Source organism: Choristoneura fumiferana, chromosome 20 (assembly GCF_025370935.1).
Source record: "Choristoneura fumiferana chromosome 20, NRCan_CFum_1, whole genome shotgun sequence".
In the NCBI taxonomy this organism is placed as follows: domain Eukaryota; kingdom Metazoa; phylum Arthropoda; class Insecta; order Lepidoptera; family Tortricidae; genus Choristoneura; species Choristoneura fumiferana.
Window position 1 is genome coordinate 9,478,269 of NC_133491.1, and position 144,179 is coordinate 9,622,447.

The 144,179-nt window shown below is 37.4% G+C and overlaps 10 protein-coding genes across 16 annotated transcripts in view; 3 read left to right on the plus strand and 7 right to left on the minus strand.

Annotated features, from left to right (window-relative positions):
* The window catches only part of LOC141438999 (antichymotrypsin-2-like), a 6,419-nt gene extending 668 nt beyond the window's left edge, over positions 1–5,751 (minus strand). The window contains exons 1-6 of the mRNA XM_074103092.1: positions 5,570–5,751; positions 4,135–4,718; positions 3,660–3,833; positions 2,335–2,551; positions 1,258–1,472; positions 282–464 (exon numbers count right to left, since the gene is read on the minus strand). Coding sequence (XP_073959193.1) covers positions 282–464; positions 1,258–1,472; positions 2,335–2,551; positions 3,660–3,833; positions 4,135–4,718; positions 5,570–5,582 — 1,386 coding nt within the window. The 5' untranslated portion in view covers positions 5,583–5,751. The remainder of the gene's footprint in view (positions 1–281; positions 465–1,257; positions 1,473–2,334; positions 2,552–3,659; positions 3,834–4,134; positions 4,719–5,569) is intronic.
* A 1,251-nt stretch (positions 5,752–7,002) lies between these two features.
* LOC141439003 (uncharacterized) lies at positions 7,003–11,845 on the minus strand. 2 transcript variants are annotated; one of them, XM_074103104.1, is made up of 5 exons: positions 11,070–11,845; positions 9,992–10,140; positions 9,161–9,394; positions 8,342–8,580; positions 7,003–7,712 (listed from the first exon to the last, which is right to left on the minus strand). In XM_074103104.1, the coding sequence occupies exons 1-5, from the start codon at positions 11,713–11,715 to the stop codon at positions 7,484–7,486; spliced, it is 1,497 nt and encodes a 498-aa protein (XP_073959205.1). In that variant the 5' UTR covers positions 11,716–11,845; the 3' UTR covers positions 7,003–7,483. The 2 variants fall into 2 exon arrangements, with proteins under 2 accessions (XP_073959205.1, XP_073959204.1); XM_074103103.1 differs by having other exon boundaries at positions 9,983–10,140.
* Positions 11,846–12,583: 738 nt separating this feature from the next.
* Spn100A (Serpin 100A) lies at positions 12,584–31,312 on the minus strand. 2 transcript variants are annotated; one of them, XM_074103100.1, is made up of 8 exons: positions 31,152–31,312; positions 30,598–30,641; positions 17,227–17,342; positions 16,164–16,878; positions 15,616–15,821; positions 14,717–14,902; positions 14,166–14,304; positions 12,584–13,123 (listed from the first exon to the last, which is right to left on the minus strand). In XM_074103100.1, the coding sequence occupies exons 2-8, from the start codon at positions 30,623–30,625 to the stop codon at positions 12,948–12,950; spliced, it is 1,566 nt and encodes a 521-aa protein (XP_073959201.1). In that variant the 5' UTR covers positions 30,626–30,641; positions 31,152–31,312; the 3' UTR covers positions 12,584–12,947. The 2 variants fall into 2 exon arrangements, with proteins under 2 accessions (XP_073959201.1, XP_073959202.1); XM_074103101.1 differs by lacking the exon at positions 31,152–31,312 and adding an exon at positions 31,106–31,124.
* Positions 31,313–37,258: 5,946 nt separating this feature from the next.
* Positions 37,259–61,665, minus strand: LOC141439410 (uncharacterized). The gene is made up of 15 exons (XM_074103693.1): positions 61,413–61,665; positions 57,472–57,689; positions 54,591–54,773; positions 52,254–52,467; positions 51,716–51,927; positions 50,648–50,827; positions 49,773–49,923; positions 49,193–49,350; positions 48,244–48,250; positions 44,065–44,342; positions 42,649–42,862; positions 41,940–42,151; positions 40,762–40,947; positions 40,071–40,362; positions 37,259–39,831 (listed from the first exon to the last, which is right to left on the minus strand). Exons 1-15 carry the CDS (start codon positions 61,447–61,449, stop codon positions 39,752–39,754), a joined length of 2,622 nt encoding a protein of 873 aa, XP_073959794.1. The 5' UTR covers positions 61,450–61,665; the 3' UTR covers positions 37,259–39,751.
* Positions 61,666–64,638: 2,973 nt separating this feature from the next.
* On the minus strand, positions 64,639–81,311 carry Golgin84 (golgin A5). 4 transcript variants are annotated; one of them, XM_074103125.1, is made up of 9 exons: positions 80,596–81,311; positions 76,263–76,662; positions 74,779–74,961; positions 73,808–74,021; positions 72,389–72,664; positions 71,874–72,066; positions 71,140–71,415; positions 65,225–65,416; positions 64,639–64,835 (listed from the first exon to the last, which is right to left on the minus strand). In XM_074103125.1, exons 2-9 carry the CDS (start codon positions 76,648–76,650, stop codon positions 64,743–64,745), a joined length of 1,815 nt encoding a protein of 604 aa, XP_073959226.1. In that variant the 5' UTR covers positions 76,651–76,662; positions 80,596–81,311; the 3' UTR covers positions 64,639–64,742. The 4 variants fall into 4 exon arrangements, with proteins under 4 accessions (XP_073959226.1, XP_073959225.1, XP_073959224.1 ...); XM_074103124.1 differs by lacking the exon at positions 80,596–81,311 and adding an exon at positions 76,793–76,929; XM_074103123.1 differs by lacking the exon at positions 80,596–81,311 and adding an exon at positions 76,876–76,928 and having other exon boundaries at positions 74,803–74,961.
* Rlip (Ral interacting protein) lies at positions 77,011–96,627 on the plus strand. 2 transcript variants are annotated; one of them, XM_074103120.1, is made up of 10 exons: positions 77,011–77,281; positions 77,549–77,678; positions 80,028–80,247; positions 83,279–83,495; positions 87,977–88,086; positions 88,865–89,028; positions 89,823–90,003; positions 91,108–91,232; positions 91,790–91,973; positions 95,552–96,627. In XM_074103120.1, the coding sequence occupies exons 1-10, from the start codon at positions 77,197–77,199 to the stop codon at positions 96,233–96,235; spliced, it is 2,100 nt and encodes a 699-aa protein (XP_073959221.1). In that variant the 5' UTR covers positions 77,011–77,196; the 3' UTR covers positions 96,236–96,627. The 2 variants fall into 2 exon arrangements, with proteins under 2 accessions (XP_073959221.1, XP_073959222.1); XM_074103121.1 differs by lacking the exons at positions 77,011–77,281; positions 77,549–77,678; positions 80,028–80,247 and adding an exon at positions 82,415–82,518.
* Positions 96,628–100,060: 3,433 nt separating this feature from the next.
* LOC141439015 (uncharacterized) lies at positions 100,061–102,599 on the plus strand. The gene has a single exon (XM_074103126.1). It carries the CDS (start codon positions 100,579–100,581, stop codon positions 101,839–101,841), a length of 1,263 nt encoding a protein of 420 aa, XP_073959227.1. The 5' UTR covers positions 100,061–100,578; the 3' UTR covers positions 101,842–102,599.
* A 34-nt stretch (positions 102,600–102,633) lies between these two features.
* Positions 102,634–106,890, minus strand: LOC141439016 (putative glutathione-specific gamma-glutamylcyclotransferase 2). Its single transcript, XM_074103127.1, has 3 exons — positions 106,601–106,890; positions 104,707–104,935; positions 102,634–102,892 (listed from the first exon to the last, which is right to left on the minus strand). Exons 1-3 carry the CDS (start codon positions 106,733–106,735, stop codon positions 102,705–102,707), a joined length of 552 nt encoding a protein of 183 aa, XP_073959228.1. The 5' UTR covers positions 106,736–106,890; the 3' UTR covers positions 102,634–102,704.
* A 5,852-nt stretch (positions 106,891–112,742) lies between these two features.
* Positions 112,743–114,326, minus strand: Rcd-1 (Required for cell differentiation 1). Its single transcript, XM_074103128.1, has 2 exons — positions 113,220–114,326; positions 112,743–112,826 (listed from the first exon to the last, which is right to left on the minus strand). The coding sequence occupies exons 1-2, from the start codon at positions 114,107–114,109 to the stop codon at positions 112,811–112,813; spliced, it is 906 nt and encodes a 301-aa protein (XP_073959229.1). The 5' UTR covers positions 114,110–114,326; the 3' UTR covers positions 112,743–112,810.
* A 248-nt stretch (positions 114,327–114,574) lies between these two features.
* Positions 114,575–144,179, plus strand: part of LOC141439018 (HEAT repeat-containing protein 5B) — a 48,119-nt gene continuing 18,514 nt past the window's right edge. The window contains exons 1-32 of the mRNA XM_074103129.1: positions 114,575–114,594; positions 117,174–117,303; positions 117,686–117,897; positions 118,508–118,655; positions 120,316–120,533; positions 120,820–120,917; positions 121,287–121,450; positions 122,938–123,071; positions 123,408–123,558; positions 124,508–124,639; positions 125,372–125,528; positions 126,070–126,258; positions 126,898–127,016; positions 127,272–127,408; positions 128,153–128,337; positions 128,703–128,797; positions 129,302–129,462; positions 130,296–130,470; positions 131,602–131,862; positions 132,515–132,704; positions 133,408–133,565; positions 134,143–134,281; positions 135,092–135,274; positions 136,159–136,277; positions 137,123–137,234; positions 137,928–138,109; positions 139,017–139,141; positions 139,778–139,898; positions 140,418–140,703; positions 141,818–141,970; positions 142,627–142,725; positions 143,002–143,125. Of these exons, the coding sequence (XP_073959230.1) occupies positions 117,178–117,303; positions 117,686–117,897; positions 118,508–118,655; positions 120,316–120,533; positions 120,820–120,917; positions 121,287–121,450; positions 122,938–123,071; positions 123,408–123,558; positions 124,508–124,639; positions 125,372–125,528; positions 126,070–126,258; positions 126,898–127,016; positions 127,272–127,408; positions 128,153–128,337; positions 128,703–128,797; positions 129,302–129,462; positions 130,296–130,470; positions 131,602–131,862; positions 132,515–132,704; positions 133,408–133,565; positions 134,143–134,281; positions 135,092–135,274; positions 136,159–136,277; positions 137,123–137,234; positions 137,928–138,109; positions 139,017–139,141; positions 139,778–139,898; positions 140,418–140,703; positions 141,818–141,970; positions 142,627–142,725; positions 143,002–143,125 (4,853 nt within the window). The 5' untranslated portion in view covers positions 114,575–114,594; positions 117,174–117,177. The remainder of the gene's footprint in view (positions 114,595–117,173; positions 117,304–117,685; positions 117,898–118,507; positions 118,656–120,315; positions 120,534–120,819; positions 120,918–121,286; positions 121,451–122,937; positions 123,072–123,407; positions 123,559–124,507; positions 124,640–125,371; positions 125,529–126,069; positions 126,259–126,897; positions 127,017–127,271; positions 127,409–128,152; positions 128,338–128,702; positions 128,798–129,301; positions 129,463–130,295; positions 130,471–131,601; positions 131,863–132,514; positions 132,705–133,407; positions 133,566–134,142; positions 134,282–135,091; positions 135,275–136,158; positions 136,278–137,122; positions 137,235–137,927; positions 138,110–139,016; positions 139,142–139,777; positions 139,899–140,417; positions 140,704–141,817; positions 141,971–142,626; positions 142,726–143,001; positions 143,126–144,179) is intronic.

The window sequence follows — 144,179 nt, forward strand, 5'->3', positions numbered from 1 at the left end:
TTTATTACCAGAATCTTTGATTCGACGGATGATTTAAATGTAATCATAAGCGCAAAATCACCTAATTCTGAATAAAGGTATCTCTTTTTCATAAATACCTAACTCAAAAATCTCGTTCTAATTTCTTGGGATTTGAATTATAATATGTATTTAATTGTAAAGTAATTGTCAAGTATGCCTCACTTTATTGACTAATAATGGTAAAGAATACCATAAACATCTATGTATTGGTTTTTCTAAAATAAAAATGTAAGTTTAGCCATCTTCAAAATTACACTTACCATATTAAAAATGGGGTACAAGTCAATGTTGCCACGGACGGTGAACTTCGGAATTTCGATAAGAGTATCTCTTGCACGAATGTTCTGATACTCAGCGAGTTTGTCCCCATTAAGCGATTCTAACATCGCTGCGATACTGGAGTTGGGCTGAGGTAGGAGTAGAACTAGAGAGTATTGTTCACCCTGTCAATAAAAAAATAGTAAGCAAAAATAAACCTTTATTCTTAAAGCAGAATAAAAAAGAAAGATGGAAATAATTTACTGAAATTACTTCTACACCGAAATCTAAAGCTAATAAAACGATGTCTGTAAATTAAGCACCTACACATATTTATCAACTAACCGTTACCCGCGACTCCGTCCGCGTAGAATTTGTTTATCACTATCCCGCGGGAGCTATGCAACTTTCCGGGATTAAAAAATCCTATTCGTTGCTTTAGTTTGACTGTGCTGTGACACAATCCAAAATAAAGGGAGCGTTAAAATTGAAGTTTGATTCAATAGTGAATATTTCAAAATGTTCTGCCCTAGAATTTTGAGTCGTGTCACTATCAAATTAAAGCAGCGCTATGTCCTTCCCGGGACTCAAGCTATCTGTATACCGAAATTCATCTAAATCGATTCAGCGGTTTAGGCGTGATGATGATGAGATAACAAACAAACGAAACAGACTTACAAACTGTCGCATTTATAATACTAGTGGAATATTATGATAGTAGCCGTGGTTATATAAATTCTAATTGTTATTTATATTACATTTCACGTTCTACACAAATTCTTAAAATAGGTAAGTAAAGTATTGAGTGAAACGCGAACGTGTTTACATAAAAATACCAATTTAATGATATTCTTATCAGATCGGTGTCAAAGGCCAATGAGTGAGCTCGAGCTCTCAGAGCATAGTTTAGATCCAACTTGTACTTACTGCTACGGCTGGGTTTTTTTCTGTGTTAGGTAGTATTAAACAAGTCCTTACCTCAAATGGTAAAACAGCAACTAATGATTTGATGGATGTGTCCAATACACATTTGAAACTGCTTCGCAATGACATAAATGGTAAGGACTTCTTTTGGCCATTACTTAAGCGGAACTCTTTATTCTTCGTCAATTCAGGCTTGAAGATAGTCTTCCATAAGCCCTTAAAGTATATTGCATTGGCTAGCACTAGTTGGGTGTTGATATCAACAGAATCTGAAATTAATAAGAATAAGAAGTAATTTATTTTATCCCAACGTTAGCCCAAAAGCGTCCACGACATAAGGTTTCTCCAAAAACGTCACAATCAAGTCCAGCGCTGCCCGCATTAAACGGAGTCCGACAACCTTCACCAGGATCTACCCACGCTGCGTCTTCCGGCGTGTGGTCGCCACTCAAGAACACTTGGCCCCAATAGTCAGTTCTTCGAGCAATATTGCCAAAAATTTAACACTAAACCAAGTACATTCTTCCATAATAATAATTATAGTACTTGGGCGACCGAGCTTCGCTCGGGCTAAACTCGATAGCAAACGTTTTCCTAGAGATATGACCAAACTAAATCGATTTTTCATCCCCAAAAACCCCTACATACCGAATTTCATCGAAATCGTTTGAGCCGTTTCCGAGATCCCCGAAATAATTTTATATATCTATATATATATATATATATATATATATATATATATATATATATATATATATATATATATATATTATAAGAATAAAGTAAAGTTTAAAGCAGTGGGTGTTACACTAATTTTAGCCTGTATCGTGAGAAGAAAGCAATTTACCTAGTAGTGCTTCTTATGATATTTATGCGTAATCATTTATCTTGAAATAATGTCACTAGAAAAAGTTGGAACTTGTTAAAACACACCAGATGAGCAAAATGTTCATCATTGGGAACAGCAGGACTTAAATTTTATTTAACCACTGGATATCCTAGGATATCAAGCTAGAATCTAGCTCATAGTCATGGTTAGCAATCACTGGGCTACTCGTATCCGATGATATCTAATGTCCGTGTCTCAATGACAGGGTACTTATAATTATTTCGTTAAATTTATTTCCTTACCTGGTGACACCACATTGTCAATTTGATCATTGGTCTTACGAGCGATCCATCCGTTGATCTTTTGAGCAGCTACGTTCGAGTCTGCAAAACTTATTTTTGACACCTCGCTACCGAAGTTTTGAATTGCACTGTCCTTGAATACGCGTCCGAGTTCAAACGCATCTGCAGCAAAGATACTGCTAGCTATGTTGAGCACATTACGTTGCGCACCCCGTTTCTGTAATTTTTGGAGACAGCTATAATTTAAAAAGTAGCACGCTTAAATATTCACATTATTTATTTAGTCGTATGGCATTATAAATATGTGGGCAATCAGAGAACAGCTTTGAGGTTGCTAAGCCAGGCAGCTACGTCAGGAGTCAGATCGTCCAAGTCTTCAGCAGGTCCGGGGTAGGAATGAAGGGGACAGCGCCGGAAGATGTGCTCGATGGTTTGCTCCTCACATGATAATATTTGTCAAGTTGAGTTTGATTACTGGATCAAAAGATATATTTGTTAGGGATGTAGACGGTGAATTTAAGTACCTTTAAATTAAGTTACCTTACCTTCAACGAGTTCCCGATATTCCGACGCAGTTGCATGCATCATGATATGATCACGGTTAGACTGAAGAATTTGCGGGTGAATTAAATATTAATGTTGTGAAGACCGTGTTCGGTCTACTCTCACTATCTTCAATTGAATCAGGGTCTACAACCCATAACAAATATACCTTATTTTGCACTTCATTTGGCATATTCATAAAAACATTTGTGCGTGCCTGAGTTGCACTATGTATAGCGTTAGCGATGAAGACGTCAATAGCGCGATGCGAATACGCAACTCCTAGGTGAAATGCCAGCATTAGATCAAAACATCTTAAGATTGATGACAATTGTGAAAAGAAACCCGGTAGGTAGACTATTGAGGATGCAACATCTGTCAAGGATAATTGCGACGCTTTATTGACCTTTCTTACAATGATTGCTAACAATACGAGTAACTTAGGCATCTCGTAACAACTTTATAGTGTTTATATTCATTTGCTAAAGTATTTCTGAAAATAAACCTACACTTTATTTTCTTCGCAAGGAATATGAACTGCGTGCGAAGTCAGATTATCAATTGAATAAATACTTCAATGGCAAGCGAAAAGACATTATTAATATATGCAACTAAAAGAAAATACTGAACTAAACTAAAACTACAAACCAAAAGCGTCATCAAAGCTTTCTGTGACAGACATCGATCCTAAAACCCTGGAAGAATCCGCTGTGTTACTACTCTTTAAAAGTGGTAAGCGCCAACCCTGGATCCCCACAAGCGAGAACTTAATAAAATCTCACCTGAAATTCCGTATTCATCAGATGGAAAGCCGCGGCAGACACCTCGGGGCTCATCCTTAGTACATCAGCGACCTGCCGCCGGGTCTCTCCAGTTGCACCAGCTTGAAGAAGTGCCAACATGCTGACTACGGAAAATGGGGACACCACTACGTTAGACCGGGTCTCAGTAGCTCTCTGGAATGATAATAGTGAAAGTCATTGGACGCGTGATTGAAAGTGATTTTTCGTGGCTAAAAGACTACAGAATATGAAGGATATTAATTAATATTACGTTCATTTATAAAGAACGTTACTTGTAATCACCTGATGTTTCTACCGAATCTGAACAGAAGCTATGTTTTTTATTGCTTATTTTATTTGATCACATGAACTAGGCATATTTCACTTTAAAAAAGATCAATAGCCAGAATCATAATACCTATCCAAAACAATTAAGAAATCATACAAAACTTTAGAATCTAAAGGATAGATTTACCTTTATCATATTAATTCCAATGATAGAAGTAGCCATTGACACTTTCTTTAAATCGTCCTGCGTCGCATTCCTCTGAGTTACAGGTACTACGTGGATCTCTGAGGATCTGTTGATGGCATCAATATCATCTTGCTGTTGTTTTTTCAGAACATTATTATAGTTATAGTAGTCTTGACTGTTATACAATGGTGGCAAAACATCCAGATCCGGTCGAGATGGATAATTGATATTCGGACTTTGATGTGAAAATTGATTGTTATGAAGATATTCGTTCTGGTTTTGGTTTAAATTCTGATTGCTTGGATAGTTAAGAATTTTGTGTTGGTTCAAGTTTTGATTGAATAGGTTCTGTTGGGGTTGTTGAGCCCGAAGGTAGCTGTCATTAGCACCATGTAATTCTCTCTGTTGTGTATTTCCTTGTGATTCATCACGTCTTTGTAAGTTTTCATTTTTAACGTTCAAGTTTGATGGTAAGTTATCGGTAAAGTATAACGCGTCTGGATTTTGTTGGTAGCCATTATATGTTCCAGTAGGCTTTATACGTTGTGACTGAATTCTTAGTGAAAAGCTGCATATTAAAAATACTGAAACAATAGGATATAGGATACCATAATGAGAATCGTATAAGTGACGCGGCGGTCAATGAAACAAAAACCTCAAAAGAAAAAATCCTTATCTTTAAAGGAGTCCTTAAAGGATCGCTTCGTTGTCTGGCTGTCTGGATGTCAGTGTGTAGGACTATTTTCTGGATGGATGTGTCAAGTTAAAATATAAATGAAACACTAAGGTATCTTGCAAGCAAAAAAAAAGTTTGTAAGTTCAACCGACCTAAAGTGTACTTCTTACAGTCGATTTCATAAACTTGTGAGCAAAATTTGATCAAAAATATCTAAACACGCTTCTACGCCGTAAACAATACAGCCGTGTTCAGATATTTTTGATAAAATTTTTGCTCACAGGTTTATGAACTCGACTGTACAAACATCGTAGTTATAAAGCAATAGGGTACTTTCCGTTGACATAGAATTATGGAATAGGTGTATAGTAAAAAACAAGGACTCGGAACACACTCACAAAAAAAACTTTGTTTATTTTGTAATATTTCAATGAAAAACTCTTTGATTATTGAAAAACTAAACTTTTTTTACTTGTGCTCTGATTTCTTGTTTTTTACTGTACAAATACCTTCCATAATTCTATTTACAGGCTTACTTATTTTTACTTTTTTAAAATGTTGGACGGAACCCTCAGCACGCAAACCCGACTAAATTTCATCTTTTTTTGATATGTTTAAGCTAACTCTATCATATGTAAGTAACTACACAAACAATGAGGGTAAACTATACTATGTTCATCAAAACCGGTTTATCAACCGATTAAAATGTCATAGCTTACTTCAAACAATGACCTGAACCTTAGAGATAACCTAACTTACTCTGTAGCTTCATCTTGGCGATACACTGGTAAACTTCACTCGCACACTATTCTTGATAATTGAATTTTAAAATCACAACTTACATTGCTTCAAGCTCAAAAGTAAAGTATTTTTAACTTGAAAATCAAGCTACTACAAACAGGTGCAACCTCTCAGAGGTCTTGATGCGAACTATAAACAAGGCAATTAATTCTGACAAAGTGCGTCATTTAGCGAGGCGTATCAAACTGGACCTTTTATTACAAGTAGCAAGGTGCATATTTCATAGGCATTGGTGAATGAATATCTCGCTATCAAGTTAGGTTTCTCTGCCCAGTTTATCAGGTTTGCTCTACGGTTTTTCCTCTTTTAATGTTCCTAATAAATGTACGCGTCATGTAATCATATATATGTTTTTTAAACTATTTTGGATTTAAATAATAAACATGATATGGTCCAAAATCTTTATTCCGTTTTAGTTTGTTACACATTTACAAGAACCTTTTTCTACTAAAATATGCATAGTGATTTTTAGTCACCTGTCAAATTTAAACATGTGTTTCGGTAGCAATTAAAGAACAATTTTAAAGATTTTTCATTTAATTATTGACGTTTAAAATTGTTGGTTGCTCTGATTAATTCGTTGAATTATTTTGATAAATTCCATATATTCTGTTATCAGCACAATTTTCAAAATGTTAAAAATGTTTTTTTTTAGGATGTTATTTACAGATACTGAACGACATCAAAATTTGTAAGGTGGCTAAATAATCACTTTTCAAGAAGAGATCATTAAATATTCCATCATTATAATCTTTATGCAAATTCTTGTCTTCCAGTGTTCACAATTATGACATACTTACTGACTGATATACAGTTATATATATATATGTAGTTCATTTCAATGTCATCCATTAAATTAATTATTCATTATTTTCAAGACGATACAAACTTTGGGTCAATTAAGTATAATAATAATTCATTAGTCAATCTGAATTTAATCCGTTAAATTAATATTAAATTAGCTATTTTTCAGTTTAATTCAGTCAAATAACCAGCTTAACCTGATGTGAATGAATAAATAATAATTAATAAACTATTTACAGACATTTATTTTTAAAATAAGTTTCCTTTAGTCTTACATTTTCTATCAAATTTATTCTTCTACACATCCATCCATCCATTTTTCCATCAGGACAAACCTAATATAAAGTATTTATTTATTTGAAACATTATGTATAGAACAATAAATTACACAGAAACTAAAATTTAAAAAAAAACATCTATTTTAATTATATTTATATTTTAGTGAAAGCAAATCTGAACTCCAAGCTATTGAAGTTTCCATCCGAAGCCGTTTTACATGTTTTAATCAGTCTTTTTCTTTTAAAGTTTAATAATTCTCTTGCCTAAAGTTTGACATAAGTTTTTTATTTTTATTGTTATTGGTATAAATTGGTATAAATTGGTAAATTATTGGTATTGGTTTAACTTCAACTAGAAGGTATAATAACGAGTAGAACGAACTATCTTTGCGCCATTCATTAGGTACACTCCACGCTCTATCTTATAAAAGCAAATTCAAGCATTTACATCGTTTCACTCGTGATTTCATATTAAAAAATGCAGTCCTGTAAAATCTTATAATTAAAGTACCAGTTAAAAAGTAAACTACCAGCATTCTAACAAATGCAGCAAATGCTGAGTCCGCTCCTTTTGCCACAAGAATCTATTTTACTGTTTAGGTTTAGTGTACGTTTTCTTTTTCAACTGTTTATTTTTTATATTTTTTTGTGGCAATAAATGATTTCTTTCTTTCTTTCTTTCTTTCTTTCTTTCTTTCTAACAACATTTTAACCACTTGTTATCTCTACTATTCAGAAAGTGACCGACCCTGTATACACACGAGTTTTGATCTGTATCAGACCTATCTTTTCATTCTCTTGAGTATGTTTTAGAACAGCCTGCTGTACTTCTAGTGTCCATAACTGCTATTTCATTGGCTGCCGTCACAATAGTGTAAGATACGTATTTCGGGGGCATTCCGTACTGATTTATAATGAAATTGTACGAATAGTTCGGCGAGGCTATAGTACGAACTGCCTGGCGAAGGAGGGCACACATGTGAGACATGTTTGTGGCTTTATTTTCTGCTGCTACGAAACTGAAAATAGAATAAAATTATTTAAAAACAGAAAATAAACATCATCATGTATAAGCTTAACTTAGCTCAGTATCATGTATAGCTTATTATTATTATTACATACCTATTATATTATTACTTTTATTTTGACATTCCCACAGGATCGGGAAGAATCAAAAGTTACTCGTAGATGTGAATTTTAGTGAAATCTAGGAACTTCAATTCAATTGCTACTGCTATAGGTACTTTATATGTTATATAGACCTTAGAGTCGCAAGTACGCTCGCCGCTGATCGCATTTTCATACAAAAGTAGTTTCGTTCTAATTTACAAATAACACACTGAAACAAAATAAAACTTTGCGACTATAATGGTTTGCTTATAATTAGTTTTCGTTCATATTCAATATAACATAATAAAATCACATTAATATTAAGTTTTGTATGAGAAATGAAAATTCGTTATTGTTCTTTTTCGTTATATTTTATTTTATGCTCCCATTATAGTTGCAAAATTGCATTTTGATCCTGTAGTGTTGCTTTTAAATTAGAACGAAACTACGTTTGTATGGAGACGCGAGCGTACTAGGGACTCTAATGATTTACGCTTGTGAAACCACGGATCAAGTCTAGCGTTAACATAAAACCTACATGGAACACTTCTGCAACCGCGGCATCAACTCCTTCTTCCTCAATAACAGCAAGGCATTCTTTACGGACGCAGCCGCTATCACCGATGGATACTCTTGGCACAAGGCCTTGTTTGCCATCATTCCACACAAACACAGGAACGTGGCAGCCACTTCGATCTCTCCTGGGCTTTCGTTGTTGCACCACCAAGCAAAGTAATATATAAAATCATGGGCCACTACCGTACTGCGAGGATATTTCTAAAAAAAAAAATTAACGCTTATAATGCGAATTCATACTACCAAATTTTTTTTGTAAAATAAGAAAAATATTTCTTAAGTCATGTCTATAATTAAATAAATTATACATTTAAAATGTCGTTATACATATGGAAAACTTGCAATTAAATTAATATTAAAATGCTTGCAATAATAAAGTTATTTAATAAGAAATTAGAAAGTACAATAATCATGTACCTATTAGTTTTTGTAATTAAATGAAGTCCTTATGTTAAAGTATTTAGAATAAGACTTTAGAATAAGGCCTTATGTATTTTATGTTTTTGCCAAGTAAATAAAAATTAAAAAATGCTAAATTAACAATAACAAATAATGATTGTAATAATGAAACCTTTGAAAATTTAATTATTTATTTAATAACTAGGTACTTAGTTTATTTTTGATAGTTACAGATTCTTCTCAACCTTGTGGTTCCTGTTAATAGTACTGAAATAAAAAAATGGTACCGTGTCCAAAAAAAGAGATCACTGCTTTAAGACATTTAGCAAACACTGGGTATACATTTATTATAAAAAAATCCCTCAGTTCAATTTTCTCTTACCAATTTGCTCAGTATGATCTTCTCCGCCTCTAACAGCTTTTTCACCTCGAACGCGTAATCGGAATACATCACAAGTTTCCCTGCCGAGATAACAGGGCCGTGCATCTTGGCTGCTATCCAGAAAGAAGTTGCACCGATTAACTGCATGTTTTCAACAGTTATACGACTGGAAGCCAGCACTGAGTCTAAGTACCGAAGCGCTGTCTGGAGCACCGCTGGGTTGCCGTCTGTATGCTGTTGGACGGAATCAGCTTGATTCAAATCAAATAATTCCCCAACGATGATTAGTTTATCTGATATAATATTGGGTGAGTTAGGTAATTTAGGTATTTTTCTCAGATTTTTTACTACAGGAAAGAAATTTACATAATAATTCATAAATTGATTTCAATGAACATCGATGTTTAGAAATAATATCAAAATTATCAAAAAGTATGTGCATGTCTATAGCGTGCGTGCGTATGCGTGTGCATGTGTGTATAAATATGTGTGCGTAATTTCGTTTGTTTATTCTTTCATGTTAAACCACCTAGATATATTAGGGTGAAACATGCTTGACTGGATCTCACATTAACACATAAAAGGCTACTATGTCATATAATATTCCCACGGGATACCAAATCTTAACCACTACGTAAAAAAAAAAAATTCTTCATACGATGTAAATGAAGATCCCACGAGAATTTAGTACAATCTTTAGAACAACAGCATTAGGTAATACACGTCTACTGAATACATCCGATTCACTGCTGGGCCAGCCAGCAGAACAGTCATTTGCTCAGCAGCGTGAGACATCCATCGTGCTACTATAAGAATACTTACAAGACTCACATTGATTTTCATAAGCCAGTTGATGACGCAGGCTCGGGTCTCATTTTTTATCCCCGTAACAACTGGACCCCTCTCTTCTGTTAGAAGGAGATAGGTCAGGATATCTGATAGGTATTCCCGATCCAAATTATTCATGTATGCTTTTTGTACTGAAAAAATAAAATGAACTTATTTGAACTAAGTAAATACCCAATCACATTTTGTGTGTACATTTTAGACTAAAAACAAGTAAACATAAAAGCTAGGACCTTATCTTGGCCCTTAAGGCGACTCAACTCAAATAAATAACACTTTAAAACTACCGATGATCATAGAACAAATGCGTTACTACATTTACAAAATGTTGTAAGTGAACTGAATCAAATAATCATTACCACTACTTACAAATGGCGTAAACTTAGTTTAGACACAGAATCACAGTTAAAAATTTAAACCTTAACTTTCCAGGCTGGTAGAGAATAGTTTCCTGGGTCGAAGCAACACTAGTATAACAATAGAAATACAGAGCCAATGCTCGTCCTCACAGAAGTGAAGATAAACAAAAAATGGTCATTAAATAATATAAGAACAAGAACATGATGCATTAGCTAAGTAAAGACGTAATTAAAGGTAGAACTTGTTAAATATAGAAAAAGTAATAAGTGTGCACGTCAATCTGCAAAGTGAGTGACTAAGTAGCTTATTTTCGTAAGAACGTCTCAATTATTGAATGATGTTTTTTTTAATGATCATGTCATAGCAACTGCAGTACCACTTACAACTGTGAATAACAATAAGTATGTTGTAAGAATCCAAAATTGCCCAAATAAGCTCGCTGCTTAGTGTTGTGTGTAGCTCAGCCACTAGCAAATGTTCAATGGAACAATGAATATACATATAAGTGCAGCGGAGAAGAATTTAACAGCACTTCAACATGCTTGAAGACGAAGAAAACAGTTGCTTGGCTACCATGAAATAGTATTCAGATTTGCAGCGGATCTCGACTTAAATTAAAACGAGAAAGAAAGACTATAGCCCACAGAAATGAGAAATCACGACATAACAATAAAATTGACTATACCTACATCTTTGTACTTACATGAATCAGGAGACTGCAGTCTGTCTTGTACAGATTGACTGAAATTCAGCCTTCGTTTGACCCTACCATCATCAACCTTTGTTCGATTAGGCAGCGGTGACACACCCTGTAGCTCCCTGCTATGAGGTCTCTTTAAGCTACGCTTTATATTCTTTACTCTAGCTGGCTGCAATGTATGGAGATTATAGTAAGCTGGCGTACTTGTAGACGCCTTCCGATAAACATGTCCATCTTTATCAGAGAAGTAATTTTCCTTCGCATTATTATCGTGTTCTTCATCATCACTGATACATATGACGCTTGGTACAGATTTTCTTCTCGTATCTTCTTTGTACGCTGCAACATTAAATTCTGAAAAATCGCAGCCCCGCCGCATGGTAACAAATTTTGTATCAATTTTAATAAATGGGCTTTTGGGTCTGTTGTTTATGAGTTTGCTCTTCGCATTGCTTGGGCCAGCCGAGCTTTGCGGGTATTGTTCAACACTATTTGCAACATTTCGAGTGTTGGGACCTGCCAAAGTGTTCAACGGCTGTCTCTCGTTGACCTTCTTTAACAAGTGATTTGGCAGCGCGGGCAAGGGAGCTACAGGTAATGGTATTTTTGTTTTCGCTTTTAAATTTTCTTTGTCCATGTTCGGGTCCATTATTATTAAATCTTTCCTTATTTTTTCCGTTTAGTTTCGTGTTCACTTTTGTTTTATTTGATACATCACTTACAAACACGACCAGCGTGATAGTTAATGTGACTGTGTATATTAAATAAATAAGGTATTGAATTTTTTCAACGGTAACAAGTTTTACGTGATAGTAAAACTACCCTTTTTCTTAGATTCTTAGATTTATTGACGTCTTGTTGTACCCTGACAATATCTCTCTGATTTCAACAAAATTTGGAAGGTAGACACAGTTCATAAAAATGACCATATTTATATCTAATAAAATCTAGACAAGTAGACATTATGGGGATCTCGGAAACGGATGTAACGATTTCGATGAAACTTACTACGTGGGGATTTTCAGGGGCGACCAATCGATCTAGCTTACCTAGATCTTAGGTCTAGTAAACTTGCATATTTAAGCTGCGTAGGTAGGTACGCGTATTTAGTCGTGGTCATCTGGTCGTGTAGTCTAATTCAGTTTCACCTATGACCTCTCAAGTAGAGGATTGTGGTTTTAAACTCGGGCAAGCACCTCTTGAGTTTTCTCGGAATTTATGTGCGAAAATACTGAAATTGGCCATATATTTTACGGTGAAAGAAAACAACGTGGAGAAACCTGCACACACCTGCGTAGAAATTCAATTGTGTACGTGAAGTTCCCAGTCCGCACTGGGCCCGCGTTGCAACTGCGGCCTAAGCCCTCTTATTCTGAATCTGACAGGAGATCTGTGCTCTGCGGTGGGACGTATACTCGTATTTATATAGCTGAAATAATGCATATTTAAGTAGCGTAGTAAAGCTGATATGATATTGGAATATGCGGTAGGGGTTATTAAGGAAATTTAAACTTCAGTTTGTAAAAATAAATAATTTTATCTTAAAAAAACGTTATCACTACTACCACTGAAATAAATTATAACTTAACCTAAGGACCTTAAAATTAAGCTGTGTACTTGTCAATTATCAAATGCTACTGGTTCATTTTCACCTTAAACTGAAGTCTTTTGGAAATGGGTAATTTTCACAGCAAGAATCAGTATAACAAAATAAAACATCAAAAATAGGTACATCTCGTCTCTTTCAAGGAGAAACAAATAAAGCGCACTGAGAATACTGGCTGAATCAGTTTTAAATTCAACTCGTTCATAATGTTAATGATTCGAAAAAAGAAAAAAGTGTTGTCTCGATTATGACTCTCTTTTGTCCATTTGACTATTTTAAATTTCGAACGGCATTGGTAACTGAGGGTCAGTGACCTTCCCCGCAATGACCACTAGCTTATCCAAACGGTCGATTATAAAGAAGATGAATGGCCGGTCCACGTTGAAGCGACGCGCTGGCTTTATACTGGACAAGGGGAGATTCTTGAGGGACTCTTGTACTGTGTTGCTTGCTGCAAGAGAAAAATGGTATCATTAGAAAAATAAGTTATTAATAAATTGTTAATAAGTTGTTTTGTACGTGAAGTCTCCAATGTACACAAAGAACGAGAATTACAGCCCAAGTCCTTTCATTCTGAGAGGTCTATCTTCAGCTGTGGGACATATGTGGGCTAAAAATGACTGTTGAACCACTCGAAAATACGAAACAAAGACATCTTATCTTTAATGGAAGTGAAGTTCTCATTACACTGACCATTGATTGATATCCTTGTCCTGTCCATGTGTAGGGAACATGACCTTTTTTATATATGGGCCATTCTACTTTTCTTTGACCAGTATTTTTTTGTAATGTGCTCTTCAAATTTTTTTTTTACAAAAACGGTAATGTGCTTGGTTTTATCATTAATCATTTAAATAGGCACATAATTAAGCTTACATTTAAAATTATCTCTACATATAAAAAGTAATCATTATTATCTATAAAGTAGATAACGCAGTGGACATGCATGTACCCGCCATTTGTATGAAGATTGGTGTATTTACCGCTGAATTACAATTTTTTTCCACAAAATTTCTTTAAATTTAATGTTTTCTTGCTTTAAAAGATTAAATTTAGTTATTTCAGTTTTTATTTAAGTTATTTACTCTTGAAAAAATCGCCAGGTATGCCTTATATTTCACATGGCTACATAAAAATAGAATGGTCCATCTATGACGCCAGGTGAGCATCTATTGTTAAAAAAATGTTATTCTGTTTAGACTGTCTGTTGGATTGTTATAAAATATAATATTGGACACATATTTTTTTTTAATAATTAAAAAAAAAATACAAAGATGAAGCATGTCAAATTCCGGGAGTGGAAGCCCGTGACTTCAAGCCTTGCTTAAAACTGGTGCACTTCAACTGGTTGTATCTTCATCATTTTCTGTTTTATTGACAAAAGAAAAAATACGTGGCCAATATTTTCTGATAATCTAATTCACGGATTTATTAGATTTTTTTTTATGAAACTAGCCAATTATGGTCGGTTAACCGGTTTGACTTATATTTACCAGAAAGTTGTGACGAGGAGGAATCGGCGTTGTCGACCCGGACAGCGACGTGCTGCACCAACTCTTGCACGAAGAGTCCTTCCGCCGAGGACACTCCTGACAGCTCCGCTTCCCGGCTGAAGATACTGCTGACTCCAAACTGAAACGTTCAAGAATTCTTATATTAACACATTATCACTTTGCATTATTATACATTTTTACCATCAAAAGGTTTGCTTAACGGATCTATGTTTTGAACCTGCATTTCTAAGCTCACTATACCGAGCATGCTTTGTCAAGTAGGTACCTACGCAAAAAAGCAGTCGGCCGACCCCAAATAATGATCGTATACACCATTTCATTGATAGTCGTACTCGTTTTTTTTCGTTCAATTGTTTAGGAAAGGGATCTTAATACTCGTAGTATAACGACAGATCTGATCTGATTAGTAGTCGCCAGTTATTTTACCAGGCACGAAAAAATCTCTATTACAAGCTCTTTCGCGCCTGTACCCCATGAGCCTATGTAGAGAAATCTTATCTTCTATCTTTACAAGATGTATGTATGCTTACCTTAGCTAGCGCTGCAACAGGCTTGGTAGTGGTCTCGACGTTGAACGTGGGTAGACAAACTTGCAATTCCTCTTCATGCAAGCTATCCTGAATATCCTCCAAAGGCGATGCAGGCAAATCCGCTGTCAGACGGATGAGACCGTCTCGAGTACGAGGCACCACCACCAGCAGAGAGTAACGACCGCCCTGGGAAAAAAATTGTAATAAGCTCATATAGGATAGCTTCTAATTCGTAGTGGTTTTAGGTATATTTGCATAAAGATATTCAGGTGTAGCTGTCTTGTAAATACGATCACGGAGTAGAAAGGTAATCGTTTTTAGTTTTTAGTTCATAGATATGTAAAATGCAGCGTAACTAACTGATTAGTACCGACAAAACAGTTACTAAAACATGCACGTGCACGTCTAATAGATGCTAACGAGTATTTTTCTAAATGGTCTCAAATGATATAGATACTTAAAGTGACAAACCATTCTGCCATGCAGACGACCAGATGGCCTAGTAGTTAGAGAACCTGACTACGAAGCTTGAGGTCCCGGGTTCGATTCCCGTGTCGGGGCAGATATTTGTATGAAAAATACGAATGTTTGTTCTCGGGCCTTGGGTGTTTACTATGTATTTAAGTATGTATCTATCTATATAATTATATTTATCCGTTGCTTTGCTATGCTTACTTTGGGACTAGGTCTATTGGTGTGAATTGTCCCATGATATTTATTTATATTTATTTATTTATTTATTATTCTATCATATGACAATCGTTGCGGCTAATTCAGTACCAAAGAATGGTTTTAAAAATGTAAGGATACTTTATGAATCTTTTTTAAAATGACATCTACTTAAATATACTGACGTACAATCTGGCACTCTCATACATAATGCCATTAAATCTACTTACATCGTACGGTAGCTCAATAGCCGAGCTGTCGAGTCCAGGTAGGGACCCAGTTCTGAAGATACCCTTGGTAGACATCATCTGTACTTGTTTCTTCTCAGTATTGGATGTATAGAACATGGCAGATTCAACTTTCTCGAAGGGCTGTTTCCAGGCTCCACGGAAGTACATTCCATTGAAAATGATCATCAAAGAGTTTGATGGTGAAGCTAGAATGATTTAAAACACGTTTATTAATCGTGTATATATGTAAATTAAAATATAAACTAGATAGGTACCTGACTAAACTAGATTAAAATTGACTGATGATCAAAGACTTGAAACAATTATGCTTTCGTACAGCAATGTAGTCAATTGTGGTTTAATAGTGGACCCAAGTCGCAATACTTGATTAAAAGATAGAAAGTAACTTCAATTCGACTTCTGTAAAAGTAGCTTAAATTATTTTGAATTGTTGTAGTGACTTCTTAACATTTCTGTCATGTTTATTAATAACTATTATAACTATCTTGTTATCTACAATGCATTGACGCACTATGATTGGTACTCACTCGTGCTTGACTTTTTGCCAACGCTGTTTACAGAAATACTGGAAGCAATGTCATTTTTGTCCATCAGAACTCTGAGGCTCCTTGCATGATTTCTAGCCTCAACAGCTACCATAGTCTCTTCTTCTTCTCCCGACTCTTCCTTCTTAGGGTAAGTTTTTACCAGTTTTATCTTTTCTTTAATATTTTTAGCTGGCTTATATTCAATTTGAGAAATGTCAACTTTCTCAGGTTTATCTTCAACAGCAAAGGAAATTAATTTCTCATCAGATTGTTTTGGTGGAACTAAATCAACGATTTCTTCGTTCTTCTTACTTTCTTCAGCTTTTTTGTCGTTTATTTCAATTATTAATTCACTCTTATCATCGGTATCTTCGGGTTTGAAATGATCTGCGTCATTGTACCGTTCCACAGACCTGACTTCAGTTAGATAGTAATCTTCTAGAATTTTCTTGTAATCATCATTGATTGTGTAGTTTTTGTAAATGTAAAAGTAGTTTTTCAGTTCTGGTTGGTTGTATTTGTACTCGTGTGTATTTTTCAGTCTTTCCATGATGTACCGGAATGTTTTTCTGGTAAGAGCTTGATCATCAGGCAGGTGTAAGGCTGAGACGAGTTGTTCTCTCGTTTGGCCAGTTGCACCTTCAGCCAGTATGGCAAGAATGGCGGAATAGCCCAGTGGTGAGAATGCGATGTTCTTGTTATCATCAATGTAACCCTGAAAGTTCACAAAATTTGACATTTAGAAAGAAATTTGGAACAATTACTATACTGTGTTAGGAATAACCTAAAATTACAGCCACATTGCAATAAGCTGAATTCTTACTACTTACTTTATTTTTCTGTTTTTCTGTGCATCTATATTTCAGTTTGTATTTTCAATTTCGGTTTTACGGGATGACCGTAAAAGTAAAAATTTGGAATTGAAATAAAAAAAAATACAAAAAGATTCCAAAAAATCTTCTTGAATTCTTACTATTTTATTTTTTATCACTTCAGGTCGTTTATTAAAAGTCAAGGGTCCCCTCTCTCTCTCTCTCTCCAATAGCGATTTCGGAAACTTTACCTGGAAGATGGCCGTTGATAGCTCATTGGTGGCCTCACCGACGAAGCTAGTGGTCTTCGGCTGCGTGCGCCCGCGCCGCACCCATCGCGCACTACACAGACCCACGAGGCATAGTACTGCAACAAAGAGAAGCAACGAATAACTTAAGATTCAGAAGTTATTTCTCGACATTTATGAAAACAATACGTATAATAATTAATTATCCTCCAAAATCCTTAACGAAACAAGATTTTTTCCGACACAGTATGTCAAATACATTTACGTACTCGTTTAATGGGGACAATATAATGAGAGGCGAAGCAGCTTCCGAAAATTAAGGTTCGTTATTTTTATACTCGTATTCATTTTAAAAGCACCGTTGCCTAATTTATTTGTTACAAACAATTACAATAGGTACCCCTGATAATGAGGCTAGAATAAAAGATGAAAAATCTGTTAACGCGTTCTAGATGTTCAAATGTTTTATTTATTTAACCTTTAATGATATAACATTTCTGGGTACTTCAAAGATTTCACAACAAACGTCGTGAGATTTGTTTAGATAACTTCTGAGGACGGCTAACCAAAGTACCCATGACACAACATTTTTTAAAAGTTAAACTGGACAACTACAAATCTCAATGAGAAGAAAGTTTCATGGTATATTTTACTTTTAACAAAATCTTTATAGACTAATTAGCTTGCATATAAGCATCTACATAGAATAGTTGGACGTATAGTGCAATATTAAATTGGCAAGAATTTAATGAAGTTAGTATAAAATTATTTATTTATTTATGTTCAAGTCTGACTATAACCAGTTTGAATGCCAAGTTCCTAAAAACACGGATCTGGTGAATATTTTAGATTAATCGTTGGCATTTAATCTCCATCTTGTTCATCTTTTACTTATTATGTTTAAGCAAGCGATTCGCGAAAAAATGTGCATAAGTACCTAGTCCTATTATCATCCGGTGTTTTATTATATGGTCACTGCCTATCAAAAAATTAAATCTTGATTGTAGTGTTTAGCCTTAAGTCCATTATTATCACCTACTTGAAAAATACATCAAACTATCAAGTTTAACAAACAAATATTTAAATCAACTAAACCGAGTTTTTTTTTCAGAAAGTACCATCAGCCAAATAAGGGGTCTATCAGTTTTTAAATAAGTTCCTATCAAATGAAGTATTTTCATTTCGACAAACGTATATCACTATCTTAGACGATCAAAAGCCTGTAATGGCCTCTAGCATGGCGATAGATGCAGTGGGTGATTTTCTATAACATTGATTGTTCTGCTAATCAACTGACCTAATGTCTACTTTGTTTTATTTATAGTACCTGAGCGACCGAGCTTTGCTCTGGCTAAAACTCGATAATAAGCGTTTTACCCAGAGATAAGACCAAGCCAGATCGATTTGTCATCCCCGAAAACCCTCACATACCAAATTTCATCGAAATCGTTGCAGCCGTTTCCGACATCAAAAATATATATACATATATTACAAGAATTGCTCCTTTTAATAAGGTATTAGATTTATTTTTTCATGAAGAATATCTATATATATTGTTGACTGTAATGAAAATAAACCGACACGCCACGCATCATACCTACAGTGTGTTACTGGCAGCCAGGCCAGGCTTTTTTAAGGGAGGTTAAAGTAACGTATTTTTGTAACTTAGCCATGATATTAGTTTAATTGCCAACAATGTATCAAAGTAACTGGGTCAATCAGCTATTACACCGACACAGTTGGCGTCTCCTGCGTTACCAAAATTGTCTCTAGCGTTACCAAAAAATCGTACTTCCAACAAGATATTTCACGGTTTAATAGGTTGAACTTACGTAGCATGGCATGTATTCATGTACACCATGTATTAAATTAGAGAAAAAACATGTTTACTTACAAAAATCTGCAATTGTTTAAAAAATGTCGCGGACAGATTAGTGTCGGTAAAAAGTTGATTGGCCCAACTGTGTTTTACTTTGCTATACATTGCTGGCAATCATAATTTTATTAGAAAGTTAACAAAGCCTGAATTTTAGTTTACATTAATTAAACTAATGCCATGGTTAAGTTACAGAAATACGTTACTTTAACCTCCTTTAAAAAAAGCCTGGCTGCCGGGAACACACTGTATATTTTCACAAGTTTATATTTAACTTGCCGTTTGTTGGGTCAGATCTTGCACTTCATTCACCACTTCTACTGAGTGGATTGACTTGAAAGTTGGTATACATGCGTAAGTTGGATGACAATACAAGTACAGTCAACTAAAAAAAAAAAGGACGCTTGTACTAAAAATGCATTTTTTAACAGAAACTTATTTAATATTTAAAGTCATGTTTTGGCCTACGGCCTACATCAATTATCATCACCATACGCGGATACTTTTATATTGGTCACCAATTAGCATCTCGTTCGTTAAACAGCAGATTATACACAATTTACTGTTAACCTGAGAGCACGACACGGCTACTAAAGTATTAAGGACATCTCGATACTCTCGATATAACTGTTGTATGGATTGGAATATCGAGAAGTAGGCCGAGTTAGCGGTATCGACTCAACTCGAATGCAACAACGCTGCACTGTCAGGGTCAGTACTGCATCTTGCAACTTGTTTTTAAATAAGCTTTTACCTCGTTTTGAAGGTTGAATGTTACGAGTAAAGATGAGTCAAGTACAAAAATAGTTTTCGATGTTTTTCTCGAAGGCTCATTAAAAGATTTCTAGTATCCTGGTCTGTGAAAAACTATATATAAAATCAGCACAAATTATCGCACAGTTTTTTTTTGTAAGTCGCTTCGCTACTAGTTACGAAAATTGAGGATAAAGAGTAATCGCTCTTTATCCTCAATTTTCGTAACTAAGTTTCGTGACTAAAAATAAAACTGTGCGATAAATAATTTTGTTCACACGGTAAAGTAAGCATTTTGTAAACATACCTACCTACGAGAACAGGTCTATTGCAGATACGTATTTTTTGGGATTGTTGTTTAGCTAAAAGAATAATCATAAAATTTATCGAATAAACACACGCTTACAGAAATACATAGGTTTGTTAAATCAACCATCAAAAAACTTATCAAACTTGGACTACAGGAATCACTTAAACAGTTTGGCATCGTTTGGCTAATCGTTTTAAACTCCAGGCTAAAGGCTTTGTTCTTTGGATCTATAGGCCTAGCTAGGCCTTCCAGAGGATTTTTTGCCTAGTATTTACTATCTCTTTCTCCCCTTATCCGTTTTCCTTTGAGTGAAAGACATTATAAATGCGATTGTGATTCTGTGCGAACATAGCTTCAGGTTATGTTGCCTAATGGCCAATTTTAGCCGGTTCTTGGTTAGTTGATTCCTCTACATATATGTGTAGCCTATATCTTTTTCTCCCTAGTAAGCGGGTGCGAAAGTATCGAATGCTTATCCGCAAAAAAATCGTGTCTGGTCTGGTCAATAGTTGAAAACAACCGATTATCCGCGTATAAAATGAAGCAAGTTATTGAAAATAAAAACACTTATTTTTAACGCTTTTAAACGCTTTAGTTTAACCGTTACGTACTTATAGTTCGTGCGTAAAATTGTAACTGAACCTCTCTAACTCCTGACCTAAGCCAACAGAGATGCGTTTAGACAAAACAATAGAATAGGGCATTAACATTAGAAAGCAAAGATTAAAAGTTAAGGGGTATGGTAAAGGCTTCGTCCACTACGACGGGATCTTTTAGGCATATTTTTTCTGTAAACAAAGAGTAAACTCTTGGTTTATTTACAAGATTTTATTTAAGATGCAAACTCATGCAAAATTACAGCTTTCTAACACTAACAGTATCTAGGATAAGCAATAGACGGACGGACGGATATGGCGAAACTATAAGGGTTCTTTATACTACGGAAGCCTAAAAAGTGGAGGAAGAATCTATTTTTCTTGTCTTTTATGAAAAGAAAAGGTTCGATTGTGTGTTTATTTGCAATGGGTAAACTCAGAAATTACTAAACCTATTTTAAAAATTATATCACCTGTAAAATTTCATATTAGGATATATTATATAGGCTATATTTTAATTTGGGAACGTGTAAAATTTCCACGGGATACAGACAAAGATGCAAGCAACAGCTAGTTAAAAATAAAAGGTTCCGTTAAGTTAGGTTAGGTACTTTAATGTAGATGTACTTAACCTGCGGCCCTCCAATTTTCTACCGGGTGTGGCCTGTAATACGAGCAAAAACCTCCTCGTCAAACTGAACAACATTAGTTCAGCGACTTTTAAAAATAATGGAGTCTTTGAATTTTCCTCTTTTCATACAAATTAAATACTGTTATCAATGTACGCCATCCTAGAACCCAACTGACCTCGCCTGTCACGCTACAAACATCAAGAATTTTGCTTTACATCGCTTCTTCGAATAAACTTGAGTGTAATAAAAATTAAAAACTATTATTTTAAAGTCGCTGAACTAATGTTGTTCAGTTTGAGGAGTATGATCTATGTTTTAATTATTTGCTTATATGTATTACAGGCCACACCCGGTATAAGTGTCACCCTGGCATAAAAATAGTATTAAACTTTTCAACCATTTCTACTTTTAATGCTGTTTACTTACAGTCAATTTCACGGCCTGCCTAGTACATTGCTACAGATAGTAGCAATCTAGTAGTGCGTAATGGCTTACCGTCGTAGTTTATCGGAAAAGTTCGCATTCATCGTGCTCTCTCAATTAGTTTGAATACCCATCGTACATACGTACAGTACGATTACTTGGAGTTAACACTTGACAGATGGGCGTGCCTTCAGTCAATTTTCAACTTTGACATCATATAATCTGTAAACGTGGGTAGCGGTATACTAAAAATGACTTTATTTGTATGACGTCAAAGTTGAAAATTGACCGAAGGCACGCCCATCTGTCAAGTGTTAACTCCAAGTAATCGTACTGTACATTTGTGATTTTGACATACTCGAGTCCAAAATTAGGCGAACTAGATTGTCAAATGAAAATGTTACCAGACATAGCAAAAAAAAATAGGCTAGGAATATGTCGATACAAATTTGTCGATATAACCACCGATCGATCGATCGATCGATTACCACTGCCATGAGTTTACGTGACCGTACTCGATAGCGACGGCGTAAATTAGTTGTAGAAGCGCTGTGCCTACAATTCTCCATACAAATTATTTACGCCGTCGCTATCGAGTACGGTCACTGTAAACTCATGGTAGTGGTACTTGTGTAGACGCGGAATGAAGATGTTTGTCACTTGGACTTTTTTCATAGCCTTAGGCCTGAAAACGACAAAAAGGATAACAACAAATAAAAACGAAACGAAAATTTCACAATAACAGAAATAGTTCCAAGCAAGCCGATGGCAGAGTTAAGTCGAATGATATATAATGTCAATAAAACAAAATGGCGGATGCCGTCCTTACCGACGTTCAAATTTTTTTTCGAAATCTTTCAAATTTCGTATTGAGTTTTTTTCTAACATCGATATTAAGTTTTTTTTTATATAGATATTACAGCACTGGTGTAACTGTGGCAACATTTGTGAGTAATGAACTGTCTAGTTGGTTCACCTAATTCTGGACTCGAGTATAAATAATAAAATTCTATATATTGATGGATATGAAAAGTCACTCCTTTAATACGAGTACACATTTCGGGTGCCGTTGTATTCCGATTGAGATCCAAATTTTCCCATTACATAACACCATTACATAAGTACTATCTGCACAACACATTTATGGCACTCAATAGTAGATTGATAACCAAGGGTGGAAAGTGACCCATTTCACCCGAGGTATTCTGGTGCTCGAACGAAGTGAGAACGCCAATAGTTCGAGGGGAAATGGGTAATTTCACCCGAGTTAGACACTCTACTTTTCATTTCGACTACGAGGAAAGTAAAATACTGCAAAAAAATGGGAATTATAATACATTGAATTTACTTATATCCAACCTCCAACGGTACATTTTCGACTGGCCACATGCCACGGCCAACTATAAAAAAAATCGAGTTGATCACGACCAAGGAGCTTATATACAAAACTGGAGGTTGAACGCCAAACCAAGAAGTTTGAACTTTATTACTTATTTATTATATCATCGACTCCGTGGCTAATCGAGAAATTAAAAAAAAAAACTTTCCACCCTAGAGATGAAAACGCAATTTTCCACCCGGCTATCTACCCATGAAAATTAAACTTTCCGAACAGGAGAGATGAAAAAATATGTTACCATGGCATTATTGCGTCTGAATAAGAGTCTATATTACTTAGACTTATTCCCATTATGCAAATGGGCCCAATTTATACTATTCGATGTTTTATTTATTTATTATTTCTTCCCAATGTGGTTTTCTATATATCAAATATGTGTAAACAAATATATATATATATCTCTCTCTCTTTGAATACCTGCGTTCATATTTTTACACTTGACTGTACAAAAAAATACAACCGAGTTGATAATCTCCTCCTTTTTTTGAAGTCGGTTAAAAAAGGTTAAATATGGCTGCCTCAGTGGATACTGGCCCTTAGTAATGGCCGTAATGGCAGATGAGATTGTATATCACACCGCGCACGCGCACGTTACGCTGTGTGCCTCTCCATGCAACGGTTGTTGATGCATTTTTTTTTCGGACGTACTGTTGCGTTAGCCTCAGACGGCTTTTACAGCTTACCGGAGAGAGGGCGAGCAACCAGATGGGCTGCTCAGCAAGTGGTTGTTGATGCTATTAAACATTTCTAGTACTTATCCAAGTATTAACATGAGCCTGCGTCTATGCATGGTTTGGTGTCACAAAATGAAGCCGGAATAAAACGAATGTCCAGCTTAGGTAGGTACCTACATAATAGATAGGTATTTAGTCGGTGTTTAAAGTCTATACCTACTCCATTTATTTTAATTTAATTAATTTTAAAAATACAAGGTGTCTTAAAAAAATCCGGAATATTTTGCAGGTGATTTGGGTTCATTTACCTGAACACTGAAATGTTTTTGTGGTTTCTTAGTTGCGGTTAACAAATGCCGTACATTGATCGATATCTATTTAATTATTATTATATGTATAGAAGTGATCGTGATCACGCTTTGAATCCAAACTTTGATGACAAACCTTTACAAGGGAGCGTTCCGTCACATTAATCCAATAACTTATTGTAATATTTCGGGAAAAACTTAAAACACCTTGAGAAGATCCTTAGAGTTAACTTTTCATGACCCTATTTTATAAAAATATTTAACATTTTTTTATAAAATTATCGTATGTAACTACACTAAAAAAATTAAAATTTTCCAAGCGTGAGTCCTAATATGGACCTCTAGACCGATCTTAGTTTTAAAAACTCTATCGCATGGTCCACAATAGAGTCCACGCGAAGAAAAAGGTACGCGAACAAAAAACTTCTTCTAATCCATCCATACTAATATTATAAAAGCGAAAGTGTGTGTGTTTGTATGTTTGTCCGTCTTTCACGTCGAAACGGACCGATGGATTGACGTGATTTTTGGCATAGGCTACTTTTTATCCCGGTAAAATGCACAGTTTCCGAGGGAATATTGCGCGATAACCGAATTCCACGCGGGCAAAGCCGCTCGCAAAAGCTAGTAATTAATAGTTTCACCGAAAATTACATTACGTCAAATGACCATTATATATTTTTTCATTATACTTTTTAATCGTTATATATTTTGACACGTTCTCACGATTTGGTGGTCTAGCGTAACATACAGTAGCCTACATTGGAACCGCCTTTTAGAGTAAAGCACGCGGCGCGGTGAACGCACTGCGGTGACCCTGCGCTATTGTGCTCTCTCAATGCACCGGGTACAGACGGTATAAAAATGGATTACCAGAACGATATAAAAAAAAAACAGCCAAGAGCGTGTCGGACACGCCCAAAATAGGGTTCCGTAGCCATTACGAAAAAAATAAGTAATATTTTTCTAAGGATTTCGTATTTTATACGGAATCTTCCAAGTTTAGGTATATTTTATACCTTAGGCTGCTATTTACTCTTAAACTACTAATAATTCTCAAGCCAACTAAGCCGTTATAGTTTTCCTAGAAAGTTTGATATACTTACTACCATTCTGAATTTTTCCACCCACCGGTTTAGATTTTAGAGGGGGGGGGGGACGCTCGATTTTAATGAAAATGTGCACTTTAAAGTTGAATATTTTGCAAACAAATCACTGAATCGAAAAATCGTTTTAGCAAACCCCTAATGATTTTAAAATACCTTATATATATTACAGCCTAGCATTGATATTACAAACTATAAGGGTCCCGTTTTTGCCATTTTGGCTCCAGAACCCTAAAAATAAACCTGTTTATTATGAGACCGCATTTTTTACCCAAAAAGCCGTAGTAGCCCTGTGAACCTATGGCCTCTCAAATTATCAGGATTTAAACTAGACCAGTAAGTATTTTTTACACTAAAGGAGTACTGGTTACATTCAACAATGTGGTTTTTAATACAGTGTTCAGCGAAGTGAAAAATTAATTCGATTGAAAATGGATTTATATTGATTTTTTGGAAAATCTATACATCTGTCTCTTTTCAAAACGCTTTTCTCTATGCAGCAGGAATACTTGCATATAATGTCACATGCAAGTATATCTTTCTCTATCTAATATTGAATTTATAACTCTGTTATATGTAAAGGCAGCTTAAAAATTGTTAATCTGTTCCATAAAACGCATTGTCAATCTTTAATTTATAGAATAAATATAAAAAAATAGTCAAATAACGACATATGATTATTACACTTGGTTCATAAAATACCCATGAAACAATGAGATCGATAATGTTACTTTTTTTTCAAATATTCCTGATAGTTACAGTAAAAAACATATTTGCTGACACTACTAAGTAATAGAGCGCATACCGTCTGGGAAAGCAATCCCGCCTGAGAGCCATACGAGAAGATTATCACTTCATACGTCCATACCTTAGACCCAGTGTTTTTTTGTCCGTTTACTTCGACATATATTGCTTATGATTTATGATAGGTACTTCCAAACTAAAAGCAATTCGAAATGCGAGTAGTGTAGCAGAATATTTATAATCTCTAATTTACTTATACCTACTAGATACTCGAACCTGGTCTAATTTTTGCGCTGTATTTTTATAGCAATGTTCTTTTTAAAAGATTTTATTTAATTTTTTGTATAAATATGGGTAGGTACGAGTGATTTTTTAAATCAAATCACAATAATCCTCGCTTGTGATACGGGCGGCTGTGATTCCATGAATATTGCTTGAGTTATCATCATAATCAGCCGTATGACGTCCACTCAACGTCCACTCTTGGGCATAGACCATTTCATATTGCTTGATAGTTGTTTTGTTTTTGATATAAGACATTGGTAGACCACACGTACACAAATTTCGTCAATATAAATAAATAAATAAATATCACGGGACAATTCACACCAATTGACCTAGTCCCAAAGTAAGCTTAACAAAGCTTGTGTTATGGGTACTAAGCAACGGATAAATGTAATTATATAGATAGATACATACTTAATACATAGTAAACACCCAAAACCCGAGAACAAACATTCGTATTTTTCATACAAATATCTGCCCGACACGGGAATCGACCCGACCTATTAATTCTCTAACCACTAGGCCATCTGGTCGTCAATATTATGTTAATCTTTCACACAATTCTTTCTCGGAATTTCAAAATCGCTTTATATTAAAATCACGTCACTTACTGTAACGATATCCTTTGCGAAGTACAGAATAAAGGATGTAACATACTGCTTTCAAATACAAATGAAGTGCAACCAGTCATTCTCATAAATATGGTAGCCTCATCACAGCTCATATAAAACAACATTCCTATTTAAATTACCAGTTTTCGTTTATGTCATACCTAAATTTATGGAGGTATGAATTTTGACCAATTAAAATTATTTAAAGACAACAATGAGCAAAAACTAACCCCCAACGCAAAAAGACGGGTGTTATAGCAGTGTTTCCACCAGAGATGCGCGAGGAATATATTTCTCATTAACCAATAGAAACGCTTCATTTACCTACTTACCTCGCCTCGCGCCGCTCACCTGTTTCCACCAGAGACTACCTTTTCGCAACGTACCGTTTGGCAACCTGTTTCATTTCCCAACTTTTAATTTCGCAAACTAAAACTGTAAATATTTCAGGATTTATTTCAGGGCCATCGTGTAGAACCCCTAGTACATTTTCAGAAATAAGAAACAGTTGGGAAATGATAAGTTGCGAAATGAAACAGGTTGCCAAACGTTCGATTCAGGAATTTTGAAATGACGATGTCGATGATGATGTCGGGGGATTTTCCACTTTGCTAAGTTGATTAAGTTATTAAATGTATGAAATGTAAATGTATTTGATGAAATTATTGCTGGCGGAACAACAGTGAACCACCACGTGGGATAACATATAGAGAAATGACAAGATAAATACTAATGAGATAACTTTTAATTTGATAAAAATCAACTACAACCAATCCTTGAAGGATTGATGAGCTCACGCGGCCTTAGCTTAGGTAACTGCCATAAATAGACTCATATTAAGTGCTGCGACCACGACCACGAATCATTTTGACAAACGCTGATAATATAAATAAGGTTATTCGTATTGATATGTCAAATAGTTTAAAACAAGGTAGTGCTTAGTGTCGGCAAATATTTGTCGGAACGACCGTTGAATTTTTTATTTAGTCAAGCCTACTTTCATTAATCGGCATTGTTTTCAAACTGCCCCATATATGACGAAGGACATTCCTTTACAATGCTTTAATAGATTGAGAAAGAGAGACAGACACATTTATTTACCAATACATATTCGATACACAGATCTATACGTTAGACTGAAAAGTAAATAAAAATATCCATCGAATAGTATAAATTGGGCACACACACACCCGCACGCACGCAAGCACGCACGCACGAAATTAAAAAATATGCCCCTTCTGGACTATTCACGAAGTTTGATAACAACTTGCCAGTATAAAACAAAGTTATTACAGAGTAGATTAAGCTTAGAGTACCTACCTACTGTATACTTCTCATCTCATCTGCGTCTAAAGAAATCATGGTAGAAGTGTGCCCGTAAGAAACCATACTATACCTACCTATTATATATATTTTGATTAATAAAGATTCAGTAGGTAGCAATTTAAAAAACTCCTTCGTCAGTAGAAGCCTCGCTATTATAGATTAAGATTAACATAAAGCCAATTTTTACCCGGTTGCGGCGATGCCCAAAAAGAGGGTTACGTGTTTGACCTATACCTATATGTAATGTCCGGTACTATGTCAGCTCATAACCACAACCAATTTTTATACAATAATAATAAATAAATACATAAAAACCGGCCAAGAGCGTGTCGGACACGCCCGAAATAGGATTCCGTAGCCATTAGGAAAAATAAAGCAATATTTTTCTAAGGATTTCGTATTTTGTACGGAATATTCCAAGTTTAGGTATATTTTATACCTTACGTTGCTATTTACTCTTAAACTACTTACTATTAATTCTCAAGAAAACATAACCGTTGTAGTTTTCCTTGTAAGTTTGATATACTTACCTTACCTTACCATCCTGAATTTTTTCAATTTTTTCGACCCATCGGTTTAGATTTTAGAGGGGGGGACGCTCGATTTTAATGAAAATTTGCACTTTAAAGTTGAATATTTTGCAAACACATCACTGAATCGAAAAAAACGTTTAAGCAACCCCTAATGGTTTTAAAAGACCTATCCAACGATACCCCACACTACAAGATCGGATGAGAAAAAAATATCACTTCACGTCTATGGGAGGTACTCTAAAAAACATTTATTTTTATTTTTTTATTGTACCATTATGTAGGCATAGTTAACATATATATTCGTGCAGAATTACGGCTTTCTAGCATTGATAGTCCCTGAGCAAAGCCGCGGACTGACAGACAGACAGACAGACATGGCGAAACTATTTAAGGGTTCCGTTTTGGCCATTTTGGCTACGAAATCTAAAAACCACAACTCCAAATCAACTACAATTATTATCGACTGCAAATAGAGAGTTCCGAGAATTAGTATTAGGTACCTAAGTATATACGTATGATGACATTTTTGCATTGTGGTATTTATGTCATTTTGGATAACTTGACTGTACGTATTCGTAAATCATTAGCGTAGGTTAGGTGCAAGCAAGCAAATTAGACGTTTAATATCCGTGAACAGTTTTTTTTTCACATCACGTGCATAAAAAAAACTAATAATATGGTGTATTTAGACTTAGCAATCTTGTCGGACTGATAAATATTTTATAACAAAGGTACCTATGTTTTTTCATGTTGTGCGTTTAGGAATTGCCACTTTAACTAAAAGTAATAATGTATATATTTATATTTACTAATCCTATAAGTTTTCTTTTAATTTATTGTTAATTTATTCTAACATCGTAGATGAAGTCGTACAATGACGATTAAACATCTTGATGATACTACGTCTCACATTAAATTACCTAGTCTGACATAACTACTCCAATCATCATTATAAATGATTATAAATCACATTTCCATAAAAGATATACCCATAATAAATGTTGTATTACGTATGCTACATCACTATTCTATTATATTCATACAATTACAGTGCATGTACTTGCGATTTTAAATTATTCTACCTATCGTAATTATTACAATTGGAAATTTAAATTTTGTCAATAATGAAGAACGTTTATTCATGTAAGTATGATTATAAAAATATCCAATCAATGTATTATGTAGGTATTATATTATGAGTTACTATAATGATTCGGAATAATCCTATTATATTTTTGGAATTAGAGCGTGGAATTAATGTAGGTAAATTTGAAATAGATAGAGAGATACGTATCGGATGAAAGCATCATTATCGTCACCATCCATCGTCATTATGGCAATAAGCCTGTGAGAGGGCGTGGTTGAAGTACGTTTTTTTTATAATATTATTTAAATCATCAATCAGTTTCATAAATATTGATTTAGTTGACAGACTCTTTTTACGATGACATAATTTCATCGTTGATTTAACTACAAAGGTCATAGTCGTCATATATTTTATCATCATCATCATCAGAACAAGAGGGCTTGGGCCATAGTTCCCACGCGGGCCCAGTGCGGATTGGGAACTTCACACACACCATGGAATTGCTTCGCAGGTTTGTGCAGGTTTCCTCACGATGTTTTCCTTCACCGCAAAGCTCGTGGTAAATTTCAAATGTAACTCCGCACATGAATTACGGATAACTCAGAGGTGCGAGCCGGGGTTTGAACCCACGACCCTCTGCTTGAGAGGCGATAGGTCAAACCACTAGGCCACCACGGCTTCCCAAAAAAAACTTAGTATCGTGCTACTTACCCAGTAGCAATCGCATTGTGACTGACATCGATTAGCTTTTTAATCTGAAAAAAAAAACATCACATTTACTATCTACTACAAATAATTTTAACATAGACGTAGCTAATAGAGAGTTAAATTATTTTGTTTTGTATTTGAAATTTGACAATATCATTGTGCCTATAGGAAAGAGGAATTCAGGACTAAGATTTGGACTTAATTTTAAAATCGATAAACAAGCGACGATTTAGATTCTGACCACAAACCGGTTCAAGAAGGACAAATATTTGAAAACATGTTCGCGACATATTTTTCCCTTTTCAAAACTTCTTACATTCGAAATACAAGTTTGCAAGAATGCATCTGCAATTAACATTCTACGACTGCATGGTATAGTCTAAATTTAATAAAGTGAAGGGAATTAACTGCACCATTGTTTTGTGTGGTCCCGTTTGTTCGAAAGTTTGCTAGATCTCACAAGTTTAACCATTCATTTCATTACTAACCCAACCCGTTAAATCGTACAAACCTGACCTACATCTTCCAAAGTGAATGACCAGCATTAAAATACTTACACGTCCTGGCCACTTGTAAAACAAACTCACTAATTGTCAGTATAAAAAAAAAACACTGTAAACAACTTTTTTATTTTAATTCTGTCAACGTCAAAAAGCGCGGGAATCGTACGGCTGCGACTGCAGCGTGTTCGATCGAGAATGACGTGCGCGGAAGCCGGTATACACAGTTTTATATATATAGACATTAAACAGTTATGTTTGTATACGCTATGGAGCCTTTAGAGCCGGCACAGCAACGAGTACGGTGGTGAAAAGTTCTAAACACGATGATAAAACTTGACACCGTAGATTTGAACGAACAGATGTCAAACTCGTCCTAATATCGAGTCATTACCATCGTCAGGTGTTAAAATTATGAAAACAAAATGACTCATCCAACTAACTACGTTGGTATTTAAATATTAATTACGTATTTATACTTTAAATCTGTAGCTATTGAATTACCTGCCTTGTATTAGATTTTAAGAGCCCACCTGGCACAATTGATATCTATCAGATCACATAAGTGATGTCATATTATTATTATACAACAAAAAAAGATCTCAAATAACAATTTTCGGATAATTCATAGAAAAAGATGTAATGATTTACATATCAGGAAAATGTTCGTAAATATTAATTATGTAATAAAATTAAAAGGTAGTTTTAAAATGAGAAAGCAAATAAATAACTAAAAAAAATGTGCACTTATGTAGGTATATTGGCAGCATTAATTTCTAAAACTTTCTAACTCTACAATGGAGAATATAAGATCTGATGAAAAATGCAAAAGAAAACGAAGTAATGACGTAAGAAAGGTCTGTTCTTATTTGCCGAGAAATGGAATGAAGTTGACTAAAAAAAGATAGTTTGCACACAACAGCCTAGAAATTACAAATACAATGAGCCGTTAGCAATTGTTTTGTAAATATTCTTGTAAACCATGTTATTGGGAATCGGGTGACGGAAATATCATCTGACGTTTTGTTAATATTTTGGAGCTTAAAAAAACTAGCTGGTATCTACATATATCTATACCTACAGCATTAGACTATAACTATCATGTTAGCATTTCTATCTGTCTAATCTGGTCCCAATTTCATAATAAAGTACAAGCTAATAGTCATCATCCCAGCCCATACTCGTCCCACTTCTGGACACAAGCCTCTTCTCTGAATAAGAGGGCTTAGGCCATAGTTCCCACGTGGGCCCAATGCGGATTAGGAACTTCACACATACCATGGAATCGCATTGGAGGTTGTGCAGGTTTATTTACAACAAAATATTTTGTTAGATCACCTGGCAGGTAGAAAGTCCCACCAAAATGTTCTGTCTTTTTTAAAAAATTTATAGTATTTTAGTTATAAATATTAACATTTCAAGCGGCCTCAAATACATTTTTTATTTTCTTGCAAAATATTTTTGTACGCATCTGGCAATGTTAAAATCCCGACTCAATCGTCTAGCTTTTTTTTATTCTTTAAGCATTCAACTACAACATATAAAAATTGCATATTGCCTTAAACAAATTTAAAAAAAAAAAAAAAAATATTTTAGGGGTTGATTCAGCCCCGCACTCACCAGCCAGGTCTGCAGTTCCGATTTGGGGTATATAATTTAATAGGAGAGGTATGGGACAAGTTTTCAGCTTGCCTTAAATACCTACCCAAAAATTGGTGCTAGCTCTCCTACTACTAAGCCACTACGGTTTTTAAATACTTTTTATAAAAGTTTAAAATTAATGCAAGTTACACTAGAACCACCCTCGAATTATTTCAGTCCAAAATCGGCCGAAATTCTGAAATTCGGCTTACTTTTCGGTTTCGGTTGCAACTAGTTTTGATCGGACGCTGTTATATGGAGTCAAGTTAGTGTCTCAACACTAGCCGTGCATTGACGTTGACATTGACCAACCTCGAAACTCCGTATAATCACAGCATTTTTTTTTAATCTTGGTGCATAATGCTTATAGAGTCATGTGGGGTAAACGGACGCATTAGGTAAGTGTACGTACGTAATGCCATACATTTCAGTCCGAAATGTACTTATGTGATTGCGTACACTTGCGAGTACTCACTGCGTACGTTTACCCAACATGACTCTAAGCGTAGGGGGGTCAAATATCTACCTAATGGCAACCATTAGGTAGATATTTGGGCGCAACGCTGAAATCGTGGATGAATAAATCCTCAAATGATAATATTATTCGAGGTGGAATAAGCAGCTTCCTGTGGTCTTCTGTATACAATCGGACATGGTCTCCGCTCCCAGCGCAAATTTTTATATTGTAGATTTAAAATTTGAATATCTATTTTGAAGATTTAAAGTATAGTACACTAAAAAAATTAAATCAAACTCGAATTTATTGAATCATTCACTAGTGAGCCAATAAAAAGAAAAAAAGATAGGTAATTATTATTTTTTCTAACATCCACCAAATATTAATGAAGACTTGAAGATTAACTTAAATACTTTTTTACGTATTTTAGTTAGAGAACCTAACCTACCTATAAATAAGTAGAACGTTGCCATTCCAAATTTGATGGCTGTACCTATGTTCTTTAATTTAGATACGTTCTGTGTATAAACAAATCAATTCTTCTTTTTAATTAATCTTCTTAAAGTTGCCCGCATTTCACCGTAGCTATTCCAAAGGAAACCATTAACAATATAAAATAAAAGTTAACATGCCGACCTCCTTTCATCGACACAAAATTCGCGATGTTTTAATTGGCACGATTGCATCCCAATATAATATCGAACGCAGCGCAAAGTTAATTTATAGCGTTGAAGTTATTCTGTGGTTCGTATACGACAGTGAGAGGGCGTTACGATACGAACGTCGATTTTAAATTTTCCTAGTAGTTCATTGATTATGGACCTCCGCAAAGTAACGCCTGATTCAATAAATTATTTAAAAGGTGTTTTCGCAGACGAAGTCGCCGGCAACAACTAGTCTATGATAAGATGAATTCAAATCCTAACTTCTAGTACGTTTTTTATCTACCCCACTACTACTACTATTATATACCCCATATCGCAGACAGGATTCCCAATCAGAGGCCAGTTTGAGGCGCCAGTCATAAATTATAACCATTAAGTTTTATTTTAAAACATTTTAGCTAATAAATATACTGCTATCTGCCGTCCATCGTCATTAAAGCCAAATAAATGTATAATTCCGGTTTGTATTTGTTTTCTTGCTGGAAACTCAGTAGTATGTGTTTCAAATATAACTATTAAAAACCTAACTACAGGTGGTAGGACCTTGTGCAAGGTCCGCCCGGATTGCTACCACCATCTTGCTCGCTAATCCTGCCGTGAAGCAGCAGTGAGTGCTTGCACTGTTGTGTTTCGGCGTGGAGAGTAAGACAGCCGGTGAAATTAATGGCACTTGAGGTATCCCATCTTAGGCCTCTAGGTTGGCAACGCATCTGCAATACCCCTAGTGTTGCAGATGTTTATGGGCGGTGGTGATCTCTTACCATCAGGAGACCCACTTGCTCGTTTTCCACCCAGTCGAATAAGAAAAAATTAAAAAAGTTCGTGATGTAAGCCTCGTCGTAATTTTAGAGTCCTAAAAATTCTATGTTGTATAAAAAAAAACAAAAAGCAAGCTTTAAAATGTGTCCAATGTAGTGTACACTGCCAAATTACGGGTTAGAAATGTAGAAAATCCTCTAACACTATCATATCAAAGTTCAATATCTAGAAAACGGCTGAGCTGATATTTAACAAACAGCTAAGAACCATCGAATGAAACTCGCTTTCCGTTTCCGATCCGTTTGAGAGCTACGATGCCACAGACAGACATTCCTGTCAAAATTATAACATCTTCTCCCTCTTTTTGCGTGGGGGGTTAAAAAAAGAAACAGCCAAGTGTGAGTCGGACTCATGCACCGAGGGTTCCCTACAAATTTGTTGGTATCTATTAATTTTAATTGTTAGCAGAACCCTACTCCTAAGGAAAATTTACGCAGTGTGGGGTCATTTTAAATTGGATATGTACTGATATAGACAGACAGACGTAAAAAACTAAAAGTTTCAAAGAATATGTGACGTAAAAAACTAAGGTTTTTTACGTCACACATAAAAAACTAAGGTTTTTTACGTCTGTTTGTCTATGCCAGTACCTAATCAATTTAAAATGAACCCACACTGCGTTACCCTTAATACCTGCCAAATTTCAAGTTTCTAGGACTAGGACAACTTAAAGTACCTAACCTAAAGATTTAAATTCCCCGGCAATTTAAATAGAAGTACGTTTTTAATGACTGTACACGAGTCAGATTATGCCCTTAGCCGATTTTTTCTAAATATACATAAATCTATATACACCGTGGGTTTTAATAACCCGAAAGATTTAATATATTTGTTTTATATAAAACAGCTAAAAGATCATTTTCCCCAGACTAACATTTCTTTACGCTTAAACTTCTCATAGCATAAATTTATCAAACCCGCTGCATGTCTGTGTTATTTTCCGTATAAGTTCGAAAGTCTTCATTCTAGCGGAAGTCACGTAAAAAAAGTACTTTTTCAACCCTTCTAATACCTCCAGGCAAACTTTATCTCAAAGCTGTATTTAAAGTGAAATGCTTCATTACGAGACTAAGCTCTAGAACATGATAGGATATCAGACGCAACGGCATAACCAGTTGGACCACTAGTTTTCACTGCTTCTATAAATTACACGTTTCCTGTTTTCTCTATTCTGCAGTTAATAAATCTTTGTTAATTATATCAACATCCACATACGTCTTACCTAGCAATGTCCAAGTCGAAGAACATTCTCAAATATCCAAAAAAAATTAAACAAGTTGTCGGAAACTTTCACGAGAATTTGAAGCAAGTTTTAAGTAAGTTTCCTGTGGAAATTTTTCATGAAAGCATTATGAATAATATTAATAAGACAAGCTATTAAAATAACTAAGCATATTTTAAGTATTACATTTCAATTAACATTAAAAATTTAACGGTTACATTCGCTTTATTAGTAAAACAAAAATGTTACTGAAAGTTATGTTGACTTTTACATACATTTTAAGCTTGGAATATTTAACAATACTTATTGAAGTAACGAGTATTAATACATGTAGGATTGTAGGTACATTGAAGGAAAAAAAACATTTTCTAAAGTAAAATCAATTATAATTAAAAATCCAAAAGAATTAGGCGAAAATGAAGACGGCGCATCAAATAATTCGTATTGGACGCGAGTGACACTGGGTACATGAAACTTAAAAAATCAGAATGGCGGATTGTAAGTTTTCAAAAAATGTTTTTTTTTCAAACCTATCGAGTGGGATATCAAAAGAAAGCTAATAATTCGCCCATTCTAAATATATAGGTTATAATCGTTTTAATATACCACTTCCACAGAAAAGTGTGAAATAAAACAATAAATTTAAAAATAAAAAACCCGACTGCCTTAAAAATACTAAAAAGAAGAAAACAAGTCTAGTGGGCTAGAACTTTGTTAAGTAGCTAACTTAAAGTTCAACAGTCGGGACCCATTCAAATCGTGACGCTCAAAAATTCTTTCCTACTTAACAAATTTCTAGCCCACTAGACTTGTTCTTTCTTCTTTTTAGTATTTTTAAGGCAGTCGGGTTTTTGTTTTTTTTTTCTACAAAACAGTTCCACAGTGGCTCACGATTCAGTTAGTTTGAGTATACAATCAAGTTGACAGAGATTTCTTTGACAGATGTATTATGGAATTTCAACATATCTTTTCAGCGAAACGGTTCCACCGATGATGATTATTCCATATCTTCAAGTGTATGTGTGTGTAACTCTTGAGCAATCATTCATTTCGTCTAGGTCATGTAAGTTGGACACAATCACACGTAATCAGAACTGAAGCAATATGGCCCATCTGTTACAATAATGACCTACATAGCGTGCAAACATTTCACAGGGGGCCTAAGTACATAGTTGTAAGGAAACAACACAGAGAAAGCACTTCGGTAATAAAGCTGTGTGTAGATAAATTCCACTTCTACTGAATAAAAATTACACGAAGGGCTGGTAAGATGATTATATCGGTGATTAACTTGTGAGTTATATTACTTATAATAGTTCACCTCATTTGTGGCAAAGGCAAATAAAATAAAAATACGTCCTCCTGTTTTATTATTTTATTTCAATTCTATGAACTTTCAAGCTATGCACGTAGAACTTAATTTAGAGCCAGAGTAAATCCTTAAATGAGCTTTATTCTCCGATCCAACGCTGTAAGCAGCGTCTAGCTTACATTTCCATTTACAACATTAACGCTTCTATAAGAGTCTAGATCAGTCTTTCCCAAAGTGGGCGATAACGCCCCCTTGTGGGCGCTGGAGGCCTAGAGGGGGGCGGTAAGGGGCCCAGAAAAACGCTTCACCTTTGTTGTGCCTTTATTAGGCGAGACTAATATGTTATTGAAAAACATAGCGCTACAGGAGGCATTTAGAAGGCACGTCAGTTAGTAAAGTTTACAAAAATACATTTTATTATACGAGTATCCGTACTAAGTATTTATAAATTACCTAGGATTTTAACCCGTTATGTCGATATAATGTAATATGAAAAATAAACTAATCTTAACTTGCCTAAATAATGCGTAAAAAATTTACTGCCGAAAATTTAGAAAAAAAATAATTGTATATTCGTCCAAATTACCGCAGTGTTTGAAGTTAAAAGTCTTTGACCAGTGTGTGTTGCCAGTGATGACATACGGATCTGAGACGTGGGCGCTAACGATGGGCCTCATGAGAAAACTCAAAGTCACTCAGAGGGCTATGGGGCTATGCTCGGGGTTTCTCTGCGGGATAGAATTAGAAATGATGATATCCGCAGTAGAACTAAGGTTACCGACATAGCCCGAAGAATTGCGAAACTAAAGTGGCAGTGGGCGGGGCACATTGCTCGCAGGACGGATGGCCGATGGGACCAGAAGGTTCTCGAATGGCGTCCGCGGACCGGGAGACGAGCTGTCGGTAGGCCTCCAACAAGATGGAGCGACGACTTGGTTAAGATCGCGGGATCGCGGTGGATGCGGAAAGCACAAGACCGGTCTGAGTGGAGAGCCTTGGGGTAGGCCTATGTCCAGCAGTGGACGTCTTTCGGCTGACATGATGATGATGATGATGATGATATTCCCACAATGTGCCTAGGTAATAATGTATATTTTTTTTGTAATATTCAATATTACTTGTTTTATTGGTACATTCATCTACCTAGGGACCTAACGTATAGTACCTATTAATAAGTAAGGAGTAAAAATACTAAGTATAAATACTTTCTTCTGAAAACTCGAAAATCAATTGTTTTTTTTGTAAACGTTACCAACTGACGTCCCGCGAGGTGAAAAAAAAATGGGGGGGCGGTACAAAATAACTGATTTTCAGTGGGCGTTAGACAAAATAAGTTTGGGAACCTCTGGTCTAGACTAACTAGATGCATAAGGGCAACACTGAAAGCCCAAGTCCAGTATTATAAAAAACTGGATGCACAGTGTTAGGGCCTACGCTAGCTGGAGCGGGTGCACACCTGCAGGGCTACTACGAAACTCGAAGTTCGTATCGTACCGTCCCTCTCGCTCTCGTATTAAATAGTATAAGTGTCAGAGGGACCGCACGACACGAAATTCCATTTTCGAGTTTTGTAGTAGCCCTGCTACACATGCACGCCTGCGGGTTCAGGTAAAATCCGTGGGTGACACTATTTACCTGACGTACAATACCGACATGATCTTTCGTGTTCGCACTGTTACACGCCCATAGAAACTTTTGTCAGTTTGACACCAGTTTGTATGGGCGTGTACACGAAATATTGGGTCGGTATTTCCATGTCGATATTATCCGTGCCGGTAAATAGTGTCACCCAAGTCCGTCGCACGCGACGCATGCAGTTAGCGCTGCCCATATTATTTATCGATAGGCGTCCACCCGCTCCGTGCAAACCGCGTCATCTAGCGTAGACACTTAACATCAATGGTCGCTATAAAGCAAAGTTTAGCTTTGTCGGTCATATTCGGGCACATCGCACCGGTATTGCAACAACGACGTAAATGCAATTTTATCAAAAAAATGACTTAACGATGCGAAACACTGCGATATTAATATAGCAGCGTTGCATTTACGTCGTTGTTGCAATAGATAATCTAAAGATTCGCCTTTGTCGGACACGACATTAGAGGACAATAACCCTCGCCTCATACTAACCCCGGCTCTCAATTTTGTATAACTATAAGCTACCAGTGGATGCATGCTAGGTTTTGTCGCTAAAACGTAAGCATGTCAGTATGTCAGGTATATATTTTTTCAGATCAGTCAACCTATGCACAAGTGATTGATACTTTCTAGCTACGATTTTTTAGAGACTAAGTGTGCCACGCTTCTATCTCAAATATGAGAACCTACAAGAAAGCCTGCAAGCCTCTTACATTAAACTATTACACTCTGTTCGAGACCATAAATAAGTGACATAATGTGGCATCGAAGCGAGATTTGATTATTGACACATTTACGCACTACATATTTAAGCTTCTGGCGTCTGTCTTTACAAATGTGGATTGATGCCGCATCCATGTCAATTAGATCGCATGAAATACCAAACAAGCGTACATTCACGGCTTAGTGTGGCATACGATTAAAATTGAAACCACTGGATCTCTTGATGGGCACATTTGTTATAACGCTTTTCTTCGCTTGACCTGCAACAAAATAGGTAATGTAATTAAGTATATTCCTTATAATCCACGTTTATTCCAATGAAGTATCTATATAATACACAGATAAAGAACACATTGGTTGATCATTATTTCTTTATCATTAATGCTCGACCTATGTACTAAGCTTTACAATATACATAGGTACTCGAAATATATACCTTGAAATATGATGAGCTTCATGTTATGTTTATTGGACTTGAAAAAGTTAAAATATATCTTACCAACAACTACATTCTGCTGCACGAACTCATTCGGCTCCTCAATCTTCCCTTCAAACAGGACCAAGCCCAAGTTATTGTCTCTAATAAAGAACACGAAAGGCCTATCAACCACAAGTTGCACGCTCCCCTGTATTAAAGGTACGACCATGGCAGCGGTAGCTGCGGCGGCGACTGTACCATCCTCGTCCACAGATATGTGAACTTTGTGGAATAAATGGTTAATCTGCGTGGTGCCGCCTTCAAAGATTCCAGACAGATTAGATTGGGCGGAGAAAAGTGCTGTGATCCGCATCTGCAAGGAATAATGCGTAAAGCATATTTATTGTATGCGTCGATATAAGAGTCTATAGACACTAACCCCCTTATTCATAAAACTTAACAAGCCTATGTTAACTAACAAATGCTTTGTCCCTTTCTAACAAATACAAATGTCGAAGTGACAGATAAGGACAAACGAATTTTAGCGGCATTTTAACTAAAATAGGTTTGATTGTCGTTTATGAATAAGGGGGTAAATGTATAGGCCAAATTTCATACAACGCCCTTATATTGCGCTTCGTTTCGATCATGAAAGTGCCAGTGTGACTAAGATAATAAGTATATCTTTGTGCGAGAAGATTGGCGACATCATTCGGCATGGTTTCCTACCTCGTTGCGATCGTGTAATGTTTATCTCTTAGTAGGTTCTTACATTTCTTAGAGGTCCAACCATATCCACACTATAATCGACTGTGAACCTCGGCATTGCCAGTTGGACGTCAGTGGGTTCCATCAGCAATGATATCTGCGGCAGGCTCATGTAGGGGAGGTCGCGGATCAGCCCTGCCAAGCCTTCATGGTCTTGAGGCACTAAGAGCACCATTGAGTATCGGCCATCCTGTTAAAAAGTGACAAAACCTTTTATTTACAAGCTTTTATTTATTAACCTTGTAATTATATTCGTATAGTTGTAAGTTGTAGTTTAAAAATTTGCAAACCATTTTTCGACCATTCCTGGTATCCGATTGAGCTAAAACACATATTTACGTTAATCCGGTGAAAATACTATAATCTGGTAGTGAAATTCTGGTGGTCCGACCAGTATCGTCTCTGCTGGACGGAACTAAATATTCAATGGTTATTTAATGGCATCGACTAGTTGAAATTTAGTACTTAAATGTAATTTTAATGACAATGCAAGTACAGTCAAGAAAAATTACGTTCAGCAATAAAAGCTTGTGCTCAAAAAAAATATTTAGTTTATATTCAGTTTTAGTTTTCTAATTGTATTTCATTATATTCACAATAACTCTTCTCAAGTTAACTTATTCCATACAAATTTCCTATACATTTTGGACTCAGATGTGGTACTTCCCCCTTATATTTTCAAATTCCCATGAATTTTTCGTTTAGCACGTGCACTTTCTTAGCTATTGACATTATTTTATTGTTTCTTTAAGGATAAGGATAAGGAAAACTTTTCATTTATTCAGTGACGGCTTTCATACTACACGACAAGACACTAACCTCAGGATTTTACCAAGATACTGTGCGTCATTGATTTCGTCATTAAGGTTGGATGGAATCGTAACGTAATTCTTGGAAAATAATATTACAAGTCTGTTTTTCTCAGTTAGACATAATATACAAAAAAAAAGCGAAAACTAAGTTTGCCTTTCTTAACTTAACACATAAGGGGGTGTATTTTTATTTTTACGAAACTGTATTTAAGCTTCAAAATATTATTGTACTTATTAAAATTATAACTGACACATAATAAGGCTAAGATTTTCCCATAATCTGAATAAGGCATCACTTAATTTGTGGTCGTACAACGATGATGGTAAAATGGATAAGATGTACGTAAATCATAATGCTAACTAAACTTACCGCATAAGGTAACTCCACAGCATGAGCTCTCAAGTTATCAATGAACGCATAGTTCAACTCGTGCTGAGTTTCCATCATGGCCACGTTTCGGCAAATCCCTCGGAGCCTGAAGCAGGCGGGATGTGAGAGACGGCGGTCAAAAGAGTGAAGCCAAGTATTTTTGAAAAACAGCGCGTTGATGAGGAGTATGTCTGATGTGGGTAGAATGTGTACTAGAAAAATAAGTATTAAATACAAATGCTGTTAAAAAAAACATTGGAGAGTGATCAACTACAAGCACATTTAAAAAATACTAGTATGAACCAAAAGTTACATCGACTAACAAAACGCGTACTTAATAAAGCTAGGTTTTTGGCGCTAAAACTAAAAATAATAGTAATGAAAAATGTTTTTTTTTATTACTCTGCCCAATATGGGATAGACTTAGACATTATGTATAATACCCGGGCAATTTAATTACTTGTATAGTTTTTATCATATTGCTATCTCATATTACCCGGGCATTATGAAACATGACCGTTTTATAACTTGGTCCACAACACGTTACATACAATACAATAACTCTTTATTGCACACCAACACATAGTAAGCAGTACTGAAAACACAGGTATATACTCAGAGATTTTCTGATATGAGGTAAGCGTAGCGTAGCGTTCTGAGGTGAGGTAGCGTAGGTGTGCGTTAATGTCCATCCAGCGGTAATACGTACCAGGTTCAACTAAAGTTGGTATCAGGCCCATAGTTTTGTTGCTGACCCAGTTGTTGATTATTGTACTGGCAACAATTGGATCTGCAAAGTTCAACTTGGCGATTTCAGTCAGATACACTTTCTGGAGCATCGTCTCATACTCTTTCTTCAGTTTCAACTTCTTGGACACAATCACAGCGTTGGCGTTTTGAAGTTTGCCTCCTGTTGTATTGAACTGGAATTCAAAGGTAACGGCGGTTAAATATTAGACTGGTTTTTAATCCAAATACCGTTTTATCGAGAGTGAACTGATAAATAAAGGAACCATACGCACAAGCCAAAATTGTGTCGATTTCACTTTATTCAACTGTATTTTTTTAATGGTCCCAAATGTCCCAAATATTTTTTAAATCATAAAATACAATATTTGCTTTACTTCATGACACTGATGACCAACATGATGTTAATACTGTGAAAATTTGAAGCCTATTGCTCTAAATTTGGTTGTAGAATCTGAGTGACCGTACAGATGGACGGAAGGACGGACACGTGAGTGACATTAGTAGGACTTTGTTTCACCGCTCTTTGATAAATTTTACGTGACAGTAAATGTGATTTCTCTTTTTTTTTCAGACAAAACAAAAATATGACGACGCCGTCGTAAATACCTGTCACTTAAAATTTTCACTTCTCATGCTCTAAAAGTAGGTCAATATAGCCTTACGAGGCGGGAGTAAAGTGAGTACTTTAGTCCCTAGGGAGTAAAAGTAATTATTTTTTAAAATTTACTTCGAGTGACTTAGATAAGCTCAAACAGCCAGCTACTACTTAGCCAGTACTTGCTTAGTTTTTGGCATAAAATAAGATTGTGTATGGACCATTTTCATGACGAAAATGTTACGTTCTTAGTCTACGTGGTCTTAGTTCTATGCTTTTTCCGCATAGAAGGTGGCGCCATTCTATTTATTCCAGTTTGTGTATGGACCATTTCGCCGATGCGATTTTGTTATAATAATAACTGTGGCTAGTTGGAAAAACATACTTACCGCGAAAACTTTGAAATTTTTGTTGAGCGTAAATCATAAACGATTAATGACTAGGTATTTTTTCTCGCAATCGAAGTGATAAATAGAGTTTTCACCTCGAGAATAAAAGTCAATATAAACACTCGGACCCTCGTAAAAGCCCGGGTGGCTAACCACCTCGGGTATGTATTACCTTATTTTAGTCTTATTTTACTATTATCATTCAGTGTTAAAACAGGCTGTAGTGTAAGTATTACTTTACAGTAACTATGTTTGGGCATTATTGTTACAGTTATATTCATAAAGACTTAGTAGGTACTGAATATAACAACTATTTATATTCTCTAGCTTGCACATTAATTTAACTTCATCACATCAGGCATCATGCAAAGTAAAAGTTCATGGTGTTCACCTGTAAAGCTGACAAATACGTATTCAACTGTTCTCTAAACTCCTCCTTATTAGGTGACACTCGTAAGGAAGTTCGTATTTCGGCTTCGGTCTTTCCACTGGCCCCTTCCAGCAGCATAGCCAAGGTTGACTTAATACTCGCAGGCGATACTACCACATTGCCTGAGCGGTCTTCGGCCGAGTATTTCAAGAGATCTGTGTCAAAGTAGTTTAGACGAGAATTCTCCTGCTTTTTATTTGTCTGGCAGTCCAAGGTCCGTAAGCCGGCCAGGATAAAAACTGTAATTTAAAAAATGATAAAATTGAGCATTATGTAGTTTTAAACATGTTTCTTTGAATAGATGATATTGTTATAATAGGTACGGTCTAATCAACGGATTAGCCCAGTTTGCTTTTCTAATTTGAGAACTTATTTTTTTGAAGATTCTATCTCTGAAAAAACTAACAATCTTACTGTTTTCCACACAAACGTAAGTAGTTGGAACTGAAACTAATAGCAGGAAAAATAGTAAAATGTGCTCACTTGAAAAAAAGTTTAAGGAAACTTAACCATTTTTAGGGTTCCGTAGCCAAATGGCAAAAACTGCATTAAGATTTTCACACAAAAATTGAAAAAAAAAACAATAAATTTTGGGGTTTCCCATACTTAGAACTGAAGCTTAATTTTTTTTTCATCATACCCTTAGGTACGTGTGGGGTATATAGATATGTCTTCTAAACTGAATAGTTTGTGCGAGAGACACTTCCAAAGTGGTAAAATATGTGTGCCCCCCCCCCCGTAACTTCTAAAATAAGAGAATGATCACTAAAAAAAATATATGATGTATATTACCATGCAAACTTTCATGCAAATGTCACAGCATCAATAACATAAGATTGTATAGACTTTCTTCAGTATCGTATGCTCAAACATTAACATTTCTACGATATCAAGTCAGACGTCAACCTTATAAATTATATTTATATTTAATGACCAACATGAGCGTAACGACTCAAGCAAACAAGTTCGCAAATGAGGAAGGTCATTCATATCATTAAGATCATTATGTCTGTCGGCAGGAACGGGGAAAAATAGTCATAAGACAACGAAAAAGGAATTTAGACTTTACAAGCCCTATGACTGGTTTTTTGGAGTCTTTTTGTATTTTTTATTTCAACTCCAAATTTGTTACTTTTACGGGTACCTATCCCGTGAAACCATATCGAAAATACAAACTGAGACATGGATGCACAGAAAAACCAGAAAAAGAGACCAGCGCTACAAGCCCTAACTCAAACTATTAATAAATAATAGTTCAATTTTAAATTTTATGGTGAAGATCTTAAAAAGTGTGTAAGTTCAAAATTTACCCTGTTAGGGCCCAGCTAGCAATACTTATACAAATTATAATAACTACATTTATTCTATCGCATGCTTTGTTGATGTCAGGCTGTCAGACTTAACTGTTGAAGCCAAGTAACGCGTGAAAAAGTCGCTTGTATTATTCAGCAGTATTTAATAACAATGGTAAAAAAGGTAGGCAACAATGAAGCGAAGGGAATTTCTGTCTAGGTTATATTCTTCAAATGCTGACTGATTTAACAAGACTGAGAAAATTTATATCGGTATGTCGACAATTTAAAGAGGAATTCGAGAAATAAGTTTTCACTATGCATGAAAAGACGAATAAATATAAAAAAAACTTACCGCTCAACAAAATATTCTGCATGATTAGCGATTACACAGTTGAATTATAATTACAAACTAAAACTGATACTTCAAATCTTAAAATAACGATTGCAGAGCTGAGATACAACGATCACTGTTGCTTTGTTTTTTTTTCTGGATCTAAAGTCAAAGAATAAAATTAAGCTTCATGGCACGCTCGTCCAGTCGCACAACTATTTTTATACTGACGTTAACAACAGAATTAAGTCTATAAAGTTACAAATGCGAACGTAATCGACTAAGAGGGGGACATTCGGAAAAAATTAAGGGTTTTTACGGCAATCGAAGGCTCGTTAGCAATTGTTTCGCATTAAATAATGGGTCTAGAGTTTAATTGGTGACGATTGTATTTAATTTGTTTATTTCTTAATTGCGGTCAGCTGTGCTTATTTTATTATTAAACTAGCTTTTGCCCGCGGCTTCGCTCGCGTTAAATTTGGGGTAACATAGATATCATTTCTACGAATCTTTTTTTCGTGTTTTGAGGATTACCTATATGGAAATACAAATACAGACAGACGTTTCAGATAGATGGTGCAAATTTTCGAATTAACAAGTCAACCTAGGTACATAATCATAATTCACATATTCAGGAGTAGAATTTCGAAAAACGTTAAAAGTGCCTAGGTACGTGTTTCTTTTGACCACAACTTCGTACACGATAGTTAATTAGATAATTACCGCGAGATAAGAATTAGTAAATACCATTGACATATATTCTACCGATGTACGTTAGTACATATATATCGATGGTAAATATTATAGAAAGCTACACTGTTTTTATTTTTTATTTGATTTTTATAGCTATTTCAGTCTTTCATTAAGTCATTCCCTCATAAGCAGACGACCTTGACTTAAGCATCAGATTTACATAGGTATGCCAAATCTACAGTCCTTAGGTTAATTAGTTTAGCTTGTGCGTTTTATGATTCAGTTAGTTTATAAAATCCTCTTTAAACGTTTTATCCCGTGGGAATTTTGAGAAATCTTGAAACAGTTTTTACCTATTAGTGTTACCTACCTGCATACCAAATTTGAGGTCTCATATTTATAATTACGGAGTTAAGGCCGCTTTGGAGCGAAAATATTAAATCCCATTTATTCCCTATCCCGATTGAATTTTGAAAAATCCCTTTTTACCTACCTACCTCTATGACTCTCTAGAAATATACGTTTCAAATATCAAGTCCTTAAATCAGCTAGTTGGCTGGTATAAAATAGTACTTAAGCGTTATTCTTTATCTCGTGGGAATTTCGGTAAATTCTGAAAATTGTTTTTAGCTGTTAGTATTAGCTACTTTCATGCCAAATTTTAAGTCTCTTAATAATAGTTACGGAAATAGGGTCGTGTGGAAGTAAAAATATAAATTCCATTTATTCCCTACACCGTTGGAATTTCGAAAAATCCTGAAAACCGTTTTTAGCTGTTAGTTTTACCTACTTGCATGCTGAAAATGTAAATCCCATTTATTGCCTTCAGTGGGTTTCGAAAAATCCCTTCTTAGTGTATGTCTATGTCACTTAAGGCTTAGCTTCAGCGGTTTGGGCTGTGCGTTGATATATCAGTCAGTCAATCGGTCAGTCAGTCAGGACTTTGAATGTTATATATATAGATTTATTGAACACTGGCAAGTAAAGACTTAATAATGTTGTTGTTTTTGTTATTTTGACCCACTTCCAGTTGTCTGGTTGCCTTTTAATTATATTGTTATGTAGGTTGGATGATAATCAGACAGTCAACAAAAAGTACACTCGGCAAACTTATTTCTTGTCCAGATATCCTACTAATATTATAGGTATTAAAGTTTCGAGGGGTTTAGTTGGATGTTTGTTACCCTATCACACAAAAACACAACAGCTCAACGGATTTGGATGAAATTTGACACACCAATTAGCTATTATTTATTTAAATTTATAACCTAGATTATACATATTACGTGCTACTTTTTATCCTGAAAAATAGAAGTGTTCCCGCGGGATAGCGATTGACTAATTCTTCGCAGACGAAGTGGCTGGCAACAACTACTAACAAATGTATACAATACTTGTAAATATCTAGACAAACGACAGTATCTGGTCTGGTCGAGATCAAAAAAAAGAGCTCAAGAGCCCTACGGGCATATTTAGCACCTACCCCCCCCCCCCCCTTTTTTTATCTCGCCAATGTTGAGTTTAGTGTACAAAATAAAATAACATCGGTAGTAGTAATATCTTTTATTTTTTCGCAAATGTAGAAAAGTCTTATTTTTAATGCACAATCTACAAATAACAAAATGGCACTATAAATAATACCTGAAAATAACTACATATTTTATGTTGATTATAATGTTATGTGCAATGAAAAATAACTGCCGTGATTTAAATTGCTAAATACGAGCAGTCTGTTCAGAGCTGAAAATCGAGTTAAACCTTTTGCACATTACAATAAAACTTATATAAAATCACAAGCAATTCAATTGCATTGATTCAGACCTTCAGACTAGAACCAATGAAAGTGAATTTCTTATAACCCGTTTCTTATAGAACATTTTTAGAAAAAATCTTAAAATGTGCAAAAGGCTTTCGAGGTGCGTCGTTAACATCGGATCTGTAGATAGATCCAAAAGCCGCAGCAAGATCACGATTCTTTTCTGCTTGGACTGTTTATTGTTGAACTTATCCTATTTAAAAATCGTTAAGATGACAATAACTTATTATAATTTACTTTATGTCATCTTAGTAAGGGCTAAATCATCTGTTCCTACTTTTCTGGTTTCTGTCTATACTGCCACTGGGATAATAACCCGGCAACATTTGATGTTCAGGAAATTATTGAGCTTGTCAGGAGGAAAACCGGCAATGTTGTCATTTTGGGCAATCTTTCTGGTAAATAATTATTAATTAGATAATTATTAATTTGGACTTTAAAGTAGGATAAATGATCCAATGAACAAGAACCAAGTAGATACTAGCTTTATTAGGCTTTACTTAGACTATGATTTAAAATGACTTTATCCTATTTAGTAACAGTCGCATTCATCACAAAATAACCAACCACTGCCACTAATTAAACACATAATTAAAGTTGGATATAAATTGCTATTTAATTGTGGTTAATTCTATTGTCACAGTTGCGTATGTGTGCATATTTAATGTGAATCAAGAAGCTCAGCATGTTTAGTTTTGTACCAGATACTTATAAAACAAATCCTTTTCTTGATTACGTGAGATTACGGCTTTTTGCACATTGTAAGATATCTAATATATACCTGATATATTTTTGTTTCGTCATATAATGTATGGTTTCATATAACAAACAATTTCTCATAAGACACGATATTTTCTTATAATATGCAAAAGGCCTAAGGGACGAATGCTATATGTCGGCGATAAACGCTATGGGTGCTGGATAGCTTTTTATGGCCATAAAACGGTTTTAAACTGGTTTGGCAGCGATTGGGGCGAGTGGGTCTGACACCCGTCCGGTGAATAGCAGCTGTCGTGTTGCTTCGTCTTCGATGAAGAACAAGAACGGTTTGTTGGCGATCACCTCTTGGGGGGGTTCATCGTCTTCACCGAATTTGTTCACCAGGCTCACCTCTGTGGAAGAAATTGTTAATTAACAGAAAGTTTAAGTGGGAGATTTGATGAGAAATAGCGATCGCGCTAAGGAATGCTGATTGGGACAACCGCCAGGACGGCGGATTCTACAGGGCGTTGCACGGGACAGAAACTTTGGACAAGCTTTTCTTTAGCTTGCCCTGTTTTTTTTTATTTAGATATTTATTGGTTTGGGTCAAATCTTGGAAGCTAAATTTGACCCACTTCCAGTGGTCCGACTGTCTTGAAATTTGGCACACCTATGTAAATTTGGTCACAATACAATAATCTGGTAGTGTCATCTTGGTGGTCCTGCCAGGATCGTCTCCGCAGGACGGAACTCTTCAATGGTTAGTGGCGTCGACTTGAAAGATTGTAGAGTAGAGACCTAAAAGAAAAACTCTCAATAAAGCAATAACAACCTGTAGCTGAATAAGCGACACTGCCCAGTTCATTGATCTCTATTCCGGACTTCTGGAGAACCTTCGAGACCCTCAGCCGCTGGTCAAGGCGCTGGCCTCGCGCTAATCCGGGGAAGGACGCAGTGTCCTCGAATGCTTGACGAATTCCCATCTGCAGAGGCAATATCAAGTGTTCAGGTCAGTTTAATCAGAAAAAAAACTGAATCTGCTAGGTAGGTACCTAAATATTCTACTGTAGGGACACAAGATTGTTTAAGTTACGATATAGCTAACATGCGCTACAGGTATATGGCAGGGTATGGCTATAATATGGTCTGTAGCCTCAGTAGTCTCTCGCCCGCCACCGCAAACTAACATGTACTTATCTGTTAGTAATAAATAGAGTCAAGTTGCAAGACTATTTATCTTTTGGAGTAACCCTAAAGAACCAGCAAATAAACTATCACAAACTATCAAAATTATAGACTACCTACTCGCGTTCCAGATGGATGTAATCCAGCGTCCCAACAGGGGTGACCCGTTTGTTGCCATCCATGTAGATGCATCTGTCTAGAACCCCCTTTAGTTCTAACTTTAAGCCGAGTTCAGACTTGCAAGAAAAATCGTGCAAGTTGCATTATATTGCGAGGCCATAAAGCCAACGAGTTTGTAGTGGTCAATCAAGCGCCGTAATGTAATGCAACTTGCACGATTTTTCTTGCAAGTCTAAAGTCGGCTTTACTTAAGTCGTGTTGATTAACTGCATTAATTTTATAAATGGCATATTTTTTGTACAATTAGGCCCTGTTTCAGCACTTGCTGATGTTTTATCTCAGACATCAGTAACGCCAACTCTGTATTTTTTGTTCGATTTAACAAATACTATGTATTCTCACCTCTTTCAGAACTCCGTCTAAAATCGTCGTATAATCGAAGTTGAATTTTGGTATTGTGACGTCAACAGTCCTCTCTTGGAGGTACAGCATCTCTGTCCTGAGGTCGGCAAGCGAGTTCATGACACGCGGGAGACCCGTCAAGGAGTTTGGCACTACTATGAACATGGAGAACTTGTTACCCTGCGGAACAGAAAGAATTATTCATATTATTTTCTAATGCGTCGGGCACCAGAGCAGAGGCAGTCGTAGGAGGTGATGGCGGGATGATTGGGATCGTTTTCAGTCAGACTGGCGAGATTTGGCCAAAAGTGGAAGAAAAAAAGGGGAGGCTATTGCCTAAAGCTACGTTTCAGCCAGAGATGTGCGAGGATGTCTTGTGAGGAATTGTGTTTTTCATGAACCAATAGGAACGCTTCATTTACCTCGCCTCGTTCCGCTCAGCTGTTTCCACCAGAGCGTTGCTGTGCGAGGATAGGTAAATAAAGCGTTTCTATTGGTTCATGAAAACACACTCCTCGCAACACATCCTTACACATCTCTGGTGGAAACGTAGTCTAACAGTGGGACACACTACAAGCTAAATAAAAATATACTTACTTTTGGGCCAATCAACTTTTTACCCACACTAATCTGTCCGCGACATTTTTCAAACAATTGCAGATTTTTGTAAGTAAACATGTCTTTTTTTGTAATTTAAAAGACAGTGTACATACATGCCATCCTACGTAAGTTCAACCTATTAAACCGTGAAATATGTTGTTGGAAGTACGATTTTTTGGTAACGCCAGAAACAATTTTAGTAACGCAGGAGACGCCCAAAGTGTCGGTAAAATAGTTGATTGGCTTACCTAATACTAAACAACATTAATGCCTATTGTTTGGAAGTGTATAAGTTCCCCTAATATAGCCCGAAAGATCCTTGTTTAGCCCGAAATGCTGCCTGCTATCCTGGGAACTTTGCCGTCGACTGACATTTTGAAAGACATTTTTTTTTTGGTTGTTGTTTTTCGTTTGCTATACTGATTTTGTGTTTTACTTACAACAAATTTGTGCTTAAAAAAAACTTACCAAGTACGGCATCCTTAAAATTTTGGCATCATACTTCGCAGACTCCGCGTAGAAGAACGTGTTTTTAACGTTCATGAAAGGCACTTGTTTATAAGCTGAAGGCGATAAGTAGAAACTGGCCACGTTGGTCACGTTCGGATTGAATTGGTGGCGCCAAGTGCCTTTGAAGAACAAAGTGGTCAGCAACAGGACTAAGCTGTCCTTGACATCATCTAGAAATAAAGCGGAAATAAAATGAAAAATATTTTACTTAAATATGCTGCAACTAGAAAATGCTGGGAGTCAAGAATCGAACCTTGTATTTAAGAGCTTCTACAGCCTTCATTTTTTTCTCAATGTGATCTCGAAATAAGTAGAGTATATTGCACTTATTATTTATTAAACACAGTAAATAAGTAACAATTCAATTACTCTTATATTTATTTTATGTATTAACTCATAAATTCTCAACGTACTCGTATATTTAATCCCGTAACAACAACAACAAGGCAAAGTCTGAGGTTGACAAGATCAACAAGACTACCTTACTCATAATTACCTTCAGATATAAGATTATGAATCTTTCCCCTGGTTATATTAGAAACCCAGGCGTTAATTTGCGCGGCCGCTACCGATGGATGTCCAAAGTCCAACTTTTGCAGTTCAGTAGTGTAGAATACTTGAGAAATCGCTGAAAATCTCTGTCTTGGTTTGACACTTGAATCTATGTAGATTTTACTGCCGAGATTCAACTCGTAGTTCTTTGATGGGGACTGTAAATATAAAAAAAACGGTTACGGTTAAAATAGGTTGCGGGGTGGTGGTTAAGGTTGGGTCGAAGAACGGTGGGTAGACCACCCCCGCTCCGTTGGTTGAATGACATCTGGCTCTGCCCTATACTACGAAGTGTAAAATTGTAACTTTGTATCTTGCCATCACGCTGAGGCTTATATTATCTAATACGAGAGTAAGAGGGACGGTACGATACGAACTTCGACTTTCGAATTTCGTAGTAGCGTCGCTGGCAGTCGGCTGGTAAACTGTGGATAAGACTGGCACAAGACCAGGAGGAGGACCAGGCGGGTGCCTGTCGTATCACATAACGTTTTTTGTCCAAAAATGTTTGGCCGAGAATGTTTGGCATACCTACTGTTGAATGGCATACTACTCGTTTGTAATATAATTTTTGCGCATACTCATTTAAAGCAATAAAATTGCATAGCATTTGAAGCAAGTTTGTCCTAATATTGATCTCTAAAATCGAATTACCTAAAGCATAATATTCCTAACATAAAACCTCCTAAAACCCATATGTTGAAGCGTGCGAGCGAAGCGAGCGAGCAAGACCTTCCGTGGCATCCCGACTCGGATAGGTTAGGTTAGAAGGCTAAGGCAGGAGCGAAGCTCCCGCCGTAGCCTTCGAGGTTATTTTTTTTGTCATCCCTAAACGATCCCTACTATAATATATCAATTACAATTATGCACATCAATCATTCGACAGTTGAATCTTAATCTTATAAAAACATACTCAGGATTTATTTTACCGCAGAGCAAAAATAATTTAATGTTTTACTTCCCGAACAAATAATTAAATTTTAGTTATTGTTACAACCAGGACTTCATTAAAATAAAATTATCACTCTGGCCTTGTCATCTCGCCCTATATATGCACATCGTAATGCAGGGCACACAACTCCTTCAGAATGAGTGTTTGGACCGTAGTTCCCACAAGGGCCCAGTGCAGAAAAGGCACTTCACTCACACACACCAAGCAGCAATGTATTGCGTTCACTAATTTGATACGAGAGAGTTCAACTAAGCAGATGTGTGACAGTAAATAAAATCAAAATAGTGATCACACTGGGATACATTGCGTGGTAATATATTTTACAAGGGAAAAATGGCGTACCTATTATTAAATAAAACATTAGGAAATTATTTTATTGGGGTCTTAATAGTTATTTTCAATACATTTGCTCGAAAAATTCACTTTCAAAGGATGTAGGTATACATGGCTCGTAAGTTCATTATACCGCACTAGTTAGTGCGATTTTTTTACAGTTCTTTTTAATACGCTATCTGTCAGTTGGTAGCTTAATCTGTCAGCCAGGTTACTCTTTTTATATGTATGTTTATATAGAGTAATTACACGTCATTGGAATTTACCTTTATTGCTTACATTTTTGTTAAAATAAAACATTAATCGTTTCGCATTATCAATTTTGTCATTATCTAAATTGTTTTGGTTCTTGTAGCGGGAGTTTCCATGAGATTATGTTTCAAGACTTTTGTGACCTCCAATTTTTTAGATAAACAGGGTACCTATGTAATGATACGTCGTTCTTATGATTCTTAATTACTGTTCACATCAGCTACATAGTCTTAAAGAACAGTTTGATACCCATGCGTAAACAAACATTTTTTTTAATTTGTTTTGAGAATTGTATTTTAATTATAATTTCAGTTTCGAAAAAATGACATCCCACCAAAAAAAAATTTTATGAAATTTTTGATGAAATGTTTTGGTGTCGTGCCGGCCACCGACGCAAATGGCGCCCAAGACTCACAAGCTCATGATGCTTTCGCTGTAAAAAGTTATCAGATCCAAGGAAAAGCCAAGGCCCTTAACCCTGGCTTTACTAACCCTACACTTGGGTTTTAAAGTGTGACTTGGCAGTTTCATAGCTCTATTGTCTATCATAATTTTCTACCGTACATAAGTCTACCGGACCATCTGGCCGATATTGTAAGAAATTTAGATTAATCATATTATTTTCACAATAATGAAGACCAACTTAATTTCTTGCAATATCGCTCCGTGCGCCCGCACCAGCTAGCGTAGGCCCTAAGACGACTATTGTCACTGAACTTGTATTGTCATAATTATATAACAAACCTGCATAGACGCTATGATAGAAGAGAATTTACTCCTGACGTTTGCCCTGTTGGTATCTAATTTTAGTACTGAGGAGAGCTCGGCTCTTGTTGCGCCTGTGGCTGCTTCTGTCAAGATGGCCATTGTCAATTTCAACCCCAGGGGAGATAGAAGGAAGTTCTCGTTTGACAAGGCCGCAATTCGCTGAAATTAAAGAACATTTAACACATTGAATATGAAACTAACGTGAGGTTCACTCATATTTAATGAAACAAATCCGAACATAAACAACTCACGTCTTAAATTAAGTTTAGCCCGTCATGTATGAATGTATGTATGTATGTAAATACTTTATTGCACATAAAACACAAATATAATACAAGAAGAAAACAACAAAAAAAAGAGTACAAAGGCGATAATGATGATGATGATGGTGATGATGTTTCGGGCTAATTCATAGTCCTTCTTCTAGGAGCAGCGCGATTCGGCGGCTGCTGCAAAATGCGCACTCAAGCGCACGTGCATCAGCAGCAGCAGTGCGAGTGTTGCAGCAGCCGCCGAATCGCTACGAAGAAGGGCTACGAATTAGCCCGAAACATGTCGAGCTAAACTCGATTTAAGACGCGAGTTATCTAGATTTGTTTAATTAAATAACACTTTAATGCATTCACTGCCACCGACGCATATATGGGTTTCCGGGCCTTCACCCAGTGCCGCTGTGATAATTATTTATACATTTTGAACGCATACGTGCGTCGGGGGCACCTGTGGAATCAGGTGGCAGTGAATGCATTAAGTACTATATTAGGTTACTACAGACTTACCTACCCGCGGCTTCGCACGAGTAAAACGTTACATCAAGCAGTTAAAATTACGGTATTTAATTAAATTCCCACAGGAATTCCCAAAGATATCCTGGATTTCATTAAAGTTGCACATTGCAGTTAGGTATTTACCCAACTGTGCCAAATTTCATAACTAAACCTAGCGGTTGAGTTTTCGGGATTTCATCCCGATTCCGTGGGAGTATCGGGATAAAAAGTAGCCTATGAGTTATTTCAGATCTCCAGCTATCTACACACCTTTCATCCAAATCCGTCCAATCGTTTTAATTACTTTTTTGTTTTCGCAGTTATAATATTAGCAGGATAGGATTAGCTGCGGTGAAAGTGGCCGATACTAGCGACATAGTAAACACACAATTGCCACCCAGTACCTAGTGATAGCAAGTTACCTACCACCACCTACTCGTAAGTTCAGAGTCATGAAATTCGACACGGTTGTTTTTAATGTAGGTTTTTTGTTTGTTACTCCTTCACGCTAGAACGGCTAGACGTCTGGAATAATACTTTTCATCTCTCCTGCTCGGAAAGTTTAATTTTCATGGGTAGATATAGCTGGGTGGAAAATTGCGTTTTCATCTCTAGGGTGGAAAGTATTTTTTTTTAATTTTCGATTAGCCACGTAGTCGAAGATAAATGAGTTACGTCAATGACACTTTTTTTTCACGTTTCGGCATGCCCATCTAGATGCACGTCGTGACCAAGCAGCTTATATACTATACAACACTGGAGGTTGAACGCCGAACATCCGTTTGAAACAATAAATATGATCTTTATTACGTCACGAACATATTCAATCTCTTTCTTTAGTTAGGTTAAGAAAGAGATGGAAGTCATTCGTGAAATGTGAAAGAAAGAGATGGAATATATAAATAAGTAATAAATATCAAACTTCTTCGTATACCTCGGGTGAAATGGGTCACTTTCCACCCTTGGTTATCAATCTACTATTACATAGGTTACTTTTTATCCCGATATTCCCACGGAATCAGGATAAAATTTCGAATTCCCGTATGAATTTAGAGAAATCCCGGAATTTCAATTCAACTGCTGGATATAATGATTTACGCGTGCAAAGCCTTATGTGTAATAATGTCATGCCAAGTCTTTTATGTTTTACTAGCTTTTTCCCGCGGCTTCGGTTGGTGGAATTCGGTTATCGCGCGCTGTTCCCTCGGGAATTGTGAATTATCTGGGATAAAAAGTAGCCTATTGTCACTCTCAGGCCCATAAACTACCTTTATGCCAAAAATGAAATTAAAATTTGCAGGTGGTAGGACCTTGTGCAAGGTCCGCCCGGATTGCTACCACCATCTTGCTCGCTAATCCTGCCGTGAAGCAGCAGTGCTTGCACTGTTGTGTTTCGGCGTGGAGAGTAAGACAGCCGGTAAAATTACTGGCACTTGAGGTATCCCATCTTAGGCCTCTAGGTTGGCAACGCATACCTAGAGGCCTGTTGTTGCAGATGTTTATGGGCGGTGGTGATCTCTTACCATCAGGAGACCCACTTGCTCGTTTGCCATCCAGTCGAATAAAAAAAAACACGTCAATCCGTCGCACCGTTTCGACGTGAAAGACGGACAAACATTTGTACACACACACTTTCACATTTATAATATTAGTATGGATACACAGATTTAACGTAGACATCATAATTAAATGCAATAATCTTGACCGCAACTTATGACGGACACAACGTCACCAGTGCCCTAATGAGCGACTCGTAAAGTGTAAACAATAGGCTAGCATGCTAGTATAGTAGCCTTGCCTTCATGATAGAGACGGCAATTGATTAATACTACGAAGTTACTTCTTTCTTTTCTACTGGATTTAGCCAATTGAATTGTGGAGGTGGATGATTGCCACGTTGATTCAGTTTCAGTTTTATTAAGCTGGTTCTTTATTTTATTAAAATCTTTTTCATTTTGATCGGATAACTCGCCGGATAATATAGATTTCCATAATTCAATTTAGACATATGTATGTCATGTAATTCCTAACCTAACGAACTCGGGACTTTTTCATATAAAATAACCCATATCATACCGATTTCGTCTCACCTTAGTGACTGTCCAGTCGAAATCATCGTAATTACGAGATGACGGCTGGTATTCGTCATACGAATCCCAGTAGTCAGGATCAACAAGAGTACCATTCTTCGCTGGAGCGACCGGCCTGGCAGTTGCCAAGCCAGGGGGAGCCTTGTAGCCTGGTAAGTCTCCGAAGACGTTATGTATTTCCGCGTCATTTGGAATCTGTGCTGCTAAAGTCGCTGACACTGGAAAATTAAAATCGATTTTTCGTTCAATATTCTGTCCTCATAAGCCAAAAGACGCGTATCTCAAAAAAATACTTTTGAGTTATTAATACTATTGTGTAGCTCAAGACATTCTGCATCAACATAAAAGTGTTTTTATTGAGAGATACCGCCTTTTAGATTAGGAGTTCACAATACAGCCTATATTGTGAACTCTCACTCAAAGTGACACGTACGTCTCGGTGCATGTCTAGTCGCATAATTTTCGGAAATCATAATCTTTGCCACAATTTTTGTTAGGCATAATTTTTTTCCACCTCACCCCACCTCAGAGTTTTTCGAAATTCATGTGCGGAATTACATTTGAAATTTACCACGAGCTTTGCGGTGAAGGAAAACATCGTGAGGAAACCTGCACAATCTGCGAAGCAATCCAATGGTGTGTGTGAAGTTACCAATCCGCACTGAGCCCGCGTGGGAACTATGGCCCAAGCCCTCTTGTTCTGAGAGGAGGCCTGTGCCCAGCAGTGGGACGTATATAGGCTGGGATGATGATGATGATGATTTTTTTTCCCGCCGAAACCGTAAATTTTTCTGAAATTTTGAAATGGTCACTAGGTAAAACTGTAGGATTTAGAGGTCTGGAGGCCTTGCGGCAACAAAGGAGTGGAGGCCAACAGAGGAGTGATTGAAGTGAACAAATATAGAGGGCAGGTGGTAGGACCTTGTGCAAGGTCCGCCCGGATTGCTACCACCATCTTGCTCGCTAATCCTGCCGTGAAGCAGCAGTGCTTGAGACAGCCGGTGAAATTACTGGCACGTGAGGTATCCCATCTTAGACCTCTAGGTTGGCAACGCGTCTGCAATACCCCTGGTGTTGCAGATATTTATGGGCGGTGGTGATCTCTTACCATCAGGAGACCCACTTGATCGTTTGCCATCCAGTCGAATAAAAAAAAAAACAGTTGTTTGTTTACTAGTGTTTCATCATCCCAGCCTATATACGTCCCAATGCTGGGCACAGGCCTCCTCTCAGAACAAGAGGGCTTGGGCCATAGTTCCCACGCGGGCCCAGTGCGGATTGGGAACTTCGCACGCACCATTGAATCGCTGCGCAGGTTTGTGCAGGTTTCCTCACGATGTTTTCCTTCACCGCAAAGCTCGTGGTAAATTTCAAAATGTAACCCTGTGGCTCGCACCTCTGAGATTTTCGAAATTCATGTGCGGAACTACTAGTGTTTACTCGTAGAAAATTGAAGAAAAAAAACGAATTGGCTGTAGCCCTCCCTCCCTCCTAAATCCTCCCCTAAATCGGCGCTGAAAACAACAATTAATGGATTCAGAGAAAAAAGAGTTTCAATAATTAGCGAGCCGATATAGACCCGACACGTCTGAATACCGAATGATACAAAAATGCTGAATGAATTCATTGGTGAAACGATCTAACCATTGAATACCTATTTCACTCCGCGTCATTCATTCCCGACTGCGTGAACTTCAATCGACAAAGTAACAGGTTAATGTTCTTTTTTTCATCAATCCGGAACTACTTAGTTTAAGAGAATCAATACCTAACCTACATATATCTTACTTACTAGTATATTATTGGTATAGGTATCTATGTTTCCTTCAACCTACGGCTTGTGGTTTTTTAGTAGCTGTAGCTATTTTATTGTTTTTATTTTTACCTATTTACGATTTCCGAACGGTTATTCATGAATGAATAGTTCCCGTGGATTTTCCATGGTAGAAAAGGAAAACCCAGATAGGGTTTCGTAGTGAAGAATACACACTCACGCCTGACAAACACCAATGTTTACGTTATTACGAGTAAATGACTTGCAAAATCAAAGGAAAATGTTCCTATCCTTAACCGTTCAGTATTGAGCGAGTTTTGGAGTTAAGTCACATCTTAGCCGGGTCATTTTTTTATGGTACTATAGGGGGCAAACGACCAAACGGGTCGCCTGATGGTAAACGATTACCGTCGCCCATGGACACCTTCAACACCAGAAGAGTCACAAGTGCGTTGCCGGCCTTTTAGGTAGGAGTACGCTCTTTTTTTGAAAGCTTGAAGGTTCGGTCCGGAAATACCGCAGGCGATAATTCATTGCAGAGCTTTGCGTGCTGTGAAAATGGAAATGTATTGAAGTATACGCAGTAAAATCAGGGGCACGGCCGTGCAACCGCCAAGTTGAGCACGACCATAAGAGCCCCCGCAGACTTTCTATCGGCCGATAGTTTAGTTGGGCTCTTATCAGTATAAAGATGTAGATATGCAAGTGCGCACACTATAACTTGCTTACATCTTTATACTGATTAAGAAGCCCATACTAAACTATAAGTCTGTAACCAATCTATTCTGCGCTGTTACTTCGTTGTGGAATAAAGCAAGTGTTTGAATTTTTAGTTTAGGCTGTAGCTATACAATAACATGTAGTGAACGAACCACAATATCGTTGTGACATGCTCCGTTTGTGCAGCGCCCGATAAAAAAATAGGTATCGTAAGTTAAGTGTGATTTCTAACATTAGTCATGTACACACACACAAACATCACGCCTGTATTCCCAAATGGGGTAGGCAGAGCACACGAAACGTTACCGCTTCGGAGCCACTTTTAGCAATTTGCATTGCACATGAGAGAGTGCGAAAATCCCGTTATGATTGCTGCCAGTTTCTTTGTGTAAGTGAAACTAAAATCAAGGGGGTAGGTGGAAATGGAATCGAATTAGTTCGTCAATTAGATTAGGTATCAGAAAATATTGGACACGTAGGTATTTTTTTCTTATGTCAATTAAACAAAAATGATAAAGGTAATAGCCAGTTAAAGTTCCGAGATTTTATTATTTCTTGTTGTAACGTCATAAATTCAAGTTCTATGTAAATTTCAACTGCCTATGTATGTATTACGGTTCTTGAGATAAAATCCTGTGACGAAGAGACAGACGGACGGACAGCGTCGCGAGAGATAATAAAAAGGTTCCGTTTGTGTACAAAACCCTAAAAAGTATGTATGTAAACTCTTTATTGTATAAAATGAATAAACTAAGACAAACATTGAGAATATATGTACCTGCAAAGGCGAACTTATCTCTTTAAGGGATCTCTACCAGTCAACCTAAAAGTATATTCTATGCAAGTTGAATATCCCTTGAACTCGACGGATGGACGGATATTTGCAACGGATGGACGCTGACCAAAACCAGTTTCAACGTTAATTAATAGGTACCTACTGAGCTCATCACATCAACGTTGTTATAACAAAATATTAATGTATGTAGGTATATTATAATCTCATATCTTAGTCGTTTCGAACCATTCACCTTTTCATTGACCTCACGATAATATAAAGTAGTGTTGAATTGAATTGTTACCTATTTCTATATATATTATAAAATAGGTACATATTTTAAAACGCAACTTCAGTTTGAAATCAAGTTAAATCAATGATTTTGTATTGATTTGCTATGCAACCAGCTAAATACCTATTTATAAGTGTATTTACAGATCTCTGTAAACTTAAAATACAAACCGGTTTCAATCTCAATGGAATTTAGAAGGAAAGAACTAAAACTCGAAAACAACAGCTAATTTGTCCTACCAACGAAGATACTTCCTCAGTTTTGATTCAGGGTTAAATAAGCCTTTGATCATACCAAAATGTAAAATTTACATGGAAAGCTATAGAATATTCATGGATTTTAATTGTATTGTAACTACGGAGAGTAGGTAGCAAACTTACCGACAGCAAAAAGCACGAAACACAACCGTAAAGTCATCTCGTCAAACAAGGAAAATAAGGAGTTTAATAATAAAAACCTATATAAGTTCAAGGTTTATGCGTCTGCCAAGTTACGTTTTTTGAAATAAAAACTCCAATTTCTAACTTGGAACTTAACACTTGTTAATTATTAACTACCATTTTTGTGCAATTGTCATTATTAACAAAACGTGTGGTTAGGTCGAAGTGTACATCGCGACTGACTTTTAACCAAATGCTCAGCTATAACTTGGCTGCAACGTTAAATATCAATGAACCCGAACAAAAACATAAAATGATTGTAAGCCTATTTGATGTTCCATTTGCACTTTTTTAAAATTATAAAATTCATTACGGGTGTTATTTGTTCCTACCTTGTTCCTACAGGCATATTAGGACAAGTACTAAATAATATTGCAAATAGTTGTACCTACTATTCATAAATTAATATTAATTAAATATTTAGTAGGTAAATATAAATATACTTAAGTAGGTAACAATCCAAATAGTACGAGTAAACAACTACTTATACAGTAACATTACAGCTCTTTTTAGTATAAGTCTGGCAAAATTCCGTATTCAGGGGAAACCTCAAAACCTAATTTAATATAGGTAGTCCTAATAAATACGTTCTGTCAAATAGTCGCGGGCACAAGCTAGTTGTACTTAACCCTTTACCAGGCCCCTAAGAACTAGCGTGTCTTCATACGTACTTTATATACTGTTAGAACCGTATTGAACGCCTTGTAAAAAATGAATTTACGAAAGTCGGAGATGTTCCTTTAAACCAGAAATAAAAATGTGGGTTACGGTTATCCCATCACCTGTCTACTCGATTTTATCTTATTATATTCTTGATCATGCGAAGGGATATATTCCTCCCACATCTTATATCAGTTATCATAGATCAAGGTTTAACTCCAAATCTACTACGAAACATTATATCAATCACTGAAAACATTATTTTATGATCTTCATTCACGGCACGCTTCAAAATCTAGTAATGTATCTTTGGCAGCCGTTTAATCCACTTGACCAGTGATGTTAGCTAGGTACATGAATTTGCTCTAGGTTGAACACAATACAACAGTTTTATTACTTACGTGAGTTTTTATGACATGACAAGACAATTTACTGGGCCATGGGAAAAATAGCTCCCGCACCACTGATTAATACATCACTCTAATAAGGCCATGGGATAATGTCAACCCACATCCTAATTCTGGTCATACAAATTACATTACCTTTCAACACTCAAAATCTACAAAATATCAAAAAATGGTACGACCTATGTACTTCTGTTTCATAGAAATTAAGGAAAGTGTTCGAATTTCTCCGTAGTTTACTGAATTTAGAGTTCAAGTTAATTTAAACGGCTGCCAAATATATATTACGCGATTTAGAAGCTTGTTGTGAATGAAGATCATAAAATACTATTTTCAGGGATTGTCAAAAATATTTTGTAGGAAGTTTGGAGTTAAAATCTGACTACGGTAACTGATAGGTATAAGATGTGGGAGGAATATATCCCTTCGCCTGGTAAAGAGTTAAATAAAAACTATTTTTTATTTTTATTTGAAGTAGTATTTAAATTATAAAATTGGTCGAGAAGCGACCATTTTAGAAGAGCGAAATCAAATGAGTACCTAAACATCTGATTTCTTTGTTTTAAAATTGTCGCTTCACGACAAACTTTTATGGAATCAAACTTCCCACCGCACGCACGTCATTAAGCCGTTACCTTCTTACCAGCCATATTAAACGTATTAACGGATTTCACTCCGAGCTTCTACTGTACAGTCGAGGACATAAGTGTCTAAACAGCCATAGCTTATGGTTAGTGGTATACAGGTGTATATATATTTTTGACGTCTTGGTAACGTACGTACGTACATATATTTACGACCTTGACTGCAGGGCTAATCGAAACTCGAAACTCGAAGTTCGTGTCGTGCGGTCCCTCTCGCTCTCGTATTAAATAGTATAAGTGTCAGAGCTAGCAGTAGCCCTGCTGTACCTACCTACACAAGGAAAAAACAATTTGTTACAAGGATAATAATATATGAAATACTTAACAATTCAGTTCGGATCAGTCCATTTTAATATTAGTTTATGTTAACGTAAGAAGTGGGGTGTTTAGATAGAGGTAGCGAGCCGGCCCCTGTACCAAACGTTAGAAGTGCTTAAACATTCAACGTCATTTGAATCTACCTATATATATATCTCTAATATTAAACACCCGACCGTTAAGTACCTACTTAATAGGTGCTTAGCTTACTTGCATAGTAACTTTTATTTTATTTTTTCATTCGAGTTGCGGACCTACGATATACGTCCCGGGTGCCACCCATGCTAGCTACGCTACTTACCTGAGGCCTTATTGTAACGCACTCGGAATCACCATCGTTTTCACAACTCCCTTGGTGAAGGCGACCGCGAGCGTTAGACAATATGGCCACTGGTCCCTTTCATCACTATCTAACAGAGTTTTATTGATAAAGTCTGGCTAATGACAGATGAACCTGCAAAAACGCGGCTAATTAAAAAAAAATGCAGATGGTATCACCATAGAATAAGTAAAAGTACAGAAGCTTCTCAGCCGTACTAAAGTGACGTTTAGGCATAAGGATCGTGCCTACTTCATGTTTCTATGCCTGCATGTCTATTGGAAAATAATTAATTATTTAAAACGATATGTTGAACATAAAAAAAATAATACGAATATTTTTGAGAAAAGTGAATCTTAAGAACCACAATTGTATTGAACAGTTCTGAAAGGGATATTAGTATCAAAATATTTTGCCATGCCTACTAATCTACAAATACGGTCACCGCATCTAAACACTCTCTTTTTCTGTTTGAACAAAGCTTCCCTCTCTGCTTGTTTTGTTTGAATTTGCTTATCATGGTAAAAATAATCTGTCGCACACCACTTTACATTGTTTTACCCATGTTTTAGCAGTAAATTTCCAAAAAAACTCTATTTTAACACACAAAGGTACTAAACTCAACAAATCACAGAATAGATAATAGTACAACGTCAAATGTCTGTTTTCTTATACTCTTTGGTCTTTGTGCCCATGACATTTGAATAATGTTGCCACTCAAATAATAGCTGGCTTCAGCTTTCATTAGCCAAGCTATATCAAAAACTTATCGCGTCCAGAATTGAGGGTATTTTCAACGTCTGAAATAAAATGTGTACAAATCCCAAATATAACGATAACTTTATTTACATTTTATACACTTCTTAAATTTAACAATAATTAGCAACAAATAAATATATACGGCAAATAAAATTATGTTATACTTTCATGCTTCTTTTGGAATGGTTTTTGGACGTGTGGCGTAGTTTTCTGGAGTGCTGGTGAAGAGTACAGTGAGCACCCAAAAGTGAAGACCCAGCTGAAACAAATTAAATTAATGAATATTGGCAGAGTTGTAACGCGACTATATACACTGTACACGAGTATATGAATTCCCTGTTATTTAACGTAAAATAGATCGACGATTAAGTCCATAAAACACAGTTGCTCACCGAGCTATGGATAGAGCATGCTCGGGGTTTCTCTACGGGATCGAATCTGAAATGAGATACGTAGAAGAACAAGGGTCACTGTCATAGCCAAGCGAATTAGCTTGTTGAAGTGGCAATGGATTCACGGTGGATGTAGGCTGCGGTTTATATCTGTATTTCATCTAAATCGGTTCAGCGGTTTAGACGTGATGAAGTAAAAAAAAAATGACTTACAAACTTTCGCATATTTATAATATTAGTGGGATACAATTCTCACCATATAAAACAGCATGAACATCCTAAACACGGGGTATCTGGTTAGTACGACCCCGATACGGCGCGAGACTGCGGCTAGTGTGGACCCGGGCACCCTGAGGCGGCGCGACCTCCCGTCGTCTTGTAATTGGACTACGCTATGGCCCTGCGCACTCTGGTTGCGGAGTGCTGCCAGTTCTTGCTTGTATTTTGACTGAAAACAATTAAAAATATTGAGTAAGAAAACAAAAGAAAAACAAAAAAGTTTATTCGTGACATTATTTGTTTTTATTAGCATACATCGTTATCGCGGGAGCAAAAACAAATCAGTTAAAGAATAGATATACAACAGAATGTCTATTTAGTAAAACGGATATATTCTGCCTACAAATTCAACAGCAAATCAAATTCAGCAATCAACATCATCATATCAGCCGTAGAACGTTCGCTGTTGGACATAGACTTTCCCTATACCTCCAGTTGCTTCGGTTAGAAGCGGCCTGCATCCACAGTTAATCCGCGGCTTAACCCATGTTCCGTCCATCTCGTTGGTGGACGTGCTACGCTGGGCTTATTAGCAATACGTGTGTTAATGAAAACGAGCGAGTTTTTTTTTACTATTCTTTTTGAATGATGGCAAAAATATGAATAGTCAAAGTCAAAATATCTTTAATCAATTTAGGTTATGCAACATGCACTTATTAATGTCAAAAAAACTACCACGGGTTCGGAAAACCTCTGTTGAGAAGAATCAGACAAAAAACTGAACAAGGGGTATTTCTTTCAATAAATTTGTAACCTGGATTAAAACATAGGACACTTTGTATCCCGGAAAATGACAGCTCTCTCGGGATAGCGATATAGTAATTGTTCGCAGACCAAGCCGCGGGCAACAACAAGTACAAGGTTGGGAAAACCCTAGTGCAAAGATCACATTCACATACGTTATCAATATCGTGACTACAAATACGTCGAGTCATCTGTTTTTGTTCTTACAGAGACGTAATTCATTATTATAATTATATCACAAGTATTTACCCATGACTTCGTCTGCACTAATAATAAAAATTTGTATGAGAAGGGCGGATCCAGGGGGGGGGGGTCATGATTCTGGGTGACACTCTTTCCCGGCCCGGATAATACCGGGATGGAAATACCGACCCTGTTTTACGTGTACACGCCCATAGAAGCTCCTGTCAGTTTCTACAGGACCGGTATTTCCATGTCGGTGTTATCCGGGCCGGGAAAGAGTGTCACCCATGATTCTGATCCTCCCCTAGACGGCCCTGTTGTAACAGTACTTATTTTTCTAAACTCAATGATTTTAATAAAATTAATATAATTCTGCTTAGGCTTAGGAGGAGATGGCGGGATGATTTGGACCGTTTTCGGTCAGACTGACAAGATTTGGCCAAAAGAGAAGACGAGTGGAAGAACCAAGGAGGAGGGTGGCAGGCTTTTGCCCTGCAGTGGGACACAAAACAAGCTAAATAAATATATTTCTGTGTCAAAAGAGGAGAATTGATTATTTGATTAATGTTATTTTACAATAAATAAGTTTCAATGTTTTGTTAGAATTTGACCATGTGACCCTCCCCTGGCTACAAAGCTGGATTCACCCTTGATGGATGAGACTCGGTAAAGTTTGAACCTTGTGTGTTACGAACATAGGTCGACAAGCCATCAACCAAATAAACATAATTATTGTATTGGCATTATTAAATTATGGCAATGGAATATATTAATACTATCAGTGAACTCATACACTGTTTTTGTCGAAACTGTGAAATAAACAGGACAATATTTAATGAACTAAAAGAATTTCCTTGCTCCAGGCGTTGCTTGAAGTAACGCCTGATTCAATAAATTAGGACAATATTTATTTGATGAGGAAACTGTTATGTAATTTTAAAGGAACTAACCATTTAATTACTAACTGCATAACATGTTTAATAATCAATATTGGTGTTTTTAATTAGATTTGTTATTAAAAACAAACGTAAATTATCAATATTAATTATTACGACTATACTTGGTTTGGATAGGTATTTAACTAACTGTAAACAAGTCAATTGGTGTATTAAATATTGAAATTCCCCCATTAAAGTATCCAAACACTACACTAGTCTAGTTTGTATTACAATGATAGATAAAGATAATAAAATGTTAAAAGTCCTTGAATGTAGAATGTTGCAGGTGGTGGGACCTTGTGCAAGGTCCGCCCGGATTGCTACCACCATCTTGTTCGCTAATCCTGTCGTGAATCAGCAGTGCTTGCACTGTTGTGTTTCGGCGTGGAGAGTAAGACAACCGGTGAAATTACTGGCACTTGAGGTATCCCATCTTAGGCCTCTAGGTTGGCAACGCATCTGCAATCCCCCTGGTGTTGCAGGTGTCTATGGGCGGTGGTGATCTCTTACCATCAGGAGACCCACTTGCTCGTTTTCCATCCAGTCAAATAAAAATAAAAAAGTGCCAAATCAGGCAGCTGAAGTTTGTTTCCATTTGGTTAATTACCTAAACGTTTCAAGTACAGAGACGATGGTTTGCCTGATAATTTCGTTAGAAAATTCTCCTATCACAGGCAACCTGTATTACTTAGAGATAGATGATAACTATCAAAATCCTTTCGATCATTATCAGTGTCGAAAAATATACCACGATTTTTTTCGCATATATTTGACAAGTTCGATTCACGATTATAATTATTTTGAGATTTTTTTCAAAAATCAAACAATATTCCAAATAAAATGAATTGTTAAGTAAGTAATTTTATTCAAACCCGTGGAGCTACATGCGTAATGTGACCACAAACAAACCAACAAACTTATTTTTCACGTATAATGTTTACTGATTTAAGTTTGATATACCTAAAGCTAAAATCACGACTACTCGTTTCCAAGAAAGGTAATCAGTATAAGCGCAACTTACTTATCTGTGGTGTACGAGTAGCCCAAAATGAGGAAAAAAAAATTAATAAGTGATTTAGGCGTTACTGCGGGGATCAATGAGTAAGTAAAGTAGTAGTAAACTAGTAAGTAAAGTAGTTCATTAGTAAGTTTTTATCGAAATTTAATTGTTAATAAAAGCTTATGACTATCTACTCTGTATTGGCCTCTTATCTCTGGATAAATGCGTGTGTTCAAATTTTATCCCGGATACCTACTTATTATAAGCTTTACTGGCGTTTATGAATATGGGTGTTGAACTTTACGGTCAACTGATGTTCTTTGTGACAAATGAATTCATATCAAGGGAAAGTATTAACGTATGAAAACATTTCAATGTACAAAAATAAAAGAATAAATACAATTGGAAAATATTATATAAGGCATTACGCGTTTGCCTTATATAATATTTTCTAATTTCTTATTGTATTTGTTCTTTTATTTTTGCACATTGAAAAGAACACCGAATCGAACGTTGTGACTGTTTCCGTCGGAAATGTGCGCACACTACTGGCCGCTATTAGTGACTGAGTCACAGAATAAATAATAGTACTACGCACAGAAGTTGCACTCCTTTGATCTTGAAGAAAGCCGCCGTTTTAATAGCCTACAGTGCTGCCTTTTGTTCCGAACATACCTACGCCGCCAACTCGAGTGTAAGGGTTATCACTTTGTCAGAAAATTAAAATAAAATAATCCAACTAAACGTTTGGAAATGTCCGATGCTGAGGATGAATGCGATGGTCTCTCACAATGTCCGCTGGTTCGCGAAATGGAATTTTGGTCATATGCGTTTCTGGTACTTTGCGTGCACATTGGTCATTATAAGGTAATTTGCTGGTAATTCTGAAGGTTACTGACTTAGCAAATCACACAAATACCTTTTAAAATAATGAAGATATTCAAAAATAAATTCAATCAACTTTTTTAAAATGAAAAAAATATTTTTGGGGTGTCTGAGGTTTTCAGTTATTTAATTAACATCTTGTATACTAAAACCTCGCTCCGCTGAGCTGTGTTCACTAGGGCTACGCTGAGCGAGGATATGTAAATGAAGTGTTTCTATTGGTTCATGACAAACACATTCCTCGCAACGCATCCTTGCACATCTCTGGTGGAAACACAGCCTAAGTACTGGTTTCGACGGCGTGAACCCATGAATGTAGATAACTACTGTTGTATCTGTGCAAGTGTGCAACGACGTTTGCGGTATAGGCAGACGCGGCGCACTCCGCGATATAGGTGCGATTCTGTAAGTATCAAAACACACCACGCCGGCGTGGCATAACTCAGTAGGGTCATGCGCTCCGCCCGGCACGCACGCTCGCAGTCTCTCGCTCGAACTAGTCGCGCCGCGTAACGCTATGTACTTGTGTGATTTTTGTGAAACTGGTTCACGATTAATGCAAAAAATATTGCGTTGTAGCTGGCTTTTTTTACAAGTTTTTATTCAGTTAGCTGCATGTACCTAATCAAATCTTGCAAGTTAAATTGGAGCCACTTTCCGGTATCCAATTCAGCTGAAATTTGAAGTGTAAGCGTAGATACGATAACAATGCAATAATAATGTATCTCTAGCTGCCATTTACAAAAAGAAGTTTACATTAAAATATAATGTATTTTTTAACAAAAACTTATTTAAGTGTAGGTACTTTTGTATATTAACTGGACAGGACAATATTACGTAGTTCAATGAGTTTAATGTTGCTTGGTGGTGCGTGGCGATTTTGCTAATAAAAATTACGTAGGCATATAAAATGCCGGCTTTCGTCAACATCAAAAGAGAGAACCTTCTGTACTTGTACTATTATCTATTCTGTGGTATAGGGGACAAAGACCTTTCGAGGCTGTTTATTTTAAAAAATCGTACGTATTATTACACATGCAATGCAAAAGTTTGCATGTGTTTGTTACTCAATGAACTATAAAAAATTACTTTGCTCACCCGCGACCTTACGATGGCTACGTCTATGCAACAGATGTATGTTCATACACGGGTCAATCAACTTTTTAGTGTAGCTAGCTTGTTGTCATGGTAACGTCTCCTGAGTTACCTATTAAAAGTATGATTTTATGGGGTACAAATCCACTAATGGTAGGGCACACACATCGCGATAAAAAATATTGCGATAAAACTTCGTCTTCGGCCTACGGCATTGTGCATGGCCATATTGCAAACAAAGAAATATCGATAGTTTAAGCGCGCTTTTGATGTGCGCGAGTTTACCGACAGTGGGGCGAAGTGTCTTCGCCCGAAGTGCCGAAGTATTCGCGAATATTCGGCTACACACATCGCGATAAAGCGCCCTAGCATAAAAGTTAGGAGTTGTGACAGTTTTAAGGCAATTCCTTCGTGGCTCATCTCCTAAGCATACTAATAGTATAAATTGAAAACATTTTTCTAAGCAAGTGTATCTTATATCTCCTGAGTCACGGGACAGAATAACAACACTAAAAATATAATTTACCCACACACACACACAAATCACATTAACATAACAATCATCACCTCGACACTACACGGACACGGACGCGTTTCGAACTCAACCAGAGTGTGGTGGTGGTAATGGTAATAAATAAATTCCTAAATTATAAATACCATGGCGGGATGCCCTGGACATGGAACTGACCGAGTGGCCAAATATAGCTAGGGAGATGTGGCGATACTGGCGATCGACAGCACAGGGACACAGATGTAGGCTAAGTATCATAATGATAACATATTTGACGACCAGATATCCCAGTGATTAGAGAAGCTGACTACGAAACTTGGTCCCTGGTTCGATCCCAGGGCAGATATTTGTATGAATAATATTAATGTTTGTTCTCGAGTCTTGGGTATTTAATATGTATGTATTTAAGTATGTTTATCCGTCGCCTAGTACCAAAGTTATGAGTAACACAAGCTCTGCGTACTTTGGGACTAGGTCAATTAGTGTGAAGTGTCCCGTGATATTTATTTATTTTATTTTATTTATTTAATACATACCTCTAACTTCTCCATCTGAATCTTCATCATATTATTATCGGCCAGCAACGTATCGATCTTCCCTTGTTTCTGTACCAAAGTCTGCGTCAAATAATGTATCTTTTCATTGTCTATGGCCTCCTGCATGTCATCATAGTCCGCTACGTTCAGAGCGCTCGAATCTGGACTTCGAACTGAGGTTTCTCTTAGTCGGGTGATCTCATTCTCTTTGTCCCGAAGAGCTGTGTGGAGCGAAGCGATGGTGTGGTTAGTTTCCATTTGAAGGGATTTTAGTTCCTGAAAGAAGAAAGAATGGATCAGTTTGGCGTTGAGGCATAGATGATTGTAGATTGACTGGTTGGTGAATTGATTGGTGGACTGGTGGTAGACAGTTGAGCGGAATCTAACCATGATGACATCTTACCCTCATAAGTACTGAATTTTTTAAACATAAATAGTTGTACAGACCGAGCGGAGAATTCTCAGTTTTGTGATTTTAGAAATGATATCAATAAATTTAAAGTTACGCCTCTAGTTGTTTGATGTCGAATGTCAAATCTTTTCACTGTTATGCTATCTGTGGCGTACCTTGGCTCTCGCAGCGCTCTGTTGCTCGGCCTTTGTCTTAGCGCTGCGCTCGTCTCACAACGCGTCCCGCAACGCTGTCACTACGCGCTCCGCGGCGCTATGTCGCGCCTCTAGTTGTCAACGTCGAATGTCGCATCTATTCGTCTACTACGCTATCTGTGGCGTACCTTGGCTCTCGCCGCGCTGTGTTGCTCGGCCTTTGTTTTAGCGCTGCGCTCGTCCCGCAACGCGTCTCGCAACGCCGTCACTACGCGCTCCGCGGCGCTATGTCGCGCCTCTAGTTGTTCGACGTGGCGTCTCGTGTCGCTACTCTCGCTGCGCGCACGCTGCACCGCCTCTGCTAATTCTTCGCGTTCTTCTCTAAAATAAATAACATGTAAATAATTTAATGCATGTAATTAATGCATGCTATGACATGGGTGTCTTTAAAAGGCGAGTTAAAATACAAATAAACAAAAGCAAGGACCTAGTGCTGCGGTGATCACTTACAATGTTCGTTTATCAGTTTTAGTAAGTATAAAAATACCTACGTAAATCCCTACCTACACAGAAAATGACAAGGAAAGTTAGGTATACAATTTTGACGGTGAATGTCTTTCTGAACTCTCACAGGACATCAAAAAGAATGACTACGTATCCTACCCACCGTTTAGCACGCGTCGTCAGCAGTCTCAAAACTTACTTTAAAGCTTCAATCTGCTCAATCAACAACTTAGTATCCTCGGTCAGATTCATTCCATCCTGCAGAGCCTTGATCTCCTTGTCTTTCGTAAAAAGCATACTCTTCACCCTCAGTTTGTAAGCGTCCCAATCCTTCTCGAGCCTCCCACATTCAGCTGTCGCCTTCTCTAAATTGCCTTCGAGTTCGTTAATCGTTGTCTGTGCGTGTCGCAGCTCATTTTCTAGTTTAGTCTTGATTGCTTCTTGCTCTGTTGTTTTATCGTTAAGTTGGCGCACACTGAGAACAGATACAATCAACGTTTTGTAATTCCATTGCTATACCTAGTGCCATCCACGAAGACGCGTGATTTTCTCAAAATTAGACATTAATGACACTGTAATAAGAACCACGGCACGCGTCATCGTGAATGACTCTACTCCCCAAACCTATCAAAGCGGAAAGATCAGAAAAATGACGTCGATCGAAAAAGCTCGATCAGCCGATGTGAAACGACGTTTACCGACGAGAAGACATCTTTTTCGCTCTTATTGCGTGGACATAAAGCGTTTTTAGGTCATAAGTAGGTAGATTCCACGTCGATAGATGTGGAGAGACCCTTAGAAGCTCAGACTAAAGCGCAAACCACACAAATTGATTGCGATCACGAGTCATTAACGTTAGACAATACGGAATCTGGTCGGGCTCCGGTTGATGTACGCCCCGGTATGTAGGTACGACCTAATACGCACGTCGTGATAATAAATGTACTGTGTACAATAACATAATAATATGGGCACCAATTAGATAGTGTGCTGCATAAAAAAAATATTATGAATCAGTCTGACAATTAGATTGGGTATCAAAAAATATTGGACAGGTATTTTCTCTTTTGTCAATCAAACAAAATATGAACAAGCCAAATCGAGTCAAACTTCGGGAGTGAAGGCAGGCACGTGACATCTCCCATCTAATCGTAGTACAAAGTGAACCAAGGCGTGACGTCACTCGGAATAATATACAAGTTATGTCTTCACAATTTTTTGTTTGTTTAGTTGACTAAAGAAAAATTGACCAATATTTTTTCAATCTTATAGATGCACTTATTACTTTTTTAGAAAACTACGCTATTATGGGTGTGCGTGCATTGTTCAGTATGTACATTACAGGGTAACAATTACTCGGACATGTCATCGCGAACCGGGATTGTTAAGCCACTCACCACTGTTCTTAATTTAGCCGAGTTATACATACTTATATAAAATCGTGTCTCTTTCCCAACAGGGTAGGCAGAGACTATGTCCTTCCACTTCCTTGTAAATATTGTGATAAATAATCCAAATAGTACGTATACACGGCCAAATTACGAACAGTAGTAAGTGGCTCAACAATACTGCATGAACTGCTCCCGTTCCAACAGATATATGAACGTCTATATCTTACAGGTCTTCCAGCTCCTTGTTTCTCTCCCTCAGCAGATTCACTTCAAGCTCCAGACCTTTATTGAGCTCTCTAACCTTCACAATTTCCACTGTTGTTAGGTCATTTATCTTGTTTTTCAACATTTCAAACTGAGCAGTGTAGGTCTCATTGTCTATTTGCAATCTACGGATCTGTACATCAGCATCTTCAAGCTTAAATGTTTTTTTCTTGAATTCTGAAATTTTAGGTTGTTCGTAAGTATTAGTCATGCATGTGGACAATTATATTATATAAAAAAATGTGGTAAGTTTTCATTTCGCAAACAATATAGGTATCCAAACAACTTAGGTATTGGGTACCTACTAGAATTTAAACAAGTTGTTATGTGTTAGTCAATATCTAAAAATATTAATTGAGAAAAATATTTGCTATATACCTATATATTTTACAACTAAACAGTTACTAAAAAGTATTTGTAAAGTAAGTGGGAAAAACTGGTTATGACTTCATAGTTCATACTAGCTTTCATTTTTGTGAACAAAAGAGATGCACTAGATCATGATGCGAGTAACGGAGATGCCTGTAGAAAGTGAAGTAAGTACCCACATTAACTTTGATATGCCAAAGTACATTTGTTTTGTCTGAGTTACCATAATGTCATTCTGAACCATGAAACTCAACAACATTAGACTAAAAGATAAAACTGCAAACCTGCTTAAATATACACTTATGCTTTTTCGTTTTGAAGCAGATTTACAGTTGCGATTTTTGATCTAATGGCGGCAGAGTAGATGTTTATCAAATGTAATGTAATGTAATGTATGTAATGTAATGTCTGTAATGTAATATATGTAATGTAATGTATTTATTGTACTGATTTGTGGTCCTCAATAAAGAGTGTATTGTATTGTATTGTAGGTAGACAATCTTTTTTCCCGCTTACTCTACAAAATGTCAGTAATACAATATTCACTACAAACTAAAAACTATACCTTCATCACTAACTACATCATTACCATCCTCTGTTCTCCGTAGTCGGTCAAGCAACTCTGTGACCTCTCTGTTCATGACATTGAGTTCATTCTTCAACATAGCATTTTCAACTTCTAAATTTTGCATTCTGAATGTAAAACTGTCTTGGCGGATTACTTCTAAATCACATGGTAAACTGAGCCCTGTAAAGTAAATTAATATACTAAGTCTTAAGTTAATTCTAGTTTAAATCTTAGAAAGGATTTTAGCTAGTACATAAATAACTAAATAAATAAGATAAGCCTGTAAGATAAGACAGTAAATTTTTATACTTGAAATTACATATACCTACATGAATAATTAAATGCAAATAAACATGTAAGCAGTAATCCTAATCCGTGGTAATTACTCTACCACTCTCTCTCTATTAGTGGTAATTGGCTACTGCAAAAAAGATTCTACACCATCAAAGAATTTCTGTCTTGCAAAGGGTAATTTTTATTATAATAAATATAGTATTTAATTTGCTTGTATTTCAATTATATAATTGTTTTTTAAATAATTTGCATGCTACTGTGTAGCTAAATAGTTGTCATTATTATTCCTATCCACTATCTTATTGTACACTATTTTCTGCAAATAAATGACTTATGACTTACTGACAAAAGTTGCAACTCATAAATGTTGATGATGATATTATGGAACACGCAAAACTCTGGTACAAATATTCATACAAAGGTTTAGACCAAAAAGATGAACCATATTAAACAGTATTGAATTGTACAAAACAACTGACTGGAAAAAGTTCTTAAAACTTTCATACTCAATTTTAAACCTTGTAAGTCCCAAGACTTCCTAGTGAAATTTTGACCAATAGAATTTGAAACTTAACATCAATTAGTGAAGTTGACATGAACTTTGATGTATGTCCTAAATTTAGGACATTGGGCTTTATGAGATTAACTACCAGTGCTAAGGCGTCCAACTTTTTGAACTCCACCTATAAACCATAGGTAATGTCTGCTTTTTTTATTGTGAGAGGGAATGTCTGCTCCTACTAAGATTCAAGTCATATTCATCTACAGCCAAAACTGTTTACAATGATGACATGCTATAATATTTGGTCATAAAAATATATTCTCCTGAATCTTAATTTTTTTTAAAAGATGTAGTACTTAAGATCTAGATGTAGGTCACCAACTTTGTTATTTTGGATATTATTTGAACATTCTCAAAATTATTTATTCAATGAACAATTTGTGCTTGATAAAGTACATCCAGAATTTGTTCCTAGTGTTAATTTGTTCTTTATAAAGTATGCAAGGACTCACAAGGTTATGACATTATAATTGTTGTTATCATAAACAGTTTTGACTGTTGCAATTGGGAAAGCAAGTCTGATGGATAAATATTATATCTTACAATGAAGGAGCCATATATAAAAAAACTAGCTCTTCTGTGTGATAGCTCAACATATATTATAAAAGTATAAAAGCAAGCATACTTCTGTGTTTGAGTCCAAATTTATCATAACCCACATTCTTAACATCGCCTACTAAAGTATCTGGACAATGATCTATATCGTAAAACTGTTTCCTGGGAGTTCTAATTGTTTTCTTGGTTTCTTTCGGATTCTGAGTACTTTCTTTGGTTTGTGACCGTGATTGTCTAGAATTAGGCGATAACCTTAGCGTAGGACGAATGTTATTTGATTTAGTTTCAGTTACACCGGGTAATTTTTTTGTAGTCCTCGGTGATCGCCTAATAGGAAAATCTGATGCAGTTTCTTTCTTTTTGGCCCCATTGTGGTTTCGCAGCGCTGCGCCAGTTTGCTCATCCAAGTTATTGAGCAGGCTTTCAGCCTTACCGGCGAGGTCCGCAAACCAGGCCATTGGAACAAGTTTCTGGAAAACAAAATTTTTAGTTGTCATAAAGTCAATCAAAATCGGAGATCGAATTTTAATGTGAACAAATAGACTAATCGATTTTCTAAAAATAATAGTCCTAGTTTTATATCCAGACAGGAGTGCTTACAATTCATAAATTATATATTGTATTATTAAATCAGATGTACTCATTAATTTTTGAAAGTATTCCCGAATCAAAATAAAACTGACGTGACGTGTGACGCTGACGGCCGTCGATTTTGACATTTTACACGTAAACAATGCCATAGATATCCCTACTACAAGGCAAGATAATTTTTATGTTCTTTTACTCTTTCACTCATAAATTATTGATTTTAAGGCCATCTAGTGTCGAGTAGATGACTTTTCTCAAAATCTGGCAACATTAGATTGAAAAAAAAATTTTGCTACTAAAAAACTTCTCTGGTCTGTCAAAAAACTAACTAAACCTAGTTTAGTAGTTGACGGTCACAAAAATGTAAATTATTTAAGAATAAAATAAAGAGTTAACAGTATTCTAGTGCATTTACAATGGATTTCGAAAGTCCAGATGTTGAAAAAGATTTTCCAGGGCTTTATGCCTCAGAAACTGGGCGTAAAAGTAATGAAAGTGATTGTAAGTAAGCGGTTAAAACTGCGCACATAAACACGTCTTTACTTACACACCCTTGTTATTTTTAAGTATACGCTGGCCAGGTATAGGCCAGGTACAGGTGTAGGTAGGTAGGTAGGTAGAGTTATTATATTGTATTGTATTGTCGAATAGTAAAAATAAGAGTGGTAAAAAACTCAACCTTATATCATTTAACAAATCTGGCTCAACATAGTCTAACTCAATAATTCGTTTTAGCTCTCCCTTAATAGAGCTTATTTTTATTTTTAGTCAGTGATGATCATGACAAACCTAGCAAAAAGGACCTTCTAGGTCGTCGGAAGGACAAGAAAGAAAAGAAAGATAGAGGATATGCAGCTCTCGAAGGCGACAGCTCTCCAGAAGAGGACACTGACACAAAGTGTGTATTACTTTAATATTATGGTACTTTTAATATTTATTCAATAAAGTCAGTCAGAATATTCAATTGAATAATATTCAGAATCTGAAAATATTATCCAATTTAATAAGACTATAAATATCAAAAAATCTACCACCATTTTGGGTAAACCTCTGTTGAAGAGAACTTGGCAAGGAACTCAATAAAGTATGATGATGATAATTTGTGTCTGTTATCCCTCACATAGGCTATATTTTCTATAAATCTTAAAGAGGGTAGAAGAAGAGATATAGAAAGGGAGGAAGGTATATTTTATCTACATTGATGAAAAAGTATATTTTAAGGGGATCCCATGCCCCAATGACTTTCGATCTGAATTCCTTAGTTTTGTAATGTTTTTTGTAGCTTATTATATTAACAACAACGGCTTTAAGCCATATAGTATCCCATATTTACTTCAAAGTTCATTGTCTTGAAGATATTTTGCATCAAAGTTGAACAATTTTAGGCCAAAAAAGTGGATTTCTGGCCATAACTTTTTTGTTAATTAGTTTCAAATTAAAACCCTCAACATGTTTTTATAGATGTCAAAGACGAACCAAAATATGTATATTTCGTATATGTTAGATCATTCACGTCAATAGAGATACGAAATAAGTGTTTTTTTTGGACAATATTTTAAAAAATCATACAAAATTAAGTATAATTTTTTTTCGAAATCTGGTAGACAAAAATGGAGATAAAATATTGAAGAACCGGTAGCCGTTTGACTTATAATTCTATCTGTAGTGCAAAAGTAGGAGTTACAATTCAAAACTAGACAAAAATCAACGAAAACTACAAAACATTATCTCACTGATTAAAGAAAATCGGTTTCAAATTCATTGTTTCCAATTGTTGATTCTTTGATTTACAATACAGTATGTGAATAAATAAATTGCAGACAGGATAATGGAGTTCTGTTTCAAAGACTTGCATTGTTTAAAATAATATTTGTGTATGTATTGTTTAATTTTAAAGTTTTCACCCTGTTCAAATCCAATACATGAAATTCATTTTATTTCTTCAATATCTCTTCTTGAGCCTTTATGTATAGCCTCTGCAGCTAATACTTACCGTCTTTACCATAAGCCCAGGGCCCTACAGCTGAGGGGGCCTCGGAAAGGCCCATATATTTAATTTTTTATTTTCAAATTTATTCTGACTAAAAGTTATAATGAAAGATTTTGCTCAAAAGAAATCCCATATCTTAATCATACTTACCTTTATATCTGTACTAGCTTATAGATCTAGGTTATAAATAAAAGGTATCCTATGTTGATCCTTGGTTCAAAATAATATATTCATCAAATATCACGACGTGAAATAGTTACTTTCGCGATATTTGATGTGTGTGTGTAATAAATAAAAAAAGCACATTCACAGCAGGAAAAAAATTACTTTCCAAAAGGGCCCAAAGTTCTTGTATGCCCGAGGACTCCCGCATGGCTTAAGATGGCCCTGTATTTGTATGGTCTCTGCAGGCCGCCTTGCACAACGTGAGAGTTTGGGTACATTATACATATAGGTGGAAATTGATCCTATTTTCCTTTACCAAAAAATGTGTTGCAGTAAAGTTGGTGATAATTTTCTATCAGATGACCAGAGGCTGTATTGTCTAACGTTTCTGACGCTCGCGATCGCAATCAAATGACAGTTTTCAAAGTCAAAGTCAAAGTCAAAATATCTTTATTCAATTTAGGCTATAACAAGCACTTATGAATGTCAAAAAAAATCTACCACCGGTTCGGAAAAACCTCTGCTGAGAAGAATCCGGCAAGATTTTTTTGTATGCGAAATCTGTCATTTGTTTGCTATCGCGAGCGCCAGAAACGTTAGACAATACGCGGCCTCTACTTGCTCGTTTGCCTCCCTCTCATAAAAAATATAAAATAAAAATAAACTTTGACTTATACTTTTTTTTAGACGACCAGGGCCCGATTGCATAACAAAGTACAAGCTAATATTATTAGCGATTTTGTATTGAAATTCACTAATACTATTAGCTTGTACTTTATTATGCAATTGGGCCCAGATGGCCTAGTGGTTAGAGAACCTGACTACGAAGCTTGAGGTCCCGGGTTCGATTCCCGTGTCGGGGCAGATATTTGTATGAAAAATATGAATGTTTGTTCTCGGGTCTTGGGTGTTTACTATGTCTTTTAGTATGTATCTATCTATATAATTATATTTAGCCGTTGCTTAGTACCCATAACACAAGCTTTCCTAAGCTTACTTTGGGACTGGTGTGAATTGTCCCATGATATTTATTTATTTATTATTTATTATTTTTTTGGTAACCCTGAACTCATCTCAAACAAATTTCAACAGGAGTCCTTCAAAGAACAAGAAAACAAAATCATTCAAATTCCCCACAAAAAGCAAAGAGAAACGTGAAAAATCACGCGACAAGGAAAAGGTACTGGACGAAGCTACTAAGCAGAGAGAATTGACTGAAAAAGAGAAGAAAAAAGAAAAGGAAAGGGAAAAAGAGCGGGAGAGAGAGAAAAAAGAAAAAGAAAAACGAGAAAAGCTAAAGGGGAAAGATAAGGTAATTATTGTTTGTTTTCATATTAACTACTTACTTGTAAACTGAAGACACTTCACTTCACCTAAATCTTGTCCAATACAAAAACATAGAAAAATTAGAAATCAAAGCATCTTTGTTTTGCCCATAGTTTTTTTTTTTTATTATTTTTTATTGATACCTACTATTTAGGAACTGTTTCACCATCCTTTAATTAGTGTTAACTGGCGGTTAGGTGTGATGCCGTCTCTATTTGTTTTGTTCGAATAGACGGAGACGGCATCACATTTAACCGTCGGTTAACGCTAATCAATGGATGGTGAAACAGCCCCTTAATCTATCAAAAAATTCTAGTCTAATTGTACTACTTACTTTCGCATGTCCACAACATTTAAGAACACCACTACCTTGAATCACTTCTTTACTACTGTGAAAAGTGACAAACCTACTTAAGGACCTCAAATGTCAACACACTGAGACATTCAAAGATTTAGGGCCTCTGTTGATTAGTGTCAATTACAGTTAATGTCAATTATTCATACCTTACAAGTTACAACACAATGCTTGTTCATTGTAGCATTTGTAGTGGGTGGTGTGGGTAGATCGTATGTCAAGGTGGCTTGTATAATATATACTCGTAATCCCACTAATATAATAAATGCGAAAGTTTGTAAGTCTGTTTGTTTGTTCCTTCATCACGCTGAACGCTGAACCGATTTAGATGAAATTCGGTGCAGATAGTTTGAGTCCCGGGGAAGGGCATAGAATAGTTTTTATCCCGGACAATTGCATAGTTGCCGCGGGATAGTGAAAACCGAAATTTACGCGGACGGAGTCGCGGGTAACGGCTAGTATTAAACATACTCGTTATCAATTATATTATTATACAGAAGTAGATTGTTTGCGTTTGGTATTGGTTGCATCTGAAAATTCGTCCTGAGATGTCAGATTTTAGGCTCTTTACATGATTATGAATATGAACATGAAACTACCATGAGGCTCACTTATAGTGAAATACGAGTATATAGCTAACTCACGTCTTTAATCAAGTTTAGCTCGACATGTTTCGGACTATTTCGTAGCCCTTCCTCTGCTTGATTGCCACTGATTTTTGGAAATCGCTCGTTTTTTGTTTTGTCAATGAAACAAAGTAACTAGATTATTCTGAGTTTTTTATAGCATGTAATAATAATAATAACGGACACAAAACCTTCTTATAAATGACTTCTTTTTTGACAATGCCAAGTGTGGCTTGCAGTATAAAATCCACACATTTACATAAAATATTGCTAATTAAATAAATCCAGTTGTAAGCGACTCAATTATCCTACACAACGTTACGCTGTGTCCTTCATGATATTATTATCCATTAACCATCGCGCGGTCACAAGATAAAATTTCGCTCCAAAGAAACTAGGTCAAGTATTAACTGCAAGTCCATTTTGGTCATTGCAGCAGTTTACGTAATAGAAGCAAATAAAGCCAGAGCACAGGCTATTGCCTCTAATTGTCGGAGCATAAGATCATCCTTGGCGCCGATATTTGGATCACGCTTGGTATTTCGAGCGTTTAAACCGACCCATTTTCGTGGTCACATTTTTCTATGAATGGGCTGTATTGATGACATTTTCGATTATTTTTTAGACATCCTGTACTTCTAGTAGATAAATTGAAAACTGTGAAAGAATCTGCTACCGTGTCAATAAAAATTAGCTCACGAAAATCATACGGAAAATGCTCGAATAATGACCTGCCTGCTCGAAAACGGAGAAAACTGTATACCTACTTTGAAATACGAGTACCTCGGTAGAGAGTGGAGCAGGAAAACAATACAACATAATCTATCTATTATTGTACTAGGAATGAATACCTATTTCCCTTGGTCACGCGATAACTTGAGAATGTCAAATTCCGTACAAATTTTTAAGTATCTATGAATATCCAGTGTTAGCAGAGCCTCTCTCTCAAACAAAAGCTTTCTTGCATGAGCACCTGCCTTTAATTTTTCTGTGACGTGTTGTACGGTTCATAAATTACACTACAGCCCTATGGACAGACGGCCAGAGGAGCTTTAGTACTTAATAGGATAGGGTCCTAAAAAATTTGAATATTAGTAAACAAACTAAAACTAAGTTCAAGCCTCGCTGAGATCTCTCTACGGTCCGTAGGTTCGTTTCATTATTCACAATTCATTTAGTAGGTAGTATAACCTTGGCGTGAACAATACGGGCTTAGGTTTATTCAGTTGCGTTTTAAACTGCCACCATGCACCACCTGCGCTGTGTATTTACGAAGGTGCTCTAATTTCGTTTCTAATTTGTTTTTTGTGGTCATTCTAACCTTATCTCAACCGTAGAGTGATTTTTGTTTACAAACAATTGTGCTCTCTTTACCTATTCTAGTGGGTTTTGTTTGTTTTTATTCGCGTTTCGGTAATTGCGTCTCGGTTGTTTACATGTAATATGAATTGTGCGTCTCTTTCGTTTACGAGAATACGGCGAAGTGAAATGCCAGCGCAAAGTTTATGAGGAGTGTTGGCTAGATAGGAAGGGCAATACCTATATAGTTCAGGGTTTGAGTAAAACCTAATTAATATTTTAAGCTGGATTAAGAAAGATAAGGTTTTTATCAAAAATCGCGTCCTTGTCAATCATAAAGTTTTATATTCAGAGACCTAATATGCACTTCCGAACGTTACTTTTTGTGTGTGTACCTATGGTCGTTATCTCTGTCTCTGTTCAGTTCCATAGTTATTGCAATGTGTAATGTTACTCGTTGAAGTGGCAATGGGCAGGCCGTATAGCACAGAGAACAGACGCCGTGGCATTGCGGCCGAAAAGTTCTTGAATGGAGACCGCGGAACGGCAAGCGCTGCGTAGGACGTCCACTACGGAGATGTGCGGATGACCTGATTAAAGCCGCGGGTACATACATAGTGGATGGACCGAAGCAACCGAAGGTCTATGGGGAACGTCTATGTCCAACAGTGGATGTCCTATGGCTGATATGATGATGGTAATGTTATACTAATTCTATTTCTCTAATATAATTTTAGGAAAAAGAAGAAAAGGCCAAATTCAAACTTGAATCGAAAGAGAAACTCAAAGATGAAAAGAAAGATAAAGTGAAAGACAAGGACAAGGAGAAAGTGAAAGAGAAGGACAAAGAAAAATTCAAAGAGAAGGAAAAGGACAAAAAGGACAAGAAATTGACAAAAGTGCCGTCCACTGTGACGGCAGGAGTGCCATTCGAGGAAATATTCACTTTAGGCGGTGAGTGTTTGTTTTGTTTTTAGTGACTTAAATATGCGAAATGACTTTGGTAAACAAAACGTACCTACGTTGGCTGTATAGGCACTTATGTAGTCTGCGTGAAACGTAGCAATAACGTTTATATGATTAGCATAGTTGTCGGTCTTGTTTGTCGCATATCAATTAAATGTCGATAGAAGATACGGATAAGTACTTAAGCCGAGTTTAGACTTGCAAGAAAAATCGTGCGGGTTGCATTACATTGCGGCGCTCGATTAACCACTAAAGAATCGTTGGCTTTACGGCCTCGCAATGTAATGCAACTTGCTCGATTCTTATTGCAAGTCTAAACTCGGCTTTAGACTGCGTTTCCACCTAAGACTTCGGTAACACGCTCATTTTGGCGTCAATTCTGTCTGAATGACGACAGAAATAACGTGTAGCCCTTTCAGGCTGACGCACTTATGTTCTAGACTAGGGATGGGGAAATAGCGGCCCGCGGGCCAAGTCCGGCCCGCGATAAACAATATTCAAATATTTCATATATCTGTGAGCAGGTATTTTCTTCAATGAATCTTAAAAAAAAATTAAGTAACAGGATGTTTAACCATCATCTCGAGTGTTTTACGAATTACTTCAAGTAACTTGGAGCCTAATTTCGACGCTTTAATTAGTGAACAGTCAAAATTTCATCTTTCACACCGACCCAGCACATCAAAACAATAAATTTATTATAGATAACTATACGTACATGACTTATTTTTGTTGATACTTGATTTGAATGAAATTTAGTCAAATAATGCTCCCTGGCCCGCGGAAATTTTGTAATTATTGTATATGGCCCATATCTAAACCTATTTTCCCATCCCTGGTCTAGACTGATGGAAATCAAAATTTGAGGAGTCACAGGATTGACGAATATCATCAAAACATTTAATGTTATGTGTGTGAATGACAGAAAACTAGAATGATGGAATGAACTAACACCAGAATGAGCGCGTAACCGAGTCATAGATGTGTGAGTATGCGTTGCGAGGAATGTGTTTCTCATAATATTTGAGACTATCGCGGGCATTACTAATTTAATGGATTAAATTCGGGTTTCGTTCCGCGTATCTTAATTTTAGAGCAGCTCGATATTTCGGCCCATTTCTCGATTTTTTTCTCGATTTTTCTCAATTTTCGATTTTCTCGTGATCATCGCGCATGCAACTGTTCCGAAATATCGAACTGCTCTAAAATCAAGGTACGCGGAACAAAACCCGAATTTAATTCATAAAATTATGTGTTTCTCATGAATCAATTTCGCTTCATTTACCTACCCTCGCTCAGCCGAGCTGTTTCCACAAGAGGCGTGGCTGAGCGAGGATACGTAATTAGGGTAGGTTTCTGACAAATACATTACTCACAACGCATCCTCTACACATCTGGTGGCGTCGTAGCATTATACTTATTAAGTTAGTACTCACAGTTTAATCATAATGAGTAAAGCTTTGTTTTAATATTTGGTAGCTGGCACAATATCATGGGACAATTGACACCAAAAAAAAAAGGATAAAAAAGGGATTTAAAAACACAGACACAACCTGATTTAAAACATAGTGTAATCGATTCTAATCTCTATTTTAAGCTAACTACTTTCTTGTTTCCAGTTATTTTTACAAGCAAATCCGTCAAACAGAAAGATTGACGGTTAGACAATTACCTATAGGTAGTGACGGGTTCTTATATATTCAAAGAATGTCACACTTGGTGGGTTGCTCTTTTGAATAAATAACAGGTTTTAGTCTTAATTAAAGATGACGATGAAACTCATTTTACACACGATTTCTTTTTTCAATTAATAAACAGCCATGTAAAAAATGTAGAACCGATTAGGTATGCAAAATTTTATTGATAAAAAATTTCCTCATTCTTGTTTCTAACGGGTAAGCATTAGATGAAAATAAAATAATAATGCTACTTTTAACACTCGTGTGTTTAAGTTTTCGTTGAGTCTTAGTTAAAATACTAAACACGAAATAGAAAAGGCTGGGAGAGGTTGGAAATGCTCTCATGCCCGAGTTATACAAGAACATGACGTTTTACTGTTCGTTGACTCGTCTAAATTATGTTAGCAATCAAATATGTGGAATCATTTGACCTACCATAGTGACCCTACTGACTCACCATAGAACTTTCTCACTCTCTCTTTACATTTTGACTTGATTCTCCTTACTTGACAAAGAGACAGACAGTGTTGCTTTCCAATTTAATATTAGTAAGGACTCTACAAAAAATTTCACCATTTTCGGGTGGTATTGTCATGTCACAGATGTGAATTATAAAATCGGTCTGACTTAATCTTAACCTTTCGAATGCGGAAGGTGAAAAAAACCTGCATATTAGTCTAATTTGTCTCAAATAATATTAATAACCCGGATTAAGATAAAAATGACCAACGAGATGGACGGGATGACGTGATTAGCTGCGGGTTTTCGGTGGATGCAGGCCGTTTCCAGACGAAGCAACCTAAGGTCTAAGGGGGAGGCTTATGTTCAACGGTGGATGTCCTACGGCTAATTTGATGATGATAAAGATAGAAAAATATAGACTTAAATTTTACATTGATCTAAATCTCCCATGCCCCAATGACCTTCGATCTGAATTCCTTAGTTTTCTAATGTCTTGAAGATATTTTGCATCAAAGTTGAACAATTTTAGGCCAAAAAACTGGTTTTCTGGCCATAACTTTTGTGTTAATTAGTTTCAAATGAAAACCCTCGACTAGTTTTTAGAGACGTCAAAGACAAACCCAAATACATATGTAGATTTCGTATATGTTAGATCTTTCACGTCAATAGAGATACGAAATAAGTGTTTTTTTCAGACAATGTTTAAAAAAATCATACAAAATTAAGTATTTTTTTTTTCGAAATCTGGTGGACAAAAATGGCGATAAAAAATTGGAGAACCGATAGCCGTTTGGCTTATAATTTTATCTGTAGTGCAAATGTAGGAGATACGATTCAAAAGTTGTCAATAATCGATGAAAACCTTGGGTTAGCCCCTTAAAGAAAGAAAGAAAGGTTAAACGTGTAGTCTTCTTTTCCGTGGCTGCATGCTTTTGGTAAAATAGGATTTCGACTGTACATATATGTCACATTAAAAAGTTTCGTGTCACTTTTAATACCTATGTCATATCTTCGCCTGTTTTTATTTTCTCTGATAAGCGATAAGGTATATTAGTTACTATCTGGTCACGGCTGCAGATAACAGAATCATATTAGTACCTAAATGTTGTTTGTCTGAATCTCAGTGATGTTCTTATTAAGTGATTAATTAAATTATGAATCCATTTGCCAACGGTTATCACATTGATCGTAAGAGTTCATGTTTATTCACTTAGAAGTTACGGAAATAATTTTTAGTTAGGTTGATATCTTTAGTACATTGTGTCTTAAGGGCGGTATATAAGGAATTACGAACGAGAGTCGACTTCGGGTTTTAATGAGTCGATGTTCGTAATTCTAGTACCGCCCGTGCATACCATGTTTTTCATCACATTTGCGAGTAAAATTGTATATTTGTAAAAGGAAACCTTTTTTTTTAAATTACCGTTACCGCTGACTGCGCTCTTGGCAGACAAGTCATACGTCTATTAAAAAAAATTTGGCTTGCTCTAGTTGAAAACTAGTTTTTTTTTATTTTTCCACGGTCTTAAAATAAGCAATTTGGTGGTAATTGAGTTCTATAGCTGGGTGGACGGACGACCCTAAGAGTATGAATAATAATTATGTAAAGTTTGCCTCGCCTTCCCGTGTCTTAGTTCATTGTTTAATCTATGCTCTAATTAAACCTTTAAAAAATAAGATTATTTTAATAAGTATTGATAACGTGAGCACTAAAAACATTAAATGTCATAGATCAGTCATTGACCTCGCCCCACTTAGTAAAATATTTTTTTATCGATTTTATTTTTAAGTCTGACTATTTGATCTATTTTCGGACGCGTTTATTGATTAATTTTATATATCATCGATACAAACTACGCCTTAGTATATCGCGTCTAAATTACAAGCTAAGGTACTCGTATTAATATTAGTTACACCTATTTTTTACAAGCTTGTTTATCTTGCAACGTGCTTTGCTGTAATGTCACCCACTTATTGTAATAGAATTGACTTTAACGCTGCGTTTCCACTAGAACCAATAGAAACGGTTCGTATACCTATCCTCGCTCCGCCCGGATATTTCCACTAGAGATGTGCTGTGCGAGGATGGGTAAATTAAGCGTTTCTATTGGCTCATGACTACTTTCATGAAAAACACATTCCTTCGCACATCTCTAGTGGAAACGCAGCCTTATTCGCTACCGAACTATGTTTTTTTTTTACTTTCCTCTTTTTTGTATATATTTTTACGGTTTACTACTACTAACTTTCAAAGCTTTTTCGTTTTTAAACATATCTAGACCGGTTCTACAATTCGGTTTTTTAACAGTTTTTTTTTTCTTTTTCCAGTGGCTCTACCGATATTCGGCGTCCCGCTGAGTCAGTCGGTGGAGCGGTCGCGATGTCACGACGACACCAGCTTGCCCCTGCTCGTAAGAGACGCCATTGACTATCTGCAGGTAATGAACCTCGTTCCATATAGTTTATATTTTATACAGTATGGTTACCTGCAGTGCAATAGCAATATAACTATCTAAACCGCAGTATAGCTACCTTTGGTGCAGTGAGCTGTCTACGTTGTAGTGTAGGGAGCTACAGTGCAGTATAATTTACCTTCAGTGCAGACTGCACTATGCAGTGTGCTACCTGAGGTGCTGTGTAGATGTCTACGTTACAGTAGGTATATACCTAGTGCCATCCACGAAGACGTTACGCTACAGTACAGTATAGCTAGGTGCTTTCCTCATTGCAGTGTATCTACCTGCAGTACAGTGTAGCTATCAAAATTGCAGTGTTAGCCGCCTACGTTGCAGTGTAAGCTACATTCAGTGCAGTGTAGCTACTTGGCTACCTACAGTGCAATATACTTACAACGCAACGCAACTTTATCAATCAAAAATTAAAAGTCCTTATTCAATATGATGAAAATAAAGTGGCAAAATAGACTATGTAACATGAAGATAGTTGGTATTGTTGCCAGGTACAATAAGTGATATCACTTTTTGATATCGATTTTTTAAATTGACCTTCAATCATACATAATAAAAGATAAGAATATTTAGAAACACACTGCGACAAAGATAGATACTGACGCAAGTGCGTTCGGACTTGATTAGTGAGTCATGTGATTAATCGATGCATTAAACTGATGGAATAATTTCTGTTATCGTGACTCTGATAAACTAATATTATAAAGAAAGAACTATTTAATATATACGTGTATTTTTTCTTCAACAGGCTAACTGCTCCCAGCTTAGCTTATACTCCAAAGATGTATATCGTACCGAAGCTGACAAGATCAAATTACAGCAGCTCCGTAAGCTGTATATGGATCGCGAGGTTACTTTCCCCTACCATTGGGACGTGCCGGTGGCTTGCGCTTTACTAAAAGCTTTCATAAGGTTGGTATTATATTATAATATTATGTTGTTTCGCCGAAAATTCTTCGTCCTTGGCCAAAACAAAGCGCACCTGGAACTCATGACTAGAGAGCGGATTTGAAGAAGCGATTACAAGTTTAATATGGATAAGACTAGTAAAAGTAAGTTTTTATTTTTATCAAAAAGGTGCGTAATAAATTGGATCTATTATATTTGAGCTGTATGAAACTCTTTTAATTGGAATAACATATTTTTCTTTACATATAGCTTGTTCCAAGAATAACATTTATTAAATTATAATTGCATTGCTAATAAGATTGCAATAAACAACATGATATCTTATAAATAAATCTATCTATCTATCTAACCAATCGCACTAGTCATATCCATATTAAACTTGTAATCGCTACTTTAAAAAAAATCGGTTGAAATTTGATAATAGTGACATTTGAAAAAAAATCCTTTCTTTTTCTATGCACTAAGTATAAAGCTACTTGCGTGAATGAATGAATTAATGATTTATTTTTAAAACATAGGTAAGTTACAAAGATTTAAGGGGATTTTTTGCGTGTGATGGCACATGCAAGTATATTTTTCTGTCTTATCTTGAATTTCAAACCTTTGTAGCTCTGTTCATGTAAAGGTACCAAGCTAAAAATTGTTTTTCATTATGCATTACGAGCTGTGATTTATGAAATAAAAAGAGTCAAATTATTAATTTGCCTAGTACTCATAGACCTCATAGTACAAGATTTGCTTAATTTGGGGCTAGGCGAATTGCTTTTAACTGTCCCATGATATATATTTTTTGTCAGTGAACTACCGGAGTCAATCCTGACGCAGGAGCTGCACGGTCAGTTCGAACAAGCCACGGCGATGGCGGAGCCCCAGCGCGAGGCCACCATGACCGCCCTGGTCGCCAAGCTGCCGCCGCCAAACAGGAGTCTGCTCGGGTGGCTCATGCGACACTTTGATTTCATCGCTGTTAAACATCGGGTTATTATTGTATTTAAGTAACTAGTTAGCCCGCGGTTTTGAGCACCAACGGATTTTGAGCACCAACATTTTCATTGTTAATTAATGCGATGTCACTATGACGTTTACTGTGAAAAGGTTCCATGGTGGCTCATGAATTAAAGTCCTTGACCGTACAGTGGGATGCTTATCTAAAAATGTATAATTATTCCGTCAGTGAGTTTCAAAAAATACTGGATACTTATCGTTTTTACTTTTGTCAATTGAACAAAACCGGCCAAGTGTGAGTCGGACTCGCACACGAAGGGTTCCGTACCATCTATACAACATTCATTAGACTTTAGCAAAAACGGCAAAAAAATCACGTTTGTTGTATGGGAGCCCCCCTTAAATACTTATTTTATTCTATTTTTAGTATTTGTTGTTATAGCGGCTACAATTATACATAATCTGTGAAAATTTCAACTGTCTAACTATCACGGTTCATGAGATACAGCCCGGTGACAGACGGACGGACGGACGGACAGCGAAGTCTCAGGAATAGGGTTTCCGTTTTTACCCTTTGGGTACGGAACCCTAAAAATGATGAAGATAAAGCCAGTTAAAGTTCCACGTGCAAGACGAGTCACGGGCCCCCGCGCCCGCACTTTGACGCGCTACATCTTTGTCATTATTAGTTTGATTGACAAAAAAAAAACATCATTATCATCATCAGCCGGAAGACGTCCACAACTCGCCACTTACATCTACCGGTTTCCCGCAACTCTCACGATGTCGTCAGTCCACCTGGTGGGAGGCCTGGCAACTCTTCGTCTTCCGGTTCGTGGTCGCCACTCGAGGAGTTTTCTCCCCCAACGGTTATCTGTTTTTCGAGCGATGTGACAAAAAAAATACGTGTTCAATATTAAATGATATTGTAACGGATAACTCACGTCTTAAATCGAGTTTAGCTTGACATGTTTCGGGCTAATTCGTGAGTTGCGCGAGTAGAGCGGTGGCGCGCATTGCGCGTGTTGCGGCAGCCGCCGAGTCGCGTTGCTCCTAGGAATAAGGGCTGCGAATTAGCCCGAAACATGTCGAGTTAAACTACTTAGTTGACTAGAAAATATTTTTATCTATTTTCAGTGCACTCAGGCTGACGCGCAATCGATAACTGCGTATATGGGCCCAGCGCTCAACATGTCTCTTAACCTCATTACCTACTTGATGACTAATTCAGAACAACTGTTTCCAGAGGTCACATTAGAAAAGTAAGTACAGAATAACTAACTAAAAAAAATGCTTACCTTGATAATCTACCCGGCAAGGCACCTGTCATATACCCGCGTTGCGGGTGTTCATGAGCGGCAGTGATTGCTTCCCATCAGGTGACCCACACGCTCGTTGTCTCCTTCTTATTTAAAAAATAATCTTGTCTATTCGCCAAGAGTTGATTAAAATCATAGGCTCTTAACTCATTACAAATGTGGCCCACCAATTATTATCGCCGGAAAATGAAAGGTATATACGAAGACGCGTGATTTTGTCAAAATTAGACATTAATAACATTGTAATAAGAACCACGGCACGCGTCATCGTGAATGAAACTGAAAACAGCACGCGAGTACTGCAATGACGCATTCGACTCGCAATTCCAGGACGGATTGGTAATTATGGCTACCGCATCCGCTCGCCCAATATGAGAGGGAGAGCCAAACGAGCATGCGGGTCATCTGATGAAATGATCCCCACCACCCATAAGTACCAACAACTCAAGATGGGTTTGGTCTGTAGCCCGCCTTTAAAAAAAAGTTTGCGTGTCTACCAGATACGTGCCGCCTCTCCTGACGATACCGGCCGACTTCCCGGACTCGGCGCAGGAGATGAGTGCGGAACTCAGGAAGCAGGAGTCGCTGCTGAGTCAGATCCACGCGGAGATGCACGCGGGGTTCATAACAGCAGCCAGGGACCAGCAGCTGTGGGAGGCGCAGAGAATCGTCACGCAGCTGAAGGTAGGTACTTGGGGATCCGTATGAACAAGGAATCCTTGTAGTCTCGCCATCCTTTTGGCCGCGGCTTAGCTTAGGAACGTGGTAGAAAGATATTTTTGCATGGATATACAATGTTAACAAAACAACACGAATAAAGTGACAATAGTAGATTACAACAAGAGCATAAAACGAGTAATTTTACCCGAGACGTTCATATGGCCACCCGAGCCGGTACGGCGAGTGTGGATAGACACGTTCGAGGGGAAAATGGGTAAAAAGCTCGAGTTTTACACTCTGCTTTTCACTTCGATTGAGAGGAAATTAAATAGCAACAGTGGAAACAATCGTTTACTTACCAGTTACCTTTTATTTTTCATGCATTACTATATGTATAATTATAAATTTTTAGTTTTTTATAAATTAAAAGTTATTATACAGTTGTGGTCATTTAATTAAGAACGATTTTTATAGAGAAGATTTTTTCAAACTGACAAGTGTTACTAACTGCATGTATATTTTTGTACTTCTCTCGGTATCGTAAAACTTTTCCGTACTAGCGGTAAACTCATTTATACATATAATTGGCTAAAAAATAAATATATAAACTTTATACATTACATCTAACCTAGTATTACTACTTACTGGCTGGTCATATAATTAAGAACGCTGAATAGTTTATTTTTTATTCAAATTTATATAGAGAACAGACGGCCGCTTTGTGGTTTTAGGTTATTATTCGAATAATTTTGGCGCCATTTAGTGCCGTAAAAGTCTTAAAGGCGATTGCTTCATATAAAAACAATGGGGAAAAATAAAAGTTGTGATAAATCTACAAGAGAAGTAATACTAAAACTTTGCGACAAGAATTGGTCGTATAAACACATAGCCGATCATCTGCAATGTTCAAAAACTATGGTTTTTCCACGCCATAAAGCATTTTGCCACGTCTCAAACTACTTCAAATGTTCCGCGTGTACCTAGACAAAGAAAGTCATCTCGTCGAGATGATCGAAATATCGTTCGTTTGGCAAAACAAAATCCTTTTAAAGGGTCTAATACCGTCTAATGAGTTAAGAAAAAAATATTTTGGCGAAAACACCCTTCAGCAATCTCGGCACGCATTACTCGAAGGCGTTTGGTAGAAGAAAAGTTGCACGGAAGGATAGCAAGGAAGGTGCCTATGTTGAAACGGTGTCATAGGCAAGCCCGGCTTGCATTTGCAAGAAGATATGAAACTGGACAGTCAGACAGTGGAAAAACGTTCTTTTTCTGACGAGACAAAAATAAATAGGGTATGTTCTGATGGCAAACGATATGTAAGATGGCCTTCAAATAAAGCATTCGACCCAAAGTACACAAAAGTGACTTTAAAGCATGGCGGGGAAATGTAAAAATTTGGGGATGTTTTCTGGACATGGTGTTGGACCTGTTAGGCTGATAGAAGAAACATGGATCAATTTCAATACAAAAACATACTGGAAGAAACAATGTTACCATATGCTGAAGGCGTGCTTCCGGTTATTTGGACATTCCAGCATGACAATGATCCCAAGCATACTGCACGTACCATTAAGGAATTCCTCACATCGCAATCAGTTTCTGTCTTAGATTGGCCAGCCAACAGCCCCGATCTTAACCCAATAGAGCATCTTTGGTGCGAAGTCAAGAAAAAGGTTTCAAATCGACAGTGTGGCAATTTAAGAGAACTGTATGACGTATTCTTAGAAGAATGGAACTCTATATCTCTTGCGAAATGTCAAAAATTGATAGATTCAATGCCTCGCCGGTGTAAGGCAGTAATAAAAAGCCGTGGACATGCTACTAACTATTATTTTAGTTAAAATGTATTAAATTCCTTTTTTTCTGTACAAACTTCACGTTAGTGTGATTTAGTTAATCTAAGTTTCAAATAAAAAAACTTTCGAGCAGTTCAATAATCGTTCTTAATTATTTGTCCAGCTTCATTACTATTTTAATTTGTTACTAAAGAGAATAAAAACAAAATTTGTAAAAAAATGTCAGCAATTTATTATTTATTCTTAATCCCGTTTGCTCTATTCATGTGGCTATTTCATAACGTAACTAGTTACTTCTAAGAAGGAACCACGACTACACATGACGTGATTTAGTTAAAAATAATCTGGAACTTCAAATCGTTCTTAATTACATGACCACCACTGTATATAGAAACTTTTTGTTTGTGGCTGTTGACACCTGATTTCCTTGGTCTTACACGAAGAATTTACTTTATGCACTAGAGCATAAAAAGTAATTTTGTGTCGCCTAGATCCAGCATAAATACGAACTTTACGAGCACGAGAAGTGATTTTTACTTCTCATTCTGCTGAAGTGAAAAGTAGAGTGTAAAACTTGAGCATTAAACCCATTTTCCCCTCGACGTGTCTATCCACCCTCGCCGTACCGGCTCGGGCGGCTATATTGAACGTCTTGGGTAAAATGGCTCGTTTTATGCTCTTGCTGTACAATCTACAATTGTTGCTGTCTTTTGAGACAAACTCAAAATAAGCCATGTAAAAAAACAGGAATGCTGCTTGCATGATAAAATGTTAAAAAGGTTTAACCCCTGGTACGCTTAGAACGCGGATCCGCCAAACTTAAGGCTATAAAGTGTAATAAAATAAACTTGAAAATATCCTGGACTTAAAAAGTATCGACAGGTATAATCGAACAGGCACTGGTACATGTAAAATGTTTACTTACATTATTCCAATATTTACACGAGTTGTGACTGATAGTAAATCTATCAGTGACCTTGGTTGAGGTGCCCTTTAGCTATTCCATGTTAGAATATACACTGTCAGAGCGATAAGATTAATTTTAGCCAATTACAGATTTAGATACAGGTAACTCTCGTGATTTCAGCTCAATTGTGTCCTGTTTTTGCCTATAATTTATTTTTCGTAGTTTCGATTCTAATTATAAAAGCAAAATGTATGTATCGTATAACTCTTTATCTGTATAAATAAAAATGAATCGTAAAATGTGTTGCTAAGCGCAAAACTCGGGAACGGCTGGACTGATTTCGCTAGTTATTTTTTTGTTGTGTTCGTTATTGTCAGGAGAAGGTTTTTATGGAAGAAAATTTAGAAAAATTACAACGGGGGCGAAGCCCCGGGCAACAGCTAGTTGTACATAAAACACATGAAATAAACAGTTTTAAATAACAAGATAAAAAAATAAGATATTTTGACGATTCCCGACTTTGTTTTTTATTAGCCATTTTCTGTCCCACTGCTGGGCAAAGCCCTCTCCCTCTGATTTCCAACTTCCCCTGTCGGCAGCTAAGTTTTGCCAGTCGTTTCAAATTTCGCGACGACTTGGACGCATTCAGAAACGACTGTATTATTAGAACAAATAAATACTTGTGAAGTGTTTATCTGTTTATGAATATCTCTTTAATTTTTGTTATGTGTTAATGAAATAGGTTAAGTGATAATTTTATTTCTGAACAAAAACATGTCTTAAAGTTGTTGTTTGTTTTTGTTCCAAATACCTTTCTAATCAATCTCGAGTCCTATCCTTAGCGATGCAATGCCAATACAAGTTTTACATTTTAAATAACCGCTTTTCATTCACAGAGAAAACTGAGATCGGTCCAGAAATCAGTTGAGCCACATTCGCTTCCGCCGCAACAGCCATCTATCGACGAAAAAACAGAAGATGAGCCCGCCCCGCGGACCTCCCAGTCCAACGAAACTCAAGTCGACGGACCAGTAGAACCTATAACTCCATCAACAGACTCATTCCCAGTTTTTACAGAAACAAAAGAGTTCGAATCCCCCAATACTGACCCTACATTCCCTGTCGAATTCGAAGACAACTTCGATCTGAAATTCGAGACGGACATAAAAGAATCGCCTCCCCCTCAATTCGAAGAAACGCCACCATCCGAACCGTTTGAAGAGAAACCCAAACTAACAGAAAAAGAACTGAAAGTGCTACGGCTGGAACTAGAAAACGCTGAGTATTTACAACTTAAATCTCTTTTACAAGCTAAAATCAATTCTGAACAGTTTGAAATAGTGAAACTAAGGAGTCATGTGGCATTGAAAAATAAACAGGAAGGCAATTTGCACTGTTATAAGGAGGACAAGGAGAATTATACGCCCGAAGAGCAAGAATTGAGACAGAGACTGATCAAAGAAAACGCTATGTTGGAACAGAAGAGACTGAGTTTGATTAATCAGATATTTCAAGAGAGAGTCGCATGCATACAGCTGAAAATTGAACTTGCTTTGAAAGAAATTCTATCGAAATCGTAAATATTCCATAATGCTTTTATGGCCATTTGACAGAATAAAAAATCTCGATTTAGGAAGTCTTGTAGGCTTTTTTAAATCTCGATTTAAGGCTTAAACTGACAGTTCTTGTATGGATCTGACAGGACTTAAGACCACTTAAACCTAGATTAAAAAGCCTGTAAGTGGACGTAAGTGTTAAGTTCAATCTAACTAGTAGATATTACTAAATCTAGATTTATTTTTACTGCAAGACGGCATTAATTTATAAGCTTACTGTAGGTGTTCCTAGTTACAGAGATTTGAATTTGTACCTAATAATAATAATTTATATCTCAAATAATAATGTGATGTTAGATCATATGTATAAACATATTTAAAATATTAATAAACAATCACCAGAATAACAAACAGTTCAATTTATTTCCTCGTCATGTTTCCTTGTCGTATTATGGCGATATGCCTGGAATTTTCCATTTTAAAAGTTTTAAACCAACGCCACAGATGTAGTAAATAATGTTTTGCCATCGTGTTTTGTCGGAAAAGTTCGTATTTATCTTACTCTCAACTAGCTTACTGAAGTTTACCTTAGTTATCTCGATTAACAGGTTCCCTGTCCCATGAGACATATGTGCCTCATGAGTGATTTTACTGGTACGTGATGTAAATAATGCAGTTGTTCTTTCGATAAATAATAAATTTTATTACTATGTTATATTATTTTTATTCTTAAACTACATTTAGATAATCAATGAAAATTACTAAGAGGACATTACATTGCTTTATCCTTACTATGGGGACGTGTCAAAAGAACGCTGCACACAGCTTCGAGACATGGCACCTGTTAAATTATTTTATGATTAATAAAACGCATCAAAATCGGTCCATCCGTTTGGGAGCTATAATAAAACAGACAGCCACGTCAAACTTATAACATCCCTCTTTTTGGATTGGGGGATACTGGTTTGGTTGGTGGTAATTTTCTTTACTAATCCAAACTATGTTTAGATCATTCTTAAGATACTAATTACAAACATAAAATCCTCGTTCAAAAGAAAGCTGTTACATAAAAGTGCTGTTGGATATTTCGCCACTTCTTAAAACTTACGTCACGCCTTCTAGAAGATTATTTTAATTTTATCTATGTACTTGATACGTTAACTGATATCGTGTTGCCTACCCTACTTATGTATCGATTATCGCTTACACTCGTATATAAACCTAGTAATATAACATTGACATAATTAATCTATTATTAGTAAAGTAGCAACAAGCAGTATAGTCACTAAAACTGACTTTTCTTTTAGTAGTAGGAAAGCCATTAAAATACACAAGGTGTCTTCTAATTCTAGCCTATTTGAAATACGTATTTTTTAAAATCGTCACTGTCAAGTTAACATGAATTGAAAACAAAAGCTTAGACATATTTTGAACATAAAAATACCGTGAGACTCACTCATATTAAATATATTGACCCGGATAACTCACGTCTTAAATCGAGTTTAGCTCGACATGTTTCGGGCTAATCCGTAGCCCTTCGTCTTCGGAGCAACGCGAGTCAGCGGCTGCTGCAATACGCGCACTCAGACATATTGTGTAATTTTCATATTTCGCACTCGTTTGTTTTTTTTTTTATATTTACATTTGCCTTACTTTATTTTAAAGTATGAAAAAGTTCAACTTTACTTTTTTCTCTAATTTTGTATTTTACTTAATAAGTACATAGTCGTAGAAAAAGTATTGTAGGCAACGTTGTATAAATAAGTCAAAAAAAGCTCGTGGCGTCTCTTACGATGTTCGCTAACATCGAAACTTACGCCGCTCACCTTTTTTGACCCCTATTATTAACCGAGTGGACGTGGGCCGGTTGGTTGTCCCAGGTACCGCTGGAGGGACGAGGTCCTGAAACACCTTTTGGACCTCGGGGTCGAAGGCTGGCAAGAGCTGACTCAAGATCGCAAAGCGTGGCGTAATCTAGTGTTGGAGGCCATTTTAGTTTGGTTGACCAAAGAACAATTCGTGTACAATAATAATCCACCTGACGGGCTTAAAAAAAATATTGTTTTTACTAAGGAAATCAAAGGAAACTCCCATAATTCCGGAATATCCATCCGTCACCAGTTTAAAGTTTACCCCCCCCCCCCCATGCCATGGAGTACATCCGTAATCCCTGAAGTGTGTTTTTGTTCCTGTACATTTTGCTTCAGTAATCAGTACCTACCTACCTACTCAACTAGGTTTTTCTAAGTAGTCAAGATATAAGTAAAGATAACGGTACCTACGAGTGATTCACCACATTTTCCTTATCTAGGAATAGAATAGAACATACACTTGTAGGTAGGTACCTATTTACTACATGTGGCTGATATGTAGGACACTAATTTGTACCTATGCTCTATGGTTACTTAACCGTAATATTGATTAATTTTTTACACTATTGTTAGATTAATGACTAACCTTAAATTCAGGTCGGCAAGTATACTATCCTAACTATAATATTACCTATATGCAAAAGTAACTCTGTCTGTCCTTAACAGAGTAGGTACCTAACCCTCTTCACGATTAAACCGCTGAATTGATAGGTAGATGTAATCGAGCATAGGAAGGGCATAGGATTTTTTTTATCCACGAAAGTTAATAAAACAGAATAACATTCAAAGAGCATTATTTATCCTGTTGTAGGTACTTATGTACATACCTAACTACTTAGATACATTACGTCACAACCTCTTAATTGGCACCTAATTTAAAACATTTGTCTGGATGTAGGTACCTATCTATTTAATTTATGAGTGAACCTAAGTCCAAACACGATTTTTTTTATAGAAACAGAAATTACATCCGTCCTTATATTAATTTCCACTAGCGGAAGCTCGCGATCGCGACTGCGACCGCGTTCATTTATCGCCATTCCGCGGGAACTATGCAATTTTCCGGGATAAAAACTATCCTATGTCCTTCACTAAGTACCGAATTTTATCTAAATCTTGGATTTAGACGTGAAGAGAGAACAAACAGACTTACAAACTTTCGCATTTAGAAATTTATACTATTAGTGGGATGTAAAAATATTGCTACCTGCGTCGCTAAGAGACTTAAGTTTGTAATTCTTTCAACATTGAACTTCCAGTCAGAATATTGTCGTGAGTGAAGTATTTTTTTTAGTTTAGTAATCAGCTTAGAAGTTCGCGCCATAACTGTATGCAAATGGAATGAGATCATTGTCTGTCAATTCGTATGGAAATGACAACCTTCACATTTTAGCACTTTTGTCTTCTTTCGGACATTCAAGTATCAACGTGTTTGTTTTGAACTACTATGAAGAGGCGTCGGTTAGTGTATAACCAATGTTAATACGGAAACGGACCTACTTACAACAAAAAATCTACCCTCAAAGTTCCGTACGAAATAATTGAATTTTTAGTCTAATAAATGTGTAAACGTATTAATTTTTATTTACGAACACAAGGGCATCAATTACTGAAGGTTAAAATAGATTACTTCGAATAGATAAAACTAAATCCGTAAGAAAAATACATTTTAAAGGGTATCTACACTTTTTGCTGTTATTTAAATATTTAATAGTTACCTACTACGTGCACATTCCTACGGGCAAATAAATATACCTATGTAGGTACGACTCGATAATTTGAATTTACCTAACTCTAAAACTATGTAATAAAAAAAATGGATTAACTATTCGTAGGTAGGTACTGAACTAGTAAGTGTAAATAGGTAAGTATTTAATGAGCTATGTAGGAAGTAAAAATAAACAAGTTTTTAATTCAAAAGTTAACTGATCTTAAATTAGTGCCGAATTTACCCACAACCTACAAACTGTATTCAATCCTTTAGGTAGGAAGCAAATATTGACTCTGCTATTGATAGACTTAATGCGTCGAATAGTAATTAACAATGAACCGCTAAGTAGGTCTAGCGTATTTGGGGCATTTTGCCTTTTAATATTCATTATCATTACATAATGAGGCGAGCGCGCGCGCCGGCTCCGCGCGGCTTTCACTCCTCCCGCGATTAATTGCGAAGACGATTGTGTACGCGCGCCGCTTCTATTTACTCAACTGCTTTGCTCGCCGAAAAGATAAAGAAACTACCCAGGTTGCCTACGTTATACGACCAATATCTTATCGCGAACACTCAATTAATCAGTCACCATATATCGCGAACGGCTCGCCTTATACGGACGATTGGAGCAAAACTCCTTTATTGTTAAATTAAATTTTCTAAACGCTTTTGTGGACGCGATGTTACCGGTGAAGTCATAATGTGTGCCGTATAAAAATAGAACCGTGCGTTTACAGGAAAATAGTGTCAATAACAAAAGTGTTGCGGTTTGTAATCGAACAGAAATGGCGGCCAAGTCGCCTACGTTGAGTTTGAAGTCGCGGGAAATCATCGGAGTGGATCAGTTCAGTCAGCGCCGAGAGGTGTTCGACAAACACGACACGGTGTTCCTTCCGCTGCCGTCGCCGACCAACCTGGCGCCCTCTTACCGCGAGGTGGAGCCCATAGTGACGTCCAACCACGGGAAGACTACGACCAATTTTAAACGTAACGCTCCTGGATATTCAAGCATGAGGGAATCTCGGACGGACGACTCGGAAGTCTTCGAGTTTCGGACAAGAAAATACTCTGACAACTTTACGTCGGAGCTGAATCAAAGCGACGATGTGGATTACAGGCGGAGCATGGCCGACAGAACCCGAAGGCTGTCTAAGTTAAGAAGAGATTTTTTAACTTCTAATCTACACGAGCCCACTAATGAAAGCCCGTTCGCTCGTGTCGGTGTCCGTGCGTCTATGCCGGTCAGAAGTGGGACCATCAACTATAAAATTGAAAGTCCTAATCTGTACAAATTCCCGTTTGCCGAACCCTATGCCACTCCACCTCCTGTTCGAAAGGTTGTTGTAGATTTAGGCCCAACCGAAGTTGATAATGGGAAAGAAAATCAAGATCCAGCAACATTTAGGACTAAAATTGTGAGCTTACCAGACACAGAAGCTTTGAAAAAACTTGACCACCAGAAAATGTTTGAAGAGCTGGTTAAAAGGTATTCTCCACAGCGCAAGCCAGTTGACTGGAAAATACCCCCGACAAGACCGCGTATAGTGGATTCAGTTCCTAAACTAACTACTCCTAGCATGGCTAGTGTAGACAGTGCAGACAGTAAGAAATATTTAGAGGATAAGATCACCAAACCTGAAGATGAGGATGTGTTCAACAATAAAACCGAAACTGAAGTTAGTTTAGTTATTGAAGAAAAAGCTGAAGATGAACCAAAAGATATAGTGCACAATGGCCCGGAGACTGTCATTGCAGAAGCAGAAGAAAAGTTGAATAACCATAAAGAGAGAGACTCCAAAGTATCCCTGACAGAGTTAGCAGAAAAGAATGATGAAGTACCCGAATTATCTATATTTAAACGACAACTTAGTAGAGAATCTGCAAAGAGGCCACCCATAGATAATATAATAGACTTAACAATCCCAGACTTATTGGAAAAAATGACGGTAGAAGGTGATGACCTCGAGCATAAGATAGACCTGAAAAAAGTGAAGCGAAAGAGAAGCTTCTTGGATAAACTTCTCAGGCGTAATAAAAAGGAAAAGTAGTTTTATACCTAATGATAAATAGATTATATTGTGTAGGTAGTTGATGCAATGTATCACTTAAATACACCTGCCAAAGACTATCAAAGTTGATTGGTGATAAAGATATGACGTCAGTTTACATTTAGGAATATTTTTTAGAGAACCTGTAGTATTTTGATAAATTATTTATGTTATAATTAAGCCGCAGACTTCCTCTACTCGACTTTTTATCTAAATGCAATGGCTGGGTTATCAAATAGTTGATAAAAAGTAAGTGCCATGTGACACTCCCTATCTACCGAATTCTTAGTACCTAACAACAACTTAACTATCGTAAAGGTTGGGCGTATTATAAAAATGAGTCCGACAACTAATAACTCTTAATATAACAATGCTCCTTAAGGACTAAGGGCGTCTAACATCGTAAATTGATAGACGGCAATCTATATCACGGCAATATATTATATCATGTTTATTGTATGGATTTTTCTTTACTGTTCTGTATAGAGTTGCTCAGCCATGGCAACCAAATTAAATTGAATTATGTATGTACTACAAAAGTAGTATAAGGAATAATATTGCTAAACACTCCATAATTATAATTTTATTTATGTTCAATGTACAATGGAAGCTATTATTTCTTACTTCCTTCCCGTTAATTAGGTAACTCTATATTTATATAATTTTTATCGGCGGTATTTTATGTATTACACGTTTTGTATTCAAGTTTAACATCATTTTAATTAAGTTATTTTGATAAATAAACGTTTTTCACAGAACATATTTTTTCTTCCATTTTAATTAAAAAAAAAAAACATTTTAATAAATAAATTTTATTTCAAAACATGGAATATAATATAATTTCACTAGCTTTTTTATCACATTCAGTTGATTTTTATATCTGGATCCATTTTTCTTACCTCGTTTTCGAGTGTAAAAAGATGATCATCTTTAGCGTCAGATACTAGTTCCCTCATGGCCATGGCGAGATTATATAAATACTCTTTGTTAGGACCACTAGGGCCTTTGCAATTAACTATCTGCTTAGCTATATCTTCTATTGGAGCTGGGCCTGCAACAATCAAAGTTTTATAAACATCATTCAGTAAACCGGTTTTAGTTCATTTAATAAATAAGGCGATATTTTGTGGATGTTCTTAGAGCGCTTTCTCATATAGGCGTTTTTGTCGCGCAACTGAAGGTCTACTCCGAAGCACGAAACTCGAAGTTCGTATCGTACCGTCCCTCTCGCTCGCGTATTAAATAGTATATGTGTTAGAGGGACCGCACAACACGAACTTCGTGTTTCGTAGTAGCTCTGCTGAAGCGTTGCACAGCTAGTCCTTGGCTGTAGCGCGGCTAAGTCGCGACGCCGTCGCTAGCGACAGCCGCGCTTCACAGTATCCGCCACCGCTAGGTCGGAGCGCTGCAGTCGCGCTTCTGTCGCGCGACCATCGCGCGGATGTCGCGCTGCAGCAGGGCTACTACGAAACTCGTAATTCGAAGTTCGTGTCGTGCGGTCCCTCTCGCTCTCGTATTAAATAGTGTAAGTGTCAGAGGGACAGCACGACACGAACTTCGAGTTTCGTAGTAACCCAGCAGCTACGCTACTTAAATATGTACGGATACGAGTAGCGCTACAGTCGCGAGACAAAAATGCCTATTTGTGAAAGCGCGCTTACCATGTGGGAGTGGAGTAGCAGCATGAATACACATTTTTTGCATAGATCGATCGATGTATCGATCATAAGGGCGCGGTTGAGAAAAGTTATTAGTTTATAGTTCGCGTTTTACTTGTTCTATAAACAGATTTGAAATTTTATTTTATAAGACAGCAGTAATTATCCTAATTAAATGCTATATGCATAGATGTCTATTAACAGTTTTAATTTTGGTTCTGTTTCCATACAATAATCAAAAGTTTTAATTAACAAAAGTAAAATTAACTTAAATAACACAATGAAACTTTTCTAATGTGATGTGATGTGAATTTTTGGGTTGCAAACTTAAATTTAAAAAAATAATTAAATGCCATGTAAAATATGTATACCTATTTATGTATTCTTATATAGAGCAAAACTTAAAAGATACATCAAAATAACTGAACCCATATCATTCACAGTTTTGTTTCATCTATTTGATAATAAAATTGATGAAACTATATTTGTATGAAAGCATGATTTCCATATAACATAGTAATAAAAAAAACAAGTGCTCCTCTTTTGCTAGTCGCAATATGGTAAACTCAACTCTTTGTCCATATACACAGAATATAAAATCCCTCTTGAAACAAAGTCATGTGTAACTATACAATGTAGTGCACAGTGCAGTTTCTCTGATAAGTCAATATTGCTGTACACATTTAGGTAAATAGGTAATAATAAATGTACTGATATCTTGATAAAGATAACGTAGCTATGAGTACTTATTATTAAATTTTATTTGCGATGAGGAAGCAATAAACAATTTTCTCCTTTTAACACTTACTATAATTTAGTTTTCTAGATATATTTTTTCAGTGTACAACGGCAAAACCTACTAGACACTGGCAAATTGGCCTCCAATGGACAGACCCATATTTAAAAAAAAACCCTTTTACTGCCAGCAACAAAAATTACTACGGAAAATAAATAAAATATTTTATTATGGGACACCAATTTACCTAGTCCCAAAGTAAGAGAAGCTTGTGTTATGGGTACTAGACAATGGATAAACATACTTACATAGATAGATACATACATAAATACATAGTACCTAGGCGATAATGATAACCAGCGTTTTCCCAGAGACAAGACTGACCACTGAAAAACAATTTCAAATTCAAATGCCAGATTTGATGGTGTGAATGAAGCTGTGGTTAAAGTGACATCTCTATTTACATTATACCTGCAAAAGATTCATTATCCTCAGTAGCAACATACAATGTCAACTCAAAAGGTTCATGCATCTCGTCTTTAGGATGGAATGTCAAAGTTTTCTTGGAATAACCATTCTTTTCTCTGAAGTCCAAGTATTTGGTCACATGTTCTATGTCTTCTTCTTTGATCTTGTAAGCTACGCCCCATACAGTGCTGTTGGGGTTGTTGCTAGCTATTAATGTAACTACCCTACCAGGCTGAAAAAAAAACCAGTGTAAGTACATCTTTTCATTTGTATGTATGTCAGGGAAGACCCTTATTTCAGACCTAAAGATATCATGTGGGAGGATTTGGGTATTTGTGCAAAAGAATATGATGGCACTTGAACCACAATCCTACTAATATTATAAATGCGAGTTTGTGTGTGTGTGTGTGTGTATGTTTGTTACTCCTTCATGCTAAAACGGAATGACGGATTTGGATGAAATTTGGTATGTAGATAGCTGAACATCTGGAATAACATATAGGCTACTTTTTATCCTGATGTTACAATCTCGAAATAACAACCGTTGGGCTTAGAGTTACGAAGTTTGGCATAGTGGCTTTTAATGCAATGTTAAAAAATTGTAAAATCCCAGAATTTCAATTCAACTGCTGTATCTAATGATTTACGCGTGCGAAGCCGCGGGTAAACTCTAGTTTATTATAAATCAGAATAGACCATAGTAGGCACTCACACCAAACCCAGACCGTTTATTTATTTATTTATTTATTGCAACCATGGTATTTATAAGATATTCTTAATTATAGCCAGTACAAACATGGACCCTACAAGGGCGTAGCAACATTTATATTTATTAACATAATTCTTTTATTACATATTTATAAAACATTAACATATCTTACATCTATACATATCTTACATTTATTATACCTACTTATATTATTTAATATTCCATAAATGTGGATCGCCTAGTTCCTATTCCATAAACTCCTGAAGAGAGTAGGGAGAGGGGAGTAGGGGGGTCTATGAGATATGTTTTAGCTTATTGACAAAAGTCATATAACTTTCTTCTTCAGCTATAACTTTCGGAATCTTCTTGAAAATTTTTATAGCCATTGCATGTGGGCCTTTCATAGTATTTTTAATTTAGCTGGAATGGCCATTACTAATTTATGCCTATTGCGCAAGTTATGCTCTTCTTTATATATGTTTTTAGGTTTATTGTACAAGTTTTTGTGTTTCCAAACAAATTTACAGATTTCCAGGATGTATAGTGAAGTTAGTGTTAAAAAAAAATATTTTGAAAAATATGGTCTACAGCTTTCACAGTTCTTTATATTAGTTAGTACAGTTATGCATCTCTTCTGCAATAAAAATAGGTCTTCGACATTTACACTATTGCGCCACAGTATTATACCGTATTGGAGCCATGCCTGGGCAAAAGCATGATAAGCGCAGATTGCGGTTTTTAAGTCAGTGTTTATCTTTATTTGTCTGAGTGCGTAAGCAAATCTAGCCAATTTAACAGCAATGGTTTCAATGTGGGCTTTCCAGTTAATGTTTTCGTCTATATTTAAACCAAGAAGTGTGCAATTCTTTGTGAATTCAATTTTGTTATTTTGGTAAAAATAATCAATTTTTAAAGGTAATCTCTGGTATGGTCTAAATTGAATCAGGTTAGTTTTTAGCAAATTTACTTTAATTTATGTTGTCTGTATTACCTACTTATTACTAGTAGTTACTGTTCGGTAGCGTGATTGAATGTATGTTTTCGTTGGTTTGGGAACGGGCCATAGTATAGTGTTGTAATCAGGATTTAAATTTTGATTATAAAATAAAATAATGCAAAAAAGTACCTAGTTAAACAGAAGCAAACATTGTATCGAATCAAGATACAGCCAATTGAATGGGTACTAACCTTTTCAGGGACACCTCTGTGGTCAACGCTATGTTGATAAAATCTTCTAAGATATCCATTAATATAACCTACAAGTTTTTTTTCGTAAGGAAAATCAACCTTCCATATTAAAGATCCGTAACCAAACACCCACATTGTTGTTTGTTTTATGAATTTACTCTTTTTTCATACGGCAGCAACTATAATTATTTTAAATGGTTTGACTGAGCTCGATCAAGCCAAGTAATATCAAACAAAACAAACATATAAACAAACAAACCTGTCACCCTGCCTGACTTACATACATGACAATGACAGGAGACAGCAGGGCTACTATGAAACTCGTAACTCGAAGTTCGTTCGTATCGTACTGTTCCTCTCACTCTCGTATTAAATAGTATAAGTATCAGAGGGATCGCACGACACGAACTTTGAGTTTCGTAGTAGCCCTGCTGTTTTCAGTTTTGACAGTTATTTTTTTATAAGAACGAAACGTAAAAGAAATAACGTATACATACGTACACAAAACGCACGGACATCGGATCGGTTTTTTTTATTATTATTTAACCGCCTTTTTTCAAAACAAAGTAGCGGCGATATATTTATCTCTTTACATACAACTAGTGGCGGGCAGCAAAGCGATTTTAGAAACTAGGTATGTTCAGGTAATATTTGCTATTAACAAAGTAAAATAAATATATTACATTCAAGTGCACAAAGGGTAAGTTTATGCATTTATGACGGAACAATCATTTTTAAACGTTTTTCCGGTTTTTATGGGAGTGTTAGTGTGTCAAAATATGACAGTAAATCAAAATGCATTAATTCAGCAGATAATTTTCGTAGTCATAAATAACGAAATTTCATAAACAATTCTACCACCCGCAGTGGAAATGTTAAAATAACTTGTGATTTATGACTATTTACTCCTATCAACATCAAACGGCCATACCAATGTCCAGGATAGCCCAGCAACTTTGTGATGAAATAGTGGAACCTGCTCATGCAACATCATCGTCTAATCATAATGGAATACATCAGGTGTCCAGTTTACCCCATATAACAAAAATATCACGAGCAGTATACCATTGTCCAAAGTTAGAAGATCACGATGGGAAGCCGAGACCTACTAAATCAATCATTATCGAAAAAAAGAAAATCGTAAAGAATCTTGGGCCCAGAAGTTCAAATGGGAGTAAGAATATCTTAAACCGTTTCAAATCATCAGAGATACTTTTAAAAAAGGATCTTGCTGATATGGCTGTTAATACGAATATGTCAGGGTCATTCCGCTGCGATAACCACTGCAATACGCTAGTGCGTCAAAGAGCACTCCAAAATAATAGTAATTGTAAGTGTAGTAACAAGCGCCTATGCAACAAAACGAATCCTGTTATTCCTAAAAAATCATATAGTAAGCATAGGCTTAAAGATAAAGCTTGTGCGCAAATGATTGAAACAAAAAGTTGCGGTACTCAATTTCTGGAAAATGTAAAAAGGGAAAATAGTACGGTCAGATTCCAACCGTATGGTATAGCGACACAAACAAGTATTTGTGCTCCTGCCAAAATTGAAATAGGAATGCAATCATTGACATGCCCAGATATTAGGTCACTAACTCCTATGAAAAAAATAGCATTTAGACCATTCCAGGGATTGGATAACACACTTGAAGCTAATGCGAATGCCGTGACCACTGCTCGAAGGTGGGCTCTGTCGCGATATCCCATATTGGGTCCCGATTTCTAGGTCACATCTGGAATTGCAATACAACTCGTATTTACTTCACGCTTGTCTATTATTCATTTTCTTCCAGCATTCTAACCTCCACCAATTTACTACTTACACTTATTTATTTTTAGAACCTAGGTTCTCTTGACTTAGTAATTGGGCTAGTCTATGTTATATTTATATTATATTTCATATACCATGTCTTTTTAACTACTTTTGTTCACTGTTGTGCTAATAAATTAACTTCTGCAACTGGTTTTTTGCAACTTGTTTTGTTTTTGCTGATGAACTTTATGGAGCAAGGTCCCTTTGCCATTTTTAAGCTTTAATTCAGAAAAAATGCTAATTTATAATGACGACTTGCAAAATATTTAAACTGCAGGTATTTCAGTCTAAAAATGTTTACACAAGATTTGATAGCAAAATTGGATTCTTATACTCACAGGCGGGACTAACTATCTTAGTCCTAGAAATTAAAAAATTGGTGTGAAGGTAGCTCTTTCAGCAAGCAATAAGAAATCTGAAAATCTTATTTTTTTATGGCAGTCTGTCGATATCAATAACTATCTAAAATGACCCCACACTGCGTACATTTTGCTAAGTAGAGGTGTTCTGCTAATATTGGGTATTAATAGTAGATACCTACGACCTACCAACAAATTTCAACGAAATCCTCGGCCGGTTTTTTTTAATTTGCCGCCATTTCATGGAGCCATGACTCGCTGGTCTACAGGGCTACTACGAAACTGTAAACTCGAAGTTCGTGTCGTGCCGTCCCTCTGACACTTATACTATTTAATACGAGAGCGAGAGGGACGGTATGATACCAACTTCGAGTTTCGTAGTAGCACAGCACGGCTACTACGAAACTCGAAACTCGCAGTTCGTGTCGTGCGGTCCCTTTGACTCTTATACTATTTAATACGAGAGCGAGAGGGATGGTACGATACGAACTTCGAGTTTCGTAGTAGCCTAGCAGTTGGGAAGCTTCGATGGCGGGATGCAGAATGTTGGAGTTTCTATTTTTTGCTCAATAGAGGGCGCTAGCAGTGGCTTAGCGCAGCTTAGCGCTTAGCGTGGCTGGGTATCATATCAGCCGCTCGGGGCGGAAGAAAATTTTACCGCCTTCTTATTTAGGTAATAAAATATCATGGGACTCTTGACACCAATTGACCTAGTCCCAAACTAAGCAAATCTTGTACTATGGATACTAGGCAACGGATAAACATACTTATATAGACAAATACATATTAAATATCCAAGACCCGAGAACAAACATTCTTATTATTCATACAAATATCTGCCCAGGCCAGGAATCGAACCGGGACCTCAAGCTTCGTAGTCAGAGGGGCTACTACGAAACTCACAAATCGAAGTTCGTATCGCACCGTCGCTTTCACCCGCTTATGACATAAGCGACAGCGGAACGGCAACATACGAAGTTCGAATTTTGCACTTCGTGGTATAGGGCCAGCGGGGCTACTACGAAACTCGAAGTTCGTGTCGTGCGGTCCCTCTGACACTTATACTATTTAATACGAGAGCGAGAGGGCCAGTACGATACGAACTTCGAGTTTCATAGTAGTCCAGCTGGTTCTCTAACCACTTGGCCATCCGGTTGTCAAAAATTTCAATTTTATTTTAAACTTCAAAATATCAAGCGGTGTTGCCACTCGCTTCAATCAGCAAGATGTCATTATTGCACCATTCATTTATAGAAAGGGGATTCCCCGATTTCGTCACAGTATAAGTGTAGGTACTCATTCATTATAATCGTAATAAAAAATAAGTAGGTGCTCCAAAAATATTTTATTAAGGAATTTTGCCCCCCCGTTGCCCCTATTACACTACGCCATGAAGAAGAGAAGAGAGTCACTATATACGAGTAAGCAATGGGAATTCTCTGAGTGCGTCTGCGTTAAAACAGGGTAAATAAATGAGCATTTACCATACAAGTTCGCTCCATTTTAGGCCACATATTATTATTCTCTAACCAGTTCATTAGGCGTGATTGTGGTCCAATTCAATTACATATTTTACCTGTGTAAAAAATGTGAATTACACTTAATATATATATGTACTTATGTAACTTTATTGTAGATAAAACATAAAAGTAATATATGAAAAAAACAAAAAGAGTAGTTTAGTAGGCGTAGTTAAGTACAGAGTGAGAAGAAAGGAATATAATAAGTAAGATATATAAATAAATACACAAAATAAACAACTGATATACCTGCCAGTAGCGTGGAGTAAACAAGTATCGTTAGGCGTCCCAGATAAACAAGATGTCGGTCGTTAGGCGTCCGAAGATTAGGGATAAAAACCGGTCCAAGTTTAGGCGCTGTACTGTTAAACTACTAATAATTCTCCAACAAATAGGTTTTCCATTACCATCCTGATTTTTTTCAAATTTTTCCACCCACCGGTTTAGATTTTAGAGGGGGGGGGACGCTCGATTTTAATGAAAATTTGCACTTTAAAGTTGAATATTTCGCAAACAAATCACTGAATCGAAAAATCGTCTTAGCAAACCCCTAATGGTTTTAACCAACCCTATCCAACGATACCCCACACTATAGGGTTGGATGAGAAAAAAAAATCACCCCCACTTTACGTCTATGGGACCCCCTTAAAAATTTTTTTTTATAAATTTTAATTGTACCATTTTGTCGGCATAGTTTACTTATATATTCGTGCAAAATTACAGCTTTCTATCATTGATAGTCCCTGAGCAAAGCCGCGGACGGACAGACAGACAGACAGACATGGCGAAACTATAAGGGTTCCGTTTTTTCCATTTTGGCTCCGGAACCCTAAAAAGCAATAGTTAATTTGTGAGTAAATAATTCGTATAGGTATTTGTAAGACAAAAAATATTATTTTAACCAAATTGTCGATACCATTGGCGTGCAGTGCAGCTCGGGGGCAGCGCTAGAAGGCCCCCACCAGTAAATAAATCAAATTCATTACTACCTTAGCCGTAATACACATAAAAGGTCCATGAGTTTATATTTAGAGGATTGCAACTATTTGCAACCAAGTTAGCCTGCAAAGCTTAATAAAAATAAAAAAATAAAATAAAAAGCCTTTATTTAGTCTCAGTCTCTTCTGCATATTATATAGAGTAGTGTCAGCCATTTATTTATTTTCTTCTGAGACTAGGGCCCCTCTTTGAGTGAAGGCCTTCTCCATCTTCTTCCACTTCTTTGGCTTCTTCCATCTCTCTGTCTTTGGCAATTCTTGTCCAGTCGGTTCCAGCGATTTTTGCAATGTCATCTGTCCATCGCATCACTGGTCTTCCAACCTTCCTTTTGCCTGCTGGTCCTGCCCATCTTGTTGTTTGTATTGTCCATCTCTCATCAGTGTATCTTGATATATGTCCAGCCCACCGCCACTTTAGACTAAGAGCCTTTTTGAGTGCATCTATTATCTTTGTCTTCTGCCTTACTTTGTTGTTTCTTATTTTATATATTTTTCTAATGTTTAAAATACTCCTTTCCATTGCTCTTTGTGTTGTTATAATTTTCTGTTTCATTTTATTTGTAAAACTCCATGTTTGGCAGCCATGCAGCAGACAAGGCAAAAGGCAGCTATCAATCAGTCTTTTTGATATTAAAGCTGTATTTTCCTTTTAGGATTTCTTTTAATGACCAAAATTTTTTCCAGGTTATATCTACTCTTCTTTTAATTTCTTCTTCGACCTTAGCCGTAATACGCATAAAAGGTCCACGAGTTTTTATTTAGGGGATTGCAACTATTTGCAACCAAGTTTGCCTGCAAAGCTTACTACACAATAAAAGATTTTTTTAAATGATTATAATCATTATTTAGTTAATGCAAGGTTGCCATGTATGTGAGAGCTTCATTGACTAAGGGGCTGTTTCACCATCCATTGATTAGTGTTGACTGATGGTTAAATGTGATGCTGTCTCTATTTGTTTTGTTTGAATAGACGGAGACGGCATCACTTTTAACCGTCAGTTAACACTAATCAATGGATGGTGAAACAGCCCCTAAGTCTACAATTTGTATGCCTTGCGGCGCAACATAAAGCAACAACTCTTTTTTTAACACCCCATGTACTCAACACTGTAATTACCTGTGTTGAACAAATAAATGATTTTGTATTTGTATGTTATGAAGTGTGATGAAAAAATTTAGGCAACTCAGTGAGAATTGAGTTGTTGAACATTAATCAAATGCTCAGCGTAGCTCTGCTTGAAGACATGTGTGGTTACAGGTTCAGTTAGTTGTTGGTGATATCCAAAATAACATTGTAATGGTAATGGCAATTTCAATGCGGAAGAATTACCTATGAATCACTTGGTGCAAAGGCCATCTAGCAACATTTGATTGAACTGTCAATACTGTTAGCCTGATTAAAAAAATTGAACTAGTTAAATAGGAAGAAGAAACTAAAAAAACACACAAATACATGCCACATTATGAAAACTTTATTTTTATTCCAGTCCACTATATCTGCATACAAAATAAGTGCTTTCATCTTGTTTTGTACCTAAAAAAAAAATGCATAACATATAAGACCAATTCATGTTGAAATAAATAAAAAAAAATAAAGGTTAGTGAATAATAATAATCTTAACATTACTGTGTCAGTCAAACTTTTCAATACATAGATAGATACATACATATGGTATGCGTATTTGAACAACACGAAAGTCAAAATTATTGCAAAATGCTGTTTGGTTACAAATAAAGTTACCCAGGCCCACTACAGAATGTAGCACTACATTATTTCCATGTAAAAACTTTCTTTATTACAAACTTAGTTTTAATTAGGTTTAAACATAAAATGTGCAAAAATAAGTTGAGCATCACATAGAAACAATGATTGCACTACAGATTGAATGCTGCAGTGGGACTTGAGCTCCATAAAAGTGACGCTCACATGTTCGGTTGAGCAGGGCTCGCAGGCGGGGGTTGAGCTTCCAAGTTCTTAATAAGCTGTGCAAGCCAGTGCTTCGTTGAATTATCCTCCTGAAGGCATGCAGTGAAAGTTGCATCTCTCAATTGATCTGGAAGACATTGTCTTAGAGCTTCTCTCGCTCTCGGGTTGTCCGATAGACGAAGATAGCAACGAACTACATGTTTCAACAACCGCGCGGACGGATCCTTAGCCAGAGACAACACCATCTTTCCTAGTATCATGGCTACATGGGAAAATCTGTCATAAGTCTGACAAATGTAGCACAAACCACTGTCATCTAATAATATCTTTTGAAGTATGAACGTAGCAACAGTTTTCGAAAGTTCAGATCCATTTTCCATTATACGCAAGCAGAGTGGTATTATCTCTGTTGTCAGAAGAAATGTGATGACTTCCTGTTCATCTGTCTTGACCAATGCTCCAATCACACCGAGGCTAGTCAATCGTAGGTATTCGAAAGGTCGAGTTTTTGAAACGGTATGAAGAAATGGGTAAAGGAACAAAGGCACATGAGCTTGAAGAAATGCAGACCTTGTTTCTGGATGGGAAGCTACGCACTGCATTAAAGCTAAGGCGTTGCAAACACGATTGCTCTGATGTGCCGTGAGCGTTGGCGGGATCATGGCGACATATATGTTCGTGATTTCTTGCAGAAGCGCCGCTATGGTGCCAAAACTGTGCCATAGCATCGGCGCCAAGTCGGGGACTACTTCGCGTTTCTTGCTCAGTTCCAGCAGAGCATTTTCCCTAGTTTCGGGATTACACAGCTCGAGGATCCATGTGTAAATCTTCTCGCGGTCCACAGCCTGCATGTTGGCCGGGCTTTGCTGGGCGCTCATATTGTTATTCATTGCGGTTTAACGAAAAACAGTCGAAGTATTATATGGTTGGCGCTAGCTCGAAATTGACTAGTAAGCGTAAATCACAACTCATTGTCTAGTAACTACATAAACAAAATCAAATTTGTAAGTATTTCATATCACAAAATATCAAAAAATACTGGGACTTGGCAAATGTCAGTCAACGTAAAACGTAGAGTCGTTGACAAGACAAGCAAGACGACAGACATTTTGATTTTTTGTTCAAGCTCGTTCATTTTAATTTTTACTTTGTCTTACTTTCATCTTAACTAAAAACTAATAACTAATATTTCACTTAATTTTCCACAGTAAAAATCATGATTAATGCATTAAAATATGCAATGCAACTGAAATTTACAATATTCATATTTCTGAATTTTCGGACACATGGAAAATCGGAATAGTTTTATTCTGTAATAGGACATCACTATGCGCCGTTCCGTTTTCGTCTCGCCGAGAGTTGAACGAGAACAAATGTGAGTGCTAACTACCTACTTTTATTGCGAAACTTCCTTGTCCTGTACACTATACACTATCCTCTTTGTTTTCAATAACGATTTGATTACTAGCAGGATTAATTAATGGTTCCAAATGCTATGCCACCTAACATTTTGCACCAAATGGTCCCGGATCGAGCCTGTTCGAAAGAACGTATAATAAAAAAAAAATCAAATGTCACTAAACTAATGTCATTAGTGTCAATTCTGTGTGTGTGCATCGTATCGGTTTTCGTGGTTCGTGGATTTGTGGATTTCGGGATTTCTCTATGTTATGAAGTGAAAATCTTAAAAGAATTCTAATTAAGGATATATGATTTAAAAGTTTAGCAACAGATGACTACACGATGATTATTTTTCTTTAAAAGGCCATAAGGTTGAAGAAAACAGCAAGAACTCGGTGAAATAAATTGGTCATCATTTAAATTAGGTAACATATTTCCTCTTTTTCTCAGTGATTGGCATTTTTTTTGCATTATTTAAGCGTTTGTAGCTTAATATGACATAATATTAACAGTATCAGAGTGTATACGATATAGCTTGCAGAGAGTTCCCTAAGTTCTGACGCCATAGCTATTTCGAACGTTAATAAAATAAACAATCTAGTCTCGAGTAAACAAGGTTTATGAGATCATTTCGGCTGTACTAATTGTGTTGTTAGAGATGTACTGTTCAGCAGTGGGTAGAGGCCTCGCTTCCTGAAAGTACATGACTAATTCAGTGACAGGAAATTGTTTATACATGATAGGTGGGTCAAGTCAATAAATCAAGAGCTGTCAGAGCTGTTTAGCTGCTGGGAAACTGCTCACTTGGATGCTGCACTTTCGAGGCTCTTGTGTTAGATGACTATGTTATGTTTTTGTAAACATGATCTATGACTTAATCGAGATTGTCTTTAGTATTTATAATAATCGTCTTAATATTTAATTGTTGTCAACTGTGAAACTTTGTTAATGAGGAATAACAGATATGGTTGAATGTACCGATTATGTTACTAAAAAAAAAAAAAAAACATGATTAACCTTTGACTGACAACCTGGTTCTTACATAGCACTTACACTGATGTACTGTCTGAGAGAAGTAGATTTTAAAACTCGGTACTAAGAATGTAATTTACATGCTAGTTTTTTTTTAGCTTTTTTATTATACTTGTTTAAGATAATTAAATAAAATATTATAAAAATAAAACCAGGTGTATTTTGAAAATAATCTGTATTTATTAATTTGACCACAAATTCTATGAATTAAATTTTAGGAACTTAAATCAGTCGCAGTATTTCTTATAATAAGGCAAAACCTAACAAAAACACATAAAATGTCTTTAGTTCTTGAACCACATTTTCGCATTTTTACATTTTCGCTACAATTTTTAATTATTTTTTTTTTTTTAAGATGTGCTTATTCTAAAAGGGCATAACTCCAAAACTACCATACAATAGATCCATTACTTTTGTCTGGTCTATAAAAAAAAAGATCACATAAATCTGACATACACATTGTCAAAATTATGACAGCTCTTCTCTGTTAAAAAAGGCAAAGGAAACATATCTATTCTGTGGTAGTGTTGGCAAATTCAGATAATAAGTTTTTTTTTTGTATTTTTTAAATATGGAGAAATAAATTATAATAAATATTTTCCCATGTTCTTCATGTTCAGGAGGCAACAGGTGTTAAAAAAATGAAATCTTGTCAATTGATAATCTCGAAAATATTATTATGATTATTGAATAAGTGTAGCGACAAATTAAACTAGCTCATTCATTATTAACCCTGGCTTGGCTATTGCAAAGTCTAAAGAACTTAAGTCACAAAACTCTGCCATCAAGACAGAGCAACGATGAGGTGCGGTGAGGGGAGAGCGGCGTGGCCCCGCGGGCGCCCTGTCCATTCCGACGTTCAGTGCGCGATGGTACTGCCTGCGAAGGGTGTCGTAATTTGTCGTGAATAAAATTTAATAATTTTTCCGACACAGGAGTGGCGAGTTAATTAGAAATGCGTTGTACATGTGAAGTATACCGCTGTATGTCAGAATGTATGTTTGTTTGTATGTTAGAATGAGAATCAGCTATATTATTAAAAAATAAATAAACTGGAGATTTAATTTGCGTTTTTAACCCCTGTTATGTGTGTCTGTGTGTGTGTAATTGAAAGCAGGTTTTCTAGCGATGGTTCTTACACATGTTTTATCAAAATTGGTTCAGCCGTTTTTGAGATATAGAACTTTGAAGTGACAAAGTCGGGGGTTTTCAACTTTTTGTTGGTTAGGTTAGGTTATATTCACTCACTTCAACTTGTTGCGAAGAGGTTAAGAATATTAAATCGCAAAGGTAATATTTTAGTATAACTGACTAGATTTACTAGGCAGGCAGTAATGAATGCAGGTACATAATATACCCACATCAATTTATACATACCTTATTAGTCTGAGGAATGTACTTGCATATTTCTTTTTTGTGACAACCCTGATACATTTCCAGTGTCTAGCCGATTGTCGGCATTTCGCGCTTAGACAAAGAACTTTGTCCACTGTAAATTTTCTTACACTTTGGCTATTGCAGAATCATGGAGGTGTCCCATTCCTTGACACTGAACGAGACAGCGCTGCAGCAGCTACCGGATGACAAGAAACCTCATTTCATATTTGAGTGGCTCCGATTCCTTGACAAGGTCCTTGTGGCTGCTCATAAGGTAATACTTATCAATTAACCGAATTAACATTTTGATCCACATGTGGAATAGAACTACTCCTGTACCACACATATTTTTCATGAAGAAAACCAACCTTCCTCCACTTCCACATAAATCAACACATTTCTATAGACCCAATGAAACATTACACAATTTTGTAAACAAGTTCATCCTCAAAGAAAAGGGCCGTCCATAATATTATCAATATTGATCAGTTTTAGACCTCCACACACAAACACACCATCACCAAATCATCACCTCACATTAAAGGGGAGTTTAAAGATATAAGACTCTTCTCAAATCAAACCTTTGTGGAGGCTGAATAGTTAAATAAAAGATTTAGAAAGTTTTGCAGTTTTTTTTAATAATTTATTTTTTTCAGTCTGATATAAAAAGCTGCCAGCAGAAGCTAGTAGCGCAGCTGGTTAACCTCCTCCGCGAGAACCTCGGCTCGCCGGCCCGCCGGCTGCTAGCCCGATGCTTGGCAACTCTCTTCTCTGTCGGAGACACCTTCCTACTCTTCGATACTGTCAACAAGTGCAATGACATCATCAAAGTCAAGGATGACTCGCCATCTTACTTGCCGACACGACTGTAAGTAGACAAAGTATTTAAAGAAAGAAGACAAACATTTATTCATAACATTTAAAGTCAGGTCTTTTAACCCGGTGAGCGCCAGGCTCTAAAAATATATGTGGGCCGCTCAAGAATTTTCTTGACTCAATATTTTTTTGGGACCCAGGAATACAGGTGTGCACACAGGGCGGTCGACGGGTTAAAAAGGGAAAGACTGAAACAGAGACAAATTGCAGCCAACGCTGGTCTTCCATTGGAGCCATTGAAATTATTCATTGCCACTCAGCAGTGGTGAACATTGAAATTTACATAACTTATTCCATATTAATATGACTATCTTTATGTTATTATTTGTATAGAGCAGTAGTCCTAAAAATTCTATTTAGTCCGTTAGGAAACTGAATAGCGTACCAGGGTGGAACCATTGTGCTACTTACGTCATGTTGAAATCCCAAACATTTGTGCCATACTAGGAAATCATAGTGAAATTGATTATGAAAAGGTTCCACCTTGGTACGCGATTCAGTTTCCTCTACCGTACCACAACTCGCAAGGTATTTTTCGAACCATCTAAGAGGCTTTACAGAGTTTAAACGAGGGTAACTTTTTTTTATTAAATATTTTTTAGGGCTGCCATATGCTGTTTAGGAGGAATGTATGAGAAGCTCGGTAGAATGATGGGACGGTCGTACGAGGAGACTGTGACAACCCTAGTGAGATCGCTGAAGAGTGCCGAGTCCCAAACGCGACTGGAGATAATGAATACGCTTGAAAAGGTAAATATAATGCTGCAGCCCTGAATTTCGCAGTTTGTAATAAAAAGCGTAAGGCCATCCTTTATGGAGTTCCCCCACTATTGTTTATAGTTATTTAAATAAAAAGTATGGTTGAGTTGAAAAATTTCAAAAAAAGATAGGCACTTGTTAAAATGTTTTAGGAGAAATAATTATAAAAACATGAAATGTTCCCACATAATCTATACACATGAACATATTCTTGTGCCCTTAATAATTGGTTTGCGTATGCTAGAATATGTTTGAACACTTTACCGAGTGTATAAATATGCTTTTTAATACACACAATGCTACCTCCCTATTTTTGGTTTTAAATAATCATTTTTTCGATAGTCTATATAACATGTATAACTTTGCAATATGTGTTTAATATAATTGAACCTAAGTTGTAGTCAATGGCCGCAGTGAATTGCACTAATACTGTTTTTCCTGTGCGCAGTTCAATACAGCTGTTAGAATTAATTAAGATAATGCGTGAACGGCAAATGTGTCATGGACTCTGCCTGTTGTTGTTTCCGTTATCTTTTTCGCTGTTGAACAGCTTGGTACAGTCATAGTGAATAAGTACCTGGGCGATCGAGCTTTGCTCGGGCTAAAACTCGATAATAAGCGTTTTTCCAGAGATAAGACCAAGCTAGAACGATTTTTCATCCCCGAAAACCGCCACATACCAAATTTCATCGTAATCGTTGGAGCCGTTTTCGAGATTATACATGTATATACAGTGTGGAAAACTGAGTCGGGCCCTGAAGGGAAACTACCATAGATCCTTAAGTTGGCTCATTTTACTTAAAGGAGACATTCCTTTATTTTTAAAAAGAAACAAAACTGCATTCAAAGATTTTCCAAAACTCGCTTGCCTCGCCGGGGACTCGAACCAACTAAACTGAAAAAAAAAACACTTGCTATTTTATTATACTAATCAATAGGATTATTATCCAGGATAAAATTTCTCTAACAAACATTTGGTCTTACTCTCGTCTGTCGTACATGATATCCATGAAGAATACCTATTTTATTTAGTACACAAGTTTTTTAACGAACATTAATACCTAGTACTTACTGTTAATTTCGAACAATTTATCAGTTAAATAATTTAAGTGTAACATATCGAAAATACAAACTGAAATATAGATGCACCAGTTCAGTTTGTATTTATGGGTTTTACGGGATGACCGTAAAAGTAACAAAAATTTGGAGTTAAAATAAAAAATACAAAAAGATTCCAAAGGTAGTTTCCAGGGCTCGACTTATTTTTCCACACTGTATATGTGTATATACAAGAATTGCTCGTTTAAAGGTATTAGATAGATAGATGTATAATAGTGATGATGATGATGATAGTCATGATGATTGATGGTAATGATGGTGATGATGATGATAATGATGACATGAACCCATTTAAAAATACGAGTTAACTACACCCAACACTGCCGCTTGGCCCGCGCGCTGTTTGTGACGGGTTCCAAATTTTTAAAGGCACCCGTTATTGTCCAGTAAATAAATTTCATACTTACTTACTGGACAGTACGAGGTTACTTCCTGGTCACTAGCCCAGTGTCCAAGATACGTAAGTTTCTACGTTTTTGATCATGAGATAAAATTTAATACCATTTTTGAGAAAAATATTTTCCCCATACAGATCTGCGTAGGCATGGGCTTAGCTGCGCCGGCAGCGTTGCGCGAAGTGTCCCGCGCGGCACGTGCCGCGCTGCTCTCAGACCGGGCGCCGGCGGTGCGTGCCGCCGCGGCAAACGCGCTGCGGCACATGCTGCCGCTCATGAAGCTGACTGCCGCGGACCTGGACGCCATTGCCGCGGCGTGTCTGCGCGCGGCACAGCCCACTGATTACTTGCTGAGGTTAGTCAATATGAGATACAAGTTGTATGGATCTGCAAGAAAAATCGAACAAAGTTGTATTCGAGGGCGGGTCCAGAGGGGGTCACCAGGGTTATGACCCGTGGCCCCGGGCTGAGTCGAGGGTAACAGTAACAGTAAATATTTTTCCAAAATCATTGATTTTAATAAAATTAATATCTTTCTGGGACAAAAGAGAATTAATTTTGATATTTGGTTCATATTATTTTACAATAAATAAGTTACGTCTCTGGTAGAAATGCAGCCTAACAAATGTATTTAATTTCAGATGTGCCGTGTCGGAGTTGCTGGGCGCTTTGACAGCAGCCACGCAGGCTGGTGAAACTTCCAATTTGAACAGCAAGCTAAAAGTCGGGGCACAGGCTGGTAAGAAAAAAGTACATACAGACGAACATATTTTGAACCTCCTGCTTTTTTGAAGTCGTTAAAAAGAATAATTAACCGAAATATCAAAAAAAAATGACTAAGGCAAGAGAGCATCATCATCATCATCATCTCGGCCTGTATACGTTCCATTGCGGTTACAGGCCTCCTCTTAGAAAGGGAGGGCGTGGGGTAACGGGTCCAGTACAGATTGGGAACTTCACGCACAACTAGTCTTGTATGAATGTTTAAAAGCGCTTGCAATATTGCTTTTGCAACTTGCATAAGACGTTCTAGGATTAATTTAAAGCATATTTCATCAAAATCGCCCTTTTCTCAGTATATTTCTATAGTTGCCCTTTTCTTATCCAGTGCAACAAAGCAAGAAGGAAACGCCTAAGAATGTAGTGTCGCTCGACGAAGCGCTAAACCTGCTGATGGGTGCGTTCCTGAGAGGAGGCACTTCTTTCTTAAAGGGAGAAATCATCAAATCAGGCTCCGGAGTCAGCAGGGAGGTCCGAGTGTGTGTTACTCATGTGAGTGCAATTTATAAGTTCTTCAAAGTAAGGACCTGAGGCCGTATTGTCTAACACGCTGACGTTCTCCGTCTCTTTCTACCCTCGTCTTATGCCGTGTGACAGAAAGAAGTGGTGAAAACGATTGTGATTGCAAGTGTGTTAGACAATAAGGCCCCTGTGTTTTACAAGCTTTTCTTTAGCTTGCCTTGTTTATTTATTTATTTGTGTGGGTCAAATCTTGGAAGCTAAATTTGACCCACTTCCAGGGGTCCAATTGACTTGAAATTTGACATACTTATGTAAATTTGGTGACAATACAATAATCTGGTAGTGACATCTTGGTGGTCCTGCCAGGATAGTCTCCGCTGGAAGAAACTCCTCAATAGTTAATAGTTTTGACTTGAAATTTGGTACGGATAAGCAGTTTATATGACAATGTCTGTGTGTCTGTGACACCGTAGCTCTTAAACGGGTGAACCGATTTGAATGCGGTTTTTTTATTTGACAGCAGGGTTTCTAGCGATGCTAAAAACCATGAGATATGTTTGAAATGAAATCGGTTCAGCTGTTTTAAAGATATTGAACTTTTAGCAAGTTGCTACGCGGCGGTTAAGCCCAGGCCCTATACTGCGAAGTGCAAAATTCAAACTTCGTATTTATCACTACAAACTTGTTTGCTTTCATCATCATCATCTCAGCCGTAGGACGTCCACTGTTGGACATAGGCCTCTCCCATAGACCTCCAGTTGCTTCGGTTGGCAGCGGCTTGCATCCACCGTGAACCCGCTGCTTTAACCAGGTCACCCGTCCATCTCGTTGGTGGACGTCCTACGCTGCGCTCGCCGATCCGCAGCCTCCACTCGAGAACTTTTCGGCCCCAACGGCCATCTGTTCTCCGTGCTGTATGGTCTGCCCATTGCCACTTCATCGAGCTAATTGTTTGCTTTACGGCCTAGCAATGTAATGGAACTTGCACGATTTTTTCGCAGGTCTAAATCGGGCTTTACGTTTCGATGACACTTAAAGATGGTTGAATTCTTCGAATCTATTTTAGATAGAAACAAACTAAATATCTGCACTGACTGGAATGTACAGTTTGCCATCAGATATTTCGGAGCGGCCGAGGTGGTCAAAAATATATCGGCACATGCACTCTATTATTAAGGTGTTAGAGTTCAGGTCTCAGGTCAGATATATTTGATCACCTTGGCCGCTCCGAAATAACTGATGGCGACTGTACCGATGATGCTTCAAAAATTTACACGCTCGTATCTCTTTTCACTGTATTTACGTCATCCACTTATAGCTCCTTGTTTCATGGGATCCTTATGCGGCTAAAGATAGACATACATTTATAACTAAGACTTTCAAAGATCGAAATGATGGTGGCGTATCCTTCACAGCTTTCGATATTATAAGAGATGAGGTTATTTACCGTAAAATCGTACTTAATGACTACAAACTCTAGTCGTACGTCGGAGCTGACAAGTACATACTTTTTTCAGGCCTACGTGATATTTGTACAAAACATGGGGGGCGTTTGGTTGGAGCGTAACCTGACCACGTTTTTAACACACGTTTTGGATTTAGTTGCTAACCCTAAAGCTGCTAGCTCTCACGTCGATGCCGTTTATTCAAGGTAAAGTTATTCTTTGAATTAAATACCCCGAGACACTGACAATTATTAAAATATATATTATATATACACGGGTCATTTGAGCATATGTATATGTGTAGTCGAAGTATACTCGACATAGTTCGAGCTAACCTTGAAAATGAGCCGCTAATTGGTTCGAAACATTTCGGGCATACCTCAAGTATTAATACGTTAGTGGCCCGTGCTTTTCAGACTATATTTTCGTCAGAAAAACACTGTTTTATAATTTGATGATGCTGATGGCGATTTAATCAACTAGGTTTTTGTATTGAGAAACAGAAAACTTTATACAAATAGTTACATTTTTTTTTTTTTTAGGAAATGCATAAACTACATACTGCGCAACACGCTAGGCAAAATGCTGGGTGAAAAAGCGCAAGCGTCGGCGTGTCGTGAGATAATACAGATTGTTATAAAACAAATGAACAGCATTGATTTCAACCCGGAAAACGCCAAGGATTGCAATCAGGTACGTATGCTTAGTGAATCTGGCGTTACTTTGCGGATATTCCCGGGATAGGGATAAAATCTTGAAATAATAACCGCTGGGTTTAGAATCATTAAATTTGGTATATTGGTAGCTGGACATCTGGAATAACACGTAGGCTACTTTTTATCCCGAAATTCCCACGGGATAGGGATAAAATCTTGAAAAGTCTACAGCTGGGTTTAGAGTAATTAAATTTTGGACAGTTGTTCTTCAATGAAACACATTTTGGGAATTCCCAGGAGAATTTTGTAAAATCCCGGAATTTCAATTGTAACTACCTACCAGATCGAATAGTTTAAGCGTGCGAAGCCGCGGGTGAACTCTAGTCAACTACAAACAATTAATTTGGTCACCAGCGACCTTACGATAACTACGTCTATGCAACATTGTGTGTTCATGCAGCTCCTCCGCCTCCACGCTGTAAGAACTCACATACATCACACAAACCCAATTATTATCACCACCACACTACGCTGACGCGTTTCGAACTCAACCAGAGTTCATCATCATAGCAACAGTACCATTCACCATACTGCCAGATGTTAAAAATGTTAGTTATTGTAGGTCGCGCGTGAGTAAAGAAATTGTTTATTGTTCAATATGTACTAGCTTTTATACGTGGCTTCGCATGCGTGAATCGCTAGAAACCGATTGAATTGAAATTAGATACGGGATTTTACAAAATTTCCTTAGAAATTCAAAAAAATAGATCATTGTCTTCACTAATTAGTATGAAGAACGTCTTTGTAAAATTACATGTCTAGACTTGGAGATTAAAATTTAGGAATTTTACGTAAATCCCGTGGGAATATCGAGATAAAATGTAGGCTATGTTGTATAGGCTATGGCCAGGATCAAGCAAAAAGTTAGCGCAATAAAGACTGAGTTTGAGTTTGAAGTTTTTTTTAAAATAAACTCATTATTTTAGGAGACGTTATTCAGCCAGCATCTGCTCGTATGCGCATTGATGGAGGCCGGCGAGTTGACCCTACAGCTCGGGACTTCGGTGCAGAACCTCGTGTCTGATACCTCGCTCAATATGGTCGATGCCATATTTGCGGTAAGTCACAACAGGAGTAACAGCAAGAGGAAATGATGCTCTGCGCAGGGGGCGACACTAGCGCAAACCCATGACAACGTCAGTTCTCTTTATATTTCGTCGCCATGACAGATCATGACCAAAGAGTATTACTACCTATAGAAATCATGATATATTTATTAGTAACAAAATAACATGATATTTTACATCGATAGTAACGATAGAGCTATATTTCCAAAAAAATACTGAAATAATACGATATTATGGCATTTAAGATACTCAAAAAACTGTTTACGGTTTTGTGCTAGTGCTGCACTCTGAAGGCAGAAAATTTCAGTAATATTTCCTATTAGGACCGACGCTAGCTGACGCGGTGTGCACGGAGCGGGTGGATAGGCATCTATTGATAAATAAAATGAGCAGCGCTAACTGCACGGATTATAAGTGCACCGTACCCGCAGGCGTGCGCCCGCTCCGTGCACCCGCGCCAGTTACCGTAAGCCCTTATGGTCAAAAAGACATTTATTTTCCCTACTCTGTCGGAAACGAAGTTAACAGATGAATTATTGCAGCGATTGCGGTTAAAAATATGATTAAATTTAATTTGTGAATACCGTATTTTACTAAAATCCATAAAACACAAAAAAATTACTCAAAGACAAATGTATTTTTTTTTCTTCTTATCTCTACGTGAACTGATAACTTCGTTCGTGTAACTTTTAAAATGTACGACGATGTCCCTTATTCTCCCAGGTGTTGGAGCATCCTTGCGTGGCAGCGAGGCTCGCGGGCGCCTGGTGTGTCCGCTGCATATGTGTGGCGCTGCCTTCACAGATCACACCGCTTCTCGACAAGTGTGTGGACGCGCTAGACGCGCCGCGTTCGTCGCCTACGCCGCATCATATTTCCGGTAGGTTTTTTTTCCTAGCAGTGGCACGGAATTTAGACTGCTTTAAAAACCGACCAAGTTCTGAGCTGCTCCGCTCAAGAGCTGCACCTCCAAGTAGTACTTACATCAAACTAATCACGCCTTTAGACGTAATACGCAAAGAAAAGGTCCTTGGATTGGTCTGCTTTAAAAACCAACCAAGTTCTGAGCTGTTCGGCTCAGAGCTGCACGCCCCAGTAGTATAGTGGAGTGCAAAATACGGACTTATCTAACTCTTTAAAAATATGTACCACAGACTCTTATTCCGACGTAATAAGGCCTTGGTAACATATTTTTAAGTGGTATGAATAGATACATATTTTTGCACTTGACTATACTTGCATCAAACTCATTACGCTCTTAGGCGTAATACGCAAAGAAAAGGCCCTTGGGTTTTATTTACGAGATTGCAACCAATTTAACCTGCATTATACGACACTGCTGAGCATGTGAGATGAAAAAATAGAAGGAATAGTAAAATTTGTAATTGTAGGAAAAAACTAAGTGTGTTTTTGTTTTTCAGGTTATTCAGCAGCACTGGCCGCAATACTCGGCTCAGTGCGTCTCTCCCCACTGGGGGTGCCGCATGGCCGCGGTAAAGTGGCCTTCAACGCAGCCGAGCAGCTACTGCGGTCCGCTGGACAAAGCAGTCGGCTCACTGCGGCGCGGACCAACGCGGGCTGGCTTATCGTCGGCGCCATTTGTACGCTAGGTGAGCCGGCAATGTATTATGACTTAGTTATTTTAGGCGTTCTAGATGTGGTCTGTTGAAAGATACGTAACGAAAAATAAATATTCCTTATTTGAATTTGTGATATTTTATAATTAAACTTAACCTCAAAATGGGTCCATATCGGCTAGTATACTTAATAATAAAAATACGGTATGACCAGCGAAGATATTTTCGTATTTATATTCTTATTAAGATATTTTTTCTGAGTGAACATTATTTTAAGGGTAAATTTTTTGACGTTTGATTTGAGATACAAGATTTCTTCAAAATAGTTACTTTTTCGGCTATATAAGTATGATTGACCGATATTTAATTAGCATTTAATTTAATTTAATTTTAGTTTCTTAAAATTGGAGTGAATGAAAAAAAAAAATAACAGTATTTTTGCCGAAATTGAAGAGGTTTTTTTTTTCCCAGCGATAAAGCTCAACATTTTCAGCTATATTTCACGCCTTTAGTCTTGTTTGAGATGACTCATTTAGTTATGTAACCAATCACAAACGCGACACAAATGGAAAAAAAATACAAACGGACTTCACGATACTAGCACCATCTAGTGACAGGGTTGTCACGGAAACCCTCATTGTTCCATGATATTTATTGATTTATTGGTTGTAGGGGTCCCAGTGGTGCGTGGCTTGTTGCCAAGAATGCTGTTGCTATGGAGGAACAGTTTCCCGCGGTCGGCTAAAGAAATGGAATCAGAAAAGGCTAGAGGCGATGCGTTCACTTGGCAGGTACGTTCTTTTCCAGAAAATAATTAAAGGTTTTTCGAGATCGAGATGAATAAGTCAGGCGCGCGAGCGTGTATGCGTCTAGGACATGGAGTTTTACACGTCTGTTGTTTATGGCACGTAATTGAAGATCATGCTGTAATTTTTGGGTACTCCCATGAGAATTTTGTAATATTCCATTAACTGTCCAAATGCCAAATAACAATAAATAAAGTAAACAAACAAACAATAACTGGTTGCGTATATTGAATTGTTCAGGTGACCTTGGAAGGGCGTGCGGGCGCGCTGTCAGCCCTCCACAGTCTTCTGATCCACTGCCCGTCGCTGGTCAACAACGAAGATACGGCCAAACGGCTGACTCAGCCCATAGATGGCGCTATAGCTGTTCTTACCAAGTAAGGGCCTCTTGCACTGTCTAGGAAGAGCGCGCCTGGGCGCTCGTCTGCCCTCCAGTATGTTGATCCACTGCCCGTCGCTGGTCAACAACGAAGATACGGCCAAACGGCTGACACAGCCCATAGATGGCGCTATAGCTGTTCTTACCAAGTAAGGGCTCTTGCACTGTCTAGGAAGAGCGCGTGGGCGCGCTGTCTGCCCTCCAGTATGTTGATCCACTGCCCGTCGCTGGTCAACAACGAAGATACGGCCAAACGGCTGACACAGCCCATAGATGGCCCTATAGCTGTTCTTACCAAGTAAGGGCCTCTTGCACTGTCTAGGAAGAGCGCGCCTGGGCGCTCGTCTGCCCTCCAGTATGTTGATCCACTGCCCGTCGCTGATCAACAACGAAGATACGGCCAAACGGCTGACACAGCCCATAGATGGCGCTCTAGCTATTCCTACCAAGTTAGGGCCTCTTGCACGATCCGGGGTTAAAAAATTAAAGCGTTAACCCTGGGTGTTGGGTAAGTCTGGGGTGGGTTACTTTAATTTAACCCTGGGTTAGCAGTTAACTCTAGTCCGTGCAAGTCTAATGTAAGTTAACTTTGATGAAATTGGAATACATATCTTCTTTAGGATGCGTATATAAAATAGTCATTCGAATTCCGAAAAAAAACATATAAGAGGTGTAGTCAGAGGTGTTATCTTAAACCTCTTTATTATCTATCTTCGATTTTTAAATTTTGCGTTGTTTTCAGCGTCGGCGGAGTAGTCCGCAACTACGGTGGCTCGCTGAAGGCGCCGGCGGCGCTGCTGCGGTTGCGGCTGTACCAAGCATGCGCGGCGCTGGGCCCGGGCGCGCAGCCCGCGGCGCCGCTGCTGCGGCTGCTGGCTAGCGAGCTGGCTGGCGTGGCCGACCCGGGCTGCGCCAACCTGGCCACCGGTCAGTACTGCCCCTGACGCTGCCCCTCGCGCTGCCGGAAATAATACAAATACTGCTACAGCAGAATCAACTCGAGTGTGTGTTTACATACCCAATTCTGCTCGCACCATCACCCCAGTGCGATTTGTTTGCGATAGATATAGCGAGAATGTTGACTGAACTTTACACATTTTAGGAATCCCCTGTATATACAACTTGCACACAATGACGAGTAACATTACTTTCGTTCAATTCATTTGTACCAGGTCTTGTAAATCGACCTATATTGAAGTGTCGCGTCTGCGCAAAGCTTGCGCTGCGTTGTCAGTACTGTCAAATGTTGCTCATCCCTTGTAATAATTCCAAACATATTCAAATGTTCACAGGTATGCTGAGAAGCGCTATGCATCCGCGCGACACTATCTTGCTCGGCGATGAGGGATGGATCTACGACACTGACCACGCTCAAATAGAAGAACAGGTAACATTTTTACACTGAAGATGACATTGCTATGTCATTGTATGTTTATGCGGAACCCTGCCGTATTCGTTCATAAGCCTGTTATTTCACCAGCGTTGTTTGTTTCCGTTTATGTTTGTACAGTCGACTACAAATATATCGATATGGCCAAAGTTACTAAAATATAGATATACGACCTTAATGTTAAGTTAATAAGGTTGTGTATACATATTTTTGTAACGTTGGCCTTATCAATAATTTGTATTTGACTGTATCATGTTGTTTGAACAATAAAAGGTACATAGTAAGTGAACAATTGTTTCCACTGTTGCTATTTCATTTCCTCGCAAAGTGAAAAGCAGAGTGTAAAACTCGAGCATTAAACCCATTTTCCCCTCGACGTGTCGATCCACACTCGCCGTACCGGCTCGGGTGGCTATGAACGTTTTGGGTAAAATGACCCGTTTTATGCTTTTGTTGTACAATCTAGTATTGTTTGGGTTGACACTGTGTTCTGTTTGTCAGCTGATATCTCCGCTAAGCGCGAGCGGGTCGGGCGCGCTGGAGCACGACCCGTGCTGCCTGTACCGCGGGTCGGCGGGCGCGCAGCCGCTCGGCGTCGCCGTCATCGACGCGTGCGCCGCTCTCTTCCCGCACGCCTTCGCCCGCGCCGCCAACAAACACAGGTGATGTGTGTCAATCGAAATTCGAAAATTATTTAAAAACAAAACTTTGTGATAAAAGCTGAGTTTAGTGGTTTCTAATGCCACTTGTTTTTCAATATTTTTAAAACAAAATATACAGTACTTATGTACTCAGCGAGCTTTAACCTCCTGGATGCCCCGTACGCACTAGAGGACGTAAAAAAAATTTGAACTTTACTTGATTGACGTTCGGATCAAATTATGTAAATAGAAATTTTACGTCGGACCTCAGGAGGCTAAGGCTGCGTTTCCACCAGAGATGTGAGGAATATATTTGTCATGAACCAATAGAAACAATTCATCCTCGCACATATCTAGTGGAAATTCAACCTAAAATACCCCCACTCGATGGAGTCGGTAATTATTTTTTTTGCGTTCCTCTTAACTGTTTTATCTACTTTGTGCTCTTAACTGTTCGGGCACCTTAAAAAAAATAATAAGTATTTTTATAGCTTGGGGTCAACAACATGCTTATACCGTGGAAATGGGGATGTTGACACCATTAAAAAATAATTCGAAGACACGACTCCAGTAAAAAAACGCTTTATTTTAGCCCTGAAAACCAGATTAATTTTCGATTAACTGCAAAATTAGATTTTTCGTTGCTTTAAAACAAATAAATAGTTAATTGATTGAGTTGACGAACAAGTCCATTCAAACTCTATGGGAGAATTGTGTTTTGACAGCTCACAAAAAGTACGTCAGTTGATTGGTGTAGTCAACATCCCTATTTGAATTTTTTTTTGTTATACGCATTATCAGTTCCCGTAAAAATGTCCAAGTGAAAGCCGGCTACTAATGAAATAACCTTCCAGGCAGCAAATGCTAGAGCACTTCACGGAATGCATCAAGATGTCGAAAGGCGCCCGCCAAGAGGCGATACAAGTAAACGTATACACCGCCCTGTTGCTGGCGCTGCGGACCTTGGCGGAGCAGAAGAGCTCGCTGGGACAGGATGCGGTCAAGACTGCCGCTACTGAACTTATTTTCGTAAGTTACGTTTTGTACAGTCACGAGCGTTAATTTGGGACCCACTTAAGGTCGAATATCAGTCGTTTTGTATGACAATACAAGGGATTTTTTGGCGAAATGGGTCCCAAGTCGACGCTCCTGACGGTACATATTTTAGTTTTGATCAATGGACATATTTTTTGTAAGCTGTAAAAATGTGATCCCCATAGATTTTGTGCAATAGAGAGCTGTGACGCAATTTTTTGCCAAGTCAATTGACTAACTATTTATTTATTTCTACTAAAGAGTTAGTGAATTACCTGTCTTAGAAAATGACAGCTAAAGTAACTAGATTGTAGTTTAACCTGTTCCAGTGTGATTTTGGTATGGTGGGTGGCTCAAAATCCTGGGACAAAAAAAAGACACTTTATCTTATCACTTATATCCTCTTTATCAACTAGCCTTTCACAAATATCCTCATCAAAGCATCTAACATGCTTTGTTAGGCACAGGCATAAGCTGAGTCGCTTTCCCTTTTAATAGTTTGTACTTTTTAATAGCTTGACTGTATTATGTGATGCATAACTTGTAAACAAACTATTGAATAAATAAATAAAGAAGAAAAAGAAAGAAAATAATTTATTTATAACAGCAGTGACACATTACACAGGGTAGAAAAAATAATAATTATAAGTGTTGCCGCTATATAAAAGGCCCCGGCCCAGCATATCGCTGGTTGAAAACTGGTCTTCCGCCGGTCCACAGAAGAGTGGAATTACGGAAAGTCACCCAAAAAAACTGAAAAATAGTCACGAGACTAAAATATTAGTTAGCTGTATAGCCCACGTTATCATGGCCACAGTACATGTAAATGAAAGATAAGAATAAAAAAATACATTGACATAATATGATAATTAAGGTGAGTCAGGGTAACGCGTCGCAGGTTTTAAACCATAATTAATGGTTTTAATCGTAAGCACTAATAATGACATCTTACAACCGCGCACCTAAGACCTGACCTAAGACCTGTAAGCTGTCGTTAGTAGTGCAATATCAAAACTTTCCGATATTTTAATGGTAGGCACGCTTACCCCCTGCGGCGTGCTTGCCCCGACTCACCTCGTGACATCCAAAACTTTATTTTATGTCATCACTAAACATTGTCTGCAGTCGGGTCTGTCATCACCAAGCGTAGCGGTCCGCGCGGCGGCGGCGTCATGCGCGGGGCGTCTCTGCGGCTGCGTGTCTGAAGCCGAGAGCCAAGCCGTCAGCGAGCGAGCGCTAGCGTTGACGCGGGCGCCGGCGCGGTGCGCGCGCGCCGCCGCCGCCGCCGCCGTGGCCGCCGTCACGCGCGCGCGGGGCGCCAGCGCGGCCGCTGCGTTGCCGGCGCTAAGGGCTATGGCGCAGGACGCTGCTGGGCAGGAGGCGCAGGTCAGTGACTGTACGGGCTGCTATTGCTCATACACCGGGTAGAAATGTTGGTTGCTTCACTGTAGAGTCACTTTGTTATAAGAACTCACTGATAATCCCGAATAATAACTTTTATTGATAGTAAAGCGAGCACACATTCCGTGCATGAATGTTAAACGTGAACTGACGTGTAATTAACTAATTTACGCAATCAAAGTAAAGTGTGCTGAGCGCGCAATACGTCAATGTAGACCGTACAGTGACCTTTGTCATACCTGGCTGAAAAAAATTTTGATATCCCAAATATTACACTATTTTTAACACAAAGCTAGCCGTCATTCGAGCAGCGTTATTCTCGTATACATGTACGGTACGCCCTTATGTTTCTGAGTCCTTGCGATCAAACCTTTATACAACAATGGCATAATTGCAATTTTTTTCCAATAATTACTTAATGATATAAAATGGTCAAAAACCGACCAAAAAGAAGTATTTCGCATTTATGTTGAAATGGTAAAAATTTGCATTCACGTCGTGTATTGTATTAGAGGTAAATTTAAAAAGCGAAAAGGTAAATTTAAAAAGTTTAAAAACTTCCACATGAATTAAGGCGCACTTTCTCGCCTTTAGTGGCAACACAGTAGAGCTATAAAATTGCCTCCATTGTCCACAGGTGTGGTCCCTCCACGCGCTTTCAGTCCTCGCGGACGCATCGGGTCCCATGTTCCGCAGCCACGTGGACTCGACGCTGAACGTGGCGTTGAAACTGCTGTTCACGGCGCCACCGTTCCAGGAAGACTTGCATCGGGCTGTGGGAAGGCTGCTGTCCGCACTTATCACCGTTGTAGGACCGGAGTTACAGGGTAAGCAGCGATGAATACTGAAGCCGTATATTTTAAGGCACTGCAATTGCATTCACCATCTTTTTCTACCCTCGTCTTACGCCATTTGACTGAAAGAAGTCGTGAAAATGATCGTGATTGCAAGTGCATTAGACGAGAAGGCCTCTGGTCTTACTTCAATGTACTACTAGTCTAATTGGGTAGTTTGCTAAATGTATTTATTGTTAGCCATACTTTGCCAATTAATTGTTCCATGCGTGGCAAATTTGAAGTCAGTCAGACTTGACCTAAACATGAACATTGAAAATTGAATAAAAGTTTGTAAAATGACTTTTCCTTTTCTTTTGTTTGGCAGATATCACTTCAGGGATAAGTACGCCTTTGTACTTTTCTGTTTGTAATCTATCTGTATTTCCTTTTAGTACAATAAAGAGTTTTACTACTGCTACTACTACTACCACCTTTTAATTAATGAACTAGCCTGTTACCCGCGACTCCGTCTGCGTAGTATTCGTTTATCGCTATCTCGCGGGAACTATGCATTTTTAAGGACATACCGATTTAGACGAAATTCGTTATACAGATTGAGGTAAACTATCGCATACCGAATTTCATATAAATCCATATGTTTACACGTGAAGAGGTAACAAACAAACCGACTTGCAAACATTCGCATTTGTAATATTAGTGTGATATCGTGACAACTGTTTTTCGTTCGTTCCAGGCAGCGCCGGCTCAACAGTGGGCCGTTTTCTGTGCGCGTGCGCAGCGCTGAGCGAGTGCGGCGGCGGCGCGCGCGCGGAAGGCATCGGCTGCATGCAACAGTTGCAGATGTTCTCGCCGCGGCACGTCAGCGCGCATGCGTTGGTGCCTGCGCTATGTGTCAGTAATTCAATTTATTTTATTTATTGGTTTGCCAACAGATATAACACTATTAAAATAGCAGAAAGTCGATGTGTTAGTAACATAAACAGAGTGTTAATCCAATAACAGGCAAACACAACCTGGATAGTATTATTGGTGTGTTATTGGTAGTTTGTTTAGTATTTTATTGGATTTGTTTGGTGTTGGTTGGTATATTGTATTGTGTCTCGCTTTTTTTGTTGCTGAAAAAAGAAATAGATACATTAAGGGTTTATTCGCCGTAGTTCCTTTGAATGTTCCTTCAAAGGAACTGTTGCGTTTTTATTTTCGCACTTGTTCGTTCACAAGAGATGAAGAAAGAACTGCGTTTATTTTCTCCGTCAAATTTCGGGAGTGAGGGCAGGTGACGTTAAAAAGTTACGCACGGGGTACGTCACACCGAACTTCAACTGGCTATCTCTTCCTATTTTTTTGTTTATTTCACAGAAGAAAAAACACATGGCCAATGTTTTCTGACAACTTAACTGACAAATTTGTTTTTATTTTAGGTCTAGTGACCCATTTCTTGTGTATTTTCAACTCCTTACTTTTTCAGCGCGACTTGTCAAGTCCTGAGCTGGCTGTGCGGCGCGCGGCCCTATGCTGCTTGCGCCAGCTGTCGCAGAAGGAGGCGGCAGAGGTTTGCCGGTACGCCATGCTTGCTAAAGACCATGTGCCCGCAAGACCGTATTGTGGTAAGTAGTTTGGTATATATTTTTTATCTTATAAAAACAAACTGACCAGCGATTAACCTTTTGTTCAGTGTAGATAAGGCCGAAGAACCCCACTGGCCCAGTAAGGCCCACTGGTCCAGTAAAAATGCGTCAGTATCACGTTAAGTATCTCATGTGAGACTTAATTAACTGCTTAAGTACTTGGCCTTTTTAATAGCTTTTAATTATTGTCAGTATTCAGTATTCAGTATTTATTTATTGCAACACCTTTTACAAAAAATTATAAAAAATTATGTCACTTCGTATGCTGCAATAATAGAATACTGTAAGCGAAGAAATCTTGTCGAAAGTTATATTTTGAATGTAAAACTTTTTTATTTATTATTTAGCCATTGTTTATGTCCTAAAAAAAAACTTATTAAAGTATAAATCTGCATAATGTCCAACTTGATACTGATAAAAGATTGTGAAAATCAAAAATCTTAGAATTTAATCTAACAAACTTTCATTTTATTCTGTAGACTGCTATCTTTATGATGCTGTCCAACACGTTAACGGATGGACCATCTCTAGTCATCGTATTTGGATAAAGACAGATGACAGTTACGCCTCTCCAGGTTCAAATGTTCTCATAAAAATATAGTGGCACAGAACACACAAAACCAGGTTTGGGTCCCCACTTAAGATCGAATATCTGTCATTTTGTATCGCAATTCAAAGGATTTTTTCACGAAATGGGTCCCAAATTAACGCTCGTGACCGTACTATCCGTCATAGAACTAACCATATTATTGTAAACTTACACGTGGATTGCTTCATTCCGTTTCGCAGGTGTGGTGATAACAGATACAGGTCTGCCAGGCGCTTTGTTCGCCTTTTTGGACGTAGAGCGTGACGAGACGGCGTTGTCCCACGCGCGTGACACGCTGACGTGCTGTCTGTTAGCGGCGGCCGCGGCGCGCTCTGTGCGCTACTGGCTCGCGCTGGCCAAACGCGTGCTCACCGTCAGACTGGGTCAGTACGAGCTGTGTCATGTAGCACCAATAGGTCGCTGGACGGGGAGCGTGACGGGACGGCGTTGTCCCACGCGCGTGACACGCTGACGTGCTGTCTGTTAGCGGCGGCCGCGGCGCGCTCTGTGCGCTACTGGCTCGCGCTGGCCAAACGCGTGCTCACCGTCAGGCTGGGTCAGTACGAGCTGTGTATTGTAGCACCAATAGGTCGCTGGACGGGGAGCGTGACGGGACGGCGTTGTCCCACGCGCGTGACACGCTGACGTGCTGTCTGTTAGCGGCGGCCGCGGCGCGCTCTGTGCGCTACTGGCTCGCGCTGGCCAAACGCGTGCTCACCGTCAGACTGGGTCAGTACGAGTTGTGTCATGTAGCACCAATAGGTCGCTGGACGGGGAGCGTGACGGGACGGCGTTGTCCCACGCGCGTGACACGCTGACGTGCTGTCTGTTAGCGGCGGCCGCGGCGCGCTCTGTGCGCTACTGGCTCGCGCTGGCCAAACGCGTGCTCACCGTCAGACTGGGTCAGTACGAGTTGTGTCATGTAGCACCAATAGGTCGCTGGACGGGGAGCGTGACGGGACGGCGTTGTTCCACACGCGTGACACGCTGACGTGCTGTCTGTTAGCGGCGGCCGCGGCGCGCTCTGTGCGCTACTGGCTCGCGCTGGCCAAACGCGTGCTCACCGTCAGACTGGGTCAGTACGAGCTGTGTCTAGCACAGGGCTTCTTGAAAGGCGAAATATCGCTAGATGGCGTTAGTATCGTGAGGTCCGTTTAATGTGGTTCTGAATCACAAACGTGGCACATACTAGCGCCAACTAGCCTGACACATAAACACTCATTGCGCGAGTCATATTGAAGTGTAACATCTGACAATTCATTTGCAGAGGACAGCAACAATCCCGACATTGATTTCGACGGCGAAGGCGACGACGACCAAGCAGAGTTTCACGCGGACACCAACGAGTCGACGCATCCCGCCGTACAGTCCCGATGGCCTACTCGGGTAAGTACGCGGCCAACCGAACAGTAAACGAGACGCCAACACTGACATCGAGATGTTTCTTACAGCGTATTAGTATACGTGGAGCCGCTATTCAAGTGAATAATAGTTATTTATGTGGCTGGTGCATAATGAGAGGCATTAAAGTACGAGTGTGGTTTTATGAAACGAACCGAAGGCGAGTTTCATAATAAGATCACACGAGTGTTTTAATGCCTAATTATGTATAGCCGCATACATAACTTTATCTACATGCATATCATAATTTTTCTATAATATGTTCAGATATGGCCTGTATTTTGACTTTGACTTTGACTTTGATTTTGACTTTGACTTTGACTTTGACTTGACTTTGACTTTGACTGAATAATAATTATTATCTACATGCATGTCATAAGTTTTCTACAATATGTACAGATATGCATTGTTAAAAAAAGTATTACCGATACTTTAATGTGAACATTAAGATGCACCCGCAGATACCAGGTTTCTTAATAAAGGCCATTTGATAGTCGTTTCTGAACATATAATAGGGAAGTTATGATATGCATGTAGATAAATATTATTTTGTATTTGTAACTTGTTCGACTCGTAAAAAATATAAATGTATTTGGCCTAAAATGGTGGTTTTCTTAAATCTCGGTCTTAAATTCAGCTTTTCCTATCTCATATTAACAGACATCCTTTTAAATTAAAATTTAAATAACAACATGCTGTTGTATTTTGTTGAGCGAAACTTACAGTACAGAGATGAATAAGGGATCCATTCTAAGCTAAAAATTACTTTTGTAGCATCTTCCTTACTAATTTAACACCGAAACTGTTCTGATTCATTTTACTTTCATCAGGTATTTGCAATGGAGTGTATTCAGAAAATAATGGGTGCGTGCGAAGCGACGGGCGACCCGGCTCATTTCGACCTCGTGAAGGCCAAGGAAAAACAGGAAACCGATCCTGACAGTAAGTTGTGAATGACTGTTAATTAGAAAATAACGTTTAAAATGATAACATTAACCTGTCCTCTCCCAGAGGCACAAATTTGTGCCCAAAATCCTTCGATCTTGTTATCCTGGGAGATGACAGATTAATCATACGTGTATTTAAAACTGGAATTTCGCCTTTTTCCTGTTGCCACAGCTATTTAGCTATTTGGTTCCACCCAGCGCACCTCATTTTGTTAGAATATGGATGGTTGAAGTAAATTCTGTAAAATAATTCAAACTTTGTTTATTGGTAGGTTAAGCTATACTATTTTAGCTTTTTCAAATACATTACCGGCTATAGATTTTATTTTTGATGCTCATCGTTTGGCTACATGTGTGTTTATCGATTCAACGTGACAAATATACAGTTCAGTAAATATGAGCATCCGCATCGCTATACTTCGTTTTTTTTTAGCATTAGAATGTTGACGAGTCTTTCTATTGAAAAACGTTAAAAAAAAACAGTAACTATTACTTATGATACCAAAAGCGATCATATGTCCTTGCTAATTGTTACATATTTGCTGTGACTTATTTTTCAAAAGTGTTTTTCAACAAAAAGACACATCAAGATCGCTTACCTTCTTTCTAATGCTAAAAAAAGAAGTATAGTACAAGTGATTTATGGCACCGTCTGCCTCGAGTATTTGTGAACAGTATATCTTCGTAGGTGACTACCTGTCCTTCCACCTGTCGGAGCTGGTCCGGATGGCGTTCGTGGGCGCGACGGCGGAGGCGGACGCTCTGCGGCTGCGCGGGCTCGGCACGCTGCAGCGGATCGTGGTCGCGTTCGCGCGCGCGCCCGAGCCAGACTTCCCGGGGCATCTGCTGCTGGAACAATACCAGGCTCAGGTATTGTCACCATTCTTACTTACTAGGATTTACCCGCGGCTTTGCACGCGTACAGGTCGATACACAAAAGCTGGAACGAATGGAACACAAACGAAAATGGTCCTTTCCAAAAAAAAATCGTAAGTGACATTCATCGTCATCATCATCATGTCAGCCGAAAGACGTCCACTGCTGGACATAGGCCTCCCCCAAGGCTCTCCACTCAGACCGGTCTTGAGCTTTCCGCATCCACCGCGATCCCGCGATCTTAACCAGGTCGTCGCTCCATCTTGTTGGCGGCCTACCGACAGCTCGTCTACCGGTCCTCGGACGCCATTCGAGAACCTTCTGACCTCATCGGCCATCAGTCCTGCGAGCGACGTGCCCCGCCCACTACCAATCAGTTTCGCAATTCTTCGGGTTATGTCGGTAACCTTAGCTCTACTGCGGATATCATCATTTCTGATTCTATCCCGCAGAGGAACCCCGAGCATAGCCCACTCCATAGCCCTCTGGGTGACTTTGAGCTTCCTCATGAGGCCCATCGTGACATTACATTCGTTCAATCCATTCGTGTCAAGTCTCGTGAATCGAACTGTACACTATTGATATCGAATGATTACGTCTACCGCAATTACATCACGTTTTGGCGTACAACTGTTTGATTGGGCGTTAACCGAAATTCTCTGGCTAATTGGTTTTTACCTGACTTCTAGTTAGTAGTTACGCATCAACAATTACGTTGACGTTAATTAAATTTACATTATGCGTGTTCAGTATTATGCGTTTTTTTATTTATTAAGGCAAAAATCAATCATAACATAAACATTGCATTCAAATGATAAAGTATAGACCTCTAAACCCATATTGTTTTTTAATGTTATACCATTTAAAGAAGGCCCTTATGTATGAGCAAGTGTCTTATCAGGTGGGCGCAGCGCTGAGGCCGGCGTTCTCCGGCGACACGGCGTCCCACGTGACGGCGGCTGCGTGCGACGTTTGCTCCGCGTGGATCGGCTGCGGCGTTGCGCGCGACATCAATGACCTTAGGAGGTATGGATTATGCGATATACATAATCAATCAATCAATCCCTTTTTCAGTCATCTACAATAATATCTGCCACAACGGAGTGTGCAAAAATATTTGACAAGTCCTACCGGCCCCAGAAATAGAGTAGATATTTATGCACGCTCTGTTGTGTCAGATATTGGTGCTGGTGACTGTACAATCTCATAAACCAACATGAAGTAGCTTCATAACCGCAAATTCCTCTAGAATAATTATGAAAATTAACCTGATATGATAATTCCGTGAAAAGAAAAAAAATGCCTTAAGTCAGATTGTGTAGCCTTCGTAGTAAATTTATCTCCCAAAAATATTGAAAGAAAGAAAAAAAGAATAAATTTATTTGCCAAAATTAGGCACAGCAAAAAAAAAATTACAATTTATAATAAGACAACCTTAATTAAGTACATACTCTTATCATATCTTATTGTTTATATTTTAACCATTATCAAGTTATAGTCTCCTATTGTTTTAATTTTTACTTTTTTTATTATTTTATCTGTCTGTATTTAAATAATGTTTAGTGTCCTACTGAAAGAAGAGACATTATTGTCTAATCTGTGGTTTTACTTGAAAAACGTTTTTTTTTACCCGACTGCAAGGAGTGGTAATATTTTTTACAGGGTACATCAACTGCTCGTTTCGAGCTTGGACAAGTTGAATACAAAGGGCAACACCACGCTTATCTACAACGAAAGCATGGCCACACTTGAGAAGCTCTCCATTCTGAAAGCTTGGGCTGAAGTACGTGTTTATTTTTTACATTGGTTCAGTTTTTCATATGTTTCTTTTTGACGACCGGATGGCCGAGTGGTTAGAGAACCTGCCCTCGAAGCTTGAGGTCCCGGGTTCGATTCCCGGCCGGGGCAGATATTTGTATGAATAATACGAATGTTTGTTCTCGGGTCTTGGATGTTTAATAATTAAACATAATATTATGTATTTATCTATATAAGTATGTTTATCCGTTGCGTAGTATCCATAGTACAAGCTTTGCTTAGTTTGGGACTAGGTCAATTGGTGTCAAGTGTCCCATGATATTTATTTATTTTATTGAAAATTTCTTTAAAAATAGTACACTGCAAGCTTTTCAAAATTACAAAAAATATTTATTTTCCAGACTAAAATCAGTCTTCTCTACTTGCATTTTCGTAAAATTCATGGAAATTATCGCTGAAAATGCCTAAAAACACATTATTTTGGCACTAAACGGTATGATCTAAAATAACTACCTATCAATAAATTAAATGTATTGTCCTCCAGGTATACATAGTAGCAATGGTAAGCAACAACAGCGCTCCGGGTAGCTACATCAAACAACTGGACAGCAAGCCCATCAACAACCGAGCAGAGATTGCCAAATGGCGCAACAGTCTGCTCCGTAGCAACAGCCAAGTTGAAGAAGTGGCCGCGGACAATGACGATGAATACGGCGACTTTGAGTCCAAAGGGGAGAGTCTCCTGAAGCTGGTCGAGCCGGAGCTAGAGAGTTTGGGGGAGAATTGGATAGCGGCGTTGAAGGATCACGCGCTTTTGAGTTTACCACCAGGTATGTAGATTCATTTAAAACAGGCTTGTTAGTCCGTGTTGTGTCTGGTTTTAGAATAAGACGGACGTATCTCTTCCCGAAAATATGCGCAACTGAACTGGTAGTGGGCGAGGCACATTGCTCGCAGGACTGATGGCCGATGGGGTCAGAAGATTCTCGAATGGCGTCCGCGGACCGGGTGACGAGCTGTCGGTAGGCCTCCAACAAGATGGAGCGACGACCTGGTTAAGATCGCGGGATCGCGGTGGATCCGAAATGCACAAGACCGGTCTGAGTGGAGAGCCTTGGGGAGGCCTATGTCCAGCAGTGGACGTCTTTCGGCTGACATGATGATGATGATGATCTCTTCCCGTGGTTGCCGTAAAATTTGACTAAGGGAAATGTGACGCACCAAGATGTGAAAGTGGGCAGCGCCCTATTGCCAACTACGAACTGTGGGCTCCAGTACTGCGTTGTGGAAGGCAAAAGGAAACCAACACACTATTTCCCCAAGAAAGTTAGAAAATATTGGATTCGTATTGTGTATTTTGTTAATAAAAAAAAAAACCGGCCAAGAGCGTGTCGGACACGCCCAAAATAGGTTTCCGTAGCCATTACGAAAAATTTAAGTCATTTTTCCCTAGCCTATTTTACGGGTTAAGTATTTGAAATTTTCACGGCATTTTTGATCTGTCATAGTGACTTCTCTCTTACTTATCGACTCTACCTAAATTATATCGATTATGATATTATCGTAAAATAATAATCGTAATATTTTTTATGAAGACACTAATGGAACACTTATTAGCACTACTACAAAGTTTGAATATGACAAAATTGATGCTTTGAATTTGATATTTGTTAACTATTCATTGTTTTCATTTCATAATCCATATTTATATATGTCTATTTCATATTTTCGACTGCTCTAAAGTTAATTGGAATGATCGATCTTTAACGATAAAACCGTATATTGTTGACCTCTACTTTTAATCTTTTTTAACATGTTGTATATCGATATTGAATGTTGGAAGTCGATAAGTGAGAAGTCACTATGACAGATCAAAAATGCCACGAAAACTCCGGGCTCTGGTGATAGGTTACTGTTTCGACGCGAATATTTTGTTTTCTCTAGAATTCGCGTCGCAACTGCCCCACGGCGGCGGCGCGTTCTATTCAGCGGAGACCGCGGAAGCGTCGCGGGCGCACTACGCTCGCGCGTGGCCTTCCTTACTGTACGCCGCCGCGCTTCGGTTTAATGGCCGCGCTGACCCGCCCACCGACAGCGGTGAGTTTTTTTTAATATACCTAGGATGTTACAAATATACCCGTAAAGCAGATAGAGGCGGCGTTACCATCAAAGATGAGCTAGGATGTGTTGCGAGGAATGTTGTTTGCATGAACCAATAGAAACGCTTCATTTAGCTATCCTGAGACTATCCCTAGTAGAAACAGTTAAACTGAGCTGATGATTCATTGCGAAAAAAAATACTTAATTTTAATTGATGCTAACCCTATATTTCAGGAGAATTAAACAGTAACCCTCCGTTAAATAATCTATGCTAACTCCGGTTGTATGACATGGAAGCTTACTAGGGTTGACAATATTTTTCGCGTATAAAGCTGTAAATGCTTTAAAGCTGTTAATGTACGTTCATGGACTTGCTATTTTTGTTTTTGTTTTTCGCTATTGTTTTTTCTTTTGCAAGAATGATTGTATGTTCTTCACATGTACCAGCCCTCCTGTAAACTCTCTATCTCTCTCTCTCTATGTGCAATAAATGATTACTTACTTAATATATATATTTTTTTACGGGTTATTTGTAATACGTTATGTAATTAATATTCCAACGAGTGTCGAGTCTATCGGTCACTTGACTGACACAGTAAAAATCAGCAACTGATACACAAATGAGGCACCTTAAGTAATTTCCCTTTTTTCAGACAAAACTGAAAACACTTTAGACAATAGAACAACGAAGACTGAAAATGGAAACTTTGAATTCTTTGAACCTGTTGACGAGAGGTTCCACTTATTGTTTGGTAAGAATTCACTTGGTTACGTTATTTTTATAATTAATGCAACTTTCATGTTTAGCGGAGCGAGTTTTTCGAAGTAGTTAAAAATACTATGCGTGGTTAAATTCACTCTTGGCACTGAGAAAATTGTTGGGTATTTAAACATCACACCACATCACGGATTATACATATACGTCCCACTGCTGGGCTCAGGCCCTTGAATGTAAACCCAGGATCTTCTGCTTACTTCTTTTTTAATCAGTATTTAAAATCTATAATATTTGTAATGTGTTCTTTAAGGTATTTGTATGGAAGCACTATGCGCTCAAAGGGATATGAGCGTTGAGAATACGATCTCTGTTTTGCTGTCGATAGTCACTCTGCTCGATGCACCGGAAAATCGAGCCAGGCTACTCAAAGACAGGTAATGAAACAAAGATTGACCAGGCTAAAAAAGTTTTCCAATTTTCTTGTGACACAAAACCGTGTGTTCGGTGTTTTGTAGCTTTGAGAATGAACTCTGAGACAGTTCGAAACGCGTGAGCATTTCGTGTGGTTTTTGTGATAGACATGTGAGACGTATGTATTGTTTTGTTTGGAAGAGTAGAAGGGCGGGTTCTGCATGTATATGTGATGCACAGACGTAGCTAACGGTAACGGCGGTAACGGAGAAGCAAGGTAAAAGTTTTTTCATCCCAGCCTATATACGTCCCACTGCTGGGCACAGGCCTCCTCTCAGAACAAGAGGGCTTGGGCCATAGTTCCCACGCGGGCCCAGTGCGGATTGGGAACTTCGCACGCACCATTGAATCGCTTCGCAGGTTTTTTTCCTTCACCGAAAAGCTCGTGGTAAATTTCAAATGTAATTCCGCACATGAATTTCGAAAAACTCAGAGGTGCGAGCCGGGGTTCGAACCCACGACCCTCTGCTTGAGAGGCGATAGGTCAAACCACTAGGCCACCACGGCTTATTAGAAGTATTTTAGTTCATTTAAGGGGGTTGCTCTTCCATACAAACCTACGGACACCCCGCATAGCTTCCACGGACATGTTTTCTTAGAGGATTTTTTGAGAATAGTAATTTATGGATATGCTCTTCAAGCAAAATCCAAAAAAAAGTAACTTTATTGCATCAAAAGTGCAGCGTGATGCAGTAAATTTTGATGCATTTTACCATTGTATGAGTACAACTGACAGTGTTCGCAGCGAACATGTAGTGACATTTTATATGGGTGCGTGAGTCAATGTCACAAAATCAAACTATTGTAAATAGGTATCGACTATTTCGTGTGGTCACGTGACCATCACCTTTGGCTCAGATAATACGACAACTAAATGAAGAAAGCATGAAATCACTGAGAGATCAAGTTCAAGTTTCTGAGTCTAGTATTTACTTTTTTTGTTTTTAAATCTGTTATTTTCGGAAGTTGAAACGCCTAAACTATTATTTCTGATTAATGCAAGGACACAAACTGTAA

Coding starts and splice junctions, on each gene's coding strand:
- LOC141439016 (XM_074103127.1), bottom strand. CDS start 106,735: ATGTGGGTGTTTGGTTACGGATCTTTAATATGGAAGGTTGATTTTCCT. Junction 104,936..106,600: donor ACAGAGGTGTCCCTGAAAAG/GTTAGTACCCAT, acceptor TTTTTTTTTCAG/CCTGGTAGGGTAGTTACATT. Junction 102,893..104,706: donor GGATAATGAATCTTTTGCAG/GTATAATGTAAA, acceptor TGATTGTTGCAG/GCCCAGCTCCAATAGAAGAT.
- LOC141439015 (XM_074103126.1), top strand. CDS start 100,579: ATGGCGGCCAAGTCGCCTACGTTGAGTTTGAAGTCGCGGGAAATCATC.
- Rcd-1 (XM_074103128.1), bottom strand. CDS start 114,109: ATGAATAACAATATGAGCGCCCAGCAAAGCCCGGCCAACATGCAGGCT.
- Rlip (XM_074103120.1), top strand. CDS start 77,197: ATGGATTTCGAAAGTCCAGATGTTGAAAAAGATTTTCCAGGGCTTTAT. Junction 91,233..91,789: donor CCAGAGGTCACATTAGAAAA/GTAAGTACAGAA, acceptor CGTGTCTACCAG/ATACGTGCCGCCTCTCCTGA. Junction 91,974..95,551: donor GAATCGTCACGCAGCTGAAG/GTAGGTACTTGG, acceptor TTTCATTCACAG/AGAAAACTGAGATCGGTCCA.
- LOC141439410 (XM_074103693.1), bottom strand. CDS start 61,449: ATGACTTTACGGTTGTGTTTCGTGCTTTTTGCTGTCG. Junction 52,468..54,590: donor CTATCATAGCGTCTATGCAG/GTTTGTTATATA, acceptor TTATATTTACAG/TCCCCATCAAAGAACTACGA. Junction 42,863..44,064: donor CGTATTTGTCAGCTTTACAG/GTGAACACCATG, acceptor TTTGAATTCCAG/TTCAATACAACAGGAGGCAA.
- LOC141439003 (XM_074103103.1), bottom strand. CDS start 11,715: ATGGACCCGAACATGGACAAAGAAAATTTAAAAGCGAAAACAAAAATA. Junction 9,395..9,982: donor TGAAAATCAATGTGAGTCTT/GTAAGTATTCTT, acceptor TCCGTCCAACAG/CATACAGACGGCAACCCAGC. Junction 7,713..8,341: donor CGGTTGCAGAAGTGTTCCAT/GTAGGTTTTATG, acceptor TTCTATTTTCAG/TTTCGTAGCAGCAGAAAATA.
- Spn100A (XM_074103100.1), bottom strand. CDS start 30,625: ATGTCAGTCACAATGCGATTGCTACTGG. Junction 15,822..16,163: donor TGGCAAAAAGTCAAGCACGA/GTGAGTACCAAT, acceptor AAATCATTCTAG/CTTCACCATCAAACTCTTTG. Junction 14,903..15,615: donor CTATTGAGCTACCGTACGAT/GTAAGTAGATTT, acceptor TTTTTTTCCCAG/GGCGGTCGTTACTCTCTGCT.
- Golgin84 (XM_074103122.1), bottom strand. CDS start 76,911: ATGTCAAAATCGACGGCCGTCAGCGTCACACGTCAC. Junction 72,067..72,388: donor GAGCAGATTGAAGCTTTAAA/GTAAGTTTTGAG, acceptor TATTTATTTTAG/AGAAGAACGCGAAGAATTAG. Junction 64,836..65,224: donor TGTTCATGCTGTTTTATATG/GTGAGAATTGTA, acceptor AATTTGTTTCAG/CTGGGTCTTCACTTTTGGGT.